Raw genomic sequence first — 123414 nt, forward strand, 5'->3', positions numbered from 1 at the left:
ACCCAAGCCCTGTAGCTACTAGTATCACTCTGTGTAGCAAGCAGAAAACACAGCAAGCATGCATCCCACTTCTTTTTCAAAACCCCGCCATGTTCAGTAGGACTAAACTAAGTAAGTGGGTAGGCAATCACTGCTTGAGACTTCACAGGAAGATGTATGCTTCTATGAATAGAAATTTAGAAACATTCTCAATATTTACACAATCATTAAGGAACTACTAAATCAAGGTTAACCAGAAGCTGTACAACAAAGGCAAATAAATTACTAATTGCACTCCAAACATTGATACTAAGATCTAACAGATACTAACAGATCTAAGAAAGAATATTTATCTTCACTACTTGAAAGTTCCACTGTCAGAAGTTTACTTTAGCTTTTTTTTGTGTCAGGAGTAACTTGATAAACTGCAAGTCACTTCTGGTGTGAGAGAATTGGCTGTCTGCAAGTACGTTGCCCAGGGAACACTCGGATGTTTGATATTTTACCATCCTGTGGGAGGCTTCTCTCATGTCCCTGCATGGGGAGCTAGCGCTGATAGACAGGAGGTCACCCCGCTCCCCACATTCGAACTATCGACCTTTCAGTCAGCAGTCCTGCCAACCCCATTGTGTCACTGGGGGCTCCGTTTGCTTTAGTGTTTCACCAGAACTGAAAAAGGATTATACGCACTAACTCTGCATTTCTCTTCTCACTTGTTTTTCTTTTAAATAAAGAAAATTGAGAGTATTTTTCAATGATAGTTTGTATCAACAACTTTAATTATTTTTAAAATAATGTTATTTTGGGTGGATTCCACCCATATTTACAAAAAAAGTTTATTTAAGTACAAAAAACACCCTAAAAGATACATGTTTCAAAACAGCATTGATCATTCCGAAAAAGTATAAAATTAGAAGGTTTCATCAGAACATCTCTCACCAAAATACTGCAAAAAGATAGTTGGATTACTAGCATAAAACTGATCCAGCAACTTCTTTCGTTCTTTGGCAGGGAGACTGGAGTCTCCATCAATTGTTTTTAGCAGAGACACCAGTTCCTTTTTTGTAGTCTTCTTAGCACTGTTGGTATATTCACTTTCATCAAGCCACTGGCAAAAAGTATATCCTGAAGTAAACATGAAAAATCATTCACAGAAGCCTAGAAATAACTCTGATTATTTCTACAGAGCTTTTCCTAAGTGCTCACGCTGCATTCACATATCAACAGTCTCTGATAAAACATTAAGGGGAAGGCCCATGAGTATCTTGATTTGAAGGACTATTAACAAAGGCTGCTTATTCACCTAATGTCCAGCCTATTAGCTTAATGACTATCCACTAAAATTTAATGGCAAATGCTGCAATTCTCCAGAGAGTAGAACACTCCAAAAAGCAGGAAAGATCATCCCATTCTGGAGAAGTGGGAATTTACAGCTGCCATTTTTGATAAAGTAGTTCTGGTGATAGATCACAACAAATTGAGGTGTGCACCAGGGCCAAAAGTGGAAAAGAGGCTAATGCAGTCTGCATACCACAAACTTCATCGATACTACTGTTTTTAATAGAATCATATCTGACGGATCCAATGCATCACCAACCAAACCTCTGCACAGATTTCATTAGCACCATAGTTGTGTTAGATTGGTTAATTTACCTTCTTACAATAGGTGGATATCTGTGTAGGATATTACATAATGCAAATCAAGAAGTTTATTTATGGTTCACTGTGTTCCATCTCTACAGTGGATTGTGCCCAAAGTGGTTCAGTATAAGCATGAGCTGGTTCTCAAAGTTACTAAGGGAGTATAAAAATAATAGTTACCTGTATTGCAGGTGGCATCTTTGCCTTGCTGAATGGCTACAAGCTTGTCACTAACCATTTTGTGCAGTGTCCCTGGAATCTTGAAGAAAAACAGTCAATGTCAGTCACTGGCAGCTCAAACATGACTGAATAACAACTAGGGGCAGAGGAAAGATTTTCAGGCACTTACCTTTAAGACGTCTTTTTGGTAGTCCACCAGAAACAAAACCAGAAGGTCTGTCTTTCCTTTAGACAAATTTTTGTTGTTGATTATAGCTTTAGAGAAAGTTCTTTTCACAACCATCCGGTTATCACTCTAAAGATGAAGGAGATGGAGAGCAATGAATGAAAGTTAGTACTGCACTGGGATCCATTTGCCACAGCCACCCAATAATCATACTCCATTATGAAACACAGAAACTAACTAGTTAATTAATATAGCCAGTCTTCCACATTCACTGGGGTTAGGGGCACAGGACCACAGCAAATATTAGAAAACTGCAAAAATGTTTTTTAATTAGATTGAATCTCTTCAAGAATCTCTAGGTCCCTCCAGTGCAACTTCTGCTGGAAGTCGATTACACAGACACAGTGAATGATATAGGGATTGCTATAGAAACCATAATACTCAAATCTACAAAAGTTAAATGTGGAAATCTGAAGGGCTGTTTGTAGTTTACGGTAATCTTAAAAACCTCCTCTGAACAAATTTTTCCAATAAATCCATGTGATAGTGTCGCCTTAGATTGGAAACAACTTGAAGGCATACAAGAACATGTTACATGAAACAAGGAAAATTTATTATATTTACAGAATGACATTTGCAAAACAACAAGACCCTAAAAGTATCTTCCAACCTAATATTTAATAGTTGCACCATTAATAATGGATAGAGGAAACAGCTATGTTCCAGAAACATCTAAGCCACTAAAAGCGCATTAGAAATCTCCCTGGTTTGACACTGAAAGCTCTTCTCATGTCCAAGTGGCCTTCCTGCAGAGCTCTGTTTTCCTGTTCAAGGGATGATACTTGCCTCTGACTGTAGCTTAAGCTCAGAATTCTGGGCCATAACAGCCATGAAATAAATGAGCCTCCGGAATTCCTCTCTTGTTGGACTATCTAGTAACTTCAAGTAGAGCTGAATGGCTTCCAGAGCTTGATCAGCCTTTCCATTCACTGGAAGAAACCAAACCAAAAAACGATGCAGTTTATGCAGAACACAATCTTTGTATTGCATTTCTGCTGAGATGCCAACAACTACACCACCGCAGACTTGTAAAGTTGGGTAGTAAAACATACTGTTACCATTAAGCTCCAGCACGAACATTTTAAAAAGAGAAGAAGTTTTCACCCAGTAAATTGAGTATGAGAAAACAGTTGCTTGCTTGCTGAAGAATGTAGCTAGTCATCTAGAAATCTGGAATAGACAGCCACTGAAAGCAGCCTCTTTTCCCACTCCCTTTTGATCAGATCCTACACAGGACCCACTTCTTTTTACTTGTAAAGAGGAATAGACATTTATTCTGCGGTGATGCTTATTTACAATGAATATAGATTTGATGTACTGAATTTTTGTCATGTGCATCTTGAACTAAAGGGACAACAGCGGCAGCAAAAATTCAATGTCAGTGAATTGTATCTGAAGATGCATATCAGTTCAGGACAAAATATATCCTGCCACCTTCTGCTCCTAATGGAAGCGATGACAGCACAGGCGAAAACCAATAGACAAAAGGGGGTGAGACAAAAGAAAGTGTGAGATATCAACCCCTAGGAAGGGAAATTCACTCCCAAAAGAGTTATCATCATCATGAAAAGGTCTCTCAACTGAAACTTTCTCACCAATCCTTGTTTCCACAACAAGCCAAGAACCTATCTTACTCGTAACTTGGGGACTTGCCTGTACTGTGTGGTTTAGGTTAAAATACAATTAAAATATAATAAATATAATTAATAACCATTTTAAAACATACAATCCCCCACCAAAAGTTCACCATGGGGTTAACATAAATTAAAAATTAACCAAAGGGCTATCAATTGCTGCTAGTAATGATGGATATATTACTCTCTGCTTGAGAAGATGTACAGCTCTCAGTACTATTTGCTAGAGGTCAGGAGCAGGCAGGGGCTTGTCCTCCTGCCCTTTGCTTTTATGTAGACATCTAGCATAGAAACAGACTACCAGACTAGATAGCCTTTTCTCTTATTATGCATAGCTTTCACATTCTTATATCGTCACCAGCTAACCTGGCCTGCTGCTCCATTTCTTACTAAAAGTATGATGCTTAGCAAGATAAGCAACACTGCAGTCTTCTGAAAATGTTTCCTGTCACATTCCATACCATACCTGCAGATCTAATTAGCATTCTAGCTAAACATTAGCTGTAAAATAATTATTAATCCTGACAAATTGCTGGCAGTTTGTTCATATGTAAGCTTCTCAATTGGCCAAGTTATTTTGCTTTTCAGTGGTAACACCACAAACACAAAACCACAGCTTATTTGAACAAGAATAGTATCAAGATATAAATGCTGTGATGGAAACGCAAGAAAGGCAGGTCAGCAACATCAGTTTAGAATCATTGTCAATATCCATTAACCTTTTTTTTTTTTGCCAGGAGTGTTTACATTCCAAAGACCTTTTAGAAACTATGCCTCATGGTTAGTAGTATTGACTAGTTCAAGAAACGTCATCTTTTCCTACATTCCATAGGGAACAAATGAGGCAGAGCTATTGTTACCATTCACATAATTAGTTGATACTGAATACGACAGAACTGATCATAACTTTGAAAATGCTGTCTTTTTTTCTATATAGCCTCATTTCTGTCTCTAGTCACAATCCACACATTTACTCAAAGGACTCTTTGAGAAGAAAGCAGAACTCCTTACATCACAAAGGAGCCATTACAATGAGACATCTAATGAGATGACCCTTGATCCTATTTTTCAACTCTGGTTTTTCTTCATGCCAGCTCCTTGACCACTCAGAGCATGCTTAAAGACCACAACCCATCTTCCATCATCTTAAGATGTCCTTTCCAATTACTTCTTTGGCTTATTTCCTTGGCCCAAAGTGACACAGAAATCACCTCTTTATCTCTGGATGGCCCCATTTCACAAGGCAACTCACTTTGCCCTCAGAGGTATGAGAGCCAATTAAGTCTTTGGCCTTCTGCTGGGCATTCCTCAAATCTTTGGGGACTTACCTAGCAATTCCGCAATTCCAAGGTGGATATCAGGCGCATGTTTTAAGAGTGGCTCTTTTCTTTGGCCATAGTATCTTCCAATAGTATCAAACAGCAGCAGCTTCCCAACTTTGACTCTGTGAGGCCCATCAGGCAAACTTTGGCTTACATCAACCACCATCTCATCTGGGAGATACTCCAGGCAGTCTATTGCTGCTGACAGCCATTCATCTGCCCTAAAAAAGAGGGGAAATGAGGATGTTACATTGATCCCAGGAATATGTCTCATTGAAAAAGATGACACATTAGACCCAATTCAAGTGATATAGAAGATTTATGGAAGGGCCTCTTGTCTGCATAGACTGTATAATAAGCAAACAAAGTGCACACCCGGGACTCTACTAATGTCACTTTTTCCCCCCTGCATGATTTTTCTCTACCGTCTTTTCTGAATGAAGAAACCAGTTATCTTTGAAAGCAGTGGTGATTAATTTTGCATCTTTGGTTTGTCTTAGAAAGGTGTCACCACAATGCATGATTTCAATTTTGGATCCTGAGTAGTTACAACCTGTCCTCAAAGTTCTCTCCTCTAAGTCAGCAAATGAACCTTGTCTGAAAATCAGGTTTCTTGCCTTCCTGTTCATACACTTCAGTACTTACTGAGAGTCACCAAAAGTTTTGAGAATATCTCGATCCAAGTAGTTGTTTGTGATGCTGCTACACTGAGTTTCCTGCTTTGCTTCTGTCTTTTGGTACTCGAGCAAAGAGTCAAGCAGTGGAAGGTCTATGAGCTGCAGAAGGCGTGCAATTGTTTGCTCTCTCCAGACTTCATTGATAACTGAGGCAGGGAGCACAAACAAAACAGAAAGATTGTTAGCAGAAGTTATTTAAGGATCAAAAAGTAATTCAGCATTTCAATATTTGTCTTTTAGCCTAAGAGATTTAATACTTCACTGACAGAATATTTAAGGGACCTACTTCTTGTTGGTTGTATTGTCAACTTCAAGCTATTTCATCAGAATAAAAAGAAAGCAGCAATTAATTGCAATTTATGCAGCTAAAAGTAAGGATTTTAAGATATCACAAATGCTTTACATTCCTTCCTGTGCCAACTGGAAATGATCTTTTCTGGACATAGAATCCAATCACATAAATCATGCTAATAAGGATGGAAAAAGAAAGACGGCCTTGTTAAATCCTTCTGAGCCAGAACAATGGCACGCTTAGCTTCAAGTGACCCTGAAATAGTGAAAGATTCCACAGCTGAAAACAACTTGTCTGCTGGCTATATTTTCTAATCAGTACTATGTTATGCACTTAATAATAATAATAATAATAATAATAATAATAATAATGTTCTTGCTCAGGAAAAAAACAGAGGTGACAACAGCAAATAAGAACTATCGTGTTTTAACCAGCTATGTTTGTGACGCAACCAGAAAAACTGGAATATTTGCAACATTGATGGCTATGATGCCACATTTCAAGCTCAAGTTAGGAGTGGTACATTTTCAACCCTGTACCCCTTTCATCCCCTTGGGGTAATTTTGCCTCCTAATAAGCGAAGGAAGCAGAGAGAGCAACTGCACATGTTTGGAGAAATAAACAGGAGTAGGAATTGGTGTTTCCATTGAGGATCCCATGTTCTCATGAGCTATCAGTCAGGGCTATATGCCGCCAGTGAAAAAGCTTGGAAAAATTCCTTTTACTACGGTTCTAGGAATCTCCCAGGCTCCAACCCCTCCTGTACCATGTCTTTTTCTCTCTCCCTTTCCCATCTTCTTTTCCACTCTTATCTTTGTACCTGTTGTCCTCCTCTGCCATACACTATCATTGCCTCTTCTCTTCAGCTGGGCCACAAGCTCTTACTCCCTTTTGTGGCATGGAGCCACTGGTTGAGGCCTTTGCCGGAGGTTGGCAGACTAATTTCTCCCAACTGAGAGACAATAGTCATCTGTTTGGATTCAGAAAACACGGTACACAATGATTTCCTTTTATTTTGTACACTATTTTATAATGGTTATTGTGCTGGGGGCTTAAATTTACAAGCTCCCTACAGTTTAAAACCAGGCAGTGATACTTTCCATTGTTTACAAGCAGTTCTGAAATCTTGACATCACTTACTTTGGCGAGACAAATTTGAAGAGGTATTTACTTGAGGGGAATTAACAGGTTTTAAGCTCAAGTCTTCCAAGAGGTCCTCCAAGCTCTCTGCCTTCACAGGTGTTGTGCTAAGTAGTGTCCTTTTCTCCGGTCTGAAGCAAGAATAAATAAAACTTTGAATTCAACATTATCACAATTAAAAGACAAAGTGAAACATTAGCTGAAGTGTACCCTCTCCAAAGGAAATGAGAAATAGGAAGATGTGTCCACATGATGCAAATTAGTTGTCACATTTTGGTTGGGTTAATAAAAATGATGTGGATTTTGGAGTGTTTCTTATAGTCCAAATGGCTATCTTTTCCCACTAATGCAGGTTAGTTAGTCAAACTATTAAAATCAAATTTCCATGATGCACAGCAGTAGATCTATCCTCATCCCCTTTAGTTTTACAAGAACTACCAGACTGGGGATACTTAAGTATAGTATCACGGGGGGAAACACTGGGGGAGAATGGCACGCCATATCTCATCAGCATAGACTTCCATTTTTTTTTTTAAAAAAAGGATTCTGCCAGTGGTTCTCAACCTGGGATGCCCAGATATTTTTTTGCCTACAACTCCCAGAAATCCCAGTCAGTTTACCAGCTGATAAGATTTCTGGGAGTTGAAGGCCAAAAACATCTGGGGACCCCAGGTTGAGAACCACAGTGCTAGGCCATACGCAACCTCGAGTGGTGGATGTGGAAAAATTGATCTCAACCCATGGAGAATGGGTTTGGGATACAGTTGGGCATAATGCAAGGTGACAGCCTTCCCAGGTCCCACTAAACGTCTATGTGCCAACCCTAGAAATTTCCAACCCCTACCTAAAAGCACCTATTGCAGTGGTTCTCAATGTAGGGTCCCCAGATGTTTTTAGCCTTCAACTCCCAGAAATACTAACTGCTGGTAAACTGGCTGGGATTTCTGGGAGTTGTAGGCAAAAAACATCTGGGGACCCCAGGTTGAGAAACACTGCCCTATTGTCCTTAAAGACAGACAAAACCCAATTCCACACCCAACTCGGAATTGAAGTGCTTTTTAATCTGTATACAGTGTTCTCTACTTATTTAACTTTAAATAAACCAGAACACACTGTTCAAATTCACACAATCCAAGTAAACTCTTGGACTACAGAAAAAACACAGCACTACAAGTGGAATTACTCCCACTGCAATTATGATGATAAATAAGATACCCTTCCAAAAACAAATAGGCTCCTGGCTTATTTATACTGTATTTCATTAAGCTATACAGTCTCAAGAAAATGGATACTTCCAGCAGTCCGTACCAGTAGATTACTGCACCTCTGGAACAGCTCACAAATTTTCTTAAGAGATAAGCCCTGATTTCTATGGTTACACTAGGCATAGTTCAGCTACCTTTGCTGCCCTTTTCTATCCTGTATGTTGCCTTTGTTGGTTAAACCTCAGTATTTCCATTCATTTCCCAATCACATGCTCTAAACCCATAGAACCAAACAGTTGTAGCTCATTTGTCCCCAGTGGCTCCATTTAGTAAGAGTCAACAGAATTTTCTTATATAGAAATGTCTGTGAATGAAAAGACCAACACATAATTCTAAAAGAACTATGTACATTTATACAGAAATAATTCCTGCTAAGACAGCCAGCACGGTTTAGTGTTTTGAGTGTTGTACCAAAACCCAGAGGCTACATTTCAAATCACTGCTTAGCCTTGGAAATAACTATGTGACCTTGGACAGGTCACACACTCTCGACTTTAGAAAAGGCAGTACCAACTCTCCTCTGAATAAATTTTGCCAAGAAAGCCCAAGGACAAGGTCTCCATAAGACAGAGTTAACTTGAGAGCACATAACAACTACAGCAAGAGTCCTACTAAATCCAATGGCACTTACTCTCAAGGTAAGTGGATACAGGATTGCAACCAAAAGTACATATCCTATTGGCATTTTAACAAAAAAACCATGCAATAATGAGATTTAATGTATTCATCTAGGCCTTTGCATACCACAGTGAGCCAAATATGTTTACTTGTGATAGTTGAAAAGGGTTCATTTGAAACTTAGAAAGAAGATGCACATCAGTCTTAGGTCTTATGTCAAGTACAGCTTGGATTCATAATCAAAAGGCATTTGACAAAAATGGACTGTTAATTTCATTCATATAAAGTCCTAAAATAACCACCTGCTCTTTAACTTTAATTATTCAGTGTAACTAAATCTTGACCTCAGATGCACCATTTTCCACATTAACTTGGCTCATAAAAACAGCATTCTACCCGAAAGTGAAATTGCAGTCAACACATTGGCCATTAGTTACACTCAAGTGCTACTAAAATCCAGGTGTAATTATAAACTCTGGCTTGTATTGTAACTTCTATACAACAGCTATTTGCTACTTAGATTAGCTAGTGTATTATATATTTGTTTTGTTTAAAACATTCTAATTGCACAACATTAATATATCAAATGAAACAGAAGGCAGAATGACTTAATAGCTCATGTTAATGGAAACAGTTGTTAAAGACCTAAATGAGAATCATTTAAATTATATAGATCAGGAGAGTGCTACTGTGAACCCATATATATTTGGGTTGCAATTCCCATGAGCTTTCAGTGCTAGCTCTGCTGGCTAGGACTGATGGGAACTGCAATCCGATGCCATTTAGAGAGCCATGGTTGCCCAATACCACTACAGATTTGACTCTATACGCTTTTAAGCTTTAGGAAGATTGTTATGATCCAGCAACTATTCATTCATTCTAGTTACACATGCCCAGGTTCAGTGCCACTAGTATATAGCAGTGGTTCCCAACCTTTTTTTGACCAGGGACCACTTTGACAAGGGATCACTTTGACCAGGAACCACTCTCCAACATTAATACCAAAAGGGTTACGAATCGGTTTTTGGTCAATTTCAGATTCGGTTTGGTTATTTGGGGTGCTGATTCAGAAAATTGCATTGGATAGACCACATCAGCTCTAGTTTTTGATACAGAACATATGCCATCCAGTAGTCACCATCTGCTCACCCACAGAAAACCATATTTATAATAATCTAGAGCTGATGTGGTCTATCCAATGCAATGGTCAACTCTGCGGAAAGGGGCGGAAATAAAATTAACAAAATAAAATCTATAACTTAACAAAAGTGAAAAATGTGTATGTGTGTATGTGGAGGAGGTATCCACTTACACAGACAGCCTCTCGCTTCCACAAACAACCACTGGTGGATATGGATAAGAATTGTGCAGCGTTTCAGATGTTGCCAAATTGAAACTTCCAACACAGAGAATTATGAGTAATTTCTAGAATTCAATTTCAAAACTCATCAGAATTCTCACAACTACTACAGAAATAGGAACATAGCCTGTGTTGATGAAAACAATAAAAGTTAAATATTTTATTGATGTTATTTAACCGTGTTACTGTCCCTATGAGATTAGATAAGCACTGATGAAATCGTTTAGTAACTACAGAGACCATCAACTTATTAGGAAATGAACCTGGCTTTGCAGGTGCTGGAAGAGGACTTAATGAGATATTCAAGCAGTTGTACAGCTATCGGGAGTTGGATGCATGTATCATACTACATGAATGAATCCACTGAGAACTTTAGACCATAGCCACGGTCCATGGCTACTGTTGCCTCTGGGATAAATATGCCTATATCACATTTATACGTGTGTGTTTGGGAGGAGGCAGCTTTATAATAGACTACAGGCAATTTCCAAATTACACACATCTGACTTACGACTACTACTTACAAATGAGGTTGAGACAGCAAAAAATGAGAGAAATCTACCCCTAGGAAGGGAAATTCACTCCTGAAAGAGTTATCATGGGGAAAAGTGTCTCCACTGAGGCTCTGTCACCATCCTTGTTTCCACAATAAGCCAAATTCTTCAAAATCCCATTATCACAAGGACAGAAAGTGAAGTGAAATCTTCTGAACAGGGCCGCAGACAGCAAAACAAACACCACAGGGTGTTAACCCTTCCCTATGCTATCCAAAGATAGATAGAGTTACACTTTAAAATGTACCTGTTCCGTCTTACATACAAATTCAAATACAACAGAACCTATCTTGTTCATAACATGGGGACTGCCGGTACTCCTTAGATTCAACCTATATCAACTGCAAATTTCCACACTGGTTATATAAGTCCCCACTTAGTGACTCAAGTCCAGATGCATTCAAATTTCGGGAATGTGTTTCAAGGACCAATACAGTGCAATAGTTCAACTGCTGATCAACTACTGTGGAAAAGCAGGGTTTCCATTAAGCCATGGAAACCTACTGGGTTGCTCTTAGGCAAGTCACACTCTCTTAGCCTTAGAGCAGTGGTTCTCAACCTCGGGTCCCCAGATGATTTTGGCCTACAACTTACAGAAATCCCAGCCAGTTTACCAGCTGTTAGGATTTCTGGGAGTTGAAAGCCAAAAACATCTGGGGACCCCAGGTTGAGTACCACTACCTTAGAGGAAAGCAATGCCTTATCCCCATTGACTAATTTGTTAGGAAAACCCTATGATAGGGTGATCATGTGCTGGAATCAATCTAAAGGCACAGGTCAACAACATTGGTTTTAAACTCGATCTTGAAATGGACACTCCTACAGTCCCCTTAACATGCACATCAAATTTTACTACCTAGGTTTCATATTCTTGGTGCGAGGGCTCCAACATAGCCTTTACTACAGGCAAGTATGGTCTTCAGGAAGACAAAGGAAATGCAGACAGTTCTTATTCAGGGCTCTAGACAGCTTTTTTTCTAAAGATACTCCAGTCTATTCCTGCCCCCCATTAGTTTTATTTTTTTTCCCCCTCTCAGCAGTCAGCATTTCTAACACTTTACAGTCACCCCACTGGACTATGTGTGTGGGAAAGGAGCAGTCCTCCATTTTCTTAAACTTTGGAATTATTCGTAAGTCTGCTGATATCTTCCTGTTATGTGAAGGTGGTGCTATTTTGGCTATATAAGGAGAGCAAGCTTGCTATTAGTATGCTGAATAATCGGCATTGCACTTGCATCATGAAGAAATTTACAAACTTTGTCACATTCATTTTTCCTCCCTATTTCCAATTTCCAGTTTGATAACAAAGGTTGAAAACCTCCTTCTGCAAATCAAAGTTGAGCTGACTGGTGCTATTGAGTAGCTGAGTTGGCATTCAATCTCAAAGATCCCGGGTCCAAATACTTACTGGCCTGCAGAAGTCAGCCGTCTTTGTTCAGTTTTGAGTGGACTTCCAAGTAAACTAATTCTTATCTCCCTGAAAATTTATGAACATTCAATGCAATACGAATATTCACTCCAAAAGGAACTGGCAAAAGTATCCAGTTCTCCCAAAGTTTTTTTAATTTAGAAAATGCATATTTTTGCTTTTATGGATATTTTGGTTTAGTTCATGCTTCAGGGTTTGTTTTTTACTTTTGCTTTGGAAAATTATTTATTTTGTACTACACTTCCCAGGATCCCATGTTGGTTTTGATGTTATTGAACTTTTTTATCCAGGGCTTTAAAGTGGAGTTCCTAAACACTTGAAAGTTTTAGTGGAACAAATAAAATTTTAAATAAATAAATAAATTTAATCTGGCAAATGCAACACAAATTGGGAAGTCAACTTGAGACCTTGTTGGACCTTGTTGGACATGTTTTGTTGGGTGAAAACTCCCTGTGAAAACTGGTGATACTCATGTTTCTTAGAACAGAAAATATCAACCCAGAACTTATGGCTATATGTCCATTTGTCTCTTCAAATAGTAGATGTGGAAATGAATCACCGTTTCAGAAATAGTGGGAATCTTGTCCTTGTGAACCCCCTAAGCCCAATAAAATGAAAACAAATACAGTATTATATAAAGGGGTAGAAGCTTCACTTTGTTTTGCTGAATAGTTACATTGGAGACACTGAGCAAAATCCACTGTGAGTTCTGCAAGAACACAAATCTTCTGTGGTTGCTTATGCTCACAGCTCTGCCTCTTCCTCCACCCCAGTTCCTTTTTAAACTGTATATATACAGTTATAGGAATAGCAGCCAACTCTTAGAATTACAAAATCCACTGGCTTTAGGACCATTCCAAAGTTTTCCAGAAAACAAAAAGCTGCAAGTACCAACACACCCAAGGCAGCACATGAGCCTTAATTCTGAGTAAACTTACACATCTAGCTGCAAGACACTAGTCTTAAAAACCCAGTGGAACATCACAATACAGTCTACAGTATGGGAATAAGGAATGGGCTCTTTGGGACAAGCCTTGCCTTCTGAGGTCTGATTTGAGGCAATGAAGCTTATACTGCTGCTCCCACAAAGTTCATATATTAACAAGAGATGCTTTAAGGCAGTGTCGTCCAACCTACGGCCCACTAATTCATTTTTGTTGCCCCTTACCCTTCTTACTGGAAAAATATTTTAATTTAACATTTGGAAAAAATCATTTAGCCTTCTTACTGCTTTAAGTTTTTAATAAATATTTTCTTTCTGGAATGTCTCTGGCCCTATACTAAAGTTTGATTGGTCCTCGGGTAACTAAAGGTTGGACCATACTGCTTTAAGGTAAAGCTTTGGTCCCGCCCATATGTCCTTGTCCTCTCACTGACATCGTGATGAAGCCCCTGAGAATGTCTCTGAAATTTAAGTCAAATCCTTAGACTACAGGGGGTTCCCCACCCTTGCTACATAACTTAATTCCTAGGAAGTATGCTTAGGATTATGCTTGGTGGCAGTTGGTACCTGTTTGGACTGATAGGGTAGAGTGGCTTATGGAATGCAAAGCCAAAGTCAATAGTCAGCACAGCCAGCTTTTATCCCCTTCCTCCTGCCTTGCAGCAACACTGCAGTCCTTAATGTTTCACACAGGCCTGGAGAACCTTTGTCCCTCCAGATGTTGAAAAAAAACCAACAACCCTGAAATCTCTTACCAGAGGCCATGCTGATTGGGGTTTATGGGAGGCCCCTATTACGACATGAAAAACAGAAGGCTAGGATCAGGAGAAGTGACAAATGGGAGGTGATGTGCTAGCCATCTTTAAACATTTGAAGGGCTGCCATGTAGTAGACAAAGTGAGCTTATTTTCTGCTGTTCAGTGGATGCTACTCAAATCTATGGATTCAAACTAAAAAAGGAGAGAGAATCCAATCGAACATTACAAAGAACATTTTGATGGTAAGAATCGCTTGATGGTGGAATAGCCTATCAGATAATGTGATGGAATTCATTCAATGTTAGATAGCCATTTGTTTAGATTTAGATTCTTGCACTAGTAGGAAGTTGACCTGAACTTCCCTTGAAATTCTTTCCAACTCTATGATTGTGTTTTTTGACTACACCTGAACCCATAACTGTAAGGTTCACCAGAGAGTGACTTCTACAGTCATCTTCTATAACTTGTCATGCTGATGGCCTACTGATTTCTCACACTTTTGGGGTGAAGGCTGATCACTGTACTAGACAATGAAGTGGAAATAAAAAGAATAGTCTATTTCACTGTTTTCCTCTCAGCTTCACTTGGGGAAAGAAGAGGCTCCAAATTCAAGCAGTCCTCTGCCAGGGTCTGAGTCAGGGAGATCTAGTGAGAGTACAAGGTCACTATAATGAGAGGAGAAATGAAGCTATAAGCTATATCTAGATGGCTTATACAAAAACATACAAATTAATGTCCCAGTATTATCTATAGAGTGCCTCTATTCTTTGAGATTTCCTGGAGTTGGTCAAGAAGCATTGGTAGTATACTTTGGCCAAGAAGTGTTCTCAGAAAGCTGCTGGTGGCCCTAGGAATGAGGTCTAGGAGCTGGAGTTTGGTTTGGAAACCTACTACAGGCATACTTCTGTTAACAAAGCCTATGACAAGGAAATACTTTTTGACAAAGTATTTTCACACCTGTTTAATTCTTTAGCAATATTGGCATCAGAAGGCTGGAGAAACACAGGGTTAGTTGTCTGCACTAAACAATGCAATAAAGCCGGGTTGGGCTTTAGAACAGCTGGCTAATTATCAGCAGCAATAGATCTTACCAATGGAATGGTTGGCAGTTTGAAACCCGGATCGGGCTGTCTCACTCCCCCAAAGCAGTTTGAAAACAGTTGAAGCTATGAGTAGAAAAATTAGGCACTGCTTAAAGCGGGGAGGTATTTTACGGCACCATAAAAAAAGGAAATACCAGAAATGCCGGCAATAAAAAAAACAAGGAAGAAAGGGCTCGTCTTCGTCGGCAGGGAGGATGGAGCAACAGCTCCCCCCCCCGTTTCCCCCCCCCCCCCCTGGAATTGAGCACAACCTCCAGGACATCGGTTGGAAAGTGCCACAAATACCACTATCTGTTGTCTGTCTTGTATGTCTAATGTTCTGTGATCCCCCCTGAGTCCCCTTTGGGGTGAGAAGGGCGGAATATAAATGCTGTAAATAAATAAATAAATAAATAAATAAATAAGGGATTTACTCCAGTTGATCTTCTTTCAACTAAGTGTTACTGTCTACAACATGCAAGATAAACTGCAGCTGCCTCCAAAACCCCTTACTATGTGAACAGCAAATCAGAGGGACCTGTCTGTATTTGTTCTTATATAAATAGAGTAAGCTGAGTGTGTGGTATAATGGTTTGAGGATTGGACCATGACTTGGGGAGACTAGAGTTTGAATGCTTGCTCAGCCATGGAAACCCACTGGGTAACCTTGAGCAAGTCACACTCTCTTAGCCTCAGAGGAAGGCAAACGCAAAGGCCAACTGAATACATCTTGCCAAGAACAAACCATGCTAGATGTCTCTTAGGCTCACCACAAGTAGGAAATGGTGCACAACAACAACGGATAACAAGAAAAATGCAACATCCAATTCATATACACTCTATTTGGAACTGACCTTTGACGTATAAAATAGTCACTTTCTTTTTCAAAGGGGGTGTCCATTTGGTTGGCAGCACTGGGAAACCTGTAGAGGCTACTGCTGCTATCCTCGAACACTGATCGTTTGTCTTTTCCAAAGACTCGGGTAGAAACAGCCTCAAACACTTTGTGGTCCATCAACACTTGACACACTCTTACAACTTTAGTTCGTGAAATATCTACATTACCAAAGTATTTGTTCTGGAGAAGGTGGGCATAAACAATGTCCACTGCATCGGAACCAATAAAACAGTCATGATAACTCTTCAGGTTTTGACGCCGCTTTTTCACTTCAACTTGAGTCTGAATTGTGTTGATAATGCTGCTCCAGACATATGTGGCTCCGAATGGTCTTTGCGCCAAGCTGAAACCTAGACAAGCAATGCAGGTGAATTACTGCCAAATATATGTTCAGTTTTCCAAGCTTATTACAGACTCACCCAACTTGTTTTTATTCACTTCCAAATATATGCATGAGTTATGAAAGAAATATTAGTTGGCCATGAAGTCAGCCCTCCTTTATGAGTGGCATGTTCTAGCATCATGTCTGAGGTTGCTCATAAAAACAATGTTGTGTCTTCCCAATCTTATTGCATGAAATTCGATTTTAGCCAAGTACTTAGGAGTTGTTGCAGTGCCAAGTACTTTTTGGATAATGGCAACAAGACCAAGGAACCAGAAGTTACTGCATTCAGATTCCCATCAATCCTAGCTCTCCTGATTAATGATCAGACATAATGGGAGCAGCAGCTCATCAACATATAAACAGCAAAATATTCTCTACCCCAGACTGAAGTATTATTGTTACATGCCTTAAAGCCGACTCTGACTTATGGCAAATACTATAGAGTCTATTTGCCAAAAACGCTACTGCTTTCTTCTTAGATTGAGATGTGACTTCCTGGTCCCCTGAGTGCTTGACCAACTCTCTGTCTGCTACACCACACTGATAGATATTTTCTTTACATAGCTGCATGCTGACTTGAAACAAGGTTAGATTAATTGGCAAAAGTCACACACGTTGATGCCTTCCTATATGCGTTATTTAAGATTACTATACTTTACTGCAGAGCTTGGAAAAGGGGTTTTTTGTGAGGGGGACGGGGACTATAGCTTCCAGAACTTTCAGCCAGTAAAAGCAGATAACTTGAAGAATCTGCTATCAAAAAGTTTAAAATGCCAAATCAGTTTTTCTTACATTTTTTATTTACACTTTTTTTTAAAAAAGGTAGTATTAGGAGAAATAACAGGTGCTGTGTACAGGTGCTCAGAACTTTCTCTATTATATGCAGAAAACTCAATAGTAATTGAAGCTGATAAATGGTACTAGATATCAGGGCTGATTTTGTCTACCCAAGGCTTTAGAGAGCATTCACCAGAGGACAGCAATATTCTTCACCCTTGCTGCCCTCCAGATATATTGGAGATCTAGCTCCTAGCAGCCTTTCCTAACATAGCCAAAGGCAAGGGATCGTGAGAGTCCCTGGTGTCCTCTAGCTTCAGGAAGAGGAAACTAGGATAAGGAAACCAACACACTGACTCAATATGAGCAAGACTCATGTGACTTTAAGGATAATGACAGCCCTTCATATTTGTTGGTCTTAGGGGCATAAAACCCCAGCAAAACTAGAAAAAACTGTGAACTTTTCATTTTTTTTTTTACCTGAGTGAACACCTCTCCAGGAGTTTCTAGATCATGCAGTGTGACTCTGGTCAACTGTCAGCAAAAGTGGACCACTGAGTAAAGGTAAAGGTTTTCCCTTGACATTAAGTCCAGTCATGTCCGACTCTGGAGGTTGGTGCTCATCTCCATTTCTAAGCTGAAGAGCCGGTGTTGTCCATAGACACTTCCAAGGTCATGTAGTCGGCATGACTGCATGGAGCGCCTTTACCTTTCCGCTGGAGCGGTACCTATTGATCTACTCACATTTGCATGTTTTTGAACTGCTAGGTTGGCAGAAGCTGGGGCTAACAGCAGGAGCTCACCCCACTCCCCGGCTTCAAACTGCCGACTTTTCTACAAAAGTTAAAGTTATAAATGTGGAAAGCCGACTATTGAGAATCTAGAGTGAAAATAAAACAATATAAACAGACATAGAAAAACATCATTTTATGCTGGGACACAATTGAACATTGTTTCATGTAGGAAGGGAATTAAAAGCTCTTGGGTGTATTTGAGTTCATAACAGCAAAAATCAGTAGGTTCCAAAACCCATATGTTAAAATCGCTAATTATATCTTTTATATCAAAATCAAATTGCAAGATGGACTTTTTATAATTAAAACAAATACCTTTGACATACATATCTAGCACACATCCTCATTTAATTTGTTATGACCACAATTTATGATGTCTAAAGAACGTCAAGACACCAGGGTGGAACATATAAAGGCTCTGCTTGAAATGCTTAATTGGTACCTCTCTATACTGTGAAAATCAGGTCCAGAAAACTAATATGCCACAACAAATTCTACTTAAATGAAAGATAGTTCAGTTTCCAACTTTTATACAGTAACTACTCTACAATTAACTAAGTACTGCCGTTCTTCTTACTATTTATATCTAATAAACCCAAAGGTGACTGAACGTGCATCTACACTATAGAATTAATGCAGTTTGATATCACATTTAACTTCCATGATTCAATGCTATGGAATCCTGGGAGCTGTGGTTTGCTGATATACCAGCAAAAAATAAAAATAAAGACCTTTTAAAACTACAACTCCCATGACTCCATAGCATGAGCAATGGCAGTTAAAGTGGTGTCGAAGTGCATTAATCCTACAGTATAGATGCAGTCTACATTTGTTACCAATGTTTTAAACAGAAGGAATTTCTCCAGCAGATTTCCAAACTGAGAGAATAGTATTGCATCTCCAGCAATAAAAAGGTCCTGAGAGATTCCAAGCACCTGAAGTTTCCAAAAGAAAAATAATGCTTTTTTGTGTGTGTACTGTAAACAACAATTTGTTAATGGCGTGTTTTGGTTTTACAGGTGGCAGCAAATGCCACATAAGGAAGACAGGCAACCTGCAGGTTAACCTTTGGCTGCCTCAGGCCATTAGCAACTTTGGGTGAGTTGCTCAAGTATGGGGAAAGAGCAACCAATAAACCACCTGTTGCCTTTTTAAAGGAGAAAGACTTTTTTAAAAGGCACAAATGCAGGTGAAAAAAGGTGAATACAAATCAAGACAGAATATATCATTTTACAGAGTTTTTTCTTCTTGTGTTAACAAGATTGGGAGAGAAACTGCAGCCAAACTTTGCAATAAAGTCAGTAAGAGGCGCAGCCAACTGGGAGGCCAGCCTGCCTAATGGAAAGGTCAGGAAACGGCAACATAGACGTGGGAGGGAGGATGGAGAACGGTGCCAAGGACAAAGCCATGTCAGGGCAATAACCCCATGGGCACATACTGAACCGCTGCAGACACTGAGCCCACTGAGACCGGAGCGAAGACAACAGACAGTGCCACTCATGCCCTCCAAATGGTTAAAGCTACTTACCTATAGAGCAGGCATGGGCAAACTTTGGCCCTCTGGGTGATTTGGACTTCAACTCCCACCTTTCCTAACAGAATCAGGCCCCTTCCTTTTTCCCCTCAGCCGTTTAAGCTGTGGAATGTTCAGGGTGGGAGGAAACAGCCAGGCCTTGAAACTGTCAGGCTATTCAGTGCTAATCAAGCTGGCCAATTGCAACATTCACACTTGCATCAGGCAGACAAGAGCTCTTTCTCCCACTCTGGACTTTCTACAGATATATAAACCCCACTGGCCTATTTTCCAACAGACCTCACAACCTCTGAGGATGCCTGCCATAGATGTGGGCAAAAACGTCAGGAACATGGCCATATAGCCTGGGAAACTCACAACAACCAAGAAAATATTAGTTTCTTACATTAATAGAAATTAAAGAGAGAAAACAGAAAGAAAAAGGTATAATTATAACAAATATAACAACAACAATAGGCTAGTCCCTACCCTTCAAACCTTCCACACACAATTAAAGACCTGGTTTTTCCGACAAGCCTTTGATCATGTTTAGACTCTAATAATAGATATGAGGACCTTTATTAGCACACTTTACAATTCTGAGGTCGAATACTACTGTTTTATCTACAGCAATTGCTGTATTTTATTGTTTTTACGGGGGGGGGGGGGCAGGAGACACTATGAATTTGCTTATTGTCTATATTTTGTTTTGTACTTGCTGTATTTTGTATGTCACACCTTGAGTGTTGTGAGCCGCCCTGAGTCCCTCTGGATGGGACAGGATATAAATAAAGTTTTTATTATTATTATTATTATTATTATTATTATTTAATAATGCACCCTTAGTGAGTACATTTACTTATGTTTCATGATAAATATAATAATGGTGCAGCATTAATTCTCCATGCAGTCATGCCGGCCACATGACCTTGGAGGTGTCTAGGAGCAAAGCCGGCTCTTTGGCTTAGAAATGGAGATGAGCACCAACGCCCAGAGTTGGACACGACTAGACTTAATGCCAGAGGAAAACCTTTACCTATGCAACCATTGGAATTGTACTTTGGCAAGACACCAGCGCTCTTTGGCAGAAAAAGCTGCAGGCCTTGGTGAAACTACAACTCCCAGAACTCCACGACAGTTAAAGCGGTGTCAAGCTGTATGACGTTACCTGGAGGCTTGTTGGCCGGGCTGTACATGGCGCAGAGATTCAAAGCTGCCGCCTTCTCCTTGACAGAGGCCATTGCCCTGCTGCTGCTGCTCTTCCTGCGACCGCGTCTCAATGACTGCAGGGAAGGCTCCGAGAGGCGCGAGAAGGCGTTGGAGAGGAAAGGGGGCGGAGCCTCTTCCGAGTCGCAATCTCCTATTGGCTCATGTTCGTTCTGAGGGCGGAGCCTACTGCCCGGCTAACATTCCGAACAGAGAACTTGAGAGTTTCTCCTGTTCAGTAAGCTCTACTGAACCAGTGGTTCTCAGCTTTCCTAATGCCGCGACCCTTTAATACAGTTCCTCATGTTGTGGTGACCCCCAACCATAAAATTATTTTCGTTGCTATTTCATTAACTCTAATTTTGCTACTATTATTAATCGTAATTTAAATCTCTGATATGCAGGATGTATTTCTGCATATCAGATATTTGGCACAAATACTCGATACACCCAAATTTGAATACTGGTGGGGTAGGGAGGGGGGATTTATTTTGTCATTTGGGAGTTGTAGTTGCTGGGATTTATAATCAATCAAAGAACATTCTGAACTCCACCAACAATGGAATTGAACCAAACCTGGCATACAGAACTCCCATGACCAACAGGAAATACTGGAAGGGTTTGGTGAGCATTGACCTTGATTTTTGCAGTTGTAGTTCTCCTACATCTAGAGAGCACTGTGGACTCAAACAATAATGTATCTGGACCAGACTTGGCACGAATCCTCAATATGCCCAAATGTGAACACTGGTGGAGTTTGTGGAAAATTCGACCTTGACATTTGGGAGTTGTCGTTGCTGGGATCTATAGTTCACCAACCATCAAAGAGCCCCTTGAACCCCACCAACGATAGAATTGGGCCAAACTTCTCACACAGAACTCTCATGACCAACAGAAAATACAGGAATGGTTTGGTGGGCATTGACCTTGGTTTTGGAGTGGTAGTTCTCTTACATCAAGCCTTCTCTTCCTAAGAGGTTCCCAAGACCCTCAGAAATATGTGTTTTCTGATGGTCTTTGGTGACCCCTCTGACACCCCCCCCTCGTGACCCCCCCCCCCGGGGTCCCAACCCCCAGGTTGAGAAACGCTGATCTAAACTGTGATTCTCCAGGTGTTCTGGATTTCAGACATTCCTAGGGTGCCTCAGTGTAGAAACAATGCATTATCATTATACTTATTGGGTTGCTGTGAGCTTTTCCGGACTGTATGGCCATGTTCTAGAAGCATTCTCTCCTGACGTTTCGCCCACCTCTGTGGCAGGCATCCTCAAAGGTTGTGAGGTTTGTTGGAAACTAGGCAAGGGAGGTTTATTTATCTGTGGAATGTCCAGGATGGGAGAAAGAACTCTTGTCTCCCTGAGGCAACTGGCCATCTTGATAAGCATTGAATAGCCTGGCAGCGTCAAAGCCTGGCTACTTTCTGCCTGGGGGAATCTTTTATTGAGAGGTGTTAACTGGCGCTGATTGTTTCTTGTGTAGAATCCCCCTGTTGACTTTATGTACTGTCCTGATTTTAGAGTTTTTTAAAATCCTGATAACACCTCTCAACAAAGGATTCCCCCATGCAGGAATCACCCAGGCTTTGAATGTGCGAGGCTATTCAGTGCTAATCAAGCTGGTCAATTGCAACATTCACACTTCCCTCAAGCAGACAAGAGTTCTTTCTCCCAACCTGGACTTTCCACAGATATATAATCCCCACTTGCCTATTTTCCAATAGACCTCACAACCTCTGAGGATGCCTGCTACAGATGTGGGCAAAACGTCAGGAGATAATGCTTCTGGAACATGGCCATACAGCATAGAAAACTCACAGCAACCCAGTGATTCCAGCCATGAAAGCCTTCGACAACACATTATTCTTATTATTTGTTCAACATAAATATATTGACTAAGGATGCATCTACACTGTATAATTAATACATTATTATATTTAGTATCAAAGATAAATGAAAGGGTGCATGTATACTGTAGAATTAATGTATTATTATTATTATAAATGTACTGACTAAGGGTGCATTTACACTGTAGAAATAATGCATCATTGTTAAATTTATATTATTCAACATCAAAATATTAAAGAGTGCATCTGTTCTGTAGAATTCATACTATCATTACAATTATTATATTTAGTATTCAAGATAAGTGTACTGGTGAAAGGTGTATCTACACTCTATAAATAATGTTATTTATATTTATTATGCATTAGAAATGTACTGTCTAGGTGCATCTACACTGTAGAATTAATGCAGTTTGACCTCAGCTTAACTGTCATTGCTGTGTTTTGCAAGTGAGACACCAACATCTTCTGTGGCAAAGAGTGTTGGTGCCCCACTAAACTACAAATCCCAGGATTACATAGCATTTCACCATGGTTGTCAAACGGTATTAGTTCCACGATGTAAATGCAGCCTTGAACACCTTCAGGACAGAGGTTTGTAAGACTGTAGCAGTCATATAGCAGAGGTTCAACCCCCACCTTCCTCTGCTTTTCCAGTTAATTAAATAATATACTCCTGGCAGAAATCCTGGAACTATGTCTAAGGTGATGGCAAAGCTTCACATTGGGAAGTTAGTAGTTATGTACACTGGTCAACTGGAAGAGAGGGACATTTGATTTTCTAATCTATTATCACTGAAGTATCTTTAAATATGACTCATCCATACAGGGAGTCCCCATAAAAGGATCTTCTATGTGATAAGTGTAACTTGTACCAAAGTAAGTGTGTATGGAACAGGTTGAGTATCCCTTATCTAAAATGCTTGGCACTATAAATGTTTTAGATTTTGGATTGTTATGTTTAAATTTTATTTTGGAATGCCTGAATTTGAAAATGTACATAATGAAATATCTTGGAAATGGAGGACAGGTCTAAACACGAAATTAATTTATATTTCATATACACCTTATGCACATACTCTGGAGGCAGTTTTGTACACAATCATCTCAATAATTTTGTGTATGGAACAAAGTTTGTGTACATCAAACCACCAGAAAGCAAAATTGTCACTGAGACTCATATATGTCTGTATGCGTGCACACCTTCAAGTCACCTGTTGACTTCTGGCAACCCCATTAATTTCATGGTGTTTTCTTAGTCAAGAAATATTCCTCTGAAATATGGCTCACAGCACCTGTCTCTCATTGGTGGTCTCCCAGTCAGGTACTAACCAGAGCTGGCCCTGCTTAGCCTACCCCCATACTAGATTCCATTGATAGTATGGATCTACTCTAGATAGGAATAGCAATGAGAATTAACGTGGTGTAGTGATTTAAGTGTTGGACTTGGAAGACCTGGGTTAAATTCCCTGCTGCTCCATGGAAAACCACTGGGTGACTTTTGGTGAGTCACACATTCTCAGCTTCAGAAAACCTCATGATAGGATTGCCATCAGTCAGAAATGACTTGAAGGCACTCAACAAAAATCTAGCCATTAGATTTTGATTTTTAAGATGCTAAATTTCAGCAACATTTCCTTATACTATGTAAATACAGAAGAGGTCCTTCTTGGAGGCTGCTCTCAGGGTCTAAAACTCTGTTCCCATTGAGATTTCCCATCTTGTTATCTTTCTGCAGATGTTCCTTATTTCAGTCAAGTTGACTCTATGTAGCATCCAACATCACACAGGATCTGGTGCCTTTAAAGCATTTAGAAAATCCATATTAATGTAATATAACCCCTAAGTTGGCTCTGCATTTCCTTTTCTGGTGTGTATTTTTTTTAGTTACATTGCTACAGATTTCACATCAGGGACAAAACGTAATAATTCCTGAAATGTGACTTGAGCTGCATTTTGGAATATTTGCATTTTCAAAGCTAACCACTATAGAAGCCATATTTCCACAACTGAGCCTGCTAAGGCACTGAGATCCTGGAGGGGAGGCCTTCTTTCGGTTGTGCTTCTTTGCAGGACTGGCAGGTCCAAGGCAGGGCCTTCTAGGTGATCGCCCCACGCTCTGGAATTCCTTTCTCAATTGGGTAAACAATCATTAGGGGTTGCTGTAATGTTTTTCACTCTTCTAACTGGACTTTTAATAATTTCTATATTTTTCAACATGTTTTAAAATACTGTTGACATCTTTAGGATTGTAAAATGTAGTCGTGTCCAAATCTGGGTGGTGGCGTTAATCTCTATTTCTAAGCCGAAGAGCCAGCATTGTCCGTAGACACCTCCAAGGTCATGTGGCTGGCATGACTGCATGGAGCGTTGTTACCTTCCTGCTGGAGCGGTGCCTATTGATCTACTCACATTTGCGTGTTTTTGAACTGCTAGGTTGGCAGAAGCTGGGACGAACAGTGGGAGCTAACCTCACTCCCTGGATTCGAACCGCCAACCTTATGGTCAGCCAGTTCAGCAGCTCAATGGTTTAACCAGCTACGCTATCGGGGGCTCCTGTTGACATCTTTACATGCCTCCTATTCTAAGTTATAAACCTTGGTGAAAAAACATCAACAAGATAAGCAATGGTAATCTAGTTCAATCAAAGTTTGTGATGAATTGGTTTGTATTTTGGATTTGTGGAGTGACTTCCTCCCATTTCTTTTGCAATAGTTTTCCTGTTCATTTCCAAATAAAGCTTGTTGCTTACTGTGGTTAAGGTGATTTCTGTTCCAAACCTAGTGCTGAAGTTAAGACTGAAATGGGTCCAGTTCATTAAAGCTGGCAGCACTGCTTGTTAATTTCCCCATAAAGCTAGTTGATGATCATGGTGAAGCAACTCCAGTATCAAAGCTGAATTATAGTGAAATAGGTTTACTTAATTAAATTTAGGCAGCACTGCCACTGGTAAATCTATTTAGGTAAAAGCAAATTTTAACAGCTTCAATAACCTAAAAGAAACAAGAATTGGAATTTAAAAGAGAAACTGGGTATCACTGTGACTGTGAATTTGGAAATCATTGAAGCAAGTGTCACACAAGTATGAGTTAAATATTCAGGATGCTTGGACCTAGCATTACAACATGTACAGACCCCAGTAGTAGCATAGTGTCATATACAGCCCACGGTCGATCAAGGTACAAGTCCCCACCCACTGTGTCAGAACATACAGAACTAGGCCAGCACACAATGAACTAGAATCTGTGCAGACACTGTGGCTTTTAAATCTGTTTTATGTTACTAAAGACAAGCCAAATATTTGCATAATTCTTGCTACAGAATCTCATCAGTTTCAATGCTTGGACTTAAGATTTTGGGTGTATCTACCCTGTAAAATTAACAGTTTGACACAGCTTTAACTGCTATGGTTCAATACTGTGAAATCCTGGGAACTGTAGTTTCCAAGGTCTTTAGCCTTCTCTGTCAAAGAGTGCTGGTGCCTTACTAGAATACAAAATCCCTACAATTTTGTCACTTCGTGTGAGACAATATTATGACAAAACAGTAGGGTTGTAGCATTAGTATCTGGTTAGTGAGCTATAATGCTATGTATACTTGCCTGGAAGTAAATACCATGGAACTCAGTGGGATTTATATCTGGTTTTGTGGAGCAGGGGCAGTATACTGTACAGTCTGAGCTTGCTTTGCTTGTGGAAAAGCAATTTTAAGGCATTTAAAGCACAATATAGAAGAAAATACAGTACCTTCTCCCTCTAATAACATTGGTGAAACAATCAATGTTCAAAAGATTGAATGAAAAATGTTTTTCTGAAAACATAATTTGGGAGGAGGGGGTTTTCCTGGTTTCTTTTCCTAGGCTCTTTCCGTTCCTCACAAAAATCTGCCTGGAGAAAGCCATCTCTGAGGGTATCACATCTTAGGCCAATTCATTTCCAAAGCTATTATGGACTTCAGAGTCTGAATGGGGATTAGAATCAGAGTTGGAAAAGACCTTGTGGGCCATCCAATCCAACCCCCCTGCCAAGAAGCAGGAAAATTGCATTCAAAGCACCTTTCTCTGAGTAGCATTGAAAATGCTGGTTATGTCCCAAGCTGAATAGGGCTTTTGAAGTTGTAACGTGCACTTTGCACTGTACTCACAATAGGATATCCTGTTTTGCTCACACATAACGGAAAGTAATCAGTTATCAATTTTTGTAGTCTCACTAATGTAAATGCAAGAGTTACACGAGTTGTTATGTGCAAAACAAGGGATGGACTCGATGACCTTTGAGATCATATATTTCCTCTTCCAACTCCGTTTCTGTGATTCTGTTTCAGGTTCATTGACTTATGGTGACACCTGTCATGGTGGTTTCCTTGAGATGCTAAATTTTCCCGTGTTGATTCACTTCACTGACATGGAGTAATGGGCATTCCTACAAAGCATTGACATTTCTCTCCCAAAATCCTGCTTCATGAGCCTGGCATGGTAATTTTAAAAAATTAATCATTAGAAATGCCGAAATGCCAAGATATCACCACTTTGTTTTTCCTGTCATTTCTCCTTCATAGTAATCTTGGCTTTCAAGATTGTGCTACTGCTAGCTTTTAAACTTTGGTTTCTCTCTCTCTTTTTTATCAACTACAGTAAGTTCTAGTGACTAGTAGGTTTCCAAATTCCGTGATTGGGAGTAAGGAGATTGGGAGGGAAAGGAGAGGAGCTCAGAGAAGAGAAATCTGCTCTAAGGACGTTGCCTCTGCTCTCATCTAAGCGGATGGCTGAGCTAGAGGCAGCGATCCTATGTGATGGGGGGCAAGTAAATTCTCCATCTTCTTTAAAGATAGAACACCATGCAAAGAAGACAACTTTCCCCAGCAGTGTCAGATGAAGTCCTTAGTCTAACCCTCACTACACCACATTAGCTCAAGTTGTGTGGCTAGAACTGGCCTGTAGATGCAAGTTTGTCACATCATTTATCTGCTGCATTATATTTTGAGTGTACCCTTCATAACTCTTTTTTGTATTTAATACTAGGGAATAAAGCTTTGACTTCCACATTACTAAGATTTCTTTTTTAAAATAATCCAAGGCAGTCTTTGGATTTTCAGTTCTGTTGAATTATATCGTTATTTACCATAAATATTTCATAAACATTCCAGTTATGTTTGATTTGCCCCTCATTTGCATCTTTTTTCATCATGTGAACAATGGTTTAATTCAGTCAGAACAGATTCAGTACAAGGAGTACATTTTAAAGACTTGCTTATAAAATGTTTTCTGTGCCCATTATCCTAAAGAGACAGCAGCATACACTGCAGAATTAAAAACTATCCTTTAGAAACACTATTTGTTAGATATAATACAGTAGAAAAAGCTTTCAACGTGACATTGAGAGCAACACGATTAAATCGATATACATTTGTTTGGATCAAAGTTCGCCAGACCATCTTTCAAACTGAAAATAAATCATCGGAGAGTATTTTGAAAAATGTATTTTCACTTTAATGAGTTTAGTAACATCAAATCAACAATACAAAAATTGTGACCTTTTCATGACTCTATACATTTATTGTGGACCACCTGAAAATGGGACTAAAAAGCATCTCTGATTAATCCCAGACTTATTTTTTTGCATTATATAGAAGAGAGGTATTAACATGCATTTGTGAACATTAACTTAAATAGGTTATATATAGGATGTGCACTGTATAATAATATACAAAAAGTATGTTAGTGGATGATGCAAAATATTGAATTGTTATCTGTACATTGATCTCCAACTTCCTTAAATGTTTTGGCTTGTTCGTTTTTAAATTAAATATTTGTAAAATTTAAAATATTTAAAATACATATCCTCTATGAAGACTGTTTATTGGAAGACATTTTGAGTTTCCTTTGTAATATATATTACTTAAAACAAAAGGAAAAAAAGATAAAACTTCCAGGTAAATAATATTTTAGAATTGACTCAAATCAATCATATAGCCAGAAGCTTTGCCAAGTAGGGCTGATGGGAGATGCAGTCTAGAAACATAAAGGGAGACACCTCTTTGCATGTGAAGATTATTTTGCAAAGGACCTCCAGCACAATTAAAAAATATTATGTATAGCTTCTTGGAAGAAAATGGGGAATTACACTACATAATTAACAAGCAACCTCTATGTGACTGTCCTAAAGATAAGGAACATCAACTTCAAAACCCAACCTATAGAAAAAAATCACACTATAATGGTAAATAAATGCCATATATGGTACATAGTACTGATACTAATGCACATTGTATTTATCATTATAATATAGATTTTTCCATATACTGATTCATTTTTGAAGTTGATATTTCATATCTTTAGGATAGTTATTTTAGGAAAAAGACCTCCTGCATTGCTGCATTGTACATACTGAGAAAACAGATATTGTGAACAACATTCCTAAGTAGGATTGTTTACTCCACAACATCCAGTTTAGGAATTTTGCCTTTTCATTTGTTGACATTTTATTTTACTCACATGACACTACGTTTCCCTAAAATTCCTGTATTTTGGCTTTTCAGTGGAATTGTATGGTTCCCTACAAGCTTATTAGTCTTTTCAATTAAAATGTCCATGCTTGTAGATTGTGCTTGAAATGTTGTTGTATCATCATCACCAACCTTTTTCATAATAAACTGCCAAGCAAAGTATTAATATTTTCAAATATAGTGAGGAAGGTCAAGATCTTCAGTGCCCTGCATAGACAGTATCATCTAAAACATATCTCCAAATAATTTGGTCAGGAGATATGTTTGTGAATCACACTGAGGAAACAAGGCAGTGTGAATGTTCTGTGAGAAAGAAAGTCTAGGTCAATACATGTTTGTGCTGTACATCTGTAATCCCAAGGTGCTCCTTACATCTCCTTCTCTTGATAAAGTTACCACCTGCTGATATTGTTTCTCACTTATCACGAGTTTCCCTTGGCAAGATTTAACTTCCTCTGAGGCTGAAATAGTTTTACTTGCCGAAGATCACCCACTGAGTTTCCTTGGCTAAGCAGGGATTCGACCCCTAATGCCCAGAGACGTAATCCAGTGCTCAAAACACTACACTACTTTGGTTGCTTTCTACTCACACTTTCTACTCTGTAATCCCAAGGTGCTCCTTACATCTCCTTCTCTTGATAAAGTTACCACCTGCTGATATTGTTTCTCACTTATCACGGGTTTCCCTTGGCAAGATTTAACTTCCTCTGAGGCTGAAATAGTTTTACTTGCTGAAGATCACCCACTGAGTTTCCTTGGCTAAGCAGGGATTCGACCCCTAATGCCCAGAGACGTAATCCAGTGCTCAAAACACTACACTACTTTGGTTGCTTTCTACTCACACTTCTAAACGAAAGAACATGCTGACACAGCACAATCCTATACATGTCTAATCAGAAAATAAGTACCAATGATTTCAGTGATGCTTACTCTTAAGAAGTTGTAGGACTGCATCCTAAAAACTACGATTTATGCAGAACACAATCCCTGGTTCTTTGTTTAGTTAAAAGTAGAATGTTTCTCAAAACATTAATAATTAAGAATCTATATTTGGGGCTTTCTTGAAATGACAGACCTGTGAAAGTTTAACTTCGTTTCTTTAAAGAGGAACACTAGACACTTACTTGTATCCTTTGATTTCTTTTTATGTAAGGACCATGTTATAGCTTATTTTATATAGAAATATTAACTCTTCATACGCTCCAAGTCTGCTGTATACATTAACTAGTGTTGAGATGAATGGGAATTTGTTGTAGAAAAATGTTGGGGTTTATATTTATGAACCATCAGTGTTTGACTCTTCTTTAGTGTTTTAATTCCAAAATACTTTTCTATACCCTCCTATGAATGACTACGGTTATTTGAATGATATAAAACAAAGAATATTCCATCTCCGTTACAAAACTTTCTGATATCCTCTGACACACAGCTTACATGTCAACTCAGAAGTATGTCACACATAAGAGTAGAAAGTTAAGGTGTATTCATGTTGAGGCTTCCACAATAGTTTTAGTAGTATTGACTTCTTCCCTACACACAGATGTAACCCTCAGTCATTTTTAGCTGAGAACCAAGATGCAGCCCTACACACTGTATAGGACTAGGGATTTTATGACAGGAGTTGCTGTCAAATAATACCAGGAGTGCCATGCATATGTAGAAACATACCTACATATACATTTCCTATTTATGTTCCAGACCATCATATTTCCTACAAAACCAGTAAAATGGATGGGCAACTCTGACCTGCAAACCTTGTTGGACTGCAAACCTTATTATATCTCACTGTTGGCTATGCCGGCTAGGGTTGATGGCCTTGCAATGCAACACCTGGGAGGCCATATATTGCCCACTCCTCCAAGTAGACGTTCAGCCATAGCAATGGCTTTTTCAAGGCAAGTAGAGTACAAGGAAAGTGCAAGACAAACACCAATATGGAAATTTATCAAAGTTTTCATTGACTTTTTTCCTTCCCCTCAATATAAATGAAATGAAGAGTACCACATCCAACATAGAAAACAAATCTTTTGTAAATACAGATATTGTCTATTATCATAACAGACACATCACAATTGAAAACATCCTTTGATAACTTTGAAATCCTAGTTTAATTGCTTGTAATCACAGCCCTTCATTATACTTTACAAACCTAAGGTGCAATGAACATATATGTACAACTAAAGAAAAGACACCATGCTACATACAAGAATATCCTGGTTGGCTAGAGATTAAGGAGACCTGCTTTCTTCTTGGCTGAAATTAAGGCACTAAGTGGCAGTGAAAAGACAAATGAATTATTTCTACATGTTATCTGATACATGTACAATATGTTCAGGCTATTCACAAACCCAAGCAGAAGACTTATACATTTTGAATTAGGGATTGAGGTAAGGCATTCTGTTGGCAAATAAAGAAAGTTTCCTACTGATTTGAGCTGAATATATTTGTCGTCTGGGACTACTGGTCCTATTATAGAAAGGCAGCTACACAATTATGTGTAATGATTTCAAAAAGGCACCAGGAAGCAAACAGTTCTGCCATTACCTGCTCTAAAAATAAAATAAAAAATCACTGTCAGCTGTGTTCAACACTGCATATATTTTATTCAGTCACCAATCCCTATTGTCCAGAAGATAAACACAGTAGCTGTTCACTGAACCTTTCAATTTATCAAATCATGTAGTAAGAATTGTCATGTATTAGAAAATAAAATGCAGTGTTTAAACACAACTATACTTATAAAGAAAACTTATAAAGTCTAGTATGTCTTATTCCTGGTTAACACTGAAGCAAACCTGTATAAACAAAAGCATTATCTCAAGATAACATAGTTTACAATATGAAATTAATATATAAAATGAACAGGGTTCACTGAAAACCTTAGGAAGTGTATTACAAAGATACATAAAACAAATATAAGCCATCATTTTTCTTTGTGAAAAATACAACTATTAGTGAGATAAAATGTACAATTGATTTTCTTCTAAAGGAGGGGGGTGGGAAGTACTGTATAAAGGAAAAGGGTTTTCTCCCAAAAAACTGCAGGGAAAATAGTTAAGGTCATTGTTTTTCATTACAATATTTGACACAGTCATAGGATTGCACCAACTCCATGTCCAGCCTCCTGAACATAACAGCAATAAAGTAGTCCATAAAGCAGAATTTGTGATGGCAATTATTCATATAGAGAATATCATGTCATACTAGCTCTGTTTGCAAAATGTCCAAGACTCTACTCGGTAAGCCAGACAAAGGTAAATATTAATCATCCAGACTCTTCCTAGTGTTCAGAATCAAAAAATGCCATGATATTTTGTTATTCTTGTCACAGCCAAAAATATATATATTTGTGCATGCTCTGATCATTTGTCAAAAATAAACCTAAGTTATTTCAATATAAGAGTTTACAAAATTGAAAAAAAATCATTCCTCAGATTAAAAATGCAGTGAGGTTCCTTTGTATTTTCATGTGCACGGCAGCATAATTTTTCCATATCATAAGCCCATGAACCAAAAACACAAATTCTTCTGACTTAGAATTGAGTCTGGCATGATCCCTCTAAGCAGAGTTTCTCTGACCTTTCAGTTCTTGTTGCTGAGTGTGACCAAAAAAAAAGAAAAAGAAAGTGAAGTTGAGGACAAAGTTTGCTAGGAACATTTCTGCTGTACATGATTCAAAAGTTCACCAAACTTCTCAAAGAGGTCTTCAACCCATTTTATATTTTTCATACACTGCTGTACAATCTCCTCCTGGCCAAGATCTGCGTTCTTCTTTTGAACAGAAGAGATCTGTTGGCAGAGCAAAATTGAGGTCACAATTAAACCTGTGAATATTTGCAGGTTTGCAATACTTCCTTAACATTTTAATAGCATATTCCTGTCTTTGAGATTGTTCTGATTTTTTTTTTACAATGGACAACCATTCCATAATAGGGCTGTGCAAAAATTCAGATGAGGGTTGTAAATCAAAAGTGATTTGGTAAATCTGTACTTACAACCTGCAATATGAAGCCAGTGCCGTGTGCTCGCCCCTCCCCCACAAATGAAAACAGCAATCTGACCCTATACGTGGTGCCGCCTTCAACCACCTGGCCTCCAGCCTCTCAGCTTTTTTGATATGCCATATCAGCTATGCATGAGTTTAAGCTCAGAATCTGCAAAGTATTCCTCCCCCCCCCCAAGTCTGAGCTTTGTGGAGCTAGGAAAGAGAACAAAACTTCAAAAAAAAAAAACCCTTAAAAATCAGTGCGAATCTTTCTGAAACGGGGGAAGTGATGTCTTGGTAATGTGTCATTGTAGAAAAATTCAAGGGAATAGCTCTTGTAGTTTTTTAAAAAATGTTGTTCGTAAAAGCTTAATAAATGTTCTAAAAATCAGTAGACAAGTGAAAAGTTCTGAAACTTACAGTGCTAAATCCTACAACTGTAGCAAGTTTCATCCTGATAGCCCTAAAATAAGGGAGGGAAGAGCCCCAGAAGTGTCCCCATGGGTGAGAATGAGCGAATAATGAAATGAAAAACTAATAAAATTTTCGGAACTTTGTATTAAATGTGACACAGACCCCTAAGCATTTTTCAAAACTCTTTAGAATCAAAACAGGGGTCATCTGAATTTCGTAAATATAAATGAAGTGGATTTTTGGTGTCATGCACACTTTTGTTACATAATCCAAGTAAAAATAATTGTAAAGAAGGAAATTCCTTATAAAATCAAGGCATTTTTTTTAAAAGAAGCACTTCTCTTTCCTCATGAATCACTTACAACATTCAATTGTATGGTGCTTTCTAAAGCATACATATGCTTTAGATTCTTACATATGGAACAGTAACTGCCATCATTCCCAAGCTATATGGCCAAGAATGGGAGCCACTGGGGTTTGAGGACTCGTAATTTCCCTTCATACTAATCTTAACGATGTGGTGCAGCAGCTAAAAAAGCCAATGTCATTCTAGATTGTATCAACAAGAGCATAATGTCTAGACCAGTGGTTCTTAACCTTGGGGTCCCCAGATGTTTTTGGCCTACAACTCTCAGAAATCCCAGCCAGTTTACCAGCTGTTAGGATTTCAGGGAGTTGAAGGCCAAAAACATCTGGGGACCCCAGGTTGAGAACCACTGGTCTAGACTGAGCGAAGTAACAGTACTGCTCTATTCTGCTTTGATCAGATTTCACCTGGAATACTGTGTCCAGGTGAGGACTGACCAAATACTGGACACTGAAATTCAAGGAGGATATTGACAACCTGGAATGTGTCCAGAGAAGGGTGACCAAAATAATTGAAAATTTGGAAACCAAGCGCTATGTGAAACAGCTGAGGGAGCTGGGGTATGTTTAGCCTGGAGAAAAGAAGGCTGAGAGGGGGTATGATAGCCATTCTTAAAATATTTGAAAGGATGTCAAATTGAGGAGGCAAGCTTGTTTTCTGCTACTCTGGAGATTAGGACATGATGGATTCAAATTGCAGGAAAACTTTAGGAAGAACTTCCTGGCGTTAAGAGCTGTAAGGCAATGGAATATGCTACCTCGCAGGGTGGTGGAGTCCACTTCTCTGGAGGTTTTTAAACAAAGGCTGGGTGGCCATCTGTCAGGAGTAATTTAATTGTGTATTTCTGTATTGCAGGGATTGGACTGGATGGCTCATGTGGTCTCTTACAATTCTATGAGTCTATATAACTCCAATGTCAGAGCTATATGCCATCCTTGTCCAGTGGGAAGCAATTGCCCTCCGACTTCAGGCAGTCTTGGAGGACACAAACTTCTTTGACCCATTTCAACCCGGTTTTAGAGCAGGATACGGAGTTGATCACCTTAGTGGATGATCTCCGTCTAAACACTGACAAGGGGTGTGTGTCCCTGTTGGTGCTTTGATCTCTCAGCTGTTTTTGATATCATCGACCATGGTATCCGTCTGGAACACTTGGGGAGTTTGGGAATCAGAGGCACTGTGTTGCAGTGGTTCCGGTCATGCCTCTCAGGCAGGTTCCAGATGGTGCGCTTGGTTATAGCTGCTCCTCAAAAAAGGAGCTGTTATGTGACATCTCAGAGGTGCCATTCTATCCCCAATGCTTTTAAATATTTCCAACCACTGGGAGAGATCATCGGAAGGCATGGGGCGGAGTGATGTCAGTATGCTGATGACACCTAAATATAGAATCATAGAAATTATAGACTCACAGAGTTGGAAGTGACCTTGTGAGTCATCCAGTCCAACCCCCCGCCAAGAAGCAGGAAATTCGCATTCAAAGCACCCCTGACAGATGGCCATCCAGCCTGTTTAAAAGTCTCCAAACAAGGAGCCTCCACCACACTCTGGGGCAGAGAGTTCCACTGCTGAACAGGTCTCACAGTTAGGAAGTTCCTCCTAATGTTCAGGTGGAATCTCCTTTCCTGTAGTTTGAAGCCGTGGTTCTGCGTCTGAGTCTCCAGGGTTCCCTCCTCCCTACGACTTCCCCTCACATACACTTTTGAACAGTGTCTACAACAATTGTTCCCCATTATACTATTCCCTCCTTCCCTCCATCCTTTTGCAGTGACTTCCTGTGCCTTGGGTCAAAGACACTCATATACAACCCTTTTCCTTCTCAATGAAGCATCCTCTCATTCTTCCCTTTTTACATATTTAAAATACACTTTTAAAATAACTTTAGTCATAATTGAAAGTTATTTTAAAAGCCTATTTCAAGCTCTGAATACATTTATTCAAAACATTTAAAAAATCTTATGATACCATCACCCCAGGGTCTTTTTTTAATCATTCAGAGTATAATTTCAAAAGAATTATTAGGTTATACTAAATTTTTCAAGATTGACACATTGATTTTCACATTTCCTTTCCCCCTGTCTATAATTGGGAGGCACAAATCAAATATATAGGATGTTAACCCCTCAATCATGAAAAACAAACAATGATACTATAAACTAAGGACTCACCTGTACTTTACACCTCAGAAACATGTGATATTTGTAATGATGGAGTGAATGATACAGAGAACACAATGGTATTTTTTCTGGATCTACTGCAAACTCCTGTATAGAAAAATAGTTACTGTTAGCTAAAAGTGTAAATACCAGTGGCAAGTTCCTAATAGGTTATCTTTATATAAATAAAATGAATTCTTGTATACATTCCCTAAATTATGATTTAAAATCAGATTTGTTTCCTAGTTTTGTTCTTATCTAGAATGGCCAGCTGGTAAAAGCTCACTTATAAGATCAGTCTGCTGACATCCAAGAGACAACCACATGGAGGCACAGACGCCAAAATCCCCCACATTCAAAGGCACCAAGGAAAGTATCTTCCTACTCATTAATTACCCACCAAAATCCTTTGTACCACATCCGACCACATCTCCTGTATGAACCTTCCTGAGCCTTGAGATCTTCAGGAGAGGCACTTCTCTCATTCTCACCTCCATTACAAGCTCAGTTAGTGGGAACGATAGAACAGGCCTTCTCGGTGGTTGCCCCGCGACTCTGAAACTCTCTGCCCAGGGAAGCTAGAATGTCCCTTCCCTGCTGTCCTTCCAGTGGCAGGCTGAAACCTTTTTATTCAGACAGGCTTTTAAAGATGAAGGTGTTTAAGACCTAGTCAGAGGGTACTTTGGTTTTTACCTTTGAATATGTTTTTAATAGATTTTAACTGTGATTTTTTTTAGTGCTGTTTGTGTTTAATTCTGTTCTAATGTTTGTATATTTTAAATTGTATACTAATGCTTTTATGACAAGCTGCTTTGAGTCCCCTTTGGGGAGATATTGCAGGGTATAAATAAATATAATAATACTAATAATACACAAAGCAATTAAGAAAATTCTGTGACTGGTATTAGTATATACATTAGGAATATAGAAGGAGAAAAAAATTGCATAGACCTACCTGTGCTAATTTTGTAGGTGCTTTAGAAATCTTCAGTGTTTTCTTATTATAAGCTTTCCCATTCATTTTGATTCGAGAAACTCCACTCACCCCTGTTTTTGTTTTAGAATCACGGGTGATTACAGTCAGTTCAGGAAAGCTTTCCAACGCAGCCTTAAAACAGAGTATAAAAGCACTAGATGACTAATTGTGCAGGATTTTATGACAGAAAATCTATTACATTGATGTGCTAGAAATTTAGAACCCCTTTATAAAATGAGCATAAAAAGCACACAAAAACACTTAATGGTAAAGAAATCACACAGAAATCACAAAGAAATCTTAAAAATGTCTAGAAGCAATGCAGCAGTCTGAATTTAAGTGATACAGACTCCTGTGGTAACTGATAAGCAAAAAAAGCTCCCTTTTATGTGGAAATGCAGGTAGCAAGCTTCACTGAAGAAAATGAAAAGTAGGGCAGCTGCTCATTTGACTTGCATTACTGAACAACCCATTCTCTGTAATGACCCCATGTAGTAATTCTCCATAATGATTCCACATAATAAAGGGTCAACAAATAACTAATAAAAACATTTTAAGATTCAATACCTTGAATGAGCGCTCCAAATGTAATTTCGAGAGCAATGTTTTTTTATTGTCATTCAGCATGCCATCAATTTTTCTCATGTGTGGCAAAAGCAGCTCATCTAAAAAAAATGAAAATGAAGAATATTTTACAAACTACAATGCAAGTATTGATCTGAATCATATGATGGTTTTTAGTTGAATGTACTGAGTGGCACCCAATGCTACAAGGCAAGACTTGCCCCTTCTAAACTCTGTTCCAGGAGGTCTGCCATCTGCAAATAAGAAGAGACCCAGGAAAAGGAAGAGTCCACCCCAAGGCTTTGGGGCCAAAATTATGGATTTTGATATGACCCAAGTGTAAGTTGAGGGTCACTCTGCAGAAGAAAGTATTACCACTGCCTCAGGGCGCCGGGCGCCACTCGCTGCCACCACCACCGTTTCCCCACCCAGTCATTTCAACAGGCCAGAAGCAGCACCACAGCAGGGAGAATAGAGCAGGTTGGTGCTTTTTTTAGGTTCTTCTAAAATACTAAGCACATATATATTTTACCACTTTGCTCAGGAAAGGGATGACTCTCCTTTTAAGAGTTAATGGATAAATCAACCCAGGTTTTTGAGGTGGATTTTTGGACTAAAACTTCTAGGCTTATACATGAGTATATGGAATAACGCAATTCTTGAGACTGTTAAAATGACCTAGTATTACTGTCTATTAGCTTTAAAATTCTACTCAAAGGTGTAGGTAATACTCTGAAACAACACTGCGCCCATATGCCTGTAAAATGGATCCTATTTAACAGGTAGCCAAAATACATATAATATAGTAAACTGTAGTAAGATAAAATAATCAAATAATTGACCCCTGTACCATTATTCTTCTCCAATGCCAGCATGGTATCTGGGTCCAAGGCGATGCTAACAAGCAATTCCATATAACTTCTGAATGTTTCCTTCATAGCTCTAGTGTTCAAAAAACGAGCAACAACAGGAGCCGGAGTTGCAGTATCTAAAATATTAGAAATACAAGTATAGTGCTCTAATTGCATTTTAATCTCATAAATGGATTACTTTATTGTGACTCTGGTGACCTCTAGTGACCATGCAAAGGAATATAAGTGCAACAAGAGTATTAGGAGATATCCTAAACAGGATTACGTTGTTAGAGTCATATCTTTGCACTAAGCATCTAATAATTTCAAAAAATACAATTAAAATGTTGGAGCAATTATAAGCCAAGAAAGTGAATTTAGTTACTAGAGACAATATCTAACTTCGACTATATATGAATTACAGTGTTTCCTCACTTATCGCGGGGGTTACGTTCCAGGATCACCCCTAATAAGTGAAAATCTGCGAAGTAGGGACACTATATTTATTCTATGTCTTGAGGAGAGCAAACCACAGACCACTTACTACAATGCAGTTTGTACTTTATTTTAGCAGTTACAATATACAGTACACAGGTAGAGAAGAAGAATGGAAGCTAAATAACCCTTTTTATTTCCAACCCTTCCCTCCCCTCCCCCCTCTCCCTTTATTTCTCCTTCCCCCCTTCCAAAACCCTTTGCACACCGCAAAAACCCACGAAACAGCGGAAATACCCCGATGTGTGGATTAATATTAATTGAAAACCTGCGAAACAGTGAGGGAGGTAAAAGTGAACCTCAAAGTAGAGAGGGAACACTGTATACTGTTGTTAACTATTTTTTGCAGAAACCTAGTTCTTAAAATCTTCATTCTCAAAAAACAATTATGTTCTACATGCTTTAGAAACCTAGCCCAGCATCTAAAAATAATTGTACTACAAACAGAATATCAACCTATGTCTACAACAAAGAAAACAGTAAAGCTAATTTATATATACACCTCTAAACAATTTCTTCGTAAAAATAGAGTTTAGAAATTTATTTTTGGACTGCAGTTCCCCAGGCTGAATGGTCAGACTGAGGGATCCTGAGAGTTAGTCTCTAAAGGTTACTTTTCTAAGCTTTGATGAGACACAGCAGGAAATTTCTTCACCGTGGCCCAAACTGAAGGACCACAGTTGAGGGAACATATGATTTCTGAAGTGCATTTCCCATTTTCATTTTCATGTGCACAAAAGAATTTTCTGCTTAAAGCTGCAATGATACTGCATCATGAAGCAATTCAGAAAATATACTGCCCTCATAAAAAAATAATAGTAACTTTAATTTTGTTCCCCTGCCCCATCTCCCCGAAGGGACTCGGAGCGGCTTACATATGGAACAAAGTGCCTAAAACAACACATAAAATAAACACACAGTACAATACAAAATAAAACCAGTAGTATTAAAACAACAATTTGAGCTCAGAACAGCACCCAATAACCTATAGTGTCAACTGTTGTAAAACATGGCCAACTGTAAACAATATGAAGAGAAGGGGATAGTGCACGTTGTAGCTAAGGGACAAGGGTATGGGATGAAAATGCTGTGCTGTATCATAATTGCAGACCATTGGCTAGACATTCTCAAAGTCTTGTCTAAACATCTAAACAAAAGTGATCACATTAAAATTATTATGGGACTTGACAGCAAAGTAAAGACACAAATGCCCACAACACTTAGCAAGAGACACAACAAAGCACCTAACATGCGAGAAGAAAAAAGTAAATAAAATATAATTACTTTTGGGATGCTGGGGTTTACCTTCCTCATCGCTCTGGAGTTGAGGACTAGCAGGCAATTCTTCCTTCCATGTTTTCCGTTTCTTTGGTGGTGGCTCAGCCTTTATCTTTGGCTGTTTAGCTTTGGGCTTTACTGAAGAAGCTTTTGTTGTTGTTGTTGTTGTTGTTGTGGTTTTTGGTGCCGGGGGATCAGAAACTTTGTTGGTGCTAGTGCTTGGCTTAGAATGAACAGTTCTACAAGGGAAAGAGAAAAAAATTGAAACAAACTGTTACATGCAAAAACCTGTATAGGGAAGGAAAAGAGCAAAACCTGGACTGTATCCTATAAAATCTGTAAGAAAAAAAGGGAACATCTCAAGATGCTGAAAATATGGTCTTTTATTAGTTAAATGCCCAATTCATTTTAGCCTGTGGATACTTTTTAGCTGTTCTTCTGCTAATAAATGGTTTCAGATTTCCAGTTTGGGGGGGGGGGACGAGGGCGAGGACATTATTCAATATTCAAAAACGCAAGAAGCAGCATCAGAGCAGAGAGTAGCTGGGTCAGTGTTTCTTTTAGGTTCTTCCAGAACAGACTGAGCTCTTACCTTTTGCCACTCTACTCAGAAAAGGGGATGGTTCCTTTTTTGAGAAGCATTAAAGTACAGTATTTACACTAATGTAAATATACAGAGTAAATCAGTTTTCAAACTTCATGTGTAAGGAGACACTGGGTTTGGTCAAAACTGAATACAAACGTGTTCACTCTTCTCCTTTCATATGTGCAGCTTGTTTATCCCCAATTTAGACCAGACATTTCTGCTTTCAGTTATGACTGCAACAAAGTATTTTTGAAGCACATATGAACATATATTATGGATGGACACTCTTCTAATAATATACAAGAACCTAAAAATAAATGCATTACAATATAAAGCATGTTAACAATAAGTATCAAGATGTTCCTGCCTAGTATCAGAATTGAAGATTTTAAAAAATGTATCAAAATAAAAATACCTTGTGGGCTGTACAGATATATTTCTTGGTTTCTTGGAACACACTCTGACATATTCTTTCTTGTTTGTATTTTCTATGAACTTCACGAACACCCGTTTGTATTTTGATTTTGCATCGCCAAAATACCCAAGATACTGCAACAAGCAAAAAACAAAGACATGGTACATACAAGTATGTATATATCTTATTTTTTACAGCAGACTGTAAAGGCATCATATAAACAATATCTTGTTTTTTAGTCTTAATACAAGCAGCATATTTCTTGTGAAACTGGGGATCCCTAATTATTATTACAATTTGATGTGCTTCCCTATTCCTTTGTTTGTGTGTGTTCAATTTTTTAATCTGATTGTATACAAGTGACAAGCATAAGCAAAAATTACATTAACAAGCAAAACAGGTACATTGCAACATTCTAACAAATCCTTCCCTTCCTACCACTCACCCATGAACCCATCACCTATGACTTTTGTAACTACTCACTGTGAATCTTATATGTAATAAAACCTACCATTATAACTACTTTAATAAATTATTTAGTAAATTCTCCTTCGGCTACTTTAAATTCAACATTTGTCTTTCTTTCCAATGCCAGTTTCCATTTTTTGGTGAACTCTTCATTATTTCCTCCCCAGATACCATTATAGCTTGGCCATTTCAATAACTAATAACTTTTTTTCCAATCCTTTTTAGATAGTTCTTTTTCACCTTTGTAAGATTTTGCTATTGTCTATCTCTGGCTGCAACAAAGCTATATTGACAAATTTCCTCAATTCCTTTACTAATTCTCTCCCTAAATATTTCTAAAAAACACATTTCTGGATTTTTCTTAATCTTATAAGTAATCATTTTGTTTGTTTCCTTAATTATGTTTTCCCAAAAATCTTGTATCATTCTACAGGTCCACCAAACATGAAAAAATGTGCCTTTCTGCATCTTACACCTCCAGCATTCCCCTCAACGAGAAGATTATCTCTGGTGTTATATAACTTCTATAGAACATTTAATATACATTTTTCTAATGGAGCCAGCTACTGGGAATTTGAATCCTCTTTCCCATAAATGTTCCCAATTCTCCAAATCAATATTTTTCCCTAAGTCTTTAGCCCATGAAATCATAGCCATTTTTATTCGGTTATCCTCTACACTGTACTTTGAGAATAAGCCTTTATTCTATTTCTCAAGAATACACTCCAACACTGATTTTCTATTGGAGAACCCTACACGAACGTCTTTCCTGAATCGATTATGTAGTTGATGGTAACGGAACTAGTCACTTATCCCTATCCCTTCTCTCACGTTTTCTTTCATTAGATACTCCCTATAGGTTCTTATTTTCTCATTAGATGTTGGCCCAAGTACTGCTTCCAGTGGACGCAGACATAGAGCAGTATTTGATTTCATCCCTTCCTTGTATCTCTTCCAAATCACTAGGAGATTAGATCTTATTGTATGTCTGTTAAATTCTTTATCCACCTTCTCATTTTCATACCATAAATATGAATGCCATCCAAATTTTAAGTTATAACTTCCCTATTCCTATCTTTCATGGAAGGGTCTTTCATGGAAGGACCAGAATGTGGCAAAAATACTGTAAGCCGGGTTGTGGCGCATGCTGATTAGCAGCCAGCTGCAACAAATCACTCTGACCAAGAGGTCATGAGTTCGAGGCCAGCCCGTGCCTGCGTCTGTCTCTGTCTCTATGTTATGGCATTGAATGTTTGCCTTATATGTGCAATGTGATCCGCCCTGAGTGCTCCAGAATATAAATACTGTAAATAAATGGGAAAAGTGAAGAAAATTGGCAGGAAACTACTTCCAAAAGCCAAACTTTCATTTGTAGGAAGTCTGAGTGTAACGTAAAACACAGATGAATTTATCGAGATACAAATAAGGTAATCACTTTCTACACATGCCGTTTATTTATCTTTTTCCGATATTTCTACCCTGCCCTTCTCCCCAAGGGGACTCAGGGCGGCTTACACAACTGGCAGGAACACTACCAGTATATCATAATATAATAAAATAAGAATTAAAACAGTTAAAAATAGTTAAATAACTATTTAATAGCAATATACCATATATAAAAGATTTAACACAGGGTAGCACAGAATATTTGTGCCAATCATCCATCAGACTTTGTGCAAGAGCCTTAATCCGATTCATGTCGACGCTACCTGAGTTCATTCATTAAATGCTTGCGCACATAGCCAGGTCTTCAGCTTCTTCCTGAACCCCAGAAGGGATGGAGCCTGCCGGATGTCACTGGGGAGGGAGTTCCACAGCCGAGGAGCCACCACCGAGAAGGCCCTGTCTCTCGTCCCCACGAGCCGCGCTTGTGAGGCAGGTGGGATCGAGGGCCTCCCTGGATGATCTTAAGGTTCTTGTGGGCTCATAGGAGGAGATGCGTAGGTAAGTTGTACCAGAACCGTTTAGGGCTTTGTAGGTCAAAACCAGCACTTTAAATTGGGCTCGGTAGCATATCGGCAGCCAGTGGAGCTGGCTTAGCGGGGGGTTGTACGCTCCCTGTATGCCGCCCCAGTTATTAATCTGGCTGCTGCCCGTTGTACTAATTGGAGCTTCCAGGCCATCTTCAAAGGCAGCCCCACATAGAGCGCGTTGCAGCAATCCAAATGGGATGTAACCAGAGCGTGGACCACCGTGGCCAAGTCAGACCTCCCAAGGAACAGGCGCAGCTGGCGCACAAGTCTGAGTTGTGCAAATGCTCCCCTGGCCACCGCCGAGACCTGGGGCCCCAAGCTCAGCGATGAGTTCAGGAGAACACTCAGACTGCGAACCTGTGTCTTCAGGGGGAGTGCGACCCCGTCCAACACAGGCTTGCGACTGACCAGGAAGACTGATCAGGAGGTTTAGCCTGAAGGCTAGCCTGAAGGTTTTGGGGCAAACGGTCATGCTAATTCTGGCTGATGGCACAGAAGTAAGTGACGTGGAGTACTTCTCCAGTTTAAATGACGAGATATTCATTCATAGTTTGTAGAATAAGGTGTGAGAATTTTTATTCTTTCTGTCTCCTCCCCTGAAAAGTTTGAAGTGGTTTCTGATCATTATAGTTAACAGTAAAAAAACGTAAAGGTTTTCCCTGATGTTAAGTCCAGTCGTGATCGACTCTGGGGATTGATGCTCATCTCCATTTCTACGTCGAAGAGTTGGCATTGTCTGTAGACATCTCCAGGTCATGTGGCCGGCATGACTGCATGGAGCACCGTTACCTTCCCGCCGGAGTGGTACCTATTGATCTACTCACATTTGCATGTTTTCAAACTGCTAGGTTGGCAGGAGCTGGGGCTAATAGGGGGCGCTCATTCCACTCCCGGGATTTGAACCTGGCACCTTTCGTTCCGCAAGTTCAGCAGCTAAGCCCTTTAACACACTGTGCCACCAAGGGCCCCATGGTTAACAGTAATACTCCTTATTTGTAAGTCACACAAAGTTATTATTATTATGAACTAAGAAATAGGGAAGAGAAGGATAGAAAGATGGCAGCACCTTCCCTGTCATTCCCTGAGAGAAAATGGAACTTCATACAAATTTCAAATCAGCCTTTTTTTAGTTTTAAAACACATCTTACATCATTGAAAATCTCCTTGGTATAAAATGAGTCAAATGGAATATTTGCACTTAGGAATAAGCTTTGTACTTACACTGTTAGTAGCTGTAAATTCCCTCTGCCCATCTCGCACTTCTGGAATAAACTTTTGCAACAAAGCTTTTTGAACTTTCCAGATGGCTGGGGGCTCTGTTCCTGTTTCTAAAGCAACCTACGGGGCCAAAATGAAAAACTTCAATTACTTTTATAGCTACAATAAGTAAGTCAAACTGGCCACTACATTATTTTTCTTTGAACACCACATTTTCCATAACCCTTTGCAAACCACAGTTATGAGTTTGATCTCATTTCAGATTAAGCTAGACAGCAGTGGATTAGTCAAGGCAATACCAACTTAAAACAGGCTGCTATTCCAGTTCAGCTTCCAAAGCAAGCTACATTTAGAGCACAGGTGAGCAACCTGGGTTGTAGACAAGTGAGCAAATTGGGGGCGGGACTGTAATAATTTGTATCCCTTCCTTGACTATCTGCTGTAAGCGAAACTCAAAATATGAAGATTTCATCCACAAGAATTGGAATTTTTAAAAAATAAGAAAAAGCCCCCACCCCATTTTGCTGTTAGAAATGGAGACTTTTTTAAAAATGCTTCTACTTGAAGAATATACTAGGTAGCAAATGTATGTCAAGGCGGTCACTTATTCCTGATTTAGATGCATAATTTGCAACTGTGTTTTGCTATCATTTTCCGTCTTTTCAGCTCCAAAATTTGAGAGTTCACTTTCATCTCCACCACTTAGCAACCCCATTATTTCTGAGATCAAGCATACACAGCTGCAATCCTCACAAAATAAAAAAAGCCATGACTTCAAATTCTGGCTTATTGTAAAACACGGTTTATCATTTCAGAAATAATAACAAATGGAAGATGGAAAATCGGAAGTCTACCCCGTCCCCCCGTCCCCCTTAATAGGCTTTTTCCCAGGTCTGGAAACACACCTTCCCTTTGTTACCACCCCCTTAACTCTTACCAAAACTTTTTCCCACCTCCCTAACCCTAACTCACCTCCCTTCCCTACACTAGCCCATCCCTCCCCCACCTATTTACCCTCCACACACCCCCTAACCCCCTTATTCCACCCCATTTTTTCCCTTAGTTTCATGCCTGTAGTGTTTTAGAAAAGCATCAATAAAATCATTTATATAAAAAAGAAATAATACCAAACTAGTTGCACATCATTAACTATATTTTTTTGACCTTTCATGTGAACTGGTTCTTTGGTTGTCTTTGAGTCATTAAATTCAGGCATAGCAAGTTAAGATATACACGAGCTCTATGAAATCATGTTTTCACTGTGTTAGAAATAGACAACACAAATTAACCCCAGTTACATTCAAAATTGGGACTATAATTGATGGTTTCATTCAAGCCAGAATATGCCAATTTTAAAACATTTCATATTTTGCTTAAAACTATATTATATTATATTAACTGGAACCATGCAGCTAGGTATCTATAATGAATATTATCAAGTCTCAGGTTTAGCATTGGACTTTGTCAGTGTCTGGTTTCTTTCCGATATCCTATTATAAAACTAAGAAATAACATACAGGTCTTAAAAGAATAATACATATTTACAATAGTGATTTTTTAAAAAAAATATTAAAATAGTTTTAAGACACTCAAAAAGAAAAACATTACATATGCCAGAAAATATTTGACTAGTGAATTTTCTTACATTTCTTAAAAAATAATGGATTACCTTCAGTAATTCTATATCTTCCATCTTCACTACAAATTCGTCACGTTCTCTATACATGCCTTCACCTCCACTGTCTCCACTGTTATCCTCAATATACCCTTCTATTGCGACAGTTGCCTGTTTTTTTACTAACTGATCTGTAGCAACACTCTCTCTTTTAGGTTGCGGTGAATGGGTTTTCACCTGAGCATTTCGCACACTAATAGCTGAACTAGAAGGTTCCATCTTTACAGTAGTATCGGCCTTAGTTTTAGAAACAGTTTTCTCCATGCCTGAAATACAAAATACAATGGATTTGTTCAATTTAAAAACCAAGTACGTATATATGTATGAGTGCATATATATGGCTTTTAAGCATATATCAAATAATTTTAAAAATGTTATTACATGGTGCAAAGTTCACTGACGACAGTAGCAGCATGCCCATTAGGGAACAATGTCCCAGCTTTATTTTACATGTATTATAATAAAAATAATTTTATGTCTTAGCCACCTCTCCTCACGGTTCAAAGTGGGTTACAACATTGTTAAAATACACAATGAAAACACATACAGTAGAGTTCCGGTTATCCGTCATAAAGGGAAGGGCTGAATGACGGATAACCGGTGCATGACAGGGAGGGAAGGGACTCTTCTCTCCCTGCCAAGCCTCGGGCTTCCTCCTTTGCAGCAAGGGAGGAACCCCGAGGCTTGGCATGGAGAGGAGCGTCCCTTTCCTCCCTCCTTCTCCTCCTCTTCTTCTTGGAAGAAGAGGAGGATGAGGATGAGGAGGACAAGCGAGGCTTGGAAGGTGCCCTTCCACTGTTCCTCGCAATCCCCCTCGTCTTCTTCTGAGGGAGAAGAGGAGGGGGATTGCGAGGAACAGCAGCGAGGAACAGCAGCGGGGCACCTTCCAAGCCTCGCTTGTCCTCTTCCTCCAGCAGGCTGGCTCTGGAAGAAGAGGAGGAGGAGGAGGAGGACAAGTGGAGGGGGCAGTGTCGCTGCTTCTCCTTTGCTTCCCCTCGCCCTTCCTTGCTGGTTGGCTCACTCACCGGGCCGATTCCCCAGAACAAGCCAAAGGAACTGCATATAAGAACTAGAAACACAGTAGAAGAAATCACAGATTCCAGATGTTCAAAAGGAAAAGGCAACATATATATACATTATTTTAAGGGGATATTTACGTTGCAGGTAAATCTGGAGCTGATTTGATTTTTTTTTTTAGAGTTCAACTTATAGTATGCTATTGAGACTTGAAGCTTAGTCAAGCCATTAAAATAATGTAAATGGAAAAAAGTGCCTGCATAAGGAAATCTTATCCAAAAAGACAACTGTATCCCATGGCAAGTGGCTGAACATAAGAACATTTCCAGAAACAAAAGAAAACTACATTTCAAGAAATTTTTAACTTCCAGCATTTAGCCTTGACTAGCTAAGAACTGATAACTGATTATTGTATTTTAAACAAACAAAAACGAACCTTGTTTATCTTTACTTAACCAAACTTTAAACTACAAGCATATATTCAGTTGTAAGCACAGAATACTAATCTTTACCTGGCTTTTTCTTTTTATCAGAATCATCAGTCAAAGTTGACAATGCAGATGAAATGCTCTTCTGAAGATCCTGGTTACCGCCTACTGAATCTTCATCAGAAGAAAATGAGGGTAATGCTTCTGAATTTCTCTTCAGTTCTTCACTACCCTTTTTGTTTGAACTTTGAATGCTTTCCTCAAGAGACGCTGGTGCTGCTGGTGCTTGGGATTTTGAAAGTGGATGTGGACATGGTGATCTAAGAATTGGGGTAACAGGCCTCCTGACACGACTGGGCACACGCACAGCAGGAACTGAAAACTGTTGTTTGGGTCCAGATTTTAGGAAATCTAAAAAAGATGCAATGAATCCTGTTCTGACTTCTGGTTGTTTTTCCTCTACTTCTTTGATTTTCTGCCTCATTTTTTCTTCATGTTGGTAAGTATCACTTTCAGGAGCTGGAGAATATGGTAAGCTGACATCACTCCCTCTTGAATTCTGGCGCTTACATTGTCCAGTTCGCTTAGGCTGCTTCTCATCTTCTTTTTTAATTTGATTTTGTCCCCTCTCCTTCTGCTTGTGAAGGTCCTCTTGTGTTAACTCTTGGATTTTGTCTTCAGCTTTGCTGTTTTCATTTCCTGGATGTTGCATAGATAGTGAATGTAATGGAACATTAACATTGTTTCCTGTCACAGTGTTGTCACCCTCCATGCTACAATCCCTGATCAATTTTGTAGACTCTTCATTTAAAGCTTTACCACTTGAAACATGCAGGGCACCATCCACATGAATATCATCTTTACCTTCAGAGTTATGATTTGTGCTAGACTGCTGTTTAACTAGGCCAGAAGTCTGTTCCTGCATTTGTTCAAACTCTGATGTGGCAGCTCTAGTAGAAAGGCCTTGATCTAGAGTCTCAATATGATGTTCATCTACACTTCTGTTTTTTGGCACGGTAGGCACTGCTGTCAAGTTTAGCGTAATCTGACCTCCATTCAAAGAAATATTGTTTGTGCTCAGTGACTTTCCAAATACTGCTGCTGAAGAACTGAAGCTCGGAGTCACATGTCTGACATCTATTGCCTGGAACTGAGCCTTAGAATTATCTCCGTTTTCAATTGACTGCATTTCTTTTTCACTGGATGTTGATTTGGCAAATTCAGAGGAAGTTACACCACAAGCAGCAGCTGTTGCTGCCAAGATATCATCTACATTAGATAGTATATTCCTCTCATCATTGAGGAGCATAGACTCTGGAAAACATACAGAACTAAGGGTAACAAACTGGTTGTTAGATTCATTATTTGGCTGCACAAAAATTTCTTTTGATGTCAAATGGTGTTGCATTGACTTTGATGGCTCAGAAATGTCCATTTTCATAACATCAGAACTTTGAGGATGAAGCTGCTGCTGAGAATGCCCTCCATTACTCTGAATCAAATGACCATCCACCTGAAGAAACTGGTGGGTCATCTGTGGAGAACTCTGAATACGATGCATTTGCGGAGAAACTTTTGTGTGTCCTAAACTAGACTGCAGTAATGACTGCTGGAGCATCTGTAAATCACAGCCGGATTCTAAAAGTACCTGCGCACTGGGCAAGCACAGTGGATGGCTATGCCTTATGGCTTGAGTGTTTATCTGTGCTGGTGTACTAATGACATGGTCCTGGTGCTCAGAGGATTTAACTTCATGTACTTTATGCAGAATAGCTTGCTGCTGGCTTAATTCCTTGCCATCCATATTTACTTGGATGGCTGGTAATAAATTAGCTGCCTTTTTAATATCATGGCTTACTACATTAGTGATATGGTCAACTTGCTGGGTAAGCTGGGCAACAGAGCTAGCCATCCTTTCTTCCTTTTTTGAACCCTGAAGAGTAAGCCCAACAACTTGATCTTCAAGGCGGGAATTACTTCTGATCACACTCTGAGAATATCGAGTGTCCACTTTGGAAACTTTGAAAGTTATATCCTGAGTGTTAACTTCATTATTGGCTAGCCTTTGAGGGGAGGAATCAAGAGATGTCTGCTGTTGTAATGCCTGCAAATCTTGCATTGGGAACTGATCGTCTTGCTTAGACGTCTGATACAAGTTAGGGTCAGATTTCCTTTTAATATACGATTTTGTGTCTGAGGAAGATCTGTTCTGCAATGCTTGTGAATGAGCTGGCATTACAAAAGTTGACTGCACAACTGGTAAAAACTTTTGGGACTGTGGAGAGGATGATTCTTGTGCCTGAGAATGTAGCGAAAGATAGGCCTGGGGAGGACTAGGTGCTGACAAGTTCTGAACATGAGAAGAGGAAGAAAATGGGAGCGATGGTGATGTTAATGTTAGAGACTGCCCTGTTGTATACGTTTCTGAAGGACTAACTACTGACAAAACCTGGGATTGAGATGAATAGATAGCCTGTGATTGGCTAACTGCTGACATATCCTGAGAATGGCTAGAATAATTCTGAGATTGGTTGTCTGAAAGATCCCTTGTCTGTGCAGAATAGTTGTCATTTGAAGCTGAACTTAATACCTGTTGCTCAGAAGAATAACTCAGTGTCCGGCTATCAGAAGTAATAGCTTGTGACTGCCCAGCAAAAGCAAGGGTTTTGTATAAAGGTGGCAGTTTCTCCAGCTTGATAGCTGGGAATGCCTGTGCATTACTGACAGGTGGCACATTCTGTGACTGGGTTGAAACGTAATTTTGTGACTGGCTAACCGACAATAGACTTGGAAGCTGTGCTGTAGAGTAGATTTGTGCTTGACCTGCTATTACAGAGTTCTGGTTCTGTGCAGTTTTGGAATAGCTTTGTGTCTGCACAGCAGGGGCTACGCTTTGTGGCCGAGGGGTCTTTGTTGACCTGGGTGGCTGCTTTGTAGAACACTGCTTGGCTTTTGCAGTAGAAACAGATGAGAAACCAGGTGATGGAATTGCTGATGTGTATGACTGAGCTAGCTCCACTGAAACTTGAGAGGTCTTCGGCTGTGGTCCAGGATTGCTCACCTGAATAGCATCGCCAACTGGGCTACAAGACAGAGGCGACTGCCGAGATGTATCCTGAAAATCACTTCCACTTGCACTTGATAAAAAAGTGTGTAAGGAATGCTGTGAACCAGTCAGTTGTGCCTGGACAGACTGTGTGCTTGAAGGCCGCTGATGGTGTTTAATGACACTACATTCTCGCTGTAGTGCTCTTTCAATAGAGGCAGGAGAACTGGGATACAGAGCTGAGCTATATACCTGTGGAGCTGGCTGAGCTCCTCCAAGAGACGAAGGCAACAAACTGAACTGTGGCTGCAACAGATGAGGTGCAGATTCCTGAGCAGAGCGATATGTTGAAGACTGTGGTGGGAGGCTGGTACTTAACACAGAAGTGCCCAGGCGCTCAAAAGTTAACGCAGCAGGAACGGTGCCTTGGGATGTCTTGATCTGCAACAAAGGGTCATGCACAGTTAAAAGCCCATTGGATGTTGCACTGAAAGTTGCATCCTGAAGTGTCAGAGAAGGAGTCGTAGCAAAGTTTCTACTGCTAAACGCATTGGGATGTTGATAAGCTGAAGTTGGTGGAAAGGTTCCAGAGGCTGGCAAGGCTCCAGTAACAAAAAGTTCAGTTGATGTATGTATACCTGTTTAAAAAGAGACACAGAAAGAAAGAGGTGTGATCACATATGAACCAAGAAGACATCTGAGCTATTCATTTTGTTTTATCTTGGAAATATAATAGGCTTGCTTATTTCTTGAGTTTTAGATATACAAAAAGAGCTTCTTTAGATTTCTTTTTTACATGGAAGAACACCTCTCAATGATTCTGTATGGCTAACATCCTTTAAATCCCACTAGAGGGCCTACAAACAGCTAGACAAGTGTTCTCTCTAGGAATCTCAAAGTTCTCCAGCATGACCTCTGGTGGAAGTGGACCATGGAGTCACTCTGAAGGACCCAGAGATAACATAGCAATCAAATCTGCAGGGGAAACCCACAAATGGGAAGGACTGACTGTAATACCTAATGATGGATCACTGCCTTCCTGGGATATTTTTTGCGCAACTTTTTTCTGTCCTCCTTCTATGCTTCTGCCTACTGGCAGTTCAGGAGTGGACAGATGTGAATAAACAGCAACTTCATCCAGATAATGCAGAGATGCAGCTGGCAATGTAAGTGAGGTCAAACAGCACACACTTCAAAAGGATTGTGTACACTGTTTTGGGGCTTTTCCTGAGCCGATAGTTTCCTCAGATGGCAGGACTAAGAAATAAACCAAACCCAACTTTGGTTATTGAACTAATACTTTAACAGCATACGTTTTGGAGCAGGAACCTCTTCCAAAACAAGACTATGCTGAGACTTTCAATATAGTTACATCAGAACCATATTTAAGCATTAGTCTGATTGTCTTAGGCAAGTATATGGAAATCCATTCAGGAAATGAGACGGGGGAAGGAACAATGAAACAGCCCACCTCTCTCTTGCGCCCAGAATAAAAATCAAGTGAACAGCAGGAACACATCTAGCAAAGAAGTGCAGCAAGCTTAGTCAGAAGAGAGAAATTCTATCTCTTCTGCCAGAACCCAGAGTGCTGAGTTTGGAGAGGGTTTTTTTTTTTGCAGGTGGGCTTATTGATAAGGCTGAAAAATATTCTTTGGATTTGGGTATGGTGTATGTGGGGTTTTTTTCGTGTCAGGAGCAACCTGAGTCGCTTCTGGTGTGAGAGAATTGGCCGTCTGCAAGGACGTTGCCCAGGGGACGCCCGGATGTTTTTTATGTTTTTACCATCCTTGTGGGAGGCTTCTCTCATGTCCCTGCATGGAGCTGGAGCTGATAGAGGGAGCTCATCCGTGCTCTCCCCGGGTGGGATTCGAACCTGGCAGCCTTCAGGTTACAAGGCTTTAACCCATTACACCACCGGGGACTCCTGTGTATATGTAATGCATTCTCTACTTTTCAAGTTCAAATGAGTTGCTCAATACATACAGTTTGGTTTTTCTCAATAAACACATTCTTGTTTAAGACAGAAAATCAGGTTGTTTGCATATTTAAAACTATTTGAAGGTGTCTACTGCTTCTTGCTACAAGTATGTTATAGTGCAAAGCTCGCAAGAAATTGGTACAGTAGTCTCTCACTTATCCAACATTCGCTTATCCAACGTTCTGGATTATCCAACGCAGTCTGCCTTTTAGTAGTCAAATGTTTTTGTAGTCAATGTTTTCAACACATTGTGATGTTTTGGTACTAAATTCGTAAATACAGTAATTACTACGTAGCATTACTGCGTATTGAACTGCTTTTTCTGTCAAATTTGTTGTAAAACATGATGTTTTGGTGCTTAATTTGTAAAATCATAACCTAATTTGATGTTTAATAGGCTTTTCCTTAATTCCTCCTTATTATCCAACATATTTGCTTATCCAACAGTCTGCCGGCCCGTTTATGTTGGACAAGTCTCTACTGTATTTTAAAATTAGCAAATTATTAATTTTATGCTAGAATTTTACAATGTAGGGCTATAAAGAAAGGTTCTTGTAATGGATGCAACAAAACAACAAACAAAGTGTTAATGGCACAAGCTATAAACTGATACATCATCATTCCTGGGAGACCTCATGTTAAGTCAGTACTTTGTGACAGATCATCAGTAACCAATGTGGCGTAGCAATGAAGGTATATGGTGTTATAGCTTACTCTGAGAGTGTAATACTTCAATGTAGTAGTCTAACTCCATTGCAGTGCTATAACATCTAATATGGCTGTTATGCTTGTTAAAAAAAGCATGGACATAAAGATAATTTCTTGACATTGAAATAATAATTTCTTTTTAATATAAAAACAAGTAATACAAAAATTAAAACCCGAGATAACACCACCTGGCTGCCAAGTTGGAGCTCGAAACTGCGGTAACAGAGTGGTTCCTGAAGAAACAGCCTGAGCATTGCGGGATTCAATTGCAGAAAGAAAATTCATAACTGAAGTTTCCTTAGTGCTGGTACTGCTGCTGTGCATAGTGTTATCAAACATGCCAGGAAGACCTACATGAAGAATAAATGTACATATGATTATAAATTACCCAAGAACATGTGCATATTTGAGTGTTCACTCACAGGTTCTTTGGGTAGGATCTCAACTGTGACACTCGCTGGCTGATCTTAGGTACAAAATGTTTTTTCAAAACTACACAGGAATGTAGTAGAGCAAGAAAAGAAGAATGTACTGAATTTTTCTAATACTGGAAGTGAGGATAATCAAATAAAATTTCCATTTACAGGCAGTCCCCGAGTTATAAAAGTCCGACTTACAAACAACTCATAGTTAAGAATGGGAATGAGATAATAGGAAGTGAGAGAAATCTACTCTTTGGAAGGGAAATTCACTCCTGGAAAAGCTATCATGGGAAAAAGGTGTCTCTACTGAAGCTTTATCACCAATCCTTGTTTCCACAACAAGCCAAATTTTTCAAAATCCAATTATTACAGCGACACAAAGTGGGGTGAAATCTTCTGAACAGGGGCACAGACAGCAAAACAAAACAAACACCACAGGGGTGTTAATCCTTCACAATATATCCAAAGCTAAAAATATAAAAAAATGGCTGGAGTTACATTTTAAAAACGTACCTGTTCTGACTTGCAAACAAATTTAAGTTAAGAACAAGCCTGCAGAACCTATCCTGTTCATAACTTGGGGACTGCCTGTATATTGCAGTGGATGGTGGTGAATTGAAGCATAGCAAGTGCTTTTGCCTATTTTCCCTCATCTGTAGAGCACTGTGCTCTCCCAGTCATTATATTAACATATTCTTCACTTTATTTCTATTGTGTCTTTCTCCCTATAAAGACTCAAGGCGGTTAACAATCATATAACACAGTTTGTCCAAGATAGTATGGGAGCTGATACAAATAAATAAATTCACATCCTTAGTGAGTGAACATGACCTGGATTTGAGCTGCTTACATTTGTGGAAGACCAAACTTAGATCTAACTGATTTATTATAGGACCAACATCAGTTTTGGCAATAATTATATGCACTTACAGTATATGCTTTAAAGATTGTGCTAGCATTTTCATGATATTCTACAAATCTAGAAATTTCTACAGCTATTTCTGCAGATATTTTTATCTTTCAGGCACTGAACTATCGGTATATAAGAACAGTCTCTCTAACAATGGTTTTGAAAATAACTGCATATTACCCTCATTTTTAATTTTAAAAATCCACATTTAGGCAAAATGATAAATGGGATCTTTAAGATTTCAGATGAGATGGGAGTAAGACAAAATAATAAACTACATGAAACACTAAGCCACACTTCACCAATCCAGCAACCTAAAAATGTGTTGGACTACAGCACCCATCATATCCTAGAAAGTATTAATGCTTGCCATACTCTGTTAGAGATATGAAGGCCTGGAGAAAAAAATCCTGAAAAAACAATGGATTTTTAATGCTACTTTTTCCTGACAAAAAGGGAATATTGGGGCAATGTATTAGTATAGGAAATGTTCCTTTAGAAAGATAAACAAAATATTTAAGAGAAAGTGTTTTATACTGACTCTTTCCCATCTTCATTATATCTAAAAAAATCACACCATTGCAATTGAACAAAACACATGTGAAGGGCACCAAGATCATAGATGGGAGGATATGTCAGGGATTTTCTGGGGATTTATTCCCTCTAACCAGCTACTCAATTTGACTCTAGTCTTGACAATGAAATACATAAGTCACTGCTCTCCATCTATAAAGGGTCCTGTGAGCTCTGCACTGGATAGATATTAAGTTTGATTTTTCAGGGGATCTTTATCATGTTTTCAAATGAAAGAGCAAATGCTCTTCTTTTACTGACTTAATGGTTCTCAGGCATTTCATGGCCACTGAGACACCAACAACAAAAACAACAACAGTTATTATCCGCCTCTCCCTGTAATTTGAGGTAGGGTACATCGTTAAAATAACAAATAAAACACTAGTAAAACACATACAACATGATACAGAGTTAAAACACAAGTTAAAATCCACTGATGAAATGCAGATTAATATTTACAAGTTCAAATTGACTGCGTAGGCCTCCTGGAAGAGGCGGGCCTTCAGCTGCATCTTAAATTCCAACAGCTGATTTTGCTATTGGAACTTTTTTGGCAGATCATTCCACAGTCTTGGAGCAACTAATGAAAAGGTCCTCTGGGTGACAGTTGCCAGTTGGATTTTGGTTGGGTGGAGTAACCCCCCTCCCAACCCAGACGATCTCAGTGTCCAGACCATATTGTACGGGAGAAGGTGATATCACTCCATGAGACTATTTTAATAGAATGCAGACAATTCCCAGCCTCTGAGGATGCCTGCCATAGATGTGGGCGAGACATCAGGAGAATGCTTCTGAAACATGGTCATACAGCTGGGAAAACGCATAGCAAATCCCAATTTCCCCATACCACCTCAATACAACATGGAGGCTACATGGTTCTTAACACTGTTACACACACTGCTTATTTATTTATTATTTATTTACAGTATTTATATTCCGTCCTTCTCACCCCGAAGGGGACTCAGGGCGGATCACATTACATATATAAGGCAAACATTCAATGCCTTAACATAGAACAGAGACAGACAAACACAGGCTCCGAGCTGGCCTCGAACTCATGACCTCTTGGTCAGAGTGGTTTGTTGCAGCTGGCTGCTCACCAGCCTGCACCACAGCCCGGCCTGTTTCCTTGCATGCTTTTAAAAAACTGTATTTCCCTGATGAATAAACATATGGTTTTGTATGCCTGCAAAGGCATATGTGGCTTTTTCTAGGTCTAATAGAGCAATCACTGCAATATGAACATGGAATTTGTCTTATGGTCAACAAAGTTGCACCATTATGAAATATATGACATCCTTCTTAAATATTGTCTTGAAAATTGATTCTATTCCATACAAAGTTTAAAAATAAAAGCAACTGATTTCATATCAAACTGATGAAAGTATTCATCAAAACTGAAGTCTAACAGTATGTTATTTATTACCTGAAGGGAGGGGCGTAGTAGCGTATGCAGGTAGCTGATGAGAAGCGGCATATGTTTGTCTGTGAAGAAGATCTGCTTCTGAGTGTGTTGGAAGTCCTCCTCCATAGCTTAAACTAGACCCCCCAAAATGCAAAAACAAACAGATTAATACATACAATAGAAGCAGGGGTGAGGATATAAATGAGAACTGTTCTCATATTCAGGTAAGAAAAAGTAGCAGGAGATTCTTTACTAATTGAGCTCATAGAAGGAAAAAGTGACTGATAAATACAAGTTTGACAATCTATTAAAATGATAGCAGAAAATAATGGCAAAAAGTTATGATGTTTACGGCATAATCAATGATTGATCTGAGGAACAGTTACTGTAACTTGGAAGTTCCTTTCACATCAACACAACAGGCAGGAAATAATTTACAAAAAACAGGGCAGCCTTTGAAACATAAACAAAAGTAAAGATTTGTTTCCTTTACTTATGTTAAAGAGTGGTTGAACAGGTTTGACAACAATTCTTTTACAGCTCACATTTGTGAGCCATTATTCTATTTTGTGGTCTACATACTTAAAGAGATAGATTGAAAAGAAAGCTTAAAATGTATTTAAGAAGCTAGATATATAATAAGGGAACCCATTATTTTGATTAAACTCCATCACCCAAAGGACAGGTCTCATCTCTGATTTTCCACTTCATATCCAGGTCAAGATCAGATACCTAATATTCCAAGGACCTTCCTCTTGGCATGTTTCTCCCTTAAGGGAGGAAGGCCCACCAAGCCAACCCTGACCGGAACCGCCTTCCGTCTGGAAACCGATGTCCTCACTGCAGGAGAACATGCAGATCAAGAATAGGTCTCTTCAGCCACCTAAGAACCCACCCTCAAGACCCCATGACTGGAAGACCATCATCCTCGAACTACGAGGGATTGCTTAAGTAAGTAAGTATTCCAATGAGCTTTTTGGGAAAGGGCTATGAAGACAAGCAACTTGGAAGCACAGCTAAAGAGCAAATCTCCATTTTCCATTCCATTTCCAAGAGAGATGTGCATTTCTTCTCTTTTTTTCCTTAGCAGAACTTTGAGGCTCCCCAGGCTTGTCACAAATCACTGGAAATCTTGCCATAATAAGCAACAATTATGATCTTTGCTCAGGAAAGGCTGAGGATGATGGGAGTCCAATCTATTGGAAGGTCACAAGTTACAGCACATTGGAATAGAACATCAATTTAATGCATTCTCCTTTGAGTGTTAGGCCTCCCTTGATGAAAATCAGAGATGGTCTGAAGTGCCATCCTTTGTAAACTACATGTGTGTGGAGAGAATGTATAGACAACATAGAGTAGATGAAGCAACATGGAGTGGATGAAGAATTAGGGGAAATCCAACCCCAAAAAGTGGAACACCAATACTAAAAGACATGGGAGTTAAGGATGGATGGGAACCTTTCAAGAGTGAAATACTCAAGGAGCAATTGCAAACAGTGCCAAGAGAAAAAAAGAAGACAAGTGCAAGACTAAAGCGCAAAATGAGCTCAGATTTTCCAGGGACATTAAAAACAATAAAAAGGGTTTCTTTGCTTACATTGGTAGAAAAAGGAATAAGGAGGTGATAGGACCTCTGTGAAGAGAAGATGGAGAAATGCTGACAGGGGATAGAGATAAGGCAGAACTACTTTATGCCTTTTTTGCCTCAGTCTTCTAACAAAAAGAGAGCCATCCTCAACCTCAGCAACATGAAGTGGATGAAGGATTAGGGGAAATCCAACCACAAATAGGGAAACAAGTTGTCCAGGAATACCTGGCCAGTTAAAACGAATTCAAGTCCCCAGGGCCAGATCAACTACATACAAGAGTATTGAAGGAACTAGCGGAAGTCATTTCGGAACCACTGGCAATAATCTTTGAGAGTGCTTGGAGAACGGGAGAAATCCCAGCAGAATGGAGAAGGGCAAATGTGGTTCCTATCTTCAAGAAGGGAAAAAAGGAGAACCCAAACAATTACAATCTGGTCAGCCTCACATCAATACCAGGCAAAACTCTGGAAAAGATCATTAAATAAGTAGTCTGCAAACACTTAGAAATGTGATCACTGCTAATAGTCAACATGGATTTATCAAAAACAAGTCATGCCAAACTAATCTGATCTCTTTTTTCAATAGAGTTACAAGCTGGGTAGATGCAGGGAACGCCGTGGATGAAGCGTATCTGGATTTCAGGAAAGCCTTTGACAAGGTCCTCCATGATCTTCTGGCAAACAAACTAGTCAAATGTAGGCAAAACTATGGTTAGGTGGATCTGTAATTGGTTAACTGAACAAACCCAACGGATGCTCATGAATACTTCCTCTTCATCCTAGAAAGAAGTCACAAGTGGAGTGCCACAGGGTTCCATCCTGGACCCAGATCTGTTCAACATCTTTATTAATAACTTAAATGAAGGGTTAGAAGGCATGATCAAGTTTGCAGATGACACCAAATTGGGAGGGATAGCTAATACTCCAGAAGACAGGAGAAGAATTCAAAACGCTCTTAACAGATTAGAGAGATGGGGCCAAACCAACAAAATCAAGTTTAACAGGGACAAATGCACGATACTCCACTTAGGCAGAAAAAATGAAATACAAAGATACAGAATGGGGGACGCTTGCCTTGATAGCAGTACGTGTGAAGATGATCTTGGAGTCCTCATAGACAACAAGTTAAACATGAGTCAACAATGTGATATGGCAGCGAAAAAAAGTAACCCTGTAGCACCATTGAGACTAATTGAGAAAAATAATTTCTAGATTCCTATCCACTTCATCAGATGTTATGATTATGTATCTTCTGATGCAGGCTAAAGTTCACAAAAGTTTATATTAGAAATGTATTTTCTAGTCTCAAAGGTGCAATAAGATTTCTTTACATCTCTCCCAAAGCAAGACATTCTACACAAATACCTCAATTGTTACTGTCTTCCCATGAGCTCAATGCTATCCACAAAAGAGACTATCAATATTCAGATTTTGAAACCACAAAGGGAATAAACCTGGGCAGTGTGAGGAAAAGAGAGAGAGAGAAGCATTTGTTTCCTCTACTTATGCTATTATTGCAGTTACCACTAGCCCCTGTCAAACACATTAAATATTAATTTCGTCAATTACATTTTCTATGCTATTATCATCAACAGTTTCAGGTTTTGTGATTCTTCAGTTTTTATCAATTTCATAGATAACCAAAATCTGAAACATTGACTAAGTTGTGAGAAACATTTAACTTGTATAAAGCAATTTCCTTCTTAATTTCACACTGTACGTCCAAAAACAAACAGTTCCTTCACATGAAGAAGGGAAGGAAGGAATTTGAGGCAGCTGAAAAGCTAGCATCACCCAGGAGTGTGTCATGTAAAGTTCTTTTTACAAAACTTCAGAAGAAATATGCCTGACAGAATTCTGGACCAACTGCTTAACAAATCAGCATATTTTCGTGACATTTGAAAATTCCTTTCCAACATGAGGTCATATATTTTTACTAATCAGAAGACAGGAAGACCACCTTGCCTTTTATTCTTTATTCTTAAAAAAAAACCACAATTAATTTATCATACAATTATTCTAAATAAATGATTCTGCAATTAAGTTCTTCCACAATTTCCTACACATTTTTTATCACCACCAAAGACCACCACCCCAATTTCCCCAGATTTTCCATGCCTTCACATGAGACACAGAACTTACTTCAATCTTTTAAAAAGTTCCTTAGTATTCTAGAAAGTTATTAGTAGCATAATAATGACAAATTAAAAATGATATATTCCAATTTGTTGGGGTTATTTTCAAATAATGGTAAGAAAAAAAATCATGTTTCTATAAAAATACTAATACATATTATTGTGCAACTCTTGCATAGTTGTCATTCAAACAGAATATGAAATGTGTTTCTTGATATGCCAGTGTGGTAAGAAACCTGTTACATTAAACCAAAGGGCTAGTGTGGATTCTTCCACACTAGCCCTTATGTTTTGTATTAATATCAAAATATTCCAGATTTTGATACAAAGCTTATGACCATGGCCTGAGGTCAGCTGTGGGAATCATGCAGCCTTCCAGATGTTGTTGGACTGCATTTCCAGCATTCCTCATTGTTGACTATACGAGTACTGCTTGCACATTGTGTGTGTGCACAACTTCAAGTCATTCAATTTATGGTAATTCCATGAATTACACAGCTTTTTAAGAAAGGTATACCTCTTAAAGATTACTTTTGTTCTGGTGCTATACTTAAACAATGTTAGTCAAATGGTTGGCATTTCAACTCCGACTACTAAAGTCTTAAACCGGGGGTCCTCAAACCTTTCAAGCAGAGGGCTGGGGCTGTTGGGGGCCCCAGATTAGTTTGAAAAAAAAAAAAAACCATGAACGAATTCCTAGACACATATCTTATTAGTAGTGGAAAGAAACCATGAAGGAATAATACAATATTTAGCGTGAAGATAATTTTAATGGGTTGTGTTGGCCTGCTTTTGGCTGGTGAGATAGTCATGTTAATTAGGATTGTTGTTATGTGCCTTCAAGTCATTTCAGACTTAGGCTGACCCTAAGTCTAAAGTTTAGGGCGGGTGGTGGGTAAATGACCTTGGAGGGCTGCATCTGACCCGTGGGACCCCTGACTTAAACTATTTCTTGATTACTCCAGTATTTTATTTCTAATTATACTAGCAATTTCTCTAACAATAGGCATGTTTCCAAATTAGTGTAAACCAAAACTTATTTGATAAACCAGGATGTGATTGAGTAGAAAAAAGGTTCACATAATCTCATTCTCTATCTCCCTCCATGCCAGCTAGTTGAGATACCAAGAAGAGGAAAGCTTCTGTTGCAGTCTGCATCAAATACTATGGTGAAGTGTGGCCAAAAAAAAACATAACCTGAAAGCCAACTTCAACCAGCTTATGGTTTGTCATCAGCAAAAGTCCACCACCAATTAAGAAGGCTTGTCAGAGGCAGTCATGGCTTGCTCACATTAGAGAGCATTAAGCCTCCAGGAGATTTTTTTTTTTGCATGCTCACAGAGTCAATACTTTCCAATGAACACAGGCCCTCGTTTTATGGCCTTCATTAAGGCACAAAAGGCAGTGTAAGTGACAATTTTTTCTAAAGGTTTTAAGTTCTACAAGACTTATACTTTTAAATGAGCTGGATGAGGCCATAATAGGCCACTGGTAGCAAGCTATTAGGTCAACAAAGTCCAGAACTGAAATCAGACAGTCTGAAGTCAAGCCAAGAATCATAATCAATTCGTAATCTAAAAGAGTCAAGACAAAATGCAGTCCACAGAAATAAACAAGAAGTTTAAATTCCTACCAATATTTCCTTTGATGCTACTGCTATGACAGATGGAAAGGAACTGAAGGACTGAGAAGGAACCATGCTGGCCACATGGACAGGAAGAAGGGCTACCACCAAAATGTGTACACAACAGTTCTAGCAGATTTTGAATTACGTAGTGCAAAATTCAGATAACCCTTTCCCCTGAGTCACAGATACCACAATGAATAAATCAATATTTAAATTACACCAACTGGACTATTCTGAATTTTTAAAGAACCACTTGGTTCTATAACTTAATGTGTAATTTCAGAAAACAAAGATAGTTTTTTGCCATGCCTCTTAATGTGCTAATAAATTTATTTTTGATAATCGATATGTGAAAATGACAGTTATATTCTATGCCAAAAATAATGCCAAACATGAAGTGACATACACTTTATAAACATTTAAAAAACCCAGAAGACAAAAATAATCAAGACAACATACAATTAAAATGTCAATTACAATCAATGTATACAAGCCTATGAGAATAAATAAGTTTTTACCTGCTGGCTGAGGGACAGCAATGAAGAAACTATCCTGCCTCCTTAGGGAGGGAGTTGCAAAGCCTGGCAGCAGTCACCAAAAATATCCTCTCTCCTTGTCCCTATCAAATGTCTCTGGTGAAGTGATGTAACTACCAATAATTTGGTGTACAGATGAAACACTGACAATGAACAAAAATTGCTTCCTCACATGGAGAGACAACCTCCGAGCATTCCCTGATGAATGTTTGAGAGAATATTTGTCAAAACATTCTAACTGAATACCAACGTAATTGCGGAACACTCAACTGAAGAATGCAAATTATTATTTTCCACTATGGATTGGATCACCTCTTTTGTGAAGTTACCTACCCACCTTCTTCTCCAATCTATTTGCCAAAATAATTCTACAAAGGCTCTCCTAGAGTTCTACAACTCTCAGGAGAAGCCTATAACGGAACACAGGATATTGTGGCAAGAACAGGAATTGGCAGAAATCTAACAGAGGCAAACTGCACCAGAATCAAGGAATTAATCTACAAGCACTTAGCTTATCTGAATTAGTGATATCCTTTATATTCTCAGTATTTATAACAGCTAATACAACTAAAAAAATCCAAATCAAGCACATCCCTATGAAAAATCTATAATCTGAAATTATGTCAGGAATGTTCTGGATGTAGTGGCTAATTTGCTAAAGCAATACAAGAAAAACAATGATCTAACTGTGATAATAATCTTAAACATGGACTGAGGATATTTAAGAAGCATTGAGATTCACATGCATTCTTTCCCTACGGAAATTACTGTCCAGTTTTCACTATGAAGACTCAAACCATTAAAAGAGACAGTGAATCCATTTGAGCTGTTTCTATGCACTATCAATTGTTACAACACTGAGCTGTAATGGCGCTGATCATTACAGTAGTCCGTCAATCCAATCAATTTTCTCACAGCAGCAAGATTCAGATGCTTCCATAACTCAAGAAACTGGAATGCAATCCATCACCAGCTAGCTATTCTCATGTTCCTTCTGACATCAAAAACCAGGGAAAAGCCATGCATACTGTATACAAGGAGCCCCTGATGGCGCAGCGGATTAAACCACTGAGCTGCTGAACTTGCTGACTGAAAGGCCACTGGTTCAAATCCAGAGATCAGAGTGAGCTCCCGCTGTTAGTCAGATGTTCCCACCTCAACATCTTTAAACTTACTTGCCCAACGACACACAAAACTCACATCAACACAATCACCATAAACAACTTGCATTCTCTGATGTATCTCCTTTGGGGTGACACCTTCCGCTGTCAAGAATTCAATGACTGCACATTGCTTAAGTCACATTGACCAACCGTCTGCGCAGGGTTCTATACTTCGCACTTTAACAACACAACTGTTCAATGCTAAGGCTTCCCGCCACATGGAACTGTAGAGGAAGGTCTACTGAACAAGCCAGTACCTGCGACATACCAGTACTGCCATCTGTTGAGGAGTTACGAAGTTGGAGGAATTACTTTTCATTCAGCCCTCGTACCTTCCAACTGACCAGGAGTACCTCTGTCTTATCTGGATTAAGTTTCAATTTGTTTGCCCTCATCCAGTCCATTACTGATGACAGTTTAGGGTCAGGTCAGCTTCCTTGGCTTTAGGTGGAAAGGAGTAATATGCATCTGTTTTCTGCTGCTTCCTCTTGGGGAAATTTCAAAAAGGAAAATCTGAACTGCCAAACAGTATGCAACTGCCATTCCCCGAAACAGCATGCTCCACTGCAGCACTCCTGTGCATTTGCCTTGTGTCTGCTCATAGGCATCACTGCTTAAGAGTCATATTTCGTGCAGTTTGATCAAAGTCTGGGTTCCAGAACAACCTTGAATACATACTTTAGTTTTCTGACTTATACTGACTCATAATAGCAAATTTTGCATTCACTTACATTTTTGAATTGAACAAATATTGTTTCAGAACTGTTTATTTTTCTAGAATTGTGTGTTGTGACTCCGGCTGCATTTTAAAAAACATCAGGAAGCTCATAAATGTTGCATGTGGGATTCAAATACAAGTGCCAATCATTACAGCTCTATGCTCAGGAGATTCAACAACTTTAAATATTTTATAGATGTTTTGAAATTCTTATCTTTGAGAATTTTCAATATGAACTGACTTTCTCTAAATATCTACATCTTCTAGATTAGTATGCAGATCAGAGCTTAGCATCCACCAGCTTTCATGACTACCCACTGTTTTCATGCAATATTTCACTCAAAGTTATATAATATTTAGTTTTAAATAATAAAAATAGATTTCTAGATGTCATTAGGCTGAAAACAGAATATTCATATTTTCAAAAAAAAAAAAAAAAACAACAAAATGGGAGAATAAAATGAAATGGGACGTAGGCTGGCAGAATTTTGCCAGGAAAATTCACTGTGCATAACAAACACTCTCTTCCAATAACCTAAAAGCCAGCTTTATATATGTATGGTCAACACCGAAATCTGATTGACTATATCCTTTGCAGCCAAAGGTGGCGGACATTCATTCAGTCAGTGAAAACACGACCTGGAGCTGTCTGTAGTTTAGATCACAAACTTCTTATTGCACAATTTAGAATCAGACTAAAGAGAATAAGGAAGACACACAGACCAGTTAGATATGATCTCTCTAATAGTCATAGTGAATATGCAGCGGAGGTAAAGAACAGATTTAAGAGTCTAGGTTTAATTACTGTTCTTAATGATACGTGATGCTGTGATTGGTATACGTTCTTGATCCTGACTTCTAGGATCCGTATTGCACTAATGTGTTGTTACTTTTTCTACCACTGCACTTACCTTGCACTTTGTGCATGAATAAAAGTGTTATTTCGGACACTCAACTCGTTGTCGGGTTTGCTATGTCCCACCTGCCTATACCTCAGCTTGCTAATCTCCCTTAGTGTGCATTCACAGAGTACACGAAGAAAAAGGACAGGTTGCTTACCTGTAACCGTGTTTCTTCGAGTGTACTCTGTGAATTCACACAATCCCGCCCTTCCTTCCCAACGTGCAAACCTCTCCCTTTCTCGTCGCCTTTGCGGTGTAGGAACTGGGGAGTGAGCGCGAAGGGCGCCTTTTATGCCCTCTGGGGAGAGGGGCGGGGTTACCACCAAATTTCAAACTTTTAGCTTGGAAGAGTATCCGTTGGAGCCTGCGGAGGTGCAGTCTCTCCCAGAAGAACTATGGACAAAAGTTCGCAACATTGTTCAGGAAGCGGCAACAAAGTACGTCCCAAAGAAAAAAGAAAACCAAGAAGTCAAGATAGTTGTCTGCTGAGACACTGGAAGTAGCTCAGGAAAGAAGGAAAGCAAAAGAAAACAGTGATGGGGGAGATATGCCCAATTAAATGCACAATTCCAGAGGTTAGCCAGAAGAGATAAGGAACTATTTTTAAACAAGCAATGCATGGAAGTGGAATAAGAAAATAAACTAGGAAGGCCAAGAGACTTCTTCCAGAAAATTAGAAACATCAGAGGTAAATTTCAGGCAAAAATTGGTGTGATCAAAAACAAAGATGGCAAGGACCAAACAGAAGCAGAAGAGATCAAGCGAAAGTGGCGAGAATATACAGATGATCTGTATAGGAAGGATAATAATATTGAGGATAGCTTCGATGGTGGGGTGAGTGAATTAGAACCAGACATTCTGAGGAGTGAGGTTGAAATAAAACCTGACTGCTCACTGGAGGGAAGGATATTAAAGGCAAAGATGAAGTACTTTAGCCACATAAGAGAAGACAGGATACCTTGGAGAAGATAATGAAGCTGGGAAAAATGGAAAAAGGAAGAGGGGCAGACCAAGGGTAAGATGTATGGATGCTATCCTTGAAGTGACTGGCTCAACCTTGAAGGAGCTGGGGATGGCGAAAGCTCTGCCATGGGCTGGTCCATGAAGTCATGAAGAGTCGGAAGCCACTGAATGAATAATCACACACAGCTAAATGAAAAAGTCTTGTGTATTCATTGTACTTTCAAGAGACTGATTTAAAATAGGCACTTTGTCTCCAATTTATTTTAATTTCCTTATTCCTAAATATTCTGGCTTGGTCCTTAAAAATACTGCTCTATATATAATAATATAAGTCAAATAAGAATCCTAAGTATTTTAATACTAGAAAGCAAGTACTAACTTGTACTAACCTGTATAAGCCCACTAAAATTCTAGTGTTTCTAAAGGCAACGAAAACAAAGCTCTGTTGTGTGAAACTTGTACTGCCTTTTTCTGAAAATGGATTGTTCGTTACAATAGGGAAGACAGATCTGGTGGAATATTTCTTATCTGTCCCCCACATTGATCTTAATGTCATCAGTGTCTCCAGCCTTTTCCTCTCTCCCGCATTATTAAAAAAAAGTGAATCATGCCATTGATCTGCGGTCTCAAGGAGAGAACAAAAACCTTGTCTAGATACAAAACTGGGAATTAGCCAACTCTTCATCAGGAAGAAGTAACTGAGTTTCATTGCAATTTGTTCTATTTGCCACCTTTGTTTTATTAATTTATTGCCAATTTATCATTAAGAATCCAGAAAACATAAATAGAAAGGAAAGTAGCTGTGTGGTTCTGTAAAAGATCTGTAATGACAACCAAAATGTCACAAAAGATAATACAAATTTTAGAGTTCTCCAGAATTCTTTGCTGGGCTACAAAAAGCAGGGGATAAGGGATGAAACAGAAAACAGTCCAAAATTAGGCCAAATTTTGCTGTTGTGGGGCCTGCAATTTAGGACTAGCCTTAATATATTAATCACAGAGTAGAATGACTAGGGTTTTTTTGAACTAATGTACAATTAAATATTTTCTATTCTGCTTTAAAGCAGAATCAGGAATATTTAAATGAACATCAGTGCATTAAAGCAGAATCCACTTCTGAACTACTGTTCCAACAGTGAATCTTAGTTATTTAATATGTAAATGGAGTTATACTCCTGAAAATGCAGGCTCAGAGTTTGAATTCAGCCCTGGGCCTCAAGGTCTGATCCCATTCTTCTTCCTTAGGGAGGCAAGGATGGTCCTCTGCTTATACTCTTGCTATCAGGATTTTAGAAACTGTCTGAGATGGGTTTTTAATGTTATGTGGTGCTGTGGGTAAGGTTTGTCTGTAGCCTTGTAATTACCATTAATGTCTTTAATAAGTTTTAAACATTTTAAATTGTTAAATTGTTTTAAATAACTCACATTTATACTTTTGTCGAATGTTTTACAGTTTTAATATGAATTGTTCTAAATATTCTGTTAGCTGGCTTAAGTCTAATTATTGAAATAAAGGCTGATATAAATACTAATAGTAGTATTAGCAATAATAATAATTGGAATAATATCAAGGTTGGACAAAGCACTGAAACAAACTTAGAAATTGAATTTAATCTTTAATTATGAGTTCAATCCAAAGCATACTTAGGCCAAGACCCTGTTAGACAGTGTAACTACACTCATGCAAGAAGGCAGTTCAGCAGTAAGAGGTCCTGTATAGTTAATTTTGCAAAGCAGCCTCCTCACAACACCTTTAATTTCTCTGACCCTGAGGAGCCAGGCATTGGCAAAACAGGTTGCTTCCCATCTGACAGTAAGAGATAGTTTTCTGTGCCCTTCTTTGCTATACAACCCTGAAAAACATGTACTATGCCAACACAACAGTGTTGTACCAGCATAGTACACTAACAGGATTCTAGACTTAATCTGCTCGATGAAACTGACTTCTAAGTAGACACACTTCAGACTATACTTCAAAGAATGGAGAGAAAACCTAGTTAGTGTTGATCTCCTAATGATGGTACTGAAAGCAAAATACTACATACAACTTGGATGCCTGAAGTTGGGTCATTTGTCAGGTGAAAGTAAACTCCTACTCCTTCCTGTAAAATAGGGTGGTTTTTGCTGCAGAATTAAGATTACACTGGCACTGGTGGTCAAGTATCTATACAGAAATTCAATCTGAATGAAGTTAAGCTAAGTAGTTACTCAAATTCTCTCCAATTAATTGGAACTAGGCTACAACATTAAGTAATGATAGCTGAATTAGCCACATTGGGAAAAAAATCAAAAATTGATACTAATGAAATAGTGTTATGGTTATCTATGTAGAAGCAGAAACTTATACTGAAGAGGATTTTATACCACTTGAAGCTAGGGCTTTATCCTCTGAGGGCTACTCCCCTGCAAGCTATGCAAATTTGGCTTCGACCTTTTTTTTTTTTTAAATCCTTATACAGCATCTAAGGTCACCACTCATTCCATTAATGAGGAGATTGCTCATTTTTAATTTTTCCATCAATAAAAGAGCCAGTCTGCTTCACTCAGGATGGCAGCAGTATTACATTTACAAAAGGTTTCTGTATATTCAAAAATGGAGTATTACATATTTCTGCCTTCTTTGCTCCCAGAATTCCTAGAGATTAGTTCAGGTGAAGTCATCACATTACCTGTTAAGAGATTTATCTGAATTTATGTTTGCAGACCTTTCATCTCCCATGTCAACTTAAAAGAAAACATTTAGATGCCATGACTTCATGATCAAGTAATATTTCCCCTTTCTCTCTACATTCATCATCTTGCCCACTGCAGAGAGCTAATAATCTCAAAGATTTGCACACATGTTGAAGATCAGATTTCACCTGTAAAATTGCTTATGGGCCATAGTGTCCATTTGGATAATTGAAGTACTTGCTGCTTTCCAAGTTATTTGGTTATTAAAGGAGTGCTATAATCAGAATGTTACACATAGCCATCATAACTACAACTATATGATGGCTATGCATAGCATTCCAATTTTAGTATACCATTTATAACCAAACAAGGTGAAAAACACATGCGTTTCTGCAGTGCAGGCAATGCATTCAGTACAACTAAGGAAACTGCAAGTTTGAAAAACTTAGCTGCGCCTGGAGTGAGAAAAAAGTAAATGAGAAAGCCAAAGAAAATCCAGAAAGACCAATCTCTATTATGCAGGAATTAAAAGCCACTTTTGCTACAGTACATTAAACAACTATCTTAAGCAATAAGAAGTGAAGCAACACAAAAATATTTTTATATCAGGCAATTATGGATCCAATGGTTTGGATATTCTCTGCATTTACCAGGTAAATATGCACTTCATATGGCACTCTGGTATTTTCAAGTCTGGACTAATGCCTCCATTTATGAACTTGAAGCAATTTTAGCAAGCTGAAGTACAGGGTTCCATAACAAAGACAAAGCACTCTCTTCATAGGCAAACTTACAACAAGTAGGAAGAGAATCATTCAGTGTCAATTTGGAAACTCTGGTCTTGGCACTGGTCTTCTATCTAAATACAATTTTGAAATACCACTGATTATTAAGGACTATTCCATGCAGACTATGGAAACAGTGGCAATGCCAGACTTAATATCCTATAAGACAATTTCTAGTCTTGCAAAATGGACATTATTTAAGTTGGGGGAAAAGATCACATCAGACTAACAACTTAATTTATTTTGTAGAAATACACTGCAGAAAGAAAAAAACTGCATATATTTGTACACACCGAGGTTCAGTACTATAAACTAGAATTCAATAACATTTCATGTTTGTCACACATTTCACAAAGCAGTCATGCCTTCTTGATTGTCTCAATTCTACATTTCCAACTTTAGTCCCCAATCACTTCTGAGTTTGGATAGATACCTTGCTAGGATATTATCTTGCCTGTTGAAGTGAGCTGTGATCTCAAGAGCTTGCATCCACTTTTATCTTCCCTTTGGAAAAAATGTGATAAAAAGCACAAGCTGGTGCAATTAGTGGGTTGTTACAGCTCAACCAGTGAGGTCTACACCTGAATACCCATTCATCCTTTAAATTTACTCACCTGGAACCAGCTGCAATCTTTAAGAAAATGACTCCTCCTTCTCACAAGATGGTTATGATAACCTGAGTTCCTTGGGAAAAGAGCAGGATATAAACATATTTTCTCAAATCTATTCTTTTCTAACCTATTTTTCATTTGAATCTATCTTATTCTCATATGTCTGATCTGAAACGAAATATAAGGCAAAGACTAAGTAAAATTATTCCCACACCCATGTATGTGATGTCTACATTGTTTTTAAAATATTTACAACTTAAGTTTCTCTCTCTCCCCTGTACTTCAGCTGTAAAAAATACTAGGGAGTATTTTTTTAAAAAAAACAGAAAAATATTTTTGGAAATTTAATAGTCAGTTTTAGTAGACTTGGCCCCACTGCCACTAACAAGATCATACAAAGAATATGACCATCTTGGTCTTCTGAATACTAGATTTCACACTTCTACTACAGAAAGTTATGACTGATTTCCTCTGTGAATTTCCATCCTATTCATCTACATCTCAGAGCAGAAGTAACTGCAAGCAACGACCAAAACAAAAAAGTTGCTTATCTTGTAACTCCAAACCATACAGCATGAATTGAAATATGTACTGTGGTAATGAGAGGAGCATAGATTTATGATTGGCAAATACAGCAGAACTCTCTTAATATCCACATTACCAAAAAGTCCCCCTCCTTTCCCCAAAACAGGAAGTCAAATGGCCTGTAGTAATTCTTGTGCTTAAGAGCAGATGACAGCCTTTCCTGTCTATCCCAATACACAGGCAACCCCTGCATGGCACTGGATCCGCTACACTTAGGGCAGAAAGGAAATGCTTATGGTGGCTGCCGTATGCAACACACAGTTAAGGGTGCCTTTAAAGATTAATCAATTTCATTTAGCATTACTTTTGGGACAACTCTCTTCTTTCAATATATCACCATTCTGGAATGGATTTTTGTATCAGCACAAGCATCAAACTGTGACCACATGTTATGCTGCTGCTAATAAGATTCATATGTTTTTTCACACACAAATACTGCAACTCAAAAAGCAGCAAAAGGCAAGTAAAATGCTCTTATCTCAAAATACGGTTAGCAGTTCTGTTCAAACATGCCTTATATCCTGGACGAATAGGGAGTTTCCTTGGGCTGACTACCATTTCAATGTTTATGCCTGTTATTCAGATTAAAGTACATTGTACTACTTCAAAACCTGGTAGGAATTTCTTGACAGTCCTTTTAAAAATACAGTAAGAGAAATCGGTCTAGGACAGATTGGCTAAATGAGGGGTGGGAATTATGCAGCCCTCCACAAGCTGTTGGGACTACCAGAATCCCTCATCACTGATTAGAACTGCTGTGAAACACCTGCAACATCATCTGGAGACCCCATGAATCCCATTCAACTCCAACTGTTAGTTCCAACAGAAGCACCATATACATGTATAAACTGAGAGCATGTTTTGGGGCTTACATTATGGATTTTGATGTGACCTGTGAATAAGTCGAGGATTATTTCATGGAAAAGTGAAACCATAATTGTTGCCCCAAAGCCACTCCTGGCTGCCATTGCCATTTCCCCTTCTAAGCATTCAAAAAGGCCAGAAATGGTGACACAGGGGATAGAGTAGAAGGGTTCAGTGCTTCTTTTAGGTTATTCCAGAATATACTGCGCTCTTGCCTTTCAGGCAGGACTTGACTTTGAAAGTTTCCTTTTTTGTAAGAGTTAAGGTACAGTACTCACACTGACCCATGGATAGGCTGACTCAGGTTTTTGGGTTTATTTTTTCACTAAAATTTTTAGACTTATACAGGAGTATATAGGATCCAACAAATCCATGAAAACTTGGTAAATCAAGCTGAGATAAGTTCCACCAAATCAGTGAGATTACTTTATTGTACTACAGTCTACTAGATAGCACTGAAAGCCAATGCATCAATAAGCAAGAGAAGAATACTGCCACTCTCAGTAGAACTCTGAAGTTTGCAATAGGCAACATTTTTTAAAATCCCTTGGAAACAAGTCACCCACCTCTCAGTGGCTACTGAAGGTGGAAAGTTAACTGCAAAACCAATAATATAAAATATGTTGAAAGTGAGGAAAAGTGCCGGAGCTACTTCACATCCTAAAAAGAAACATACTCAGTAATTTACAATGCTTTGTAATATTTTGTTGGAGAGCTCACATGTTCCCTCTATAATAGCATAGTGATTATTACATAATCAAGGGATAGTCTATCCTGTGTAAATTAGGAGTGTTTTTTTAATGCAGTCATGTGAACTGCTGAACAATGGCGGCACAGAAGTGAGGAAATTCTGGAGGCATTTTATTATTATTAATTCAGAATTACAAAAACAGTTGTTGTGTGTTTATTCTTAATTTGAAAGCAAAAGGATCACTAATAAAAGTGATGTTTATGCATATAAAAGAAAACAGGTAAAGTGTACAAAAATAACAGGCATACCAGAAAAGCAAAAAAAGACCACCTGCAAAATCTTCCCTTCTATCATTATGAAATCCTGCCTTTATGTGTGCGATCAATAAATGCAAGTTCTCAATGTCCCCCAGTTAGCATTGCATTTGCTCTGTTCTAGGCTCTTATGAGATAAAAAGTCTGCACACTTTCTATCCTCAGTTCTATTGTCTTGTGAACGATTTGAAGAGACTAGATTATTACAATGCCTTGTTTGGATGATGTTTTGACATTAGTCATCAGTATGGAAGTTCTTCCACTCCTGATTTAAGAAAGTGCAGATATCATAGAATCATAGAATAGTAGAGTTGGAAGAGACCTCATGGGCCATCCAGTCCAACCCACTGCCAAAAAGCAGTAAATCGCATTCAAGCACCCCCGACAGATGGCCATCCAGCCTCTGCTTAAAAGCCTCCAAAGAAGGAGCCTCCACCACAGTCCGGGGAAGAGAGTTCCACTGCCGAACAGCTCTCACAGTGAGGAAGTTCTTCCTGATGTTCAGGTTAAATCTTCTTTCCTGTAGTTTGAAGCCATTGTTCCACGTCCTAGTCTGCAGGGCAGTAGAAAACAAGCTTGCTCCCTCTTCCCTTCACGTATTTGTACATGGCTATCATGTCTCCTCTCAGTCTTCTCTTCTGCAAGCTAAACATGCCCAGTTCTTTAAGCCGCTCCTCATAGGGCTTGTTCTCCAGACATTTGATCATTTTAGTTGCCCTCCTCTGGACGCTTTCCAGCTTGTCAACATCTCCCTTCAATTGCGGTGCCCAGAACTGGACACAGTATTTACTCGACAAAAGAACAAGAAGTGTAGACCATGCAGTGAGCTCCCTACCCCAAGAAACCTACTGCTTTTATGTGTGATTTACCAGTCAAAACGGCACCTAATAAATCAATGCAAATACAAACGCTGCAGACAGCCAGGTTCACATTTTGTTACATGCCCCATTCTTGCCATGCTGACTTTTAACCATGCTTCAGGTTCACTGTGAAACACCTGCAAAACAGCTTGCACAAGCCCTCAATTGTCTTAGGGAACACAATTGACTCTTCATTAAATATATTACAACTACATTAAGGACATATATAATAGGTCACTGTATTTTAATATTTGCAGCAGAGTGTTCCTCTCCTGCTATAGATAACAAATTGTTTTGGGAAAAGTATCAAAGATCTTATTCAGTTTCCTAAGTTTTACTTTTTTTCAGCCTTTTCGGGCTAAATACAGCCAGTCCTCTATATCCATGGATTCCAAAACCACAGATTCAACTATCCATGGTTTAATTTTAAGAAATTACAAAATAAACCTTTCATTTTGCCATTTTATATGAAAGAGAGAATTCTACAGCACCAATGTATATAATGTGACTTGCGTATCCAAAGATTTCAGTATCCGTGGGGGTTCTGGGAGGCCAACCTGAGCAGGTACCAAGAGTCTCCTTGGGGCACATATACACTGCATCATGTTTAGCTCCACATCAGTTTAGCTCCACATTAATTTCCATGACTCAATGCCTTGGAATCCTGGGGTTTTGTACTTGGATGAGGCAGGAACACTCTTTAGGAGACAAGGATAAAGTTTACAAATCCGAGAGTCCCACAGCATTGAGTCACAGCAGTTAAAGTGGTGTCAAACTGAATTCTACCTTTGGTTAAGATGATTTCTAAACTATAGCACACAAACAAGCAAGTATTTATAATCAACAGGACATTGCATTCTATATCATAGAATCAGAGTTGGAAGAGATCTCGTGGGTCATCCAGTCCAACCCCCTGACAAAAAGCAGAAAAATCGCATTCAAAACACCCCGACAGATGGCCATCCAGCTCTGTTTAAAAACCTCCAAAGAAGACATCTCCACCACACTTCAGGGCAGAGAGTTCCACTGCTGAACAGCTTTCGTAGTGAGGAAGTTCTTCTTAATGTTCAGGTGGAATCTCCTTTCTTCTCCCAACAAAGGATTCTCCCAGGCAGGAAGAAGCCAGGCTTGAAGACACAGGGCCATTAAATGCTAATCAAGGTGATTAATTACAACATTCACACTCCAACTGACAAGTTATTTCTCTCATTGTGGACATTATTCCAAAGATATATAAACCTATCTTGCCTAGTTTCCAATATACAGTACCTCACAACCTCTGAGGATGCCTGCCATAGATGTGGGCGAAATGTCAGAAGAGAATGCTTCTGGAACATGGCCATATAGCCAGAAAAACTCACAGCTGAGTATACCATAATCACTGATGGCACAGTATGATTGAAGGATGCTGGCAAACCATGAGATGAGCTCAGCGCAGTCTCTGGGCAGCCAAGCAGCTGAGGGGGGAGAGGAAAAGGCCTGAGGCTATTAGGAATTGTGGGAGTTGGAGTCCAAAACACCTGGAGGGCCGAAGTTTTCCCATGCCTGCCTGGTGGGTGGAGATGAGATCACTAAGCAATGGCCTGCCTGTCCACGTTTTCCTCACAAACACCCATGCTCTGTCCTTCCCTCCATTCACAAGCTGAGCCACACCTTCTTTCTTTAAGACCTCACTTTTAACCTTATCATGAAGGGGGAGAAAAGAAGCTTCCTTCCTCCGAGGCCTCCTCCAAACGAGCTGAATGAAGGCACTCCGGCTGGGCTTCCCTTCTTCCTTCCCCTTGGCAACGCAAGAAGTAAACATGAACTCTTGAACCCCGCGCCGCACACCTTGAGAAGCAGGCCACGGAGGCAACAAAAGAGTCATACGGTATTCTTCGGAATTGAAAACAGTAACAACAATATTAATAAACGCACAACAACTCAATATTAATAAACATAGCGAGAGGGCGCCTGGATGAGAGCACTGCTCGCTCCACATCCCTTGAGGGCGGGAGTTGTGGGAAACGCGTGTGTCTCTGAGAGACTAAAAAAGCGTGCCTTGGGGAATGAATAACACTCTCCGCAATTCCCTCTTGTTTTATGACCACCACCCCTCCACCATTTTATTTACCTCGAGGTGGGAAGGGAGGGGAAAGGGGGCCGCGGCTTCCCCAACTCCCCTCGGAATCCCCTCACGAAACCAGGCCTCGGCTGCATCCCCGGCCTTTCCTGGCGCTCGCGGCCGCCCGCCCCTGCCCTCTCCAGGAACAGACCTCCCTCTCTCCCTTCCTCCTTTACCTGGGCTTGAGGCTGCTGGTGCTGCCGGCGGCGGCCCTCTCGTAGGCCCAGGCGGCGGGAGGGCTGGGTTGCGAGCTGGCGGAGGAGGCGGCGGCGGCCGAAGCCAGCGGGTCGGTGAAGGAGGGGGCCGGGGGGTAGCTCCTGTCCATCATGGAGGGAGGGAGGAGGGGAGGGAGCGGGAGAAGAAGAGGGAGAAGGGGGTGTTTGTTGTGTGCGTGTGCGTGTGGGGAGGGGGTATGGCTGCAGGGAGAGGCGGGCCTCCCTCCCGCTTCAGTTTCCGCTGCTGGGCCTCAGGGAAGCGGCCCCGGCAGTTGGCGGCGGAGAGCGGGCCCGCTCCGGGAGAGCCATGTCGGGCGGCCGCTTCCTGGGATGCTCCTCCCACCCGGCCGGGCTTGGCTGGGACTCTCCTTGGGCTCCAGGGCAGGAGGAGGAGAAGCTGCCGCCGCTGAGGCTGCTCTTCCTGATGCCGCTCGCTCACTCGCAAGGATAGTACGGCGTAAAGAAGAGGAGGAGGAAGAGCCAGGCCCTCTGGAGAGGACGACGCCCTGCTTGGATGCAGCGGGGAAGGCTTGGAGTCATATAAGGCCCCCTCCCCAGGGAGGCTCATCATTGCCACAAGGTGCATCTACACCAGGCATGGGCAAACTTGGGCCCTCCAGGTGTTTTGGACTTTTGAAGTCCAAAAAAAACCACCTGGAGGGCCCAAGTTTGCCCATGCCTGGTTTATGTTGAAGAATAAATGTTATAACACTATGTAACATATTTTTTTAATTCCAGGGTATATACATTCCAGGCATCCTCAGAGGTTGTGAGGTGTTGGAAACTAGGCAAGCGAGGTTTATATATCTGTGGAATGTTCAGGGTGGGAGAAAGAACCCTTGTCTGCATGTTGCAATTGGCCAGCGTGATTAGCACTGAATAGCCTGACAGCTTCAAGGCCTGGCTGTCTCCTCCCACCCTGAACATTCCACAGGCATATAAATACAACCTGCCTAGTTTCCACAGACACATAAATTTAACTTGCCTAGTTTCCAACACCTCACAACCTCTGGGGATGCCTGCCATATATGTGGGCGAAACGTCCAGAGAGAATGCTTCTGGAGCAAGGCCATACAGTCCGGAAAACTCACAGCAACCCAGTGATTCCGGCCATGAAAGCCTTCGACAACACATGTATAAATGTTTTTTTCCTAATTAGTTCTATCATTTAAAAAACATGGAAAAAGTTTTAAACTGCAAAAACTGTTTTTGCAGAAGAGATAACCCCGCGGCATGTTTTACTATAGTTTTTCAATGAATATCTCTGGAGTATAACAAGTGCTGCGTAATTAAACAGGAAATAACACTTTTAAATCAGGAACAAAAAAAGTCAAATTTTGTTACATAGCGTAATAGTTTTATCAGTTACCAAATCTGTTTTTAACGGCAATTAAATGGAAGGTGTCAAAGCACAGTGTTGCCAACCTCACTTCTGTACTATTGGCTCTTCCCTCCTGTTGAGGATGTATACATTTTGGGATTAAAATTATTATATTTCAGAATTACAAGATGTTAAGGATGCTTACATTTTTGGGGGATTGCTGTAGTTAAGATTATCCCCCCCCCCTTTGTTGTTACCATCAACTGGAAGCCTACTGAGGACTGTGGATTAAATATTGTGGTGGAATTCTGTAATGCTTTGTGGACCTTGTGAAGCGGAAAATGTTTTCTTTGTGTGTTTACAGGTGGAACATTCTCTGAATGTAAGGAAGAGTGTGACATTTGCAGGGGCCTTTGTGATCACACAGGCCTTGATTTAGTAAGGCTGGCAGCTTTTTCCCATCAGCCTCATTCTCTATGTAAGGTTTCTTCATACTTTATACTATTTAAAATGCGTACAAAAATTACCATGTGTTTGAAAGCTTGTGTCATGTTTGGAAATTGGTATCATACTTTAGACACTATAAAACAATTTAGGTTGCTACTGATTTAACTGCCACAGCTCAACATTGTTGAATTATGAGAGTTGTAGTTTGATGAAGAACCAGCATTCTGGCCGAGAAGGCTAAAGAAGACCTTATATGACTACAATTCCCAAATTCTACAGCACTGAGACATGGCAATCAAAATGGAGTCAAACTGCATTAATTCTACAATGTAAATACATTCATTGGCAGTTGGGTTGGTAAAAAAACTCTGGCTATCTTATATTATGGTTTCCAGGTGGAGTAATAAATGCATGAACAATGTAATGTTGTCAGGTGTGTGCTCACTTTAGAGATGTTACATGCAACACAGGGAGCTGTACTTTATGTAAAGTATTCAACCAGATAAGAATGCAATTGATAACAGCTGTCAAAGAAAAGCATGGTTACATGGAGCCTTCTAAAACCACAAGTTGTAATATTGAACTCATCATGGGGCACACCTGATAAAAGTATCATCCCTTGGCCACTCATCCTTGACCTTGAATGAAAAGGGAACTTTTTTTGGAGTGTAACCCCAAAAATCCCAGAGCAAGAGTCCAACAATGTAACAATACCAAAATTGAATCCTGCCAAAACAAGCACAGAGCAACACTATTTTCTTGTGTACAGGTATGCCTCTGTTAACAAAATTTATGTGTTCCTAGGATTTAATAATTTAACAAGCTTTGGTACTAGAAGTAGAAATAACATGGAAAGTATAAGACTGGGTTCCTGCACCACAAAAAAGAAGACTATTTCATTGTGTTTCAGCAAATTTTTATTTCCAAACCATCATTATGCCTGTGGGAAAGAAACAACCAGGTCAAGTAAGCCTTACATAAGTAAACAACAAAAAAGCATCTTCTAGAGCCCACTTGAAAGCTTCCAAAACACATACCAGAGCCCTCCCCCCACTCCCCAACAGTCTGTACTACTTCTAACTCCCATTTTGGTAGCAAAAACTATGTTGTTTTTTTCAAAATGCTAGATGAGCTGGCTAATCAGCTTTCTCCTTTTCTTTGTTTAGCTCTTTACACATGCTCAGTAAGTGATTCTGGAGACAGCTGTTTGCCTTGTTTGCTATACCTAAGCCAGTGGTTCTTAACCTGTGGGTCCCCAGATGTTTTGGCCTTCAACTCCCAGAAATTCTAACAACTAGTAAACTGGCTGGAATTTCTGGGAGTTGTAGGCCAAAACACCTGAGGACCCACAGATTGAGAACCACTGATCTAAGCAGACACAGCAATAGTAGGATCACCTAGAGAAGGTCATTCTTTTTCAGGCCAAGCTTTATTTTATGGTTTAGTGCAGGCACGCTGCTATAAGTCTCATTTTCCCAGAAGACAGGACCAGCCCTCCCACTGAGCCGGATGAAGTACAGTAGAGTTTCACTTATCCAATCTAAACGGGTCGGCAGAACCTTGGATAAACAAATATCTTGGATAATAAGGAGGGATTAAGGAAAAGGCTATTAAATATCAAATCAGGTTATGATTTTACAAATTAGGCACCAAAATATCTTGACAGAAAAAGTAGTTCAATATGCAGTAATGTTATGTTGTAATTACTGTATTTATGAATTTAGCACCAAAATATCACAATATATTGAAAACATTGACTACAAAAATGCATTGGATAATCCAGAACCTTGGATAAGCGAGTCTTGGATAAGTGAGACTACTGTACCTTAATCAGGAATCAGATTGCAAGTGCATTGGTCCACCACACAAAATGTCCCTTTTGTTGAGTGCCTTCAAGTTATTTCCATCACCCTAAGGGGTTTACTTTTACCTTCCTTTGTGATTAACTGGGTGTGACTTGTTCAAGTCTGTCTGGGGAATATGGAGGTTCTCCATATACATTGTATGAATGTGGTGGTGCCTTAGAAGGGCTTTTGAGTATCTCAAACGCTTGAGACTAGTACAGAACACTTGAGACTAGAATGCTCTGCATTTGATTTTGTTTACATATTTTGAAATACCTGTACTTGGATATACATACACAGTGACATATATTGAATATGGGATCCAAATCAAAACACAAAATTAATTTGTTTCATATACATCTTATACACATAGCCTGAAAGTAATTTTATACAATATTTTTATAATTTTGTGCATGTAACAAAGTTTGTGTACATTGAACCATCAGAACGCAAGGGTGTACACCACCCATGTAAACAATTTTGGATATTTTGGAATTCCAGATGAAGGATACTCAATGTGTACCACAAAGACAACTCCACCAACCACAACAAAGTTGGATATTTGAGGGCAACCCGACATTGCAAAAGGCAGCAGTGTGGGATGAGTGTGTGCATCTTCTCTTGCCTCAGGTGTGTAGACGACACATCGTTAATTTTTATTCATTGAAGAGACCAACGAGAAATCACAGTCTGAAGAATTGGGACTAACAACTGGATGTAGGCCAAAGTATTCATTATTGTGGGGGTGTCGCTTCGTATCTTCAAGTGGCCCCATCACAAGGTTTGCCCTTAAGATTTGTTCAAAGGATGTTGCCATTGCCTCCCTTGGAAGACGAACTTGCCCAAGGCCACCTGGGGTTTCTATGGCTAAGCAGGAATACAAACCCTCTCTATGTCCTAGTCCAACACTCAAATTACTACAACATGTTAGCCCTAAATATAATCAAGAATAATGCACACACATAAAATCAATTATCTTCTGACCAATTTATTATCTTTTCAGCAAATTACCTAAACAGCAGTCATGCGTGGGCTTTTCCTTTCTTTTTGGCAGTGAGTTCAATATCTTAATTATATAGTTAATAAAGTATATTGAACAGTATTTAACAGAACATTTGGTATCAGAGACAGAAATAACATGGAAAGAAGAAAGGCTAGTTTCTGCACCACAAAAAAAGGAAGAATTCAACATGCTTCAGCAAACTTTTGATCCAAAATTAACAATATGCACATCTGAAACAACCAGGTCATGTACACCTTGACTAAGGCTGCATCTACAGTGTAGAATTAATGCAGTCTGATACCAATTTAACTTCCATAACTCAATGCTATGGATTCATGAGACCTGTAGTTTTACTTTTTTTAAAATAGTTTTTATTGAATTAAAAAAAATTTCAAACAATAATTACTTTTATCACATAGCGGATATTAATGTATCATACAATACTTGCATCATTCTTTTATATCTACTGTTGATTTATATTTACTACATCGTTAACATTTGTCCATCTATATTTCTTCACCACTGTGTATCCCCCCTCCCACCCCGAGCCAGTTCTTATGTATTGTCTAACCAAAATCTCATTTCTTCCTGAGGCAGTAGCCCTCGATCCCTTTTTTGGAGTCCTTTCTCAATAAATTTCCCCCATACATTCTCAAAATCATTTTTTTCCATATCCCTCTTTTAACTTTTAATTTGCATGTTAGCTTATCATTTATTGCCAATTTCCGTACTTCCTTATACCATTCTTCAATCTGAACATCTATTACTTTTCTCCAGTTCCTTGCTGTAAGCAGACTTGCTATTGTCAGTAAATTTGTTATTGCTTCTTTTTATTTTTTTATCCATCTTATTGTTATTATAAATTGATAATAATGCAGTACCAGGGCTTCTTTCCAAATTGATGTTCATTGTATTCTCTATCTCTTTAAATATTTTATACCAAAATTTTCTTACATATTTACCATGCCACCACATATGTATATATGTTCCCACTTCCTGACAGCCTCTCCAGCAATTTTTTGGATGGTTTTTATTGATATTTGACATTTTAATGGTGTTAAATACCATTTCCAAATTATCTTATAATAATTTTCTTTAACTCTTATTGATAAATTTTTCAAGTGCCTTTGTTTCCACAATTGCGACCATTCCATTTCATTTATTTTCATCTCTAACTCCTCCTCCCATATTTCCTTAAGAGTGGTATTTTTTCTCTCTCCTTCTTTTATTCCACCCAATATTCTATAGATTCTACCAGTTACACCTTTTTTTTATATAATCATCTATATCCCTTCCATTTTGTATTATTTATTCAAATTGGTTAGGTTCCTTCCCCTCTTAATAATTTTTACCCAATTCTTATACCATTGCTCTAGCTGAACACCATGGAACCATGTCAATTTTATTTCCCCAAATTCTTCCTTTATCTTTTCGTTCTTTGTTCCACTCTATGTTTTTTCCCCTTAATCCATTATATTTTTTAATTTTTTTGGGAACTTCCTTTCCATTATAACTGGAATTATTCTTGAACCCTCTGGTATTAACTTTTTCTTATATTTAATCCATATGTCTTATGCATTCTTTAACATTGGGTTTCCAATTTCCCTAATTTCCTTTCTTGTGAAATCCTTTAAAAATATATTCCGAATTTCTTCCTCTACTTCTTCAGAATCTATTTTTAACCATTCTATATCGTCCCTGTTTACCATTCCTTCAATAACCAGTCTTAATCTATTAGCTTCATAATATTGTTTTTATATTTGGGAGTGCTAATCCTTCCTTTTGTGGTCTGTACCATAATTGTTTGTTTATCCTATTTCTCTTATTACCATTACAATAATTATTTATCATTAGCTGCCATTTATTCAATTCTTTGGAGTGGTAGCATTCTAAATATAAAATTTATCCTTGGAAGTATTTTCATTTTTATTAATGCAATTTTCCAAAACCATGATAAATTTAAATTTTCAAATTCTAATAATTGCTTTTTAACCTTATCCCTTAATGCTATTATATTTTCCTCTTCCATTTCTTTTAAATCCTTGGTTATAATTATTCCCAAATATTTTAATTTATTCTTAATTCTTATTCCCATCTTGCTCTGTTCTATAAAACCCTTTTCTTCTTTTTTGTGTAATTATATAGTTAATAAAGTATATTGAACATTATTTAAGAGAACATTTGGTATCAGAGGCAGAAATAACATGGAAAGAAGAAAGGCAAGTTTCTGCACCACAAAAAAGGAAGAATTCAACATGCTTCAGCAAACTTTTGATCCAATAATAATATGCACGTCTGAAACAACCAAGTCAGGTACACCTTGACTAAGGCTGCATCTACAGTGTAGAATTAATGCAGTCTGATACCAATTTAACTTCCATAACTCAATGCTAGGAATTAATGAGACCTGTAGTTTTACAAAGTATTAAACCATGGCAGTTAAAATGGTGCCGAAGTGCATTAATTCTACAGCATAGCTGCTCCCTAAGTAAGCAAAAACATTTTGAACCTTTAGAGACCACTTGAACCCTTCTTCCAAAATGCATTCAGGTATATTTTTCTTTTACTAGCCTCCACTTTTATTATTTCCATTTTAGTGATCATAGTTTTAGATCTTGCCATTTAACATGCTGGGGAAGTAGGCCTATTTGACCTCCCACACACAACTTATGTTTGTTTTGGTATTTGCATATGCCCAGCAATGGATTCTGGATGCAGCTGCAGGTTACCATCCATGTTGGATGCTGGCACACATGGTTTTAGTTGGATCCCCTTTTTTCCAGTGTGGCTATTTCAATGTGCGTTCGACTGAATAGGCATGCTGCTCCAATGTCTCCGCCTATCTGCTCACTTTTATCTGGCCCAACTCTAGAGACTGTAATGACTGCACACATATATATTTTATTATCTTACTTCATTGAATACCCTAACAGTGCTTCGATTCTGGTTGACTATGTTTTATCGTTTATATGCTGTTTTATTTTCTTGTTATATATGTTTTTGTTTTAAATGCATTTTATACTGTATTTTATGCTGTACTGGGCTTGGTCCCCATGTGAGCACATAAAATACTTCATAAAAAAGGAACTTCTTTGTCAGAAGATTTATTAACTGTGATATGCCTGTACAATTATTCTAGTTAGCATGCTATAATTAATTGAAGATTCCATATTATTTTCATTTTGGGATTATACTCAATTTTATTTTTAAAATAGCTGAAATCGTTTAAATTGTATTTTTGAATAGGATTTTTATATGCTTTTTTAATAAGATGGCTACTAACTTTCATTCTTCACATTCAATTTGTTCCAATACTATAATGGACTAAGATTTGTAGAAGTAGTTTGTGAATAAATGCTTTCGCTTCACAGTATGACCATTCCTCCTCTCCTGGCTAGCTATTGCTTGAGACAAAAATGAAATGGATCTTTGGTCTGATAAAGCAGTTCTTATTCACAAGCATAAAAAGTAATAAACAAGTCTAATCCTTAAGATTTATAATTTAATGGGCACCGAGAGACAACAGAAAAGAAAGCGTAATTGCACAGGGTACAATATCAGCTTTTTGCTGGTAAACCATTGAAGAGGAAAAGATATAAATACTTAACATAAGAAATGTAGATTTAAAGTTGTTTAGTTTGAGTACTGAAATGTTAACAAGTTGCTATTTCTTCCTTTTCTTGTGAGTTGAGAGCAAAGATTGAGCTCTTATTCCACATAGCCATTCCTATTATATTACTGATTAAAAGTCATAATTAAAAACCACGATCAACAAATGCATCTTCAAAATTGAAAATGAAACTATAGATCCTGAGAGACAAGAAAAGTGGCATAACAATTCAGTGAGTGGCTCAAAATGCATGGGAGCCAAGTTAGCACCTACAGAGAAGCATAACAAAAGGCGTCTTTCATCCTTAACCATCAGAACATTGACGAAGGACAGTTTTCTTGTTTACCTGATACATTCAACTTCCTCTTAGGCATACTGAAGAGCTATATCCCTTTCATACTGTGAAAGGCTCCTGCAGTGAACACAATGCTGCAGCATTTCAGCAATACATCTTCATTTAGACAAGAGTGATTCTCAACCACTTCACAAGCCATGCTTTTTAATTAAGGACCAGGATGTGAAATGGATTTTTTGAAGAATTTAAAACCTCCCAAAGGACCTGGATATGGTGGAGGTGGGGCGTCATGATTGCCTCTTAGTGCCACTGCTTGCTCATAAGTGGGCAGTCCTATATGCTCTGAATGTGGGGAGAGAGAGGCTAAGGGGAATTCTTCACGTCTTTGAAAGATGATGGAGGAGTGGTGCCTCCTGCAGCTTGGGTACCTGAAATAAAAGTAGAATTCTGATGAAAAGGCATTATTATCTGCTTTCTTCTCCTAAAGAAGATTCAGCAACTGTTTTTTAAAAGCCAATATTAAGTAGCCTTTTAAAGCTGTGGTGGGCCAAGTACTATACTCCAAATCATTTTTTTTTCTAGACAAGAGAAACCCCAAAAACCTGGACATCTGTGTCTTTCTTAAGGCACCTGAGTCTTAAGATATATAATTTCATAAGTTAGGGTTTTTTTTCTTATCCAAATCAGAAACATTTTGATTCTCACATAAGAGAAGAGTGATCTTTCTTGGTGGAGTGGCTTGTTCTAGCAGAGCTGCTGTTTTGAATTTATTTATAAAGTTGCATTTCAGCTCAAACAGCACCAAATCGATTTAAAATCAAAAATTTGTAGAATGAATTTTTACATTGTTTTAAAAGATTAACCATTTAAAAAATCAGTGATGGAGGATAAAACATGATAGAATTAAGAGAAAGAGGGGATCCTAAAAAAAAGAGGAAAATCGTTTTTGTTCTGGTCCACCTGAAATTGAACAAAGGGACACTCTAAACATCCTCAGGGAAAAAGTCCCACAAGGATATTTCACAGAGAAGGCCTTTTCTTGAATTTTTGTCCCAGCCTTTTCTGGTAATTTAATATATGAAAGAGCTTCATGTGAAGTACGAAAAGTATGGGTAGGTTCATATGGGAGAAAGCAGTCTTTTGGATATCGTGAAAGATATAATGTTACCAGGATGGGTTGCTTGAAATGGGAGGCTTTACAAAATGAGCCTTGTCCATGTGTAGCAATGCCATAATAGACATCAATTACTAAAATATTCACCTTCCCACACCCCAACAGTCTTTTAGCAGCTACACTATTTTGGGGCAAAGTTTATCCTTTGTCTTCCCCACAAGTAAGAGTTTCTATTTTGATTGAGCATCCCCCTCCCCCAGTATGGATACTCATTTTATAATCTAATCTAATCCTCCCCCTTCATATGGAAAAATCTGAAATGAAATGCTAGGTTCTAGCAGCTAGGAAATTACCAGAACTGTGCTAGAGGACCTAGGCTGCCTCCCTAGGAATCTCTAGATCAATGGTTCTTAATGTGTGGGTCCCCAGATGTTTTGGCCATCAACTCCCAGAAATCCCAGGCAGTTTACCAACTGCCAGGATTTCTAGGAGTTGAAGGCCAAAACATCTGGGGACCCACAAGTTGAGAACCACTGATCTAGATCTTCCATTGCAACTCTATGGTATATTAGGACTGGAAGTCAAGCACTTTAATGGCATTTGGTCTTATTAACAGTTTCAGGTAATTACGGTTTCGATGAGAGCATATTCCCCACTGTAAAAAAAATAAACTTTATTTCTATCCTGTCCTATTTCCCGAAAGGGACTCAGGGTGGTTTACAACAAAAATGGGAAAATATTCAATGCCATAAAAACATAACAAACACATCAAATCATGGACAGTCAACTAAACAACATTGTATGTTGTTTTAAAATAATCTGTTTTTTAAAAGGGAAACAAAACATAACAGGACTGCTTCCGTAAATGTTATGCTCCACAAATCTCCAATATTAAAAGTGCATTAATTCCAAAGGATGCAACTAGTGGGCTCATAGTGCTATAACTGAGTAGTATGAATAGATCCCTCTATATATATACAACTGTTGCACAGTATAAATTCCATTGGGATATGATTGGCAAACACAGGAAACACATGTACACCTATTGGAGTGCAGCAATTAGTGCAGACCTCACAATGAAAGTAGGGACAATAATTTCAATATTTAATTCCTTACTCTGTCAATCTTGGCTTGCACCTTCTTTGGCAGAGATAATAAATAAGTAATCCAGTTATAACCAGTAGCACTCCAATTGCAATTAGTCCAGTCAAAAGTGCTATCACATCCATCTTCTCTACTGCTGACCCATCTGTAAAAAAAAAAACCCCAGTCTAAATTAATGTGTATTTAAATCGTGCATTGTTATCTAGTATCCAAAACTTAATATTTGAGCTGGTTTGTAAAAGTTTTCATGTTCCTAATTTATTTCAAAGATTCATGAATACAACTTCTTCATATGAACATGTTTTCTTATTGCAGAGGTTTCAATGTTGGCCCTCTAGAGGTTTTGAACTTCATTTCCTAGAAGTCCCAGCTTCCATGGCTAACAGTCAGGAACTCTAGGAGTACAAGTCTAAAATGTCTGAAAAGTTAAAAGTTGAGAATTACACTTTTATATTATGTATCCCTCTCTGTTCTAATAATTAGATACACATTATACTTATCCCTTCAAGACCCAACCTTTACCAAACAGAGCCTCTTGGGCTCCATCTGTGGAATGCATCAAACAACAAGGTAATGGGAAATGAACAAGACAAGATTTCCTCACATTAACTCATAATATAACCAGAGGTCTGGATGGCTAGCACAAATATTTCAATTTTATGCCAACAATACAAACAGCTCTAGGTAAATCAGGATTGTGTGGCCCTTTTGATGTTTTGGGTTGCAATTCTCATTATCCCTCACCACTGGCTATGTTTAGCTTAGATGAGGGGTGTTGCTGTTCAGGAAAATCTGGAAAGCTATGCATTCCATGCTTCTGATGTTATTGAGCCAAGTCACACACTGTAAAAGACAGGATAGGGATGGTCCATTAAAAATTACCATGTTATTTCCCATGGCTACAGCAGAGCAATGAAAAGAAAAGATATTCAATCACAGTATTTTGCACATCAAACCATTCATATACGGACACGATTGCTCAATTCAGTTTAGGAAAAGCAGTGCAAGACAATGTGACTCCATACCTTTTCTGTGGGACTCCTCTATTGTATGGTCATCACAGAAATAACATGGACTTTGCATGTGGCATGTGGTATTTGTGATCTAAATGCATTTAGTCAGAGTGCCAGATCTTCTACTTCCCACCAATTTTATTAAGCCAAAGATGGGCAATGGTGGCCCTACACAGCTTTCTAGACTGCAGATCCTGGCAACCCTAATTAGCATAGATAAAAGGAAGGGGGAATGAAAACTACAGTACAAACAATATGAAGGATCCCAGATATCCCACCCTTGCTTTAGTGGTTTTTGTTAAACAAAGCTCTTACTATTTTCCAACCTATGGGTGAATTTATAGCACTAAATTCTGAATAGAGGGCTGCAGATAATAATAATAAATATATGTAATGTAAAAAGCAAAAATGCAAGTGAGATCTATTGTGATTTTGTCTTACCTGTTTTTGACCCAAGGCCTGTTGATGTATATACATCCCAAAAACGTTTCTAAGACAAAAAAACAAAAACAAAAAAAAAAACACCTGAGAGCCTTGACAGGAGCACAAAGCCCAACTCCCATCACCCGAACATTTAAGCATGTATCTTTCCTGAAATTACAAGAGTTGCACTGGATAGAACTTGAATTAGGATGTTAAAATCTGCATTTATGACAATATTCTTTAACTTTCCTTTTTTGCAAGCCTCAAAATATATAAATTAGGGGACAATATGTTGTTAGATGTGCATAATGAATGCAGAAAAGCAGACCGTTGACTGCCAATACTAGTAACTGCCATGTATTATAACATCTGAAAACTGAGGTTTAAATCCAGTGGTTAATATTTGAATTAACAGAAATATTGCTGTACCTAATTACCACATAGTTTATAGTTCTACTCTATTTAAGTCTAAATCCAGATTGAAACACAACTAGTACAACTAGTGACTGTGCACACACAAGTGTCTTCAAGTTATCAGACAATTTATTGCAATTTCACATGAATTTCACAAGGTTTTTCTTAGGCAAGGAATACTGAGAGATGGTTCTCCCAACTCCTTCCTCCAAAATATAACCTATAGCACTCTTCTTAGCTTCCAAGAACAAATGGGATTTGGTGCCTTTAGAGTTATTACTTATACTGTAAATAAAAATACAATTTAACTACTTGTTTATCGAAGTTAATATTATATACTCTAATTTTAAGTATGTTTAGTGGCCTAATCACACATTATTCACTGGATGTTGCAGAACCTCACCCTTAGCATATACGATACTGTGTGATTAATGGCTGAAGCTTTGTGTTATATACATTTTAAAAGAAACACCTTTGTCAGTTCCTGTTTGGCATGTAGTGCAACACTCATATATTTCAACTGAAAGACAAAATTCTATCAGGAAAATGCAGCTAGTAACAATAATCCCAAATAAATACACTTCAATAGAACTTTTTAAAAGTGCCACTTTTCCTTAAATAGCAAAAAAATTTTTTTGAAGATTTAAACTGGAACAATTGTAATAATGCTGCAGTTTCTGAATCTTGCCCTCCACAATAAGATATGATAATTTTGACAACCACCCTAACTTTCTAGCACATGGTTTTATGGCCATTCCAGATAAATTCCATATTCTGCAATACACCATACCCACTAAGTTATTGTATCCAGACATCTTTTTTCAAGGTGGCGATTTTCTGCTTTGTAGACATTACATTTTGACTTGGTTAAATCCATAGTATGTTCAGCAAAGTTAGATTCAGTGCAATTTTATCGGTTAAATTGATTTTTCAATTAACTGAATATAAAGATCATGTATGCCCTTGTCTGGAAGGATTAGTAGAACCCTGATCTCATGTACTTTTTAACTGTATGTTATACAAGGATAATAACCTAAAACTAGTTACACGTTACACCTCTGTCAAGTAAGTTCCCATGAAGATCTTTGGAATGGCATCTGATATATTTGTTAGGAGATACAAAAATAGGTAACAGAGGATGTTGTGAAGTTTTGAAGTGCTATAAAAGGGTCATATTTTAAGGACTTGGATGAATATCAAAAGTTTGCTTTTCAGTAATATGGCTATGGAGTTTTAATACATATTTAATTCATATATGTGATCTGTTTTAATTGTATTCATTTTGTATTGAATTTTAAATATATTTTATTAAGCTGTTTTTAATTGTATTTATCTGCCTGTAATTATATTCTACTGTTTCATTCCAGTATGGCTTGTTTATATTTTCCAACATGGAGTGTTTAAACTTCTGTGTGCATGTGCTTAAGATGCATATAACTGTTTTACTGCTCTATGGTTTGTTGATTATAATAAAGGCGAAAGCAAGTGAGTTTCAGCCACAATGTTCTAATGCCAGAAAAACTGTGTTCATCAACAAAGTGAGCAACAGTACAGTTATTCCCAATCAGCAACTCTATTCCCCCCATCCATTATGTGGAAATCAAAAATGCTAATCCTATAGAGAGTGTCAATAAAAGGAGTAAATCCCTAAAGAAGGAATATTGATTTGTTTGTGGTGACTTTATCTTATTCAATAGTGTTCTATATAATTTTGCTTTCCATCATTGCGCAATATTTCACATGATTAAAGAAACACAGGTGGCTTTCAGTTAACATAGGAGGCAACATACCCTGTAATTACCAAGACCAATACACAATATCGGCTGTTGCGCACAGGTTGCTAAATGATATACATACTAGTCACGGGCCCGAATTTTGTTTTATTTATTTAATTTGTGTTTTTGTTTTGTGCCATTCATTTGGAAAGCATGAATCGGTATACCCCTCTCTGGAAATGACATATCAGTGAAACAGAAAAAAATAGAAATTGTGGCTGGCTGATTTTCGGCATGCTGGGTGCTCTGCTATAGGCCCAGACTGGCAGGGCCTACAGCTGAATGCCAAGCGCTCAATGCTTTGTAGGCCGGGCTGGCTTTGCAAGCCAGGGCCTACAGCTCAGCACCGAGTGCTTGGCACTCATATACCTGGCTGGCAGGCCATGGCTTGCAGGGCCTACAGCTGAGCACCGGGTGCTGGGTGCCAGGCGCACCGCGCACTCAGATGTAGGCCCTGGCTGACAGGATCTACAGGCCCTGGTGCTTTGCCACCCAAGGTTCAAAAATCTTTGGTTTTTTCGGACCTTGGACAGAAAAGCTCATTTGGATAGGTACCCGTTTCTGGAAACGGCAAACGGAAAAGGGCCATATGAATGGTAGAAATAGAAACGGATATCAATTCCATACAAATGCACATGACTTAATACATACATCCAAACTAATCTTCAGCATTGATCTTTGACATGTTTCTTTCACAAGTAAAAAATAGGTAAAATCATTACTGTTTTTTCGGGATCATCAAAAAATTCTCTTGCTTCCTCAATATTACATTGTTCTTCATAACATTCCCTTTCAAGATTTCCTGGAGTGAACAGTTCAAAGTCAAATCTGTTGTATAGAAGGTGCCGTCCAATGAACAAATTAGCTTTTTCTGCTGAGATGAACACTAACAAAAATAAAGCAATATTATATTAGAAACAAGACCATGACATTTTTTTAAAAAGTAGCATAACCACTGATGAAAGTTGTCTTAAAACCTAGAGTTCCTAACAGTAACATGAAAAAAGCAAGTTGAGTCCTGTAACTACAGCCACATGGAAGAAGTCACACAAGTCAGTGAAAATATGCAGCTTCTCAAATGTAAATTCTAAGCATACATTTTCCACACCTCCTATGTTTGCACAAGTAATAACAGGAAGCTATGTGATTCTAATAGCTTATACATATTGCTGCGACACAGTATTTTTGTGATGCATTACATAGGTCTAAGAGTCAGAATCATAAACTCTTAAGTTGGAAGACAACTAATGGCCATCTAGTCCATGCACACAAATAAACCCCACTCAATATCTATTTAAGACTTGCAATAAAACCAGTCTACTATCTTCCGAAGCAGTCTATTCCACTATTGAATAGCTCTTAGACGAAGGGTTAGAAGGCACGATCATCAAGTTTGCAGACGACACCAAACTGGGAGGGATAGCCAACACCCCAGAAGACAGAAGCAGAATTCAAAACGATCTTGACAGACTAGAGAGATGGGCCGAAACTAACAAAATGAAGTTCAACAGGGACAAATGCAAGATACTTCATTTCGGCAGAAAAAATGGAAATCAAAGATACAGAATGGGGGACGCCTGGCTTGACAGCAGTGTGTGCGAAAAAGACCTTGGAGTCCTCGTGGACAACAAGTTAAACATGAGCCAACAATGTGATGCAGTAGCTAAAAAAGCCAACGGGATTCTGGCCTGCATAAATAGGGGTATAGCGTCTAGATCCAGGGAAGTCATGCTCCCCCTCTATTCTGCCTTGGTCAGACCACACCTGGAATACTGCGTCCAATTCTGGGCACCACAGTTGAAGGGAGATGTTGACAAGCTGGAAAGCGTCCAGAGGAGGGCGACTAAAATGATTAAGGGTTTGGAGAACAAGCCCTATGAGGAGCGGCTTAAAGAGCTTGGCATGTTTAGCCTGCAGAAGAGAAGGCTGAGAGGAGACATGATAGCCATGTACAAATACATGAAGGGAAGTCATAGGGAGGAGGGAGCAAGCTTGTTTTCTGCTGCCCTGCAGACTAGGATACGGAACAATGGCTTCAAACTACAGGAAAGGAGATTCCACCTGAACATCAGGAAGAACTTCCTCACTGTGAGGGCTGTTCGACAGTGGAACTCTCTCCCCCGGGCTGTGGTGGAGGCTCCTTCCTTGGAGGCTTTTAAGCAGAGGCTGGATGGCCATCTGTCGGGGGTGCTTTGAATGCGATTTCCTGCTTCTTGGCAGGGGGTTGGACTGGATGGCCCGTGAGGTCTCTTCCAACTCTGCTATTCTATGATTCTATGATTATGGTAAAGGAGGTCCTTTCTATTTACCATAGGTGAAATATCTTTTCTTCTAATTTGAATCTATCATTTCAGTCTCTGGATCTACGGAAAGCAAGGTTACTTCTTCTATACGATACCCCTTCCAATATTTAAAGATCATGTCTCCATTCATTGTATTCTTCAAGTTAAAAATGCCCTATTCTCTATGTCACTCCTCATAGATTGTGGATTACCTTGGTTTCTGTGTTCTGAACACCTTCCAGCTTCTCAGTACCCTTCATTACTATTTAGTACATATGTTATAAGGCCCTCTCAGTGTTAAAAGTCATTGACAGCAATCTGAAACTAATTAAAGGATTTGTCTAAAACAGAGAGACAATGACTGGGTTGAGATGCTGGCATTTTAAGTTTTAAAGGAAAAAGTTTCCTCAAATGGCAGGTTATGAGAGTCAGCCACTAGGGTTTTTTGACAGTGAAATTACTGAATTTGAGATCACCTTGGCTATCCTACTGTTGTAAGATCCAGCTTAAAAAGTAGCCTCTGCAATTTAAGTTTCTTCTACTTTCCCTGACTTGTTTTTTATTTTTGTTCTTCTTTATAGATAAAAAAAATAATTTATTAATTTATTTTATAATAAAAAGGGCTTGTTTTTTAAAATTCTTCCCACAATTTCTACTCTACTGCACCCATGTACAAAAGCTAGAATTTTTTAGGCTCTGGACTTTTGGAAAGGCTCAACTGGCATTCTAATTGTAGAAGTATAGTGGAAAATGGATACTCCTGTCATTAATATATACATCAACACTTCCATTAATAAAGTTGCATTTCTTCTTCAGCAGAAGATTTGGTATCAGAGTCAAAATAATAATAATATGGATAGCTCCCTACATCAGAAATAAGATATACTGTATTTCACCACACTTCTTTTCCAGAACTGACAATATGCACTCATGAAATGCAGGTTAGGTAAGCCTTGCATAAGTAAACAAAAATATTTTGTATCTCTTAGAGCCCATTTTAAGGTTTCTTTAAAATGCACGCAGGGAAATGTTTTCTTCCAGTAGCCTTCATTTTTGCATGATTTTGTAACCAAACCTATAGATTCATGCTTTGTTATCATGGTTGGGTAGGTGCGAGGCAGGCTTATCTGCCCCTCTTTTACTGATATATTCTAAGTAAGAGGTTCTGGATGTACTGTAGTTGCTGTTTGCCTTCTCTGTTGTGGGGAGGCAAACACAGCTACAGTAGAATTGGATAGAGGAGAATCCCATCCTTTGCCAACTCAAGCTTTATTGTAGTGTTTATTGCAAATTGCCACTGAAAGTTCATGTTTTTCTACCCCTCTCCCAATGACAGTGCTGCTAAAAACTACGAAGGACAGGGAGGAAAAGGTGGAAAATGGGCTGGATAAAAAGTATTTGTAAAAAAATAGCTTCCTTTTTGGCTGCTTTGTTAACCAAGGTATGTCTGCATTGCTATGAATGATCTCTCCTGTAATGCAAAGTATTGTAAAATAACTTGAAACTGAATAGGCAATTTAAGACCCCAGTAACTTTACAAAAGATCTGTTCCTGATAAAAATAGAAACTGCTAGAACTGGTTTGTTATTGTAGGATCAACAAATATTTTGGGATGTGCAGCTGCATTAAGAGAGGATGAAATAGTATCATTACATGCAAAGACAATCCCATTAAAATAGAAACTAATTTCATCATTTTCACAATGCAATAATATCAGATAAAATACAAATGGAGCTCTAATTTCATGCTCACAAAACCAAGTAGCCTAGAGGAAAGGCCTTGCCGTCCTGTTTGGGGCTTTCAAGAAGCTCCTTTCCTTTCCCACCACATTAAATACAGGCATACTTCAGTTAATACATGTCTGCAGTAAACAAAGCTTAGTCAACTTTTATATAGCGTGTGTGGCTGTTTCGGCTAGCTCCAGAATTCCTGAAACATACATGCAAAACAAAAGAGAGAAAAGATGAGAGCAGATAAACCTGCCTCACCAGCTGGCCCCAGCATGTTAAAAAACCAAACAAACATAGATCTGTAAGTCTGGCCACAAAATGGAAATAAATAGAAAAGGTAGGTGAAAGAAAATATTGTCTCGGTATGTACATTTTCAGGGGGTCTCTAGAAGCTTCAATTTTTTTTAACTTACACAAGTTGTAACCAACTTGATTGCTTCATTTCACATGTAAAAAAAAAGGGGGGGGTGGGTGGGTTGGGGGGTTCCTAACACATGGTAAACTACTTTTGTTCTCTTGATTTTTCTGTATTATTTCTACTTCTGGCATAATATTTTCTGTTAAAGAAGTACCGTAATCCCCAGGAGTTACACCTGTATTGCTAAAGTACTCAGGATAAGGACTAGTTACTAGCACCATGGCTGAGCATGCTATGACTATATTCCACTGTAAAGAAGTCTGGATGATTAAAGAATTATCAGAATATCAGAATACTGTAAAATAATTGAACTCCTTTCCACCCATGCACTACACACAGAAAAATAGGGAAAGAGGATAATTTAATATTTTAATATGTATCCACAACTTTGATTCCCACATCCATGATGTTTATTGGAAGGAAAATGAGGATTTCAATGTCCTATTTACCTTCACACACCACATCCTTAATATTTTTTGGACGCACAGATATACCCTACACACACTGGTGCAACTGGATTTCCTTTTTCTTTATTCTGTGGATATAGCTCTGGAGAGGATTTTATGATTAATACTACCACATCTTGGCCTGGTTTGGATTTACAACCAAAAATCCATTAAAAAAGGTTTTACAGTTTTTCTAGTCTATGTCCTAGTAGAAGATCTTGAGATCCAGGTCCTTGTCAGGAATTTTAATTGTTTTCTATTTCTATAATTAACTTGAAACATGAAGTCTTTTACAATACACAGGGAGTCTCCCAAGTACGGAGGAAACACTTCTACAATGAATCTGTTTCACTGTCTATTAAAATCACTTGGTCACTTAAAATTATTATTAAAGGTAATAACAAGATTCTATAAACTATAACCTGCAAAGACTTGTAAAGGTTTAGGCAGGAAATCCTGTGAGTTAATATTGAATAATGAATATATTGCATGTGGCCTACTGCTGCAGTATTTTAAAATACCAAAACAATATTTAAAATAGAAAAACAACAGAATGCTTAACAAATCTGAAAAAGAAAATAGTCTTGCCATTTCCAGATACATAACATGGCCTAAATATATTCTAAATTATTTGGGGGGGGTGCTTCTTATAATTAAACGGAGGAAATTCAAGAATGAATAGCAGCAACACATTCACACAGTAATAACTCCAAAGATAGCATAGAGTAGATCCATTAAAACCACTCTTTTGTTACACCAAGAACAAGAAAGTTCTAAAAACCAAGCAGATCATAAGGACCAGTTTTATTTAATGTATTGGAATATCCTCGTTTCTAATTTTGCATAATATAAGCATGTGAAATTATTTCAACTTTTATTGCCTTTTGGTGAGTGGAAAAGTGGCAAATAAATAAATATTATAAATAAAATAAAATTTGAAATGAACACATACTGACCATATCATTACACAGTATAAGGCAGCAGGTAGCAGATATTGAGTAGCAGCCAGAACAACCTCCTGTTTGCTCCCTGATCTCCTTAATTTTTCTGTTCAAGGCTATAAAGCTGTATATGCCACACAACCCACATGGGCCTCGCAAAATCACCTACTATCTTAAGTGTGATAGCAAACACTGTCATATCACCATATGTTGAAGTGCCAGTCCAGCTGGCTTTTTGGATGCTGAAGTCTTCAGCAATCAGAATCATAGTTCTGGATTATGTTTTTACTCTCTAATTCGCACAAAGGCCAGCAACACATTTAACATAAAAATCTAATTATTCTGAAGCAACTACACAACTGCAAACACAGACTAGGAAAGTACACTACTGGTGGAAAGAAGATCAACTGATAGAAATGCAATGGTCTCACAGGTAGGATTTCCCATTGGATATTCCCAACTATTGTAAACGGCTTTTCAGTAATAAATCATTAGCTGGTAGTCTGAGGTTGAATAGCTTCATCACTTGACAGTTGGCCGCTCTGGAGTGTCACAATGCACTAGACGTAATATCACATTATGCCACTTCTGTTAACCTCTTGGGGCTTTTGTTGGAGGGGCACACAACATTTTGAGCAGAATTCAATCAATTCTGTGTTTGGCTGAGGTTTATTTCCAGGTGTGCAATGGTCCACATGATTCTCACTGCTGTGGTAGACCAAGAAAAAAAAGAAGTAAATAAAGACATAACATACAATTCCTAGTCCCACCGGGAGTAGACTAATTGTACTATCTCAACATTTATGGAAATTGTACTGATTCAGAGAGAGCCTGCGTGGTGTAGTGGTTTGAGCATTGGATTACAACTTTGAACACCATGGTTCAATTGGCCACACAGCCATGGATACCCACTGAGCAACCTTGGACAAGTCACATGCTCTCAGACCCAGAAAACCTTAGGATCGCCACAAGTCAGAAATTACTTGAAGGAACACAACCACAAATGATTTAGTGGTCTATTCTAATTTGGAATATTCACAACATGAAGGTTAAAATCAGTATTACAATTTCCTCCAATATTTTGAATGTTTGCATTCAATACTGCAGAACTCGGTGAACCCTTGAAATGCCTTGGCACTGTTCACATTTACCTAATAATTAAACATTACGTAAGAGACACTAGGATAATGATGTCACTTGTGTCATGTCAGGAGGGGCCCAAGAAGATCTGGTTAAAAGTAGCATTTACTTACCATCTAAAACAGAGTATGTGTTGAAGGGAGTGAACTAATGCTAGGTTAGGTGGGGACTGGAGTGTGTCAAGCTGAAGCATGTTGGGAAAACTGAAAAATCCAAGGACTGGCTGATCTGATCTATTTTAACAGGTAGATGACTGAATTAAAATGGTGTTTTCTTGCAACTGTGCCACAGAGATGTTGAACAGAAACCTCTCAGGGACATTTACACAGATTCTCCATCCATTTGACAGGATCAAGAAAGATGAGGGACTAAAAAGGAGGTATTGAAGACTGCAAATATTATTGATGGTGGAGACTGCCAGCTAACTGGTATAGCTAAATATGAGTAACGAATTCCAGATACAGTTTGTATTACAGTACAGTGCTGATTGTGTGAAACTATTTGGGTAAGACATGTCAGACATTGAGAAATCCTCTAAGATGTGCTGTTTAAAATCTTAAGCAACGGGTCATAGTTTTGGGGTGTATGTTGCAATACAATATTCATACCCTATGGGGTGTATGTTGCAATACAACATCCATACTCTATGAGTAATAATAATTTTTTTAAAAAAAACTTTATTTATATTCCACTACCATCTCCCCGAAGGGACTCGGGGTGGCTTACAAAGGCACTCCAGGGTGCACATATAACATACAATAGGTAAAAATGGTACACAAGTATATAAACAGGTCATATAAAATTATAACAACAACCCCTGTCAACACATATAGCATAAAATCAAAATAATACAATTTTAAAAACAACAGTAGATAAAATTAACTGCCATCAATTCACAAAGTGCCAAGTGTCAACTTCATATGGGCACATTCAGCCTTCTCAAGGTCAAAAGCCTGTTTGAACATCTATGTTTTCAGGTTGGAATGGAAGGATTGAAGGGTGGGTTGGGGGGGGGGCTAATCTAATCTCTTTTGGGAGGGTATTCCAGAGCCAGGGAGCCACCACAGAGAAGGCCCCCTCTCTCTTTCTCTCTTGTCCCCACCAACCACACTTGAGATGATGGTGGGACTGAGAGAGTGCCCTTCTTAAATATCAACTGAAGGATCTTTTGCATTAGTACCCAAATTATTCACTTTAGAATGAAGGAAGGATGAAATCTGCACATAAGCTGATGAAAACAAAAGAGTTTTGTTTTACAGGGTGCTGCTTATATAAAAAGAAACCTACCCTCTTTCATCACATGTTTTGATTCCCTCGACTGTCTCCAACCTTGAGGAAATGCAAGCAATGTTTGCAGGAGCTGAAGCAGCAACACATAAAGAAATAACATAACCTAGAATCTGTTGAGAGAATTGTAAGTATATTAGTCACTTACAGACTTTAAAAGCGGACTGATTGACTGCAGTCAACATGGGCCACAAGTTTTCACAAGACATTTGGATGAGTGGTTCATTAGAAACAGGCGCTAAGCCTCCCCCAAACCAGTCTAGCATGTACCTCATCATGGTTACATAAGGGTAATTACACTGATTGTTCCCAGAAATTGAAACTAAGGACAATCACAAGGAAAGACCTTTGCTGTCTGCGATAAGGACGAGACCATACTTGTTAGGGTCTCCACATTCTCTTCACATTTGGAATTTGGTGAAGGAAAGATGTCTGGCTGACAAAATTTCAGACTTATGGCAAATGTTTTTGCTTACACTGAGCTACAGAGAAGAAACCTCATGTCCTCACTGACACAATAGAAATCCTTATTTCCTGATGAGTGGGCCCTGTCGACCCAAGAAATACTTTAGAGAGGCATGGCTAAGGACTCACAGACACTCATATTTTTAAATAATGTTTCCGCCCCCTTTTAAAAACCCCTCCTCATAACATACATTGGACCCCCCCCCCCCAAAAGCCACTTTGGTGAGCTTCATGGGCTTCTAACCCAGCAGAGTGAGTGGAATAAAGAAATGCACCCTTTTGCAGTGGCTCGTCCCTCTCTTCTCCCCTTGGCCGATGGGAAGGGGCTCCTTCTTCCTCCTCCGCCTTACCTGTTGGGATTTACTCCGATCCGGGGTCCTCCGAGCCCAAGATCCCTTTGGGCCGAGAGGGAAAAAGGAGCCGGGATCCTAGGAGCCCGGCCCTGTGGAGCCACCCACTTGCATTCCGGGTGTTGCAAGAGAAGCAGCAGCAGCAGCCCTTGATCCAGAAGCCGGAGGAAGGAGCCAAAACGAAGGAGGGACGTCCCATATTTGGCAAGTCAGGGCTAAGCCTCTCTTGCTTGCAGGAGGAGGGGGGAGAGACACACCAAAGGGGCATGCCACTCCCCAGCATAACAAATTGAGCAGTGAAAAAGCTCTTACCCAGCTAGATTCTAGCAAACTGCCTTGAATGGGGCAGGGCTGGAGAATCGTTTCCTTTTTTTTCCTGGCCACACAACAGAGTTAGAGCGGTTTGACACCACTTCAGTTGTCATGGCTTCACTTTTCATTGCCATGGAACCATTGTCCTCTTTAGCCTTCTCTGCCAGAAAGTGCCGGTGCCTCACCAAATTGCAACTCCTATGATTCCATAGCATTGAGCCATGGCGGTTGAAGTGGGGTCAAGCTGTATTAATTCTACCGTGTGGATACACCCTGGTTGTGTAATTAAATGCACTTTTAACTGCAATGGCTCATTACAATGGAGTCATGGGGGTTGTGGTGGAGGCTCCTTCCTTGGAGGCTTTTAAGCAGAGGCTGGATGGCCATCTGTCGGGGGTGCTTTGAATGCGATTTCCTGCTTCTTGGCAGGGGGTTGGACTAGATGGCCCATGAGGTCTCTTCCAACTCTACTATTATTCTATGATTCTATGTAGTTTTGCCAGGTCTTTAGTCTTCTTGATGTTGTGGAAGATTTTCATGGCTGGAATCACTGGGTTGCTGTGAGTTTTCTATGCTGTATGGCCATGTTCCAGAAGCATTCTCTCCTGACGTTTCGCCCACATCTATGGCAGGCATTCTCAGAGGTTGTGAGGTCTGTAGAAAATTAGGCGAGTGGGGTTTATAGATCTGTAGAATGTCCAGGGTGTCTTTGTCTATTGTGTTTTATATTGCTATTGTTTTATTCGGGCTTGGCCCCATGTAAGCCGCCCAGAGTCCCCTTTGGGGAGATAGAGGCGGGGTATAAAAATAAAGTTGTTATTATTATTATTATTATTATTATTATTATTATTTTCTGTTGGAGTCAAGTGTGAATGTTGCAATTGATCACTTTGATTAGCATTGAATAGCCTTGCAGCTTCAAAGCTTGGGTGCTTCCTGCCAGGGGAAATCCTTTGTTGGGAGGTGATTAGCAAAAAACACTCAACAACAGGAGAATTCCAGTCAAGAAACAATCAGGGCCAGCTAATCACCTCCCAATAAAGGATTCCCCCAGGCAGGAAGCAGCCAAGCTTTGAAGCTATTCAATGCTAATCAAGGTGGCCAATTGCAACATTCACACTTGCCACAAACAGACTAGCATCGGATAGCCTTGCAGCTTCAAAGCCTAGTTGCTTCCTATCTGGGGGAATCCTTTGTTGGGAGATGTTAACTGGCCCTGCTAATCAAGCTGTTACAGTAGTTTGTGAGATCATTTGTCGTCACTAAGCTAGTTGAAGACTGCACACAGACTAATGTTACCAAAAAGGAATATGCTGGAAGAAGCAACAGTTTGAAGGAATGATAACGCTATTATCATAACTTAATATTTATGTTGGCATCCATATAGTGAGCATGATTCATTCATGCATCACTCTCTGGCAAGGTGGAAGTTGTGTATTGAATAAATTCCATTGTAATCCAGTTGTCCAGTGTGACAGGTGTGTACAAAGAATGGAATTCATAACAATTGTCTTTTATGTTCCATTCTTAGCATGGGAAAAAGCTGCTGGTCTCTTTAATAATGTGAAATGCTTGCTTTAGAACAGGGATTTCAACCTTGTGTATGCCTAACACCTGGTGCCACATTGCAGTATTTTGCCCTCCTTGTATTTTATACTCTTTCAGTAGGATATATTGTACTAGTAGTTGTGGTTAAATTGGGCATTCATAATACTTAGGAGGTGTCTACGGACAATGCCGGCTCTTTGGTTTAGAATGGAGATGAGCACCAACCCCCAGAGTTGGACACGACTGGACTTAATGTCAGGAGAAAATGTTTACCTTTACCTAACACCCTAAATTTTTTACAGTGCTTCAAGTTCAACCTGTGTTAGTAAATTCCCACTGACTGTAGAATTAGTTTTCCACCCCATTAGCAGTCATAGCTCAGTGCTATGGGATCCTGGGATTTGTAGTTTGGTGGGGAAACAACATTCCTTGGCAAGAAGGCCAAAGACCCTGTGAAACTAAGGCACTCATGATTCCATAGCACTGAGCTATGCCAGTTAAAGTGGTGTTCAACTGCATTAATTCTACAATGTAAATGCACCCTGCGTTGTAAGCAAGAGGATGGAATTGCAATAATTGGCCATATTTATCCATTCCCTTGAAAAATGTTGACAATGGCTTGAGAATATGTTTTGAAGATTGATGCCCCCTAGTGATATTTTAAAGTAAATGCATTTATTTGGTCTTTTGGGATTACTGTGGCAGTTATTTGGTTGCAATGTTCCTTCTCTTATCTTTCTATATGACGTTCTATGTTATGTTTCTGAAATGAACTTTCATAGCAGTAAGTCATAAGTAGAAACAGTGATGGAAGTTATTTTTCCAGGAATATAAAATTCCAAACATGACATGTCTGCTCTACTATGCTGAAGCTCCAATATAACAAAATAATTATATTTCAGATATGAAGCACATACAGTTATACTCGTTATGGGCCTTATAATTTAACTGAACAAGGATTTGGTGTGGACAATCTACAATTTCTGTTCTGGCTTAATGCTTTTGCATTAAGTTTTGCTATGTGTTTAGAGGCCACACAGATAACATACCGTATCTACTTCTCTGTCTGTGATTGATTTAAGAGCTTCCAAGATTGATGATTAAGTGACTCTGACACTTACTAGTGTAGTGATTTTGCTCTAAATATTCATGTTGCCAGAATAATCCTACATGTTGTGACACTACTCTGACACCAAGTCAAAAATGTTTAAGAGCATCGAGGCAGCATTTTTTTAAAGAATAGTGCAATTGAATCATTGCCTGTTTCATTCATCAAGCCTATTTCAAGACTAGTATGGTAACATTGTAATGATAGATGATCAGTAAGATTGTGTGTGTTGTCCAGCCTCCCATCCTGTTACAAATTGCATGAATACAGTGTCATAAATGTATTTATTTATTATTTATTACATCAGTTCTACCCCGCCCTTCCTACCCATCAGGGGACTCAGGGTGGCTTACAATATAAACATACACATCAAAAAACAGCTTTCATCAAATTTAAAAATCATTGAGATTAAAAATTACAATAAAATTAAGAATATACATTAAAATATACATAATTATACATTTAAATATACATTTAAGGCGCTTTCCATGTCCATGTGGGGTCTGTCAGTAGGACATATATTCATATCTCATTGTTGCTGCTACTCATGCTCAAATGCCTGGTCCCATAACCACGTTTTTGTTCTCTTTCGGAAAGACAGGAGGGAGGGAGTCTGCCTGACTTCATTGGGAGGGCGTTCCATAGGCGGGGAGCCACTACTGAAAAGGCCCTGTCTCTCGTTCCCGCCAGCCGCACCTGTGAGGCTGACGGGACCGCGAGCAGGGCCTCACCTGACAATCTTAAGCTTCAAGGTGGGTTGTAGCGGGGGACACGTTCGGACAGATAAGCTGGGCCGGAACCATTTAGAGCTTTATAGGCTAAAGCCAGCACCTTGAATTGTGCTCGGTAGCTAATCGGCAGCCAGTGGAGCTGGCGTAACAGAGGAGTGGTATCCTCCCTGTACACCGCTCCCGTTATTAACCTGGCAGCTTCCCGTTGGACTAATTGAAGCTTCCGAACAGTCTTCAAAGGCAGCCCCACGTAGAGTGCGTTGCAGTAATCTAAACGGGATATAACAAGAGTGTGGACCAACGTGGCCAAGTCCAGCTTCCCAAGGTATGTTCGCAGTTGGTGCACAAGTTTTAACTGTGCGAAGGCTCCCTAGCCTAGCCAGGCTCAACGATGAGTCTAGGATCACCCCCAGACTGCAAACCTGCATCTTCAGGGGGAGTGAGACCCCATCCAGCACAGGCTGTAACCCTATACCTGTTTGGCCTTCTGACTGACCAGGAGGACCTCTGTCTTGTCTGGATTCAATTTTAATTTGTTGGCCCTCATCCAGTCCGACACAGTAGCCAAGCACCGGTTCAGGACCTGAACAGCCTCCTTAGTGACAGGTGGGAAGGAGTGACAGAGCTGGACATCATCTGTGTACAGATGACACCAGACCCCAAAACTCCTGATGATCTCTCCCAGCGGTTTCATGTAGATGTTAAACAACATGGGGGACAATACAGAGCCCTGCGGGACCCCACAAGTCAACAGTTGTGGGGCTGAGCAGGTGTCCCCCAATGACACCATCTGGGACCGACCCTCCAGGAAGGACCGGAGCCACTGCAGAACAGTACCTCTGAGTCCCATTCCCACGAGGCATCCCAGAAGGATACCGTGATCGATGGTATCGAACGCCGCTGTGAGGTCCAGCAGAACCAGCAGGGACACACTCGCCCTGTCCAGTTCCCGGCGTAGATAGTCTGTTTTTACTTATTGGTTTGATTAGACATTTGTTGTTTGGCATTGAATGTTTGTCATTGTGTTTATTTTGTTGGAAACCGCCCTGAGTCCCCTTGGGGAGATAGATAAATAAATTATAAATAAATAAATTATTATTACTACTATTATTATCATCCCCTTTTTTCCGGAGATTACTTAGCCAGAGCCAAGCCTCCAAGACTGCAACACCTCAGGGTTGACCTTCCCTTCACCCCTGAGCCTCACCTTTTTAGGGCCTTTCTACACTGTCATATACTCCAGATTATCAAAGCAAATAATCCAGATTATCTGCATTGAACTTTATACGCATCTAAACTGCTATATAATCCAGTTCAAAACAGATAATCTGGATTTTATATGGCAGTGTAGAAGGATCTTAGTCTCTAGATGAGCGGCTAAATAAAATAGAAAGATGAATTTCCCTTAACTTGTCCCCATGAAACTCCAATCTAACATATATAAAATCACACTTTCTTCAATTTGGCTGCCTCTTTCCTTTTTTTCTACGAAATCCTTCACTGTTGCAAATCATAGCGGGGTGAGGGAGAAGGGAAAAGGCATGCACAAGAACCTTTCCCACCTCCTCCCTTGCGCTGCACGAGCCTTTCCCACCTCCTCTCTCGCCTGGTGCATGCCTTCCAAATCTTTGTTTGTGTTTATAAAGATATTTTAATTATTATTTAATTAATTATTAAGGAATGCTTTGCTTGTGCTTTTAGTGCACAAAAGGCAGAAGGGGGTTGGTCTAAATGGCCCAAGGGGTCTCTTCCAACCCTCTTCATTATTATTATTATTATTATTATTATTATTATTATTAACATCGAGGCTGGGTGGCCGTCTCTCAGGGGTGCTTTGCTTATGCTTTTGGTGCACAAAGGCAGAAAGGGGTTGGACTAAGTGGCCCAAGGGGTCTCTTCCAACCCTCTTTATTATTTTTATGATGATGATGATGATGATGATTATTATTATTAACATTGAGGCTGGGTGGCCATCTGTCAGGGGTGCTTTGATTAAGTTTTGGTGCACAAAAGCAGAAGGAGGTTGGATTAAATCACCCAAGGGGTCTCTTCCAAACTTCTTTATTATTTTTATGAAGATGATCATGATTATGCTTATTATTATTAACATTGAGACTATATTCGTTCCCGCTTTGTTTTTTTTACTTCAAAATAAGATATGTGCCGTGTGCATAGGAATTTGTTCATAGTTTTTTAAAAAACTATAGTCTGGCCCTCCAACGGTCTGAGGGACAGTGAACTGGCCCCCTGTTTAAAAAGTTTGGGGACCCCTGCTTTGGACTATGTGCTAGCTTTGGGAAACAACACAAATTCTTCCATTAGGTGAGGTGACTCCCCACCAGGAGATTGATTGCCAGTCACTCCCAGGATCCAGGACTCATCAGGAATTTTATTTACATAAATAAAATTCTCCGGTTTTCCAAGCCTTGCCCTTTGTGAGAGATTATTTCAAGCCTCCAAAATCCACTAGTGCCAACCAAGTACCTATTATTTCCAGCCTGGTCAATAGAACCTGTGCCCCTCAGATGGAGGTATGGCAATAAACACTTAATTTTTAAACCCTACCAATTCTAGCTGTTCTCGCTTCGCTCCACGGGACTTGTCAGGAAGAAGCCTCAGCCAATGAGAAGGTGGATCCTGGGAGACATGGCTCCTGACCAACCAGGGGAGAGGTAGGTTTGAACAGCTGTCAAATTGTATAAAATGTGCTGCACTTCTCTGGGTTATGTCATTTTTTTTCAGGTGACTACAGTGTTCTGACATCCATCTGGCCAGTTGAATAAATCTCTGTTTCTGCTGCCTTCACCCAGTACACCTCCTTGATCCTGATTTTGAAGTCGCAGTGTGTGCCGGGCACTTATCCTAACTCTCCATTTCAGGTGGCTAGTTGTTTTCCGACCAGAAATTTGACCTCAGTTTTAAAAAGTACAATACATCTAAAAACAAAAGCGAATATTAAAATTGAGTTAAACGACTTGCAGTATTAAAATAATGTAAACATACCAACAAAAACATATAAAGCAATTAAAACAGTTCAATTTAATGCAGCATCCTTAGCTCATTCTTTCTTTTAAAGTGTGTTTTAAAAGCCTGAATGCAATGGGAGGTACAAACAGACTCAGGGGAACTCATATGAAGTTGAAAGAAACCAAATACGTATGAAATATATGGGACCGGGGGCTCAGAATTCTGACCGTGAGGAGAAAAATGAGGAAAGGGAGGTAGATGTAATGGAATGTCATTGAAAAGCAGGACTGAGGAAGATGCACAGAAATACAGAGAGTAAAGAAAATGAGATGGAGAGCGTAAAGGAGAGGTCCCCATATAAATAAATGCAACTCACAAATCATTACAAATCACAATTTTACTGTAACAGTGGGTTGCTGTGAGTTTTCCGGGCTGTATAGCCATGTCCCAGAAGCATTCTCTCCTGACGTTTCGCCCACATCTATGGCAGGCATTCTCAGAGGTTGTGAGGTCTGTTGGAAACTAGGCAAGTGGGGTTTGTATATCTGTGAAATGTCCATGATGAGAGAAAGAACTCTTGTCTGTTGGAGGCAAATGTGAATCGTGCAATTGGCCACATTGATTAACATTGAATAGCTTTGCAGCTTCAAAGCCTGTATGCTTCCTGTCTGGGGGAATCCTTTGTTCAGAGGTGTTAGCTGCCCCCGATTGTTTCTTGTCTGAAATTCCCCTGTTTTCTGAATGTTGTTCTTTATTTACTGTCCTGATTTTAGAGTTTTTAAAAATACTAATAGCCAGATTTTATTCATTTTCATGGTTTCCTTCTTTTTGTTGAAATGGTCACAATGCTTGTGGATTTCAATGGCTTCTCTGTGTAGTCTGACATAGTGGTTGCTAGAGTGGTCCGGCATTTCTGTGTTCTCAAATAATATTCTGTGTCCAGGTTGGTTCATCAAGTGCTCTGCTATGGCTGATTTCTTTGGCTGAATTAGTTTGTTAGAAATTGTGGGAGTCGAAGTCCAAAACACCAGGAGGGCTGAAGTTTGCCCATGGCTGTGCTATACAAATAACTGTTATCATCATCATCATCACTGCAAGAGGACAAACTGGTGTGTATTTCTTTTCTAGGATCCCTCCTGCCTCTTAGATTGCTGCAAAGATCAGTAAAATTAAATTTCAGGACCTTCCAGCATACAAAATCAAACCTTTGGTTGTATTCAGCAGTGTCATCTCCATTTTTATTGCAGAGGCTGGCTTCATTTGCATGCTGTTGGCTTTTCCACATTCAGAAAACTTTCCAATTGCACAAGAAGTAAAACAGAAATTACATCAGGTGCAGCAGCTATATCTTTCATGCGAATCCCACCTTCCTTCCTTTTCTCCTTCCCTCTCAGCCTGAGGCAACACGTCATACCCACACAGCAGAGATGAAGTGAAATATTGGATTGCAGGGCCATATACAGCCGGTCTCCTTTATTTCTGTCATGAGTATTAACACACACTTCAACATTGTTTCTGCAATAATGTCATTTCATCACACCGTTTTGATTTCTTCGGCACAACTCCCTGATAACATCTATAGTTTTTGTGAGGGGGAGGGAATGATTTATAATTTAACCCTATTCTAAACAAACAAGTTCTGAAAATATTTTTTTGGGGGTGGTGGTGGTGGTTTTAAATGATGTTCAATTGTTTTTTTAAGAGTACTGGTGGTTTAATAATGTTGAGGATTGCCAGTGTTGAAACTGAAGATGGTTTCTATATATCAGGTATGGACAAACTTGGGCCCGCTGGGTGTTTTGGACGTCAACTCTCCCAATTCCTAACAGCCTCAAGCCCTTTCCTTTTCCCCCTCAGCCGCTTAAGCGGCTGAGGGGGAAAAGGAAGGGGCCTGAGGCTGTTAGGAATTGGGAGAGTTGACGTCCAAAACACCCGGTGGGCCCAAGTTTGCCCATACCTGATAATAGTTAGAGGAGGGAATTTTGTCAAGAGTTGTTCCTCATGCAATTAGATAATAAGTGACACCTGCAGAAATTCTCTCCTCTCCGCATCCATCAAAAGTAAAGGAGTGGTCTCCAATTTTCACTCTTTCTAACCCTATAATATGGCCTTCCAAGTCTAGTGTCTTGGCGGTGGATGCGTAGTTGACTTTAGAGCCCTATTCTTGGTCCCAGTCACATTCCTCTTGAGTCACATTTCTCCCTTTCGCCCTTGTGGTGAATAGGCTGAGGGAAAACGTTGGCTTTCCTGGGCCTTCAGCCTGAGGAAAGGGGCAGGCAGTCTCACACCAGGCTTGAGGCCTGACAATCTTCCTGAAGTTTTGAGGCCTGCTGAAGGTAAGGTCTTTCTTCCCTGAGGGAGGGAATATTTACATACAGTAGAGTCTCCCTTATCCAACCTTCGCTTATCCAATGTTCTGTATTATCCAATGCAGTCTGCCTTTTAGTAGTCACTGTCAGTGTTTTTTGTAGTCAATGTTTTCAATACATTGCGATGTTTTGGTGCTAAACTTGTAAATGCAGTAATTACTTCATAACGTTACCATATATTGAACTGCTTTTTCTGTCCATTTGTTGTAAAAACATGATGTTTTGGTGCTTAATTTGTAAAATCATAACGTAATTTGACGTTTAATAGGCATTCCCTTAATCTCGCCTTATTATCCAACATTTTTGCTTATCCAACGTTCTGCCGGCCTGTTTATGTTGGATAAGCGAGATTCTGCTGTACCGGCACCCTTCTATATCCGTGGATTCTCCCAAAAATCAAACCTTGATTTTTGCCATTTTATATATGCGACCCAATTTAACTACCCCATTGTACAGTAGAGTCTCGCTTATCCAAGCTAAATGGGCTGGCAGAAGCTTGGATAAGCGAATATCTTGGATAATAAGGAGGGATTAAGGAAAAGCCTATTAAACATCAAATTAGGTTATGATTTTACAAATTAAGCACCAAAACATCATGTTTTACAACAAATTTGACAGAAAAAGCAGTTCAATATGCAATAATGTTATGTTGTAATTACTGTATTTACGAATTTAGCACCAAAATATCACGATATATTGAAAACATTGACTACAAAAATGGCTTGGATAATTCAGAAACTTGGATAAGCGAGGCTTGGATAAGTGAGACTCTACTGTATATAATGGGGCTGTGGATTTTGGTGTCCACAGGCATCCTGGAGCCAAATCCCAGGGGATACCAAGGGCCCACCAGTACATGTTTGGTTTACAGATGGGAGGCTGGGGTGGTGCATTGGTGAGGGGAATTAATTTCATCTGCGGCACTTCTGATGTTCTTGTAGGGGGTCATGAATGCCTTGTTGAGGGAGGGGGTGTTAATGTTCTGCTTTCTTTCATAGCTAGGCCTAACTCTGGGACTTGCAAAGCTAACATAATAATAATAATAATAATAATAATAATAATAATAATAATAATAATAATCAAAGATACTGTGGGACTTCCGAATCCAGACTAACAAAGTTCTGGAACACAACACATCAGACATCATAGTTGTGGAAAAGAAAAAGGTTTGGATCATTGATGTTGCCATCCCACGTGACAGTCGCATTGACGAAAAACAACAGGAAAAACTCAGCCACTATCAGGACCTCAAGATTGAACTTCAAAGACTCTGGCAGAAACCAGTGCAGGTGGTCCAGGTGGTGATCGGTACACTGGGTGGTGCGCCAAAAGATCTCAGCCGGCATTTGGAAACAATAGACATTGACAAAATTACGATCTGCCAACTGCAAAAGGCCACCCTGCTGGGATCTGCGCGCATCATCCGAAAATACATCACACAGTCCTAGACACTTGGGAAGTATTCGACTTGTGATTTTGTGATATGAAATCCAGCATATTTATCTTGTTTGCTGTGTCATAATAATAATAATAATAATAATAATAATAATAATAATAATAATAATATAGGGTTGTTGTATGTCTTTCGGGCTGTGTGGCCATGTTCCAGAAGTATTCTCTCCTGACAGATGTGGGTGAAACGTCAGGAGAGAATACTTCTGGAACATGGCCACACAGCCCGAAAGACATACAACAACCCTGTGATCCCGGCCATGAAAGCCTTCGACAACACAATAATAATATAATTTTATTTATTATTTATTTACCATATTTATATCGCGCCTTTTTCTACCCCGAGGGTGACTCAAGGCAGCTTACAAACGGCACTTATACAGTGCCTTGGGCATAAAACATAGACATAAAATAGAATTATAAAAATTAAAACAGACATAAAACATAATTAAAATACATTCCAATATGAGGCACGTCATCCAAAGGCAAGATCTAAAGCCGTCCCCAAATCCATTCAATTCCAGGTAAAAAAAATATTTTTTGCACTGCACTATTTATCAAAGGCCTGCTCCCAAAACCACATTTTTACTCTCTTTCTAAAGGTTAGGAGGGAGGGGGCTGATCTAATATTGCTAGGAAGGGAGTTCCACAGCCGGGGGGGGGGGGGGGGGTGTCACCATTGAGAAGGCCCTGTCTCTCGTCCCCACCAGTCGTGTTTGCGAAGGAGGTGGGATCAAGAGCAGGGCCTCCCCAGACGATCTTAAACTCCGAAGTGGTTCAGGGGGGGAGATCCGCTCGGACAGGTAGACTGGGCCAGAACCATTTAGGGCTTTATAGGCCAAAGCCAGCACTTTGAATTGTGCATATTTGGTACCAACTCTTTCTTTCTCTTCTGGAAACACTCTTTTTACAATCAGCCAATGACTTATGGGCTGCCAGGGTCCAGGGACTACTGCTATGAGTAGCACCCTACTAATAGATGCTGTTCCCTCCCCCATTTTTTATTTTATTTTATTTATACTCTGGGCTACCCAACAACATTTTGCTGCCTCAGGCTCCTTCTAAAGGTCAAGGTTTCCCCTGACGTTAAGTCCAGTCATGTCTGACTCTGGGGGTTGGTGCTTATCTCCATTTCTAAGCTGAAGAGCCGGCGTTGTCCATAGACACCTCCAAGGTCATATGGCCGGCATGACTGCATGCAGCGCTGTTACCTTCCCGCTGGAGCAGTACCTATTGATCTACTCACATTGGCATGTTTTCGAACTGCTAGGTTGGCAGAAGCTGGAGCTAACAGCGGGCGCTCACTCCGCTCCTGGGATTTGAACCTGCAACCTTTCGGTCTGCAAGTTCAGTAGCTCAGTGCTTTAACACACTTCACCACCGGGGCTCCCAGGCTTCTACACAGCTGTATAAAATCCCACATTATCTGCTTTGAACTGGGTTATATGGCAGTGCGGACTCAGATAATCCAATTCAAAGTAGATATTGTGGATTATCGGCCTTGATATTCTGGGTTACATTTATACCTCACCTTTTTCACCCCAAAGGGGACTTAGAGCGGCCTTACAGTAGGCAACAATCAGATGCTACACAAATACATACAAATAAAATAAATACATTAAAATCCAAACAGTTAAAAACATCAGACATCAAAACCAATCATTAAAACCACGTAGTCCAATATCATAATCCAGAGCCGTTCCATTTGTCATTGCACTATTTCATATTCACTTATTTCACTGATTGAAAGTTACTGACCAAAGGCTTGTTCCCATAGCCACATTTTTAGCTTTTTCCTAAAGGTCAAGAGGGAGGGAGCTGATCTAATTTAGCTGAGGAGGCAGTTCCATAGATGAGGGGCAACCACTGAGAAGGCCCTGTCTCCTGTCCCCACCAACTGCACCTGTGAAGAAGGTGGGACCGAGAGCAGGGCCTCCACAGACAATCTTAGCCTCTGAGGTGGATCATAAAGGGAGATATGTTCAGAGAGATAAGCTGGGGCGGAACCGTTTAGGGCTTTATAGGCTAAAGCCAATACTTTGAATTGTGCTCAGTAGCAGACTAGAAGCCAGTGGAGCTGACGTAACAGGTGGTTGTACGTTCCCTGTACGCCGCTCCAGTGAGCAGACTGGTTGCTGCCCATTGGACCACTTGAAGCTTCCGAACAGTCTTCAAAGGCAACCCCACATAGAGCGCATTGCAGTAGTCTATTTGGGATGTAACATGAGCGTAGAGCAATGTTGAAATAAGATTTTCTTTTGTAGATGGAATGAGGTGGGCATTTTATCGGTTATCTGAGGGGCCTTCCACACAGCCATATAACCCAGAGTATCAAGGCAGATAATCCACAATATCTGCTTTGAACTGGGTTATCTGAGTCCACATTGCCATATAACCCAGTTCAAAGCAGATAATGTGGGATTTTATACAGCCGTGTGGAAGGGGCCTGAGGCAGTAAAATGCCTTTGGGTAGCCCAGAGTATTTGGCTGTTATATATGAACTCTGTTGTAAAAAGTCAGCTAATATCATATTTTTTGGAGAGTAAAGCTTTGGCATATGGAACTTCGCTACTCATGGAGTCAGCCAGATAAGTGAAGTAACCTTCAAAAACTTTATGTGAGAAGTAAAGTGCAGCAGCTCTTTTGGATTCATATCTAAAGAAGAAAATTAAGCAGGACTCATCCTCTGCTCTTCTATGCTCTGCAGGCCTGGTTACTGCATACTGGGAAAATGTAATTGCCAATCCCCCACATCTGAGAGCCGGAGAAGCTCTGGCCTGAGGCATGGTGTGGTGAAGACTATTTAGTGCAAAGCATTAAAAATAATTTGGTTTTTAAACACCCCATGAAGAGGTAGGATTACTTGTAACAGTGGCACTGAAACTACTGTGTTGAACACATAGACATTATGTACCTCACCTCCCCATCTTGTACATATAAATTAGCTCTTAAAAAAAATCTTATCTCCACCCCCACATATTTTGTTTTTGGTCCCACCAAAAACTGCCATTTCTACTTATTGTGATTGATTTAGTCAGTATAGCATGCTGAGAAGTTTTTCTCATATTTTAAAGGTTGCTTTTGTAATAGTAGGCAAAGAAAAATCACCCTTTACCTCAAACCTTTCTCATTCTAGTCCAGAGCAGGTACTCTCCATATGTTGTTGGAGCAAAATTTTGATCAGCCCCAAGATAACTAGGATTGAAGAACCATGATAGCAGTGACCCAAAAATATCTATGATGCGGCAAGTACCCTGTTTAAATACTTAGATTTAGTAGACTTTCTGGTATGAATATTATTGCTAGCATTAGCAGTTCTCTGTTTCGTGAAAGTGATGATGGCTGGAATGCTTTTTTTTTTTTTTAAACAGAGGAATTGTGCAGGTCATTATAATGACCACTGGGTGTCAGTATAATTAAGTCAAACAAAACTTTTCTGTTGAGACAAATTTTGACAAGTAAAAAAATACTCCAAAGGTATCAGATGCTGTCTAATCTTGGAAGTTAATCAGGTCAGTTCTAGTTAGTACTTGGATGGGAGACCATCAACATATATCAGATGCTTTAGGCAATTATTTCAGAGGAAGGAACTAGCAAAGTTGCCTCTGAATATTCCTTGCCCAAGAAAACCCCGTCAAATTCATAGGGTTGTCATAAGTGAATAGATGACTTGAAGCCATATACACATGCTTATGGTATTACTATGAGTCAGCCATTCCAACTGGCTATTCTTGAAATGTCTTGAACTGTAGCTTCTATTCTCTTCAGCCTGCATGGCAAATGGAGATTTTGAAGCAATTCTCATATATATTTTTTGAGTATATTGTAGATTCTTGTGAAAATATTCTCTGATGGTACAGTATTGACAATGAAATGCTGTGCAACTATATATCTATGGCCACTATAAAAATAGGAAGCTGGATGGATCCTTAGTTTGATTTAACAAAGCTATCATTAGGCCCCTTCTATGCTGCCAGATAAAATCCAGATTATCTGTTTTGAACTGGATTATATGATAGTGTAGATTCATATAATCCAGTTCAAAGCAGATAATCTGGATTATATGGCAATGCAGAAGGGCCCCTAGTTTTAATTTTTCAATACAAAGTTGCCATCCCACATGTATACATACAGCTACTTCATTGGTAACAAGTCTACTATATTAATTAGGATGCAGAAGAAAATCAATGTTGTGAGATTAGGTACTTCAGTTTACATGTGCAGGTCCTTCATTAAATTAAGTTGTAATTTTGCAAGTTCTTTACCCTTCTCTGCCAAAGAGTGCTGGTGCCTCACCTGACTACATATTCCAGAATTCCATAGTATTGATCCACAGAAGTTAAAGTGGAGTCAAACTCCATTAATTCTACAGTGTAGATGTACCATATGACAAATATATTTGTGTACAGGTGCCCTTATTCATGACAGAGCCATTTTTCTGCATAGTGCATGTGACAGATTCCATACTGTACATTATTCATCTTAGAAAAAGAAATTATGAAGACAAATATTAGTATGGGAGACATGCTTATATTTTTATGGCTAGAGAAATATTAGATTGTGATACTTTGAATCTTCTTCTTTACTCGTTCAGTCGTTTTCGACTCTTCGTGACCTCATGAACCAGTCTGTGCCAGAGCTCCCTGTCAGCCGTCGCTGCCCCCAGCTCCTTCAAGGTCGAGCCAGTCACTTCAAGGATACCGTCCATCCATCTCGCCCTTGGTCGACCTCTCTTCCTTTTTCCTTCCATTTTCCCCAGCATCATGATCTTTGATCATGAAGCTTTCCTGTCTTCTCATGATGTGGCCAAAATACTTCAGCTTTGCCTCTAATATCCTTCCCTCCAGTGAGCAGCCGGGCATTATTTCCTGGAGGATGGACTGGTTGAGTCTTCTTGCTGTCCAAGGCACTCTCAGGATTTTCCTCCAGCACCAAAGTTCAAAAGCGTCTGTCTTCCTTCACTCAGCCTTCCTCATGATCCAGTTCTCGCAGCCATAGGTTACTATGGGGAATACCATTGCTTTCACTATGCGGACCTTCGTTGCCAGTGTGATGTCTCTGCTTTTCAGTATTTTATCGAGGTTGGCCATTGCTCTCCTCCCAAGAAGTAGACGTCTTCTGATTTCCTGGTTGCAGTCTTCATCTGCAGTGATCTTCGCACCTGGAAATATAAAGTCTATCACTGCCTCCACGTTTTCTCCCTCTATTTGCCAGTTGTCAATCGGTCTGGTTGCCATGATCTTGGTTTTCTTGATGTTTAACTACAGCCCAGCTTTTGCACTTTCTTCTTTCACTTTGGTGATAAGGCTCCTCAGCTCCTCCTCACTTTCAGCCACCAGAGTGGTATCATCTACATACCTAAGGTTGTTAATGTTTCTTCCAGAAATTTTAACTCCAGCCTTGGATTCGTCAAGCCCCGCATGTCGCATGATGTGTTCTGCGTACAAGTTGAATAGGTAGGGTGATAGTATGCAGCCCTGCTGTACTCCTTTTCCAATCTTGAACCAGTCTGTTGTTCCATGGTCTGTTCTTACTGTGGATACTTGGTCTTTATACAGTTTTCTCAGGATACAGACAAGGTGACTTGGTATCCTGGGTTTAATTCTTTTTATTGCCCGTGTTTTTAAAATGTTGCTAATTGTTTAATTTCATTTTAAGGTCGCTGTTCAAATACTGCTCAGTTGATACAAGCTATCTAATATTGCTCAGTTGATCCAAGTACATCCGGCAACTCCCATCTAGGTATGTTGTAACAAACATCAACATTCAGGACAGAGACTCAAAGGCTTGCCTAAAGATTTGAGTGTCCAGGAACAAGTAAAGCTGATCATCTCGTCGCAACAGCGATGTTCAAGTGGAAACTTCTTCTCAAGGATCATGAAAATAGTACAAAAACATACACAAAATGCTTATACTGCTGTCCCAAGGAAATATTTAATGGCAACCCCATATGTGTTAATTTATCTCACCCTACTCCTGCCAATGAAGCTGAGAAGGGGCGACTTCTCTGTTTCAGGGATAAATACTTCCCTTTCTCTGATGGAAACAAACTACAAAACATGTAGTGTTTTTTGTTTTGACACAGATCAGGACTAACTCATTCTGTTTTCCAGAACAAAATTAAACAAAACCCAAATGTCTATATTGTACTACACCCACCCCCAAACTTTAGCTTTCCGGTGTCATTTCCACTCAGAAGACTGAACAACTGATCACCTGATCTCACACACCTCACCTGATCTCACACACCTCAGACAACACATTTTTAAGTAGACAACCATCATTTAAGAATGCCAGCTGAGGACTGGTTATCTATTTACCCCACCTCCATATCTAATAAAATAAGGCGTGTCAGACTTGTTTGTACAAGAGACGACTTCTCCCAATACATGTATGTTCTCCTACATCACAGTTTTCCTTTTTTCTTTGGATTTTTTTTTATGACTCTAGTGCAATCATACCAGTTCATGGTCTCAGTTTCAACTGAGAAATGGGAAAACATATTTTTGTTCCTACAGAGCTATGTAGTTCTGAAATTTATAAAAAATTAAAAAGGGAACAGTAATGGGAAAGCAAAGAGCATTTATGACTTTATTCATAGTCTTTCTCTGACTGCCACCAGAAGTATACTGTTAGCCCATGGCACATTCTTTTTCTATAAGTGCCTGTGAGTGCCTGATAAAATGGACACTGCACTGTGTGATAGGACCCATAGGCACCTGTAGGCAAAGAGTGTCAGAGAATGTAAGTGTGTGTGATAAGGTTCCTAGTCAATAGAAAAGATAGTGGTGAAAAAAGTGATGACTCCCTGAACTTTGAAATCCCTAAATTACAAAGCTATGTTTACTTACAAATCTGGGAATTATACTAATGTAAAATGGATCATATCCTTCCAACCTGAAATTGCTTTTTATGGAGCCCTTTCTTTTTCCTACTTGACAAACAGAAGTTCAATATTTTAATCTGACAGCACTGATCACTTGTTAGATGATCAGAGGGGAGGAAAGGGATGTTTCATGTCAATTTCCTCCTTCACATACCAAACAGCAGATCAGCTCTGTCAGAGCTTAATTTGTTATGCAGTATGTCTGTGGTGCTGGAGCATATGCTAGATACCTCCACTCAGTTCAACTCAGAGGGAATATCAGAAATGGTACCTTGTTTTTCCTTGTAGATGTCTCTCATTGGGTCATGAATCTCATATTTTAAACTAACTTTCCTTTATATTATTTTTAAAATATGTACACAAACCTTTTTTTTTTACAGTGTCATTTTAGCAGCTAAATTTTCTTCTTTTTTCCAAGTAAGTACATACTATATTTCAGTATTGGCATTGCTGGCTATTTATTATTGGTGTATCTAGAACTAAAAGTAATTTGTTATTTTAGTCTTCTACAGAAGTTTTTGAAATTTACATTATGGCTACATTTATTTTCCCAGTTCTCAAGAGTAATGAAAGCAATTTGTTTTCAGTTGTTACAGTGTTCCCTCACTACTTCACGGTTCACTTTTCGTGGATTCGCTGTTTCGCGGTGTGGAGAAGTCATAGTTATTATGTTTAATTTTAACTGTTAGAGTATGTATTTGTGTTTAGTTGACACAGTAGCTGAAACAGAAGCCATCTTGTTTCAATCCACAGTAGTGGTGTTACCAAGGAGACGGAGCTGGCTAGCTCACCAGAGGGAGAAGTGGGCGGAGCCAAGAAAAGGAAAAAGGGGGAGTTTTAAAAAAGAAGCCAAGGAGGTGTGCGTGGCTGGAGGCTTTTTCAGTCAAGAAGGGCTGAGGAGACAGGCCTGGCCAAAATCTTTAGTCAAGGCAGACTAAAGGGAGCCTAGTCCAGATCTCTAGTTGGGAAGGACTAGTGATCAGGAATTTGATCGGTCGAAGATCAAATTAAAGGCTTTTATTGTAGTTGGGACATTGTTTACTAAGGAGCTCAGCTGAGGTTTGAGTTCGCTACAATTTATTTCATCAGTAGGAGAGTGAGAGTGGAATTACACCAGAGACTACTGTTGTGGCGGTTATAAGAGATATTAAACCACTTGTTTATCTAAAGTTCCATAAGTAAATCAATCAACCTGCAACCATAAGCTTTGTACGCAATAAACTTGTTGTTCTTTGTTAACAACTGACTCATTTAATCTCATCTGCGTCTGTGTAGCCAAATTTCATTGGTGATAATTCAAAAGCCTCACGTTGGTGGCAGTTACCTTAATAAATCACCTAATTGGGGAAGAGTAATAGTCACAGTTACCTCAGAAAGGGAACAACAACATAGAAATCCCTAACTACAGAGACAGGGGCTGGGATCTTGAAATAAAGATCAACCCCTGTAATCCTCCCCTCATATAAAGGTGATATATATATAATCTAGAGGGATTAAAAGATTCAAAAATCCCCTCAGCAGTGGAAACAGCATTTACAATTTGCTTTGACACCATTACAATTGGCTTGAGTCTTCCTAATTGGCTTTAGCACCATCACAATTGGTGGCAGCGTCGGGATTGAGTCTTCGTAATTAGATTAAACCATCCCAATTGAAGTAACGTCTGCACACACGGTTTTTCAATAAACTCTAAAAGATTATTATAAATCATAAAAAATTACAATTTACAGCGTAAGGAAGGGAGGAAGGAGAAGCCAAAGGGAGAGAAGAGGAGCCCAAGCGGCAACGGGAGGAGAAGGAGGCGATTTATCCACACACGATTGGTTGATAAAGACTTAAAATAGTGTATAACGACTAAAATAATGTATAAATAGTAAAATAAATATAGCGTCCCTAATTCGCGATTTTCACTTATTATGGGTGGTCCTGGAACGTAACCCCCACAATAAGTGAGAGGACACTGTATTCTTAAAATTCTAAATGCTATAAGTCTGTGGTAGTAAACTACCACAAGGAACTAATTACCTAATACTGTGAATCCCCAGTAAACTGCTGCAGCTAACATATGTAGATGAGCAGTATACAGTCACCCCTCCACATTTGCTAGGGCTGGGATCACAGGACTCCTGTGAAAGGGAACAATCATGATGAAAGAAATTGGTTTTTTTTTTTTTACCTCTCGCCAGGGCCGGTCGGAGATAAATTTAAATATTAAGCGGGGGTGCTGAAAAGCGCCCCCCGCCGGCCCCGCCTCCTGCGCCCTGGCCCCGCCTCCCACGCAGCGTGGGAGGCGCGGCCAGGGTTGGAAAGAGGGAGGCTTCGCCGCCCGGGGAGGGGAGGAGGGGATCCCTCCTCCCATCCCCGGGCGGCGAAAGAAGGTGGCTTCACCGCCCGGGGAGGGGAGGAGGGGATCCCTCCTCCCCTCCCCTGGCGGCGAAAGAGGGAGCCACAAGGCCAGGGCGCACTGGTCGGGCGGCGGGGCACCGTCAGAGCGGTGCCCCGCCTCCCGCCCAGCCTGACGGCGCCCCCCGGGACCTGCGCCCGAGGCGGCGGCATCACGTGGCCTCTATGGTGGGGCCGGCCCTGCCTCTCGCTCTAGATTTTCTAGAATGGCTCTATGAACTTCACTGGAATTTGACCACAAAATTCAACTGGAGAACCTAGAGATTCCTAGAGGAGCTTTTTCTAGAAATCTCTAGGTCCTCCAGCATGATGGGAGGAGGATGACTATAGAATTACGTTGGAGGATCTAAAGATTTCCAGAGAGAACATCTTGATAAAATTAATGACTAATCAGATTCACAAAAGTTAACACTACAAATCTGGAGGGACGATATAAATGGTAGAAATGTTACATTCCTGCTTATTTAACCACTAGCTGTGCCCGGCCACGCGTTGCTGTGGCGAAGTATGGTGGTATGGGAAATAAAGTATTGAGGAATTGGTGGTAGTTAAGGTAAAGGGTAAAGGTTTTCCCCTGACATTAAGTCCAGTTGTGTCTGACTCTGGGGGTTGGTGCTCACCTCCATTTCTAAGCCGAAGAGCTGGCCTTGTCCGTAGACTCCTCCAAGGTCATGTTGCATGACTGCATGGAGCGCTGTTACCTTCCCGCCGGAGCAGTACCTATTCATCTACTCTCATTTGCATGTTTTTGAACTTTAGGGTTGGCAGAAGCTGGGGCTAACAGTGGGTGCTCTCTGCGCTCCCCCAATTCAAACCTGCGGCTTTTTGGTCCAGAAGTTCAGCAACTCAGCGCTTTAACACGCTGCGCCATCAGGGGATATTATTTCCTAAAGTTTGTGAATATACAATATTTCTGATTGATTTTTTTTGTCTGTTGGAGGCAAGTATGAATGCTGCAATTAGGGAAAATGATTAGCATGTAATGGCCTTGCAGCTTTAAAGCCTGGCTGTTTACTCCCTGAGTGAATTTTTGTTGGGAGGTGTTAGCTGGCCCTGATTGTTTCCTGTCTGGAATTCCTTTGTTTTCAGAGTGGTGTTCTTTGAGATATTTTATGTGCTTCTACTGTCTGTGGCCCTCAGAAAACAGAGGATTTGCCAGACTTTGATGATGGGAATACTTTGTTGGGAGGTGTTAGCTGGCCCTGATTGTTTCCTGTGTGGAATTCCCGTTTTCAGAGTGTTGTTATTTATTTAGTGTTCTGATTTTAGAGATTGTATTGTTCTGTTTTATTATACCACAGTAATTTTTATATATTCTGATTTTAGTGTTTTTGAATACTTGGAGCCAGATTGTACTCATTTTCATGGTTCACAGCAACACAATAATAATAATAATAATAATAATAATAATAATAATAGTAATGATAGTAATAATAATGACTTTGGTAATACACACTGCTTCACTCCCTTCTCAGCTTCTTTTCTGGAAGAATCCTTTCTTGGGAGGTGTTAGCTGGCCCTGATTGTTTCCTTTGTGGAATTCCCAATTTCCCTGCTCTCAGAGTGTTGCTCTTTATTTACTGTCCTGGTTTTAGAGATTATATTGTTCTGTATTATTCTATCACAGTAATTATTTCATATTACAGTAGAATCTCACTTATCCAACATTCGCTTATCCAATGTTCTGGATTATCCAACACAGTCTGCCTTTTAGTAATCAATGTTTTTGTAGTCAGTGTTTTAAATTCATTTTGATATTTTGGTGGTAAATTTGTAAATACAGTAATTACTAAATAGCATTACTGTGCATGGAACTACTTTTTCTGTCAAATTTGTTGTATATCGTGATGTTTTGGTGCTTAATTTTTATAATGATTACCTAATTTGATGTTTAATCGACTTTTCCTTAATCTCTCTTTATTATCCAACATATTCACTTATCCAATGTTCTGCCGGCCTGTTTATGTTGGATAAGTGAGACTCTACTGTATATTGATAATCTTATATTCTCTGCTTAGAACTGGATTATATGAGGCCCCTTCTTCACAGCTGTATAAAATGCACACTGAAGTGGATTATATGGCAGTGTGGAGTCAAGATAATCCAGTGCAAAGCAGCGAATATAAGATTATAAATGGGTTATATAGCTGTGTAGAAGGGCCTTGAGTCTACACTGCCATATAATCCAGTGCAAATTAGATAATCTGTGGAAGAGGCCTAAGTGACGCCTAACTCTGCCTGTCCCCTGGGCTGAGTGGGTTGCTAGGAGACCAAGTGGGCGGAGCTTAGCCTTCTAACTGGCAGCAATTGGATAAAAACAATTATTCCTCTCCCTCTAATTAGGACTTTATTTTTCTTTTCTTTTTGTTGTATCAACCTAGAGGCGTGGATGATGGGTTGTGTTGTCAAATTTTGAGGTTGGGGGGCCTGTAGTTTTGTTGTTTTGTCCTCTTCTGCGATTCCATCATTCTTTTATAGATAGAAAATAGAATAGAATAGAATAGATAGAAGATAGATAGATAGATAGATAGATAGATAGATAGATAGATAGATAGATAGATAGATAGATTGTCTAGATACCTAAAACGAGGCCCTGCCAGATCTTGGAAGTTAAGCAGGATCAGTACTGATGACCCAGTTTGTACTAGTGACGAATACCAGGTACAGAGTTTATTTCAGAGGAAGGAAATGTGAAAACAACCCCTGAGTCTTCTTTGCTTAAGGAAACCCTATGAACTTCATAGGTCACCATAAATTAACAAGTAACTTGAAAGTACAGAAACACACAAACAGTCAAAATGGTACTATCAAATTACATTCTCTTTTCCTTATCTTTTCCTTCCTAGATTGGAAATCTCCCTCTGCTGACAAACTCTGGTAAACTGTTCTGCAATCTCAGTATTACCTGCTTTAGATGGAATCATATTTTATCTAGAATCTGAAATTATGGTGTGCAGGATTACGTCTCATCCAGGTTGACACTGTTTCAGATGTAACTACTAACTTTAGTTAACTCTGGCAGGACGTATTTCTGCTTTGCTGCTTTGAGTCTCCTTGTGGAGAGAAAATGTGGGGTATAAATAATAATTATTCTGGTCTAGAATAGTGGGAAGGGAGAGTGTCATCAATCAGCTTGCTTCTGATTCCTTGATTTTACTTGTCTTATGTTTACAGCAGTAATTGGGGGCTGAGATCTTACATTGTCTGACATAGCTACAATGATTAAAGCTAATTTGCCAATGCTTCCTAGAAACCCAGCTCTTATGCCAGATAGCTTCCTAAATGAAAGTTTCCAAGATGCTGCAGATTGGAATCAACGGAATGAATTTCAGAGGGCACTTGATTCTCTGATAAATTTAGATCTAGTTATATCACTGCTTTTGAATAGCATACAATATACTTTGTGGGTGTATTGATAATATGCAAAGTGTCATTTGTGAACTATTCTAGGTAAGTAGGACTACATCTTGTTCATCACTTCTCCATTGGCTTGTTATGCGATAGTCCCTGCAATTATGTTCATATACTTGTAAATTGCCATCACTTTCCCTCAGTAATGTCATCATGTAGGTTTATCTATCTGGGGACAATGTGCAATTCACTATACAATATCTAATAATAGGATCACTATCTGACTTACCAAATAAGGAGATAAAGAAAAATCTGCACAAAGAAGTGAAATGGTAGAACTGAACACAATTGAAATAAGTAAATGCTTGAGGGCAGGCATTCATCAAGTGCTGGAGATTATAGCCCAACTGTTATAGAAAGAACTGGACAAACAGTAAAAGAACCCAATAGTGGGAGGAAAAAAATAACCTTAAATAAACACCTGTGGGTTTTTCGATACCTCTAATGTTCAGAGCAAGGGAAGTAAACAAGATGAACTTGAATTGTTGAGACACAAAATAACTATAATATAATAAGCATCACTGAAATCTGGTGGAAGGACTCTCGTGA

General features: G+C 39.3%; 4 protein-coding genes across 7 annotated transcripts in view; 1 reads left to right on the forward strand and 3 right to left on the reverse strand.

The window, feature by feature from the left end:
* Window positions 1-737: 737 nt before the first annotated feature.
* Window positions 738-20802, reverse strand: depdc7 (DEP domain containing 7). Its single transcript, XM_003214709.3, has 9 exons — window positions 20636-20802; window positions 15955-16348; window positions 7092-7222; window positions 5628-5805; window positions 4989-5203; window positions 2813-2955; window positions 1970-2095; window positions 1801-1879; window positions 738-1104 (listed from the first exon to the last, which is right to left on the reverse strand). The coding sequence occupies exons 1-9, from the start codon at window positions 20706-20708 to the stop codon at window positions 890-892; spliced, it is 1554 nt and encodes a 517-aa protein (XP_003214757.1). The 5' UTR covers window positions 20709-20802; the 3' UTR covers window positions 738-889.
* Window positions 20803-27978: 7176 nt separating this feature from the next.
* Window positions 27979-76775, reverse strand: qser1 (glutamine and serine rich 1). 3 transcript variants are annotated; one of them, XM_016992907.2, is made up of 14 exons: window positions 76218-76338; window positions 70627-70696; window positions 56944-57056; window positions 53801-53962; window positions 47965-51564; window positions 46430-46701; window positions 44764-44880; window positions 41102-41235; window positions 40107-40339; window positions 38327-38464; window positions 37480-37577; window positions 36892-37044; window positions 35949-36044; window positions 27979-32806 (listed from the first exon to the last, which is right to left on the reverse strand). In XM_016992907.2, exons 4-14 carry the CDS (start codon window positions 53949-53951, stop codon window positions 32666-32668), a joined length of 5133 nt encoding a protein of 1710 aa, XP_016848396.1. In that variant the 5' UTR covers window positions 53952-53962; window positions 56944-57056; window positions 70627-70696; window positions 76218-76338; the 3' UTR covers window positions 27979-32665. The 3 variants fall into 3 exon arrangements, with proteins under 3 accessions (XP_016848396.1, XP_008104853.1, XP_008104848.1); XM_008106646.3 differs by lacking the exon at window positions 70627-70696 and having other exon boundaries at window positions 40128-40339; window positions 76218-76775; XM_008106641.3 differs by lacking the exon at window positions 70627-70696 and having other exon boundaries at window positions 76218-76773.
* A 7581-nt stretch (window positions 76776-84356) lies between these two features.
* On the reverse strand, window positions 84357-100395 carry prrg4 (proline rich and Gla domain 4). Of its 2 annotated transcripts, none has more exons than XM_003214697.4 (6): window positions 99679-100395; window positions 98864-98976; window positions 91342-91505; window positions 88449-88497; window positions 87007-87139; window positions 84357-85204 (listed from the first exon to the last, which is right to left on the reverse strand). In XM_003214697.4, exons 2-6 carry the CDS (start codon window positions 98964-98966, stop codon window positions 84985-84987), a joined length of 669 nt encoding a protein of 222 aa, XP_003214745.1. In that variant the 5' UTR covers window positions 98967-98976; window positions 99679-100395; the 3' UTR covers window positions 84357-84984. The 2 variants fall into 2 exon arrangements, with proteins under 2 accessions (XP_003214745.1, XP_008104832.1); XM_008106625.3 differs by lacking the exon at window positions 99679-100395 and adding an exon at window positions 99604-99659.
* Window positions 100396-117412: 17017 nt separating this feature from the next.
* The window catches only part of ccdc73 (coiled-coil domain containing 73), a 71585-nt gene continuing 65583 nt past the window's right edge, over window positions 117413-123414 (forward strand). Inside the window, exons 1-2 of the mRNA XM_062967762.1 lie at window positions 117413-117468; window positions 122301-122331. The gene's annotated coding sequence lies outside the window, so the exon portion shown is untranslated. The remainder of the gene's footprint in view (window positions 117469-122300; window positions 122332-123414) is intronic.

Source organism: Anolis carolinensis, chromosome 1, assembly GCF_035594765.1.
Source record: "Anolis carolinensis isolate JA03-04 chromosome 1, rAnoCar3.1.pri, whole genome shotgun sequence".
Lineage (NCBI taxonomy): Eukaryota > Metazoa > Chordata > Lepidosauria > Squamata > Dactyloidae > Anolis > Anolis carolinensis.

Coding starts and splice junctions, on each gene's coding strand:
- depdc7 (XM_003214709.3), bottom strand. CDS start 20,708: ATGGCCTCTGTCAAGGAGAAGGCGGCAGCTTTGAATCTCTGCGCCATG. Junction 16,349..20,635: donor CCCGGCCAACAAGCCTCCAG/GTAACGTCATAC, acceptor TTGCTTGTCTAG/GTTTCAGCTTGGCGCAAAGA. Junction 7,223..15,954: donor GACTATTTTATACGTCAAAG/GTCAGTTCCAAA, acceptor TTCTTGCTTCAG/ACCGGAGAAAAGGACACTAC.
- qser1 (XM_008106641.3), bottom strand. CDS start 76,369: ATGATGGACAGGAGCTACCCCCCGGCCCCCTCCTTCACCGACCCGCTG. Junction 53,963..56,943: donor TACTACGCCCCTCCCTTCAG/GTAATAAATAAC, acceptor TTCTTCATGTAG/GTCTTCCTGGCATGTTTGAT. Junction 46,702..47,964: donor TGATAAAAAGAAAAAGCCAG/GTAAAGATTAGT, acceptor TTTGTATTTCAG/GCATGGAGAAAACTGTTTCT.
- prrg4 (XM_003214697.4), bottom strand. CDS start 98,966: ATGTTATTTCTTTATGTGTTGCTGCTTCAGCTCCTGCAAACATTGCTT. Junction 91,506..98,863: donor AAAACATGTGATGAAAGAGG/GTAGGTTTCTTT, acceptor TATTTTTGTTAG/TGTTCATCTCAGCAGAAAAA. Junction 85,205..87,006: donor TGCAAGCCAAGATTGACAGA/GTAAGGAATTAA, acceptor CTTTTATTTCAG/GTACCCAAGCTGCAGGAGGC.